The following is a 141929-nucleotide window of genomic DNA, read 5'->3' on the forward strand; positions in this document are numbered from 1 at the left end:
AACGTTATTTTCTCTCAGGAAAAGGTTGAACTCCTTCACTGCAAAACAAACTCATTTTCCCTGTCTGATCATGTACATTGACCCCCTGAATAACAAGACATGAATTTCCTGGAGCAATTCCTGCTTCTGATATATAAACTGCGCTTGAAAGATACTTTTTATATATACATGTATATATATGTGTGCGCATACACATAAAACCAGTAAATACCATACAAAACCAATCATCCTCTTAAAGCTTCCAGTGACGGAATAATAATAACAATCCCATCAATCATCACTACTCTCAAGACTGTGCATCTGATCCCTGGATTGCAGAGGCTTCCCTTTCCAGCCACTGATTTTTCCTATATCATTCTGTCAGTCTCAGTGACCCTGGATCACAAACGGCAGTTTTCCAAGGAATTATACAAAGTATGATCAAGTCTTAGCCATCTCTAGAATTACTTCAAAATTCCCCTCGATCTGAACATTTCTGGTATTTTGTAATAATCTATATCAGGAAAAAAAACTGTGTTCTTACCATCAGTATGGCTGGCACTGACAAAGTATTTCCCACCAACCCTTTAAGTCTATCCCAATGTGTGCAAACACACAAGTCCAGAGCAGCAGCACATTCTCCTGTGTATGTCTGCTCATTGTAGAACAGTGCTTTTTTTAAGTGCAGAATTTCTGATGTGAGAAAAATAGATCATATGTAAATAAAATAAAAAAAGCTATAGGAACACAAATCTCTATTTCTCAAATACAATATCTCAGAACACCAAACACAAGATCCAGTTGTTGAAGACATCATAAAAGTTTGCCTAATGCTCTGGAAAACTTTGCAATTGAAAACAAAAGACAAACCTCAGCAAAAATTTTATATGTATTTTCAATGTTTTAAGTTCTAGGGACCCAAATTCCAGTGACCAACCATTAGACAGTTCTTCCATATCATTCTGAATCCCAATTAAAAACAGAGGTCTCTACACAAAATACACAGGAATAAATGAAGCATTATTATGCAGACAAGATGATTATCTAAATCTTATTTGAACAAGTCACTCCTTAAATTTTCAAAACTGGGTTGAAAAATCTCTTTTGCCTTTCTACCAAGCATAGAAACTGCCTTTTTGAAGCTATGCAGATTTCTGTGAGATGATTACTGCGTATTGTGAATCCGTAGCGTTTTGTGCAAGCAGAATATACGCGATTTCAAAAGACCCACTTAATTACAAAACTATTTACTTGTACGCTGTTCTGTGAAACAAAAAAACTCATTCCATTTAACATCACATGCAAAGAAGACAGATACAGCTCAGCAACCTTCAGAGAACCAATTATGTCTTTATTAAAATTAACAACAAACCAAGTTTTCAGATTAGTTTTTCATCTCCTTTAATGCAATACACTACAGATTTTTAAACTACGAAACAAACATATTCTAGATGGATTTTTTTCTGTAAGATCTAAAAGTATGTCTCCCTGTCAGTGAGACAGTGATTAGGTGTGGAAAAGTACCACATGATACTTCTTGGGAACTATATGAATTTTATTTTTATCCCCACAAGTTTTCTCTGAGTGTCTGAACCAAACTCCATTACTAAGGTCATAGAATCATAGAATCGTTTGGGTTGGAAGGCACCTTTAGAGGCCATCCAGTCCAACCCCCTGCAGTGAGCAGGGACACCCTCAGCTAGGTCAGGTTGCTCAGAGCCCCGGCCAGCCTGACCTGGAACGTTTCCAGGGATGGGGCATCCACCGCCTCTGGGAAACCTGGGCCAGCACTTCAACACCCTCATTGTAAAAAATGTCTTCCTTATATCCAGTCTAAATCTACCCTCCTTTAGTTTAAAACCATCACCCCTTGTCCTGTCACTACAGGCCTTGCTAAAGAGGTTGCCCCCATCCTTCCTTTAGTCCCCCTCTAAAGCACTGAAAGGTCACAATCAGGTCTCCCCGCAGCCTTCTCTTCCCCAGGCTGAACAGCCCCAACTCTCCCAGCCTGGCCTCACAGCAGAGGGGCTCCAGCCCTTGGATCATTTTTGCGGCCTCCTCTGGACATAGGTCATAGGAACAGTGTTTAATCCAGTAAATATCGTACTAGTAAAATAAGGCTTTTTGAATTTTTACACAAATATTCTCAGAACAGAAGTTGATGCTGCATAAAGGGAAGCATGAACCTTAATTATATTCTTATTTCTCCCCTTTCTTTCCAAACTGCTATCACCACATGTATTTATACATTAGAACAGCCCCGGCAAACAGCAAAAGAATACTTTTTCTGCTTGAAGCTAAGCAGCTTATCCTCCCGGTCTTACCACAGGCCTCAGTGGGAGCTCCAGATCAGAAGGAAGCACTTGGTATTTGATGGCTCAAGCAAACATGTGTTTCTTGACCAATAATATGTGCATCTTTATCTAAGATAGAGAGATAACAAAGCAAACGGAGCACATCTCACATAAACTTACAAGTTTGCTGAAGTTCAGTAAGCAGCCTCCTGGTTATCCTTTTCGCATCCTTGAACTGTCTTTGATGAAGCACGTGTAGGGGTCACTTCATCTGCTCATTCTATGCACACGTGCTTCAGGATCTGTCATATGGCGTACGAACACCTAGGCACTTCTATTTTAAGAACTGTGTAGGAGATGTTTAATTAGAAGAAATCAATTTGTATTTACCTGCAGAAATGTAGACAGCTATAATTATTACATACAACTATTATAACACATCAAACAGGTTGGTCAGCTAACAGGAGCATTCGGGGTAACTTTCAGGGAATGGAGGGAACACGAAAAATCTTTTTCATAGTCAATTTTGACATTACCATCTTCGTTTCTGTGCAAATGAGACAATGTTTTACTAACTAGACAATAGTATTTCTTTAAAATTAAACCCAGATGTATCACGTTTAGGAAGTAAGCGTGCATCCTTGCCGAATTACAGTCTTCCTGTGTAACACGTACTTTCTGAGGTGCCTCGGACAACCCACGCTCTCAGCGCAGCCGCAGCCCCGCTGGGGGCCGCCGCCCGCCTCCTCCTGCCGCGGCGGACGGGCTTTGCCCGGAGACCCGCCGCCAGCCTTGCGGGGAGCGGCGAGACCACGCAGCGAGCCGCGGACAACCGCCGCGCTTCCCGCCACCGCCGCCATCACCGTCACCCCTCCGCGCCCCGCCTGGCCGCGCATGCGCCCCGCGGCGCCCTGCCGCCCGGCGCCTACCTCTCCTCCCTGCTCTTCCTCCGGGGGTCGGCGGCGCCTGCGCGGTGGCAGCCGCCCCCGCTCCCCTTCCCCCGAAGCTTCGTGAAGATTCCGGAAGGCTCCGGCCGGCTCTTTCCGCCGAGGGAGCCGCTCCGCCCCCGGCGCTGCCCGGCTTCCGGCCGCCTGCCGCCGCACCGGGCTCCGCTCTCCCCACCGCCTGGGGCCGGCGGCGCCGCCATGTCGCTGCTCTGCTACAACCGAGGCTGCGGCCAGCGCTTTGACCCCGAAACCAACACGGAGGGTGAGAGCAGCGGGGAAGGAAGAGCGGCGCGGGGTGCCTTTTCCCGTGTCCCGTCCCCCCACCTAGCTTTCGGTTTGGGGTTGTGAAGGGGGGCTGCGAGGTGTCTGCGGAAGGGTCTGAGGGGCGATCGGGGCGCCCGCCGCGCCCTGCCTCTTCCCCGGCTGCGGAGCCACTCCGGGGTGCGGAGCTGTCGGACGCACCGCCGGGGCGGTCGGCACGGAGGGGCAGGGAAAGCCCTGCCTGCCGGGTTGGGGGGGCGGGTTGCGTGTGTGTCCCCCCCCGCCTGGCTGTTCCCGCACGGTGCCGTCCCCGGCTCGTCTCTCCCCGGGGGAGCCTTTGCTTCCTCGCTTCTTGCGGCGCTTTCCGCTGGAGGGGTGGACGGGGAGCTGCGGCACCGGGCTGGGCGGGGGCGCCTGCCCGGTGGAGGCGTCCCCGCGGTGTGGCGTGGGGAGCGGGCCGTGAGCCGGGCCCTGAGGCTCTTCTGCAGTAAGCGAACTGTTGGCAGCAGCGTGAGGGAAGAGAGGCAATAAGGAGCAGTTCTCTACGTTACTGTGATCTGTTCTAAAGGCAGAAGCCTGGGTGAGACCCCACCTGCAGTACTGCGTCCAGCTCTGGAGCCCTCAGCACAGACGGGACATAGACCTCTTGGAGCGGGTCCAGAGGAGGCCGCAGAAATGATCCGAGGACTGGAGCACCTCTCCTGTGAAGAAAGGCTGAGAGAGTTGGGGCTGTTCAGCCTGGGGAAGGGAAGGCTGTGGGGAGACCTGATTGTGTCCATTCAGTACTATAGGAAGGATGGGGCAACCTCTTTAGCAAGGCCTGTAGTGACAGGACAAGGGGTGATGGTTTTAAACTAAAGGAGGGTAGATTTAGACTGGATATAAGGAAGACATTTTTTACAATGAGGGTGTTGAAGTGTTGGCCCAGGTTTCCCAGAGGCGGTGGATGCCCCATCCCTGGAAACGTTCCAGGTCAGGCTGGCCGGGGCTCTGAGCAACCTGACCTAGCTGAGGGTGTCCCTTCTCACTGCAGGGGGTTGGACTGGATGGCCTCTAAAGGTCCCTTCCAACCCAGATTCTGTGAGTCTAAGCTGGAGGCCTTGGGCAACAGACATTTTTCTTCTAAGGGCCTCTGTGGGTGTTGCATATATAGCAGTCATCAACTACTTCTTTTTTCTAATTATAGTATGTGGACTTGCAGAAGGTAATTAAATGTATGTTAAGATACTTGTATGTCTGCTTTGCTAAGTGCTGGGAGCTCTTGGCAATACTTCCCCTGTGCATAGTGGGGATCCAGTACCTGGTGAAACGTCTTCAAAGCGCTCTCAGTTTAGGTTTCATAATTCCACTGAGGCTGCAAAAGAGTGATCTGGGTTTTTACTAGGCTTGCACTCAGCTGGTTTTTAATGTAACTCTGTTGGCTGAATTTCTAGAACAGCTTCTTTGCATTAGCTTAACTTTTAGTGACCCACAAGATTAGAAGTAATCTAACATGTTCTAGCATGTGCATGTTCTGTCATTGAGAACCATGGATAAAGCATGTGTGTTTTTCTCAGCTAAGTATTTCCAAAGAGGGGCAGCATTTTCAATAAGACTCACATCAGTAACAGAAAGAGCAAACATAGTTGTGGAATGCTTCCATTTAGTGATCTCTTCCACCGCCACCTCCCACTCCCCTTTGCCCCGAAAGACAAAGTAGGGAGAGGTGTTTATTGAAAATTTTCACTGGGGCTTCATAACCTGTGTTTGTTACTAAAATAACAGTTTATGTGTTCCTATGTTTGCGATTAAAGTTGGAGTAGAGCCGATCGGTTTGGCATGGCTCTAATGCTAATTGTGTGGTGCTTGGATTGGGGAAAACAACTTTTTGAGATGAAGTTTGGTTCGGCAAATGGCTGGAATACTTACTGGAATTACTGTGTCCTAGACTAAGCAGTTCTAAAGGTAAACATAGTTATTCATGGACCACTTCAGAAAACAAAGTTTGACATTTTCAGCGGAAATAGAGTAATTGTAACTTTTGACATGCCTAAACTTCACTGAGGGCAATGGGATAATTACTACTTAGGCATCTAAATCCGTATTTAGCTGTGTATGTCTGTCAAGTTCAGATGTTTGTGTTTCAGAATTCCATTTGGATTTATTTCTAAAATACTGGGGGGATTAAGCCTAGTACATGTGTTAATCAAACATCAAAATATGTATCCCTTTAATAAGAAGTTTTGCGTTGATATGGTCTAGTAGTTAAGCTTAAGGTCAATAGGAATAGGAAATTTTCTTAATTGACAGTGGGTAGAAAATAAGGCCTGCTGGCCTCAAAGCAGTATTGGATCTTTCAGGTTTTTTGTCTGTATCCAGTATAGATGTTCCCATAGCAATGATTGATGTAAAAGGCTATTAATCTTCTCTTTAGAACCAAATGGCTAAAATAATACATACATGTATTTTCTGTAGAAACTCTTAATTGTTTCCAAACTATGAGCCAGTGGCAACTGGCCGACATGAAGGACTTGTATGCCTCTTAGGGAGGCAGAAAAAACAACCTGAGGGAAAGCATTAAAGGTACATCTACACAGTGGTGACTGAGCGCACAGTTGTTATTCTTCTGTGGCATGCCTGGCAAGGTACAAAATTTACATCTATTTTAGATATGCTAACTATGAGTTAATCAATGCTGTTGAAGACTTAATACAGCATATGACATAGAAGGTAGAGCTTAACTTCAAAAGCCTTACTAGGGTTTTAAGGTTTTTTGGTTGGTTGGGGGTTTTTGTTTTGGTTTGATTTTTTTGTTTGTTTGTTTTTTAAAACTGTGAATGACCATAGGACGGTTTCTAACCCCTTTCAAGGCCAGGTCAAATTTTGCTGCTAAAACAGTGGTACGAGGTAGTACATGCATGATTTGGTTTAGGTTTGAAGGCAGTGCTGCTCAGTGACAGTTGTAAAGGTGGTGCGCACAACAGATTGAAAGTGTGTGTTGTATGCGTTTGTCTTGGTACTGCAGCACTTCATGGTGTAGGCTATAATTTCCATCTTTCTTAATGTGGTTGAGTTTGGTCCACTGCCGGACAGAAGCATGTACTTTTTTGTGCTTGTTTATACCCTTTTTCCTTAGATCAAACTTACTGATGTTGCACCTGCAGTATAAACGTGATCACAGACCTGATGCAAGCTCACTTTATGTATTTCTGAGGTGGAGTGACTGAGAGGTGGAGTGGCAAGAAATGGTAGCCTAGATATTTTGAGTCTGTGTGCCCAACGTCAGCTTTCTTTAACCTCATCTGGTCCCCACAGTTCAAACTCTGTTCCTATAAAAGTGCAACCTCAGATTCTCTGTCTTCCCCATGGCTTTCTTTGTCTCAGGTTGAGCCTTTCTTTTCTCGGTGAACTATCTGTAAGTTCTTGCCATACCAAATTTGTCCTGTTTTCTGTTTTTTTCCAACGCTGTGAGAAGTTGTTCAGTGGAATTAGCTTCCTGGCTTCAGCGACCACTTGAAGGCATCAACATCCCCAAGGTGCTGAATGAAGTTCATCAGGTTTCATGTCCTTCCATTGCTTTGGGGCTGTAAAGCATAGCTTGCAAAATATTGGAGTGTTTCCACAAAATAGCAAGTCAGTTTGCAAGTTGTATATAGGCAGATGTCTCATTTCATCCTCAAGAATTCCACACTTTAAATACCTCTAAGTTTGGATGACCTGTACCATTTTCTACTTTGACTTTTAACAAAAAGGCTAATGAAGTGCTTTAGTGAATAAGCAAGGATGTAGCAGGTAACGGCAGACAGCAGGGTGTGCATTGTGAGAGTGGCATTGGTTTGGGTATGGAATATATGAATATATTTTTCATATGAATATATGAAAAAACCCAACAAACAACCTGAAAATTTTTGGTACTTGCATCTCCAAAAATGATCTGAGGATGAGAGAAAATGCCTTGTTTTGAAAAACATTAAGTTTGTCCTGGTTAAGGAAAGGTATTAAAAGCAGTGGAGATGTGACTTGATTTTTTTGCAGTGAAAAATGTAGAATAGAAACCAAAGTGGAAGTTGAGCTCTGACAAACCAGAAATAGACATGCTTCTGACTGCTCAGGTGACTACTGATGTGTGCTAAATTCCCGGTTTTCCCCACCTAGTCTGAGATGGAATATTTTTATGGATGTAAACTTTAATCAGATAAGAGTTGTTGGGCTCGGTGTGAGTGAAAATGAGGGACATTTTATTGTCCTCTGGTACGCAGAATGGTCAGACTGCTTAGTGGGTCAGCCCCACTGCCTCTTCTTGACGTACAGCAGAACTCCCTGTCTCAGCAATTTCTGTTGTGGAACATGCATGGCCTTCATGAGACAGCAGCAGAGAGTGGGCTGTCATTTGCTCCATGATGTACTCCTGCAGAGAGGGCTTCAGAAAGCAAGTGAAAAGGATTGGATGTGGCCAGATGGTGGACAAACAGACACTTGTCTGTGTCTGACTTGAGAGCTGGAGGATAGCTGCCCCTGAGTTAATTGATAGTGAGGTGGTTTTGGTCTCTGAAAATGTTACACTGACTAACAGCACCTCTCTCATTTAAAGCCACATGCTTGTAAGGGATTAGAAATATTAATTTATGTCTCTGTTTCAGAAATAATCTTTGCTACAGACAGCTTTTTGTTGTTTTACTGTGAGGTTTACAGTCACAAAAGCATTAGCCTTTCATCTTGAAGCTGAAGGAATTGGTAGAAGTTCATGGGTATGTATCTAAGTCCAGCTGAAGGACTAACATCCCAAAATATGTGCCTTTTGAGTTAAGGTGTGAACTGTCATCTTAAAGCAACATGTCTGTCAGACTCTATTACTGCCTTAGACTTAGGCCCTGAATATAAAACTAAAGAAAATTACAATAAGCAAGATTTCTTAAAAATCTACATATTTATAAAACATGAAAACTCAAAGTTATTTGTCTTTAAGCCCATTTAATATCTGTAGGTAGGTGATTAATAAAGTTATTTATCACTTTTCTGTTTTGCCTTATGTGCATTGTGATGTTTTTCACTCTTCTGTTTTACAGAGGCTTATTATAAAAATTTTTAGTCTTTGTGTCACTTTTAATTTTAGCTGTTTCTAAGAACATTTTTGCTTTAAAGGCCAAAATTTTACTTTAAAGGCCAAAAGATATCTCGTGCTTTCCATTTCTTTTAGAATTAGGTCATTAATATATTACCCATGCAGTATATGTCAAAGAGAAGTTATGTAATGAGCAATTATTAAACTTGAAAAAATAAATCTGTTACGTAAAAAAGGAACTGCTGCTACATAGAAAGCTGTAGTCTCGATAAATGTGTGAATATAAACAGTTCGGTTAATGGAAGTCATGTTTCAGTGTAGTGTTTGTATAGAACCTACTAATAGTATTGACATGTCTAAATTGTGTATGTGGAAGATTGGCCTTTGGGTTCAAGTCCTTAAGAGACCTAGGATACCACAAACAGTGAAAAAAGAGAACAAGCTAATTATCATGGATAAAATAATGAACTCGGGATCTGTGTTAAGAGAATTTTTTAACAGAGTGCTTCCAGATAGAAGGCCTTGATCAGGTGCAGATAGGTGCATTTGATGATGTGAACCAGTCCTTCATGTCTGTCGGGTCGCCATAGGGCCAACTTTTTTACTTCTGCAGAACTACCATTAAGGACAAGTTATTGATGAAGGCAAGGAGTGGTCCATAGAAAATCTACTGGCTCTGTATGGAGTAGCAGTTTGTCTTAGGTGCCTGCTTTCTGGCTTGTGTTGTATAATACAGGAGAAAAAATCAGGATTATTTAGGCTTAATATATGCACTCAGAAATCTTGTTCTGTGGAGTCTGTATTTTCCTTCATACTTATGTGCGCCTGGGGAAGTGGGACAGATCATGGCATATATTAATTGCCAGTGTGAAACTTTTGCTGGATTTGTGATCCGATGAATAAGGATTTTTGGTATGCCTGAATACTAATAGCCATTTTCTTCTAGATTCGTGCACATACCATCCAGGTGTGCCAGTCTTTCATGATGCTCTCAAGGTAAGTATGCAACTAGCTTTTTAAGTCTTATCTTTTTTTTTCCTGTATATGTAAAACAGTATGCTTGTTTTCCTTTTTAATTCTAGATCTTTCAGTTGTAGAAGCAGATGTCCAGCCTGTCATATTTGAGCAACCCCATAAACTTAGAAAAGCACACTTACTAAAACCTGAAGAAGAAAGTAAATACTGTACTCATATGGTCTAAATGCCATGCAAGTCTGTATAACGCGTTTCCTATCAATTGACTTTAGGTGTCTCAATGATTTAATTAGGTCCTCTGAATAGGTCTTCGGAGGCATTGAGACGTGTCATACTCTTTCTGTTAATTAACCTGCTTGGAATTCAGAACAGCTGCTTGTGGTCTTACGTGGCTAGTGAACTAACACATATGTGACATTTGCCTACTAAAAAAAATAGTGTTCTGTTAATCTGACAAATGATTATGTTGATTAAATTGGGACTGGCCACCCATGCATCTGCAGCTGTCCGGGATTCCTGGGCTACAGCTTCACCACAGTGAATTAAATGTACTTGTGACTGGTCTCCAGTGCTTGGGCCAACTGCATAGCCCATTTTCATTATATTAAACTGTTTCCCTACATCCGGAGATACTGGATGCATCCAGAGTGCCTACAGGGACTTAATTATCTGAGACATAACTGCCAAAACAGTACTGGAGATTGTTCTAACAATTTAATTTAATAGTGTATGGCCAGAAATCTGGTGTCCAGAAATGGAGCCTGGCACTGTTTACTATATGAATACAGATGTAGCCTAAGTGACCTTTCTTAGGACACCAAACTGCTATTTATCTGAGCTTTGGGGCAAGCATTTTTTTCTTGGTATTTAGGAACTGCTTCTACTGGCAGTGCATCTCATCCCTGTCCCATAATGTGGTGTCTTTTGGGCTCATGGAAGCTTGTGTGTATGTGCTGGGGAGTGTTTCTTCTGTGAGCTGTTGCTCATATTGCAGTACATGACTCTGGAATCGAATTGGCCACAATGTGCCGCTCACAAATTAGGACGGATGCTGCTAGGTCAAATATGATACAGCTACTTAGGCTATGGCAGTTCATTTTGTACAAAATTATAGTTGCACTCATAACAGTACCTAAAACTTCTACCTAATTATAAAGGCGGAAAGTATACAGTTACCTCAAAAGATTGTGTTTGCTCCTTCTTTCACTGTCGTGGTTTAGGCAGCAGCTCAGCCCCACACAGTTGCTTGCTCACTCCCCCACCGGCAGATGGGGGAGAGAATCAGAAGGGTAACGCTCGTGGGTTGGGATAGAACAGTTTAATAATTAAAATTAAAAGAAACAACAACAGAAATGCAATGTAAAGGAGAACGAGAGGCGCAAAGCCCTGGGGGAGGGGGGAAGGGAGGGGAGAGGGGGAACGAACTGCCAAAACAAACCACACACGCCGCAGCTGCCCGCCGACCCCACGCTGCTCCCGAGCCACAACTGCCCCCCCCTTAATGTACTGGTCATGGTGTCACGTGGTATGGAATGAACCTGCCATTGGCCAGTTGGGGTCAGCCGCCCCCGCCATGGCCCCGCCCCTCCCAGCCCCCCCCGCCACACGGCAGAGCGCGGGAAGCTGGAAAGGGAGCCGACCCCCACAGTGAGGAGAATTAACCCCTTCTCAGCCAAAACCAGCACATTCTCCACCCTTTATTCCGTACCATTTATACCATGCCCAGGTCCCATATGATGCAATACAACCTTACCAGCCACCACCCCTCCCCTTCCCATCCTTTAACATAATACACAGACATCATTCCCTTAGTTCATGGACCTTCCCTGTAAAATGTCCATTAAAATGTCCATTGAGTTCACCCAGTCCATGACTCTGTGCTCCATCTGTCGTATCAGTCTTTCAGGGTGGGAGAGATGGTGTGTGGCGTTGGGTTGCTGCATACCGAGTCAGTCGTCATTCCATCACTGCTGCACTTTGCTTGTTTCACAGTTTATCTTCCATGGATTGATAGGCTTGTACTCTGATATCATTGATACAACATGGAGGTGACACACAATATTATATAGCAGTTCGCATTGTGCCATTCAGTTCATTGGCTGTTTTCGCCCAAAATCTAATCCCCTCGGGGCACACATCGAGTTTCTCCATCCTCCCACATCACCCACCAAGTGCACCCAGGTCCTCAAGCAAAAGCAATCCCACAAATGGGTTTGCCTTTGCCTGAGGCAGGAAGAACCCAGACTGCTTTGCCCAGCGTACTTTTTGCGTGCACTACAGGGACTCTGTCCCCTTCCACAGTATGTAGGGTTTCTGACTGGGCAGGGCCAGCTCAATTGGCAGATCCCCTCGTGTTGACTAACCACGTGGCTTTTGCTAAATGTGCATCCCAGTGCTTGAATGTCCCACCCCCCTTTGCTCTTAGTGTAGTTTTTAACAGTCTGTTGTACCATTCAATTTTCCCAGAGGCTGGTGCGTGATAGGGGATGTGATACACCCACTCAATGCCGTGCTCTTTGGCCCGGGTGTCTGTGAGGTTATTTTGGAAATGAGTCCCGTTGTCTGACTCAGTTCTCTCTGGGGTGCCGTGTCGCCACAGGACTTGTTTTCCGAGACCCAGGATAGTGGTCCGGGCAGTGGCGTGTGGGACAGGATATGTTTCCAGCCAGCCAGTTGTTGTTTCTACCATTGTAAGCACATGGTGCCTGCCTTGACGGGTTTGTGGGAGTGTGATATAGTCAATTTGCCAGGCCTCCCCATATTTATATTTCAGCCATCGTCCCCCATACCACAGAGGCTTTACCCGCTTCGCTTGCTTGATTGCAGCGCATGTTTCACACTCATGGATAGCCTGTGCCATAGCATCCATGGTCAAGTCCACCCCTTGATCACGAGCCCACCTGTGTGTCGCATCTCTCCCTTGATGGCCTGAGGTGTCATGGGCCCACCAAGGTAGAAATAGTTCACCCTTATGTTGCCAGTCCAGATCCACCTCAGCCACTCACTCTTAGCAGCCTGATCTACCTGCTGGTCGTTCCGATGTTCTTCAGTGGCCCGACTCTTGGGGACGTGAGCATCCACATGCCATACCTTTACAACCAGTTTCTCTACCCGGGCAGCAATATCTTGCCACAAAGTGGCAGCCCAGGAGGGTTTGCCTCTGCGCTGCCAGTTGCTTTGCTTCCACTGCTGCAGCCAGCCCCACAGGGCATTTGCCACCATCCAGGAATCAGTATAAAGATAGAGCACTGGCCACTTTTCCCATTCATCAATGTCTAAGGCCAGCTGGATGGCCTTTACCTCTGCAAACTGGCTCGATTCACCTTCTCCTTCAGCAGTTTCTGCTACTTGTCGTGTAGGACTCCATACAGCAGCCTTCCATCTCTGATGCTTTCCCACAAGGCGACAGGACCCATCAGTGAACAGGGCATACTGCTTTTTATCTTCTGACAGTTTGTTATACAGTGGGGCTTCTTCAGCACGTGTCACCTCCTCCTCTGGTGATAATCCAAAATCTTTGCCTTCTGGCCAGTTCATAATCACTTCCAAATTCCTGGGCAACTGGGGTTTCCTACCCGAGCCCGCTGGGTGATCGGTGCAACCCATTTACTCCACGTAGCATCAGTTCCATGGTACGTAGAGGGGATGTTTCCTTTGAACACCCAGCTCAGCACTGGCAGTCAGGGTGCCGGGAGCAACTGTGCCTCAGTACCAACTACTTCTGAAGCAGCTCAAACCCCTTCATATGCTGCCAATATCTCTTTTTCAGTTGTAGTATAACGGGCTTCGGACCCTCTATATCCCCGACTCCGAAACCCTAGGGGTCAACCTCGGGTCTCCCCTGGCGCTTTCTGCCAGAGGCTCCAGGTAGGGCCGTTCTCCCCAGCTGTGGTGTAGAGCACATTCTAGCCCGGACTGGCCCAAGAGCTACTGCATGGACTATTTCTCGTTTAATCTGTTCAAAGGCTTGTCGTTGCTCAGGGCCCCATTTGAAATCATTCTTTTTCCGGGCCACTTGATAGAGAGAGAGGGCTTACGATCAGACTAATTTGGAATATGCATTCTCCAAAAACCCACAACGCCCAAGAAAGCTTGTGTTTCCTTTTTGCTAGTTGATGGAGACATGGCTGCTATTTTGTTGATCACATCCATTGGGATCTGACGATGTCCATCTTGCCATTTGATTCCTACGAACTGGATCTCTTGTGCGGGTCCCTTCACCTTACTTTGTTTTATGGCAAAACCAGCTTTCAGAAGGATTTGGACTATTTTCTCTCCTTTCTCAAAAACTTCTTCTGCTGTGTTGCCGCACACAATGATGTCATCAATGTACTGAAGGTGTTCTGGAGCTTCTCCCTGTTCCAGTACAGTCTGAATCAGTCCATGGCAAGTGGTAGGACTGTTTTTCCACCCCTGGGGCAGTCAATTCCAGGTGTACTGGACCCACCTCCATGTGAAAGGAAACTGTGGCCTGCACTCTGCTGCCAGAGGGATTGAGAAGAATGCATTAGCGATATCAATTGTGGCATACCACTTGGATGCCTTTGACTCCAGTTCATACTGAAGTTCTAGCATGCCTGGCCCAGCAGCACTCAACGGTGGAGTGACTTCATTCAGGCCACAATAGTCTACTGTTAGCCTCCACTCTCCATTAGATTTCCGTACTGGCCATATGGGACTGTTACAGGGTGAGCGGGTCTTACTGATGACTCCTTGGCTCCTCAGTTGGTGAATGAGCTCATGGATGGGGATCAGAGAGTCTCTGTTGGTGCGATATTGCTGCCGGTGCACTGTTGTGGTGGCGAGCGGCACCTGTTGTTCTTTGACCCTCAGCAACCCCACAACAGAAGGGTCCTTCGAGAGACCGGGCAAGGTAGACAGCTGTTAAATTTCCTCTGCCTCCAAGGCAGCTACACCAAAAGCCCACCTGTACCCTTTTGGGTCCTTGAAATACCCTCTCCTGAGGTAGTCTGTGCCAAGGATGCACGGAGCCTCTGGGCCAGTCACAATGGGGTGCTTTTGCCGCTCGTTCCCAGTTAGGCTCACTTTGGCCTCCAATACAGTTAGCTCTTGGGATCCCCCTGTCACTCCAGCAATGCTGATGGGTTCTGCCCCTATATAGTTTGATGGCATTAAGGTGCACTGTGCGCTGGTGTCCACTAAAGCTTTATACTCCTGTGGGTCGGACGTGCCAGGCCATCGGATCCACACAGTCCAGTAAGCCCGGTTATCCTTTTCCTCCACCTGGCTGGAGGCAGGGCCCCTCTAGTCCTGATCATGGCAGTCACAACTCACTTCCTGTAAATGTGAATCAAGAGTCTCCCTATTAATCTCAGAAATAAAATCAGCACTTCTACTCCTCTGTCTGGGGACTTGCTCACTGGAGATTGGAGCAGCAGCTTTCCTAGAAGAAACTCCCCTGAGTGATTGTTCTCCCTTGCATTTCACGCACTCGTGCCTCTAGGGTTGAGGTAGGCTTGTCATCCCACCTCATCATGTCCTCTCCGTGGTCACGCAGGTAGAACCATAGGGTGGCCCGTGGTGTGTATCCTCTCCTTTGAACCAAAGGACGCTTATTCCTAAGAGCTGAGACACTGCTCTGTACAGGTGGGGAGCAGGACATACCTTCTTTGAGTTGCTGGACCTCTTGGGATAGTGTCTCCACAGCAGAGACGAGCGAGGAAGAGAGATTTGTTTCATAATCCTGGAATCTATCAATCACCTCTGCCACCGTTGGTGCCTCGTCACCTCTCCAGGGCATCACTGCCAATGAGTTTGCATGCGAAGATGGTGCGCTCCGTACAAACTTCCGCCACGTGGGCCGCGTGCACTCGGCTTCATCTGGATCTTCGGATGACCATTGATCGTCCAGGTCACCGTAAATCACCTCAAACACACGGTAATTCCCTTAGAGACTGGATGCCTTTCTCCATAGTTGTCCATTTTCCTGGGCGATATGTAACATCTTCTTTAAAGGGATACCTTTCCTTCACTCCGGACAGGAGCCGCCTCCAGAGGCTGAGGGCTTGTGTTTTTTTCCCAATTGCTTTGTCAACGCCCCCTTCCCAAGAAAGGGATCCCAGTTGTTTGGTTTCTTTTCCCTCTAATTCCAGGCTACTGTCCCCATTATCCCAGCGTTGGAGCAGCCAGGTGACAATGTGCTCACCGGAACGACAGCTGAAATCTTTTCGCATATCTCGCGACTCGCTCAAGGACAGGGATCGGGTGGTCTCTATTTCATTTATGACTTCTTCCTCCTCTCCCCGTGACAGCCCTGCTTTTTCATCATCCCATTCTAAATGAGTTGACATCGCTTCCAATATTTCGTCTTGTGTATGGGGGCAACTGATACTAGTACAGGTTGATTCTCTGAGCCAGCTCCAGTACTTGTTGTGGGGGTTTGAGTGGCTGCAGTGCCTGCTGTCAGGGCTGGATTGTCTACAGTGCCAGTCACTTTGCCTTTCAATCCAGAGACCTTCTCTTGCCCTTGGGAGCACTGAATACTGTTGAGCAGGGCTCGGTACGCATGGGCCAGGCCCCAGCACGTTGCAGTTATCTGTGTCTCTCTGGAGTTCCCAGCGTAACAACATACTTTCTCCAAATATCCTACTAGTTTTTCAGGATTCTGCACTTGTTTGGGGGTGAAACTCCAGAACACTGGGGGTGCCCATTGCCCTAGGTATTTGCCCATGCTATCCCACATGTCCTGCCACTCGTAACTATCAAGCCTCGGGGCAGATTTCTGGGTGATATTCTTAAGTTGCTTAGTCAAAACCAAAACAACATGCCCAAAAACTAACAATAAGTGCACCTTAACCACCCAAGGATGTTCAAGATACAAAAAGGTTGTTGTCTTAGAGGCAGAGACATCATAGAACAAAGTTGCAAAGGTACTATTCTGTATTTCCTCCATATAAAGTCTCTCCGAGGAGGAGGTATAATTGCTATTTGCCTCAGTAAGGTGGTATCCAAAGTACAGTAACAGTTTCAGCAAAAACCCCAAATACCAGATAAAGCTGAAAATGAGTGTTTGCATAACAAATCTCATAGGCAAAATGTTACTAATCACAGTGAACACAGAAGACTAAACAAACCAACACCGATCTTTAACACCAACTGCAAAACTGACAACATGGTGCTGTGACCAGCAGCTGTTATTATCTCCAACCCTCGAGCCCCACGTTGGGCACTAAAATGACTGTCGTGGTTTAGCGGCAGCTCAGCCCCACACAGTCGCTCGCTCACTCCCCCACCGGTAGATGGGGGAGAGTATCAGAAGGGTAACGCTCGTGGGTTGGGATAAGAACAGTTTAATAATGAAAATTAAAAGAAACAACAACAGAAATGCAATGTAAAGGAGAACAGCGGGAGGCACAAAGCCCCGGGGGAGAGAGGGGAGAAGGCGAGCGAACCTTAACGTACCCCTCTTAATGTACTGGTCGTGGTGTCACATGGCATGGAATGAACCTGCCATAGGCCAGTCGGGGTCAGCCGCCCCCACCACGGCCCTGCCCCTCCCAGCGGGAAGCTGGAAAGGTAGCTGACACCCCATGGTGAGGAGAATTAACCCCTTCTCAGCCAAACCAGCACATTCTCTTATACATGCACAGTTTTAAAAACAAGTACTACTTTCCTTCCTCTTCATATCTTATCCCTTGACCTAATTAAAAATTTATCGTAATTTTGTATGGGCAGTTTTCTTCCTGCTATAAATTCTAGATAATTGAAGTGGGCAGGGTGGACCTTTTGTCTCTTTGACTGTGGAAATAGTTAATATTTTGAGGATATTTTTGAACGACCTACCTAAAACCCATTTTCTGACACAGCTTAAGCTCTCAAAGCACTGGTGCATTTATTAGTCAAACTGTTGCCTTTAATAAAGGTTCGTTGAGTTCTAAGATACATTATTCACAGTGGCAAGATAATTTTCTCTAAAATCAGATTTCTGGTTTATATAAAGTGGTCATGATTGATGTAGTTGGATAGATGGCTATGCAAGGCAGAGCTCCCCCTGTGTGGTGGGAAATAAGCAGTTGAAAGACTTGACTAGTGCTCAACAAAAGAAAAAAACCTCATCATTTTAGGAAAGGGGCCTGTACATTATGCCACAGGTGAGCCTAGTCTCATGTATAGTATTTGTTTGTCTTGTTTACATGTTACTTTATGAGATAAAGTAACATTACTGTTTTCTGTTGTACTGAGTTGGCATCTAACTTGTCATGGGAATATTGCCTCACGTTTACCGAACTATCTGATTAATGCAGCCTGAGTAAACTAGAAGTGGCAGCTGTAACAGGTTTCTCTGGCTTTTAAAAGTCCACATCATGATAATATTGTCCAAAGAAAGGAAGAAGATAATCTCTAACCATGATGTGCCGCATCTTGTAAAAGAATATAATTAGTCTTTTGCTTTTTATAAGCTGTTGCCAAGTAAGGTAGTCACACTTGTTTTGTTTTTATTCCAAAATGTTTATAGGGGTGGTCATGTTGTAAGAGAAGAACAACAGACTTTTCTGACTTCTTAAGCATTGTGGTACGTACTCACGATTTTATACTTGTCGAATGACAGTGATAAATATTAAACTGTACATGTGCTTACATGTTTAAAATTTGCGTACTTTTGTTAAAACTATCTTAATCTTGCATGCACTATTTTTCTTGATATAATATAGAAGTCAAGTCTCATTTTCAAACTTCAATGGTTAGAATTAGTTCTATCAAAACATTTAGATGCTTGTTAAGGATGAAGGAATGACAATTTTTTTTTTGTTACTTTGCTTGGTTACGGAAAGCATGGATTTTTCGTTAATGTACATTCAAATGAAGATATTTTCCACTTCACTTGTAGGATTTCCTTTGCAGCCAATGTTTTAGAGTGGGTTTTAATGAGAAGGTGGGGCTGGAGAAATAAGTCAAGAAAACTTGTTGCAATTTTTGATAATTTTTAATTGTGCACACAAACTACACTACATATACATAAACGTATGCTTTCCATAACAGGGCTGTACAAAGGGTTTCCATAACAGTGAGAAACCTCCTGAGCCTGTTAAACCAGAAGTCAAAACTACCTCTGAACGAAAGGAGCTAGCTGAACTGAAACCCAGATTTCAAGAACACATAATTCAGGCACCAAAACCGTTGGAAACAATTAAAAGGCCAAGGTACAGTATATGAAACTTAAGTTTTTCCCAACTTGCGGCCAGTTGGCCAAGTTAAAGCTCATTAGGTTTTTCAGTGTTACACATCTCATATGGTGTAAAGATTCCCAAATTAACTTTAAAAGAGCGTTTGGTAGCAGTGATGATGTTATCTTAAGCTTGAAAATGAGATAAAAGAATTCCGGTTAGGTGAAGGTAGTACTGGATCTCTCAGTATTTAGCTTCACAGGAGGCAAAAACTGCATTCTAAAGCCTTGTAGCATAGAGTGCCACTAGCAGTTGTGTTTAGTGTTTTAAGCAGTCATAAAAAATAATTTTAGGGTGCTTGTATTTAAATTCCTTAATCTCTCTGATTTATTTTTATTGTAGTAGAGTATTTAGGTTTTCCTATTGAAGTCCAAGACTGCCTTCTGAATTTCTAGTCTGCTTTTCCATAAACAGTAACACTTGGCATTTACAAATCTAGTTTGTTTGGTTTTATAAGGCGGGTTGAAAAGGAAGAGCCTTATAGCAAGATTAAAAGTTACTACTTTGTTGTCTTTGGTAAATTATTTTTCATGAAGCTGACATGAATACATGGACTTTTTTTTAGCCCAGATGAGCCAATGACAAATTTGCAGCTGAAAGTGTCAGCTTCCTTAAAGCAAGCACTAGATAAACTGAAACTGTCATCAGAAAATGAAGAGAAAAAAGGTAAGGGTATGGGGAGGTTAAGTAGGTGTATGACACTAATTGTCACACAAATAAATGAAATGTTGGGGGGGGTTGTTGTTGTTTCTGAAGTAATTATTTAATGTAATTATGTTCTTGTTCTTAATAATATGGGAAGTATCTTCCAGTCTAGGGAATGATAATCAGAGTTTAAATGTGAACAGTGTGGAGACTTGGCTGTTAGGAGCATTATGTTCCCTTTAAAATTATTTGAACTACGTAATTGTGAGATTTCCTGGTTAGAATGGATGTCATGGGAATGTCAGTTTCTGAATATATGACCAAAAGAGTTTCCCAAGCGATGAACTCTACTCCTGTGTTACTGCAAACACGATGTCATATGAAGCCTTTCACAAACTGATTAAATTTCTCTGAACTCTAGTTGTTTCTCCCTCGTCTGTTTTTCCTCTTATTTTCTGTCCACAGTTTATTTGGAAATTGGTTCCAGAACTACACTGCTCCTTAAGAAACATGTCCTAATTTCAACCTACATTTGTGGCTATTTTATGATCTTTTGTTCTTGTGCCAAAACTGTTGTTTAGCTATTCTTTCAGCTTGGGATCCAAATTTTACCTTGTCTGTATCTACAGACGGGAGTTGGAGCCTTTTACATTCTTAGTTTTACAAAACCAAACAAGATGACTGATTGTTCTCTTCCCCTATGATTGTAATAAACCTCTTCATCAAATTTTTTTTTTTGCCCTGCTTAAAACTGTGTAGAGATGTAGAATCTAGAATCTGGTGCATAGGTAATACAGCTTTTGGAATGTTTGCATAGTTTCTGTTTCTTTGTACCTTTCTGGCAGCCTTAAGTGCCAGACAGAAAATAAACAGCTTGAGAGGCTTTTTTCCCCTGATCTGCTCCTTAGCTCATGTTAATTCTGATTAAAAGCAAAATATTTAGTATGTTGTACAATTCAGTTGCTATTTTCTATACTATGATTCTGTTTACAGAGGAAGACAGTGATGAAATCAAGATTGGGACGGCGTGTAAAAATGCGGGCTGTTCGAAAGTAAGCAGTTCAGTTCCACTCTTAAACCCAGCTGCTAAACTATTAACTGCACAGTTTTGTTTTCCTTTCTTGGGTGCTTTTTTTCTCCTGTGTGCTATGAATTGATTTGGAAATGGCACAAAGTCCATCAGGCCGAATGAATGCACATTTGATAACACGCTCTAGTATGGACAAATGTGGGCTGTTTTGTACTGTGGATGCCGTAAGTCTAAGATTACTTCTAATTTAAGCCTGTCCTGAACTCCTAATTAGTAAACTTGCTAAACCCATGATACTGACGTGTGGCTTCCTGATAACACTTGAACTGCTCTTGATAATCTAGGTATAGGTCAGAAGCACCTGCAGATCTTATCAATTAATGTTTCCTGCCAGAGGAATCCACAAAGAAAATGTTTTAACCCTTCTAGCACCAAAATTAGTCTTTATATTACATGGTCATTTAAAGTGAATTTTTTCATTTGTGTACGACACAAATGTAAAACGTTTTTTACATTTGTATACTTGCATTGTACAGAATTTAAATAGGTATTTCACTGGACATCTGACAGATTTTGCATTTTCCACTGAAACTGGTGGGAAAAGAATTTATAGCAGTCTCTTGTGTTAGAAAGAACTGATGCTATTCAGTGGCAGAGTTGTGTATTGCTTCCTTTTGAGAATGCATGGGTTTTATGAATGACAAATGTAATTTATTTTCTAGTTAAGTACTTGTTTAATAGAATCATAGAATCATTAAGGTTAGAAAAGACCTCTAGGATCATCAAATCCAACCATCAACCCAATACCCCAAGGTCTCCTAAACCATGCCCTGAAGTGCCACATCTACATGTTTTTTGAACACCCCCAGGGACGGAGACTCCCCCACCTCCCTGGGCAGCCTCTTCCAATGCCTGATGATACTTTCAGTGAAGAAATTTTTCCTAATATCCAGTCTAAACCTCCCCTGATGCAGCTTGAGGCCATTTCCTCTTGTCCTATCACTAGTAACTTGGGAGGAGGGACCAACACCCACCTCACTACAGCCTCCATTCAGGTAGTTGTAGAGAGCGATAAGGTCTCCCCTCAGCCTCCTCTTCTCCAGGCTAAACAACCCCAGTTCCCTCATCTGCCCCTCATAAGGCTTGTTCTCCAGACCCTTCACCAGCTCCGTTGCCCTTCTCTGGACACGCTCCAGCACCTCAGTGTCCCTCTTTTACTGAGGGGTCCAAATCTGAAGACAATATTTAAGGAGTGGCCTCTGAACATTCAGAGTATTTTTAAAGATGGATATGTCTGAGGATGTAAAGCAACCTTTATTAACACAGATGATGTCACCCTTGATGTACTCTGTTGAACTAATAGGAAGTATAGCTTGTCAGGAGGAGTGCCGGGGAACGTTTTGTGAATGAAGGTGGAATGGTTATTTTGAAAAGCTAGGGCAAGCCATTAAATTTAGAATATGTATTCCAAAGCTTCGTAGTACTTTGTTCAATGTTTCTCCTGTGGGTTCTGGTTTGGTTTGTTCTGTTTTTTTCTCTTCTGGTCCACGTCCTGTAACAGTAATACACTTTAAATGTTTTGTTTTACTAGACGTACCAAGGACCACAAAGCACTGAAGAAGTATGTATATACCATTCTGGTGTACCTATATTCCATGAAGGGTTAGTATTCAGTCAACTTCAATTTTTTTAATTAGTCATTATGTGTTCCTGCTTTCTTTGTCGATGTTGCCTTGTCTTCATTCTGTATTTCTTCTTCAGTCAAAAATGGCAATGCTTGGAGAGGATATACTAAATTAACAGTAATATTGCATAAAGGAAAAATCTTAAGTACTCGTAGTAAATAGTGTCCTAAATATTGTTTGTTAATTGCTTTACAAACTTTCAAGGATGAAGTATTGGAGCTGTTGTAAAAGAAAAACATCTGACTTCAATACATTTTTAGCTCAAGAAGGCTGCACAACAGGAACACACGTATGGACTAAAAAGGATGCGGTAAGTAGCATTAATGTTGCATTCTGTAGCTGGCCATTCTGAATTTTGAATGCTCAAATGTAGTTAGTAGCTTGATTGAGTCACTACTGTAGTCGAGCTGTTACAGATCACTACCTCTGAAATAACATGGAGGACATTATGCACAGCATGACAACAGAGAAATGGAGTTTGAAGTAATCTGTGGTAGGAGCACGCTTGCAATAGAGTACAACCTTTCTTTTTAGTGATACATAGAGTATCACTGTTTTATAGTAAAAGTGGTTTGGCAAATTCAGAAGAAAAAAATGGCAGTCTCTTCTTCTTGGTTAGTTTAGAAAGTCTGTCATATTCCTTTAAAATAAGATTATTAGAAGTCTTTCCTCCCCCAAAGACCACGAACAGAGCAGCCTACATGTTCTGTAATAAAATAACTGTACTTCCAGTTTCATTCAGAGTGGCCGAGTTGTGTACGTAGGAATGGCAGAGCAGATGAGGTCGGTGAGACTCGATGAGTGGGCATGGAAAGGTCTCTTTCTGTCCAACTTGTTTTGGTTTCGGTACAAGTGTAACAGATACAGAGAGCGCATCTGTTTAGTTTGTAGGTTTCCTTGCAATGTTGGGAACAAACTGCAAAATTAGAAGGTGAAAAATATTTCCATTCAAGGTTTAAAAAGGTTCTTAGGGAATATTACAGAACGTAATAGTGGACTGAACACTTACTTCAAAAACATTAGCTGCTCGCCTGTTGATTCAGGTGAACACAATACTTGTTCGGAATATATTGCCTATTGCTGAGGCAAAATGGGTTTGATACTGCCAACATCAGTAATATTTTGCTGGAAAAGCAACAGTGAGCCGTTCACGATCTGGAAGGTTCCTGAAGAGCATCGAGGACAACTTTCTGATGCAAGTGAAGGAGGAGCCAACGGGGCAAGGTGTGCTGCTCGACCTTATCCTTACAAACAAGGAGGGGTTGGTTGAGGATGTGAGAGTTGGGAGTAGCCTTGGCTGCAGCGACCATGAGATGGTTGAGTTTAGGATACTGCGAGGTAGAAGCAGGGCTGTGAGTCAGGTTACAGCCTTGGACTTCAAGAGGGCCAGCTTGGCCTCTTCAGAGACCTGCTAGGAGGAATCCCAAGGGCTAGGGCTCTGGAAGGCAGTGGGGTCCAAGAGAGCTGGACAGTATTCAAGACCACTTCCTCCAAGCTTAAGATCAGTGCATCCCCAGGAGGAAGAAGTCAGGCAGAGGAGACAGGAGACCCCCATGGATGAGCAAAGAGCTTCTAGAGAAACTCAAATGGAAGAGGGAGGTTCACAGTATGTGGAAAAAGGGACTGGCCACTTGGGAGGAATATAGGAATGTTGTCAGGGTGTGCAGAGATGCAACGAGGAAGGCCAAGGCCCACTTGGAATTCAGTCTGGCAAGGGATGTCAAAGGTAACAAGAAGGGCTTCTTTAAACACATGAGCAGTACAAAGAAGACTGGGGATACAGTGGGCCCACTGCTGAACAAGGAAGGGGCCCTGGTGACACAGGACACAGAGAAGGTGGAGTTACTGAATGCCTTCTTTGCCTCGGTCTTTACTGCTACGGCTGGCCCACAGGCATCTCAGCCCCCAGAGGAGAGAGGACAAATTGGGACAAAGGAGGAATCACCATCAGTTGAGAAGGATTGGGTCAGAGACCACCTATGCAAACTGGATCCTCGCAAATCCTATGGGATGCACCTGCGAGTGCTGAGGGAGCTGGCGGATGTTCTTGCTGAGCCACTCTCCATTTTCTTTGAAAGGTCAGGAGAGGTGCTTGAGGACTGGACTACAGCAAACATGACTCCAATCTTCAAAAAGGGCAAGAAGGAGGACCTGGGGAGCTATTGTCCAGTCAACCTCACCTCTATCCCCGGAAAGGTGGTGGAGCAGTTCATCCTGGAGGTCATCTCCAGGCATGTAGAGGACAAGAAGGTTATCAGAAGTAGTCATGGATTCACTAAGGGAGATCGTGCTTCACCAACCTGATAGCCTTCTACGATGGCATGACTGGCTGGGTTGATGAAGGGAGAGCAGTGGATGTTGTGTGTTGTGACTTCAGCAAGGCTTTTGACACTTCTCCCATAACATCCTCATAGACAAGCTTAGGAAGTGTGGGTTAGATGAGTGGACAGTGAGGTGGACTGAGAACTGGCTGAATGGCAGAGCTCAGAGGGTTGTGATCAACAGGGCAGAATCTGGCTGGAGGCCTGTCACTAGTGGTGTTCCCCAGGGGTCTGTGCTGGGTCCAGTCCTGTTCAATATAGTCGTCAATGACCTGGACGATGGGACAGACAGGACGCTCAACAAGTTCACTGATGACACCAAGCTGGGAGGGGCGGCTGATACACCACAAGGCTGTGCTGCCATCCAGCGAGACCTGGACAGGCTGGAGAGCTGGGCCGAGGGGAACCTCATGAAATTCACCAAGAGCAAGTACAAGGTTGTGCCCCTGGGGAGGAACAACCCCACGCACCAGTACAGGCTGGGGGCTGACCTGCTAGAAAGCGGCTCTGTTGAGAAGGGCCTTGGAGCGCTGGTGGACAACAAGGTGACCCTGAGCCAGCACTGGGCCCTTGTGGCCAAGAAGGCCAACGGTGTCCTGGGGTGCATTAAAAGGAGCGTGGCCAGCAGGTCAAGGGAATTTATCTTCCCCCTCTAGTACACCTTAGTGAGGCCACATTTGGAGTTCTGTGTCCAGTTTTGGGCTCCCCAGTTCAGGAAGGACAGGGAACTGCTTGAGCAAGTCCAGCGCAGAGCTACCAAGATGACCAGGGGACTGGAGCATCTCTTTTATGAGGAAAGGCTGAGAGACCTGGTTTTCTTCAGCCTGGACAAGAGAAGACTGAGGGGTGATTTCATAAATACCTATAAAGATCTAAAGGGTGGGTGTCAGGACGATGGGACTGGACTCTTTTCAGTAGTGCCCCATGACAGGACAAGGGACAATGGGCACAAGTTAGAACACAGGAAGTTCCACCTCAATATGAGGAAAAGCTCCTTCCCTGTGCAGGTGCCAGAGCAGGGGCACAGGCTGCCCAGGGAGGCTGTGGGGTCCCTTCCCTGGAGACATTCAAACCCCACCTGGATGTGTTCCTGTGCCCCCTGCTCTGGGTGTGCCTGCTCAAGCAGGGGGGTGGGACGAGATGATCTCCAGAGGTTTCTTCCAACCCCTGCCATTCTGTGATTCTGTGATTTAACAGAAGGAAATAAATGTACATTATAAGAAGTGTAGTTCTGTTACTTCATTCTGTAACCATTACTTCTAAATTTAAAAATCTGTATAATAAATAAAATAATTATTTCTAACAATTATTTAATTATTAAAATTAAATTATTAAAAAGATTCATTACTATTGCTAATAGAAAGAAACCATTAAAAAGTCCTTTATTTCCTTTAAGTCATGGAATTGCAAATTGCTTTGAAGATTCATTTTAATGTTTAAGAAGTATTTTCAAATACAGAATGGAGGGATTAAAAAAAATGCTGAAGTTATGAGCCTAAAGCAGGAGTGTATTGTAAAGAATTTACCTGGATGTTAAACTCTGTATGTATTAGTTGTGTCTGTACTAATATAACGGGCTTCTAGCCAACAGGGGGGTTTTGACTTTACGCTTTCATTATTGTTTTGGGTTTTTTTACTGTTTATTTTTCCTTCATCAGCAAACAGAGGGTAATAGTCAATAATTTTTTGCAGTAATGTGAGAGTTTCTTGGAGTTATGGCTTTCTTTTTCTTTGATTCCATTGTACTACGTGCTGAATAGCTGTAATCTTGGAAAGGAAGTTAATCTAATAAGAAACTTTTTTTTTTGGTTATTTCGTTTGTGTTTTGGTTTTTTTGGGGGTGGGGGGTGTCCTATCACAATGTTAGTGTCTTATTGTAGTCTCTGTCATAAGCATTGGTTTTCTCACTTCTAATGTTTATTGGGGACCAGTAGCTGAAATATTTAGTAAAAAACAATATAAGTGGAGTCTTGCAGTCTCCCGCGAACACGCAATATAGTTCTTTCTTAGCTATGCTTGTTGGCTATTAAAATAGTCCTGGGTTTCTGTCCTGGTTAATCTTACAAAGATACTCCTGAATTCAATTTTAAGTCATTTTTTCTTTTTTTTTTTGTAATTTTTTCCTTATATAGGGAAAGAAAGTAGTTCCATGCAGGCACGATTGGCACCAGACTGGAGGAGAAGTGACTATTTCTGTATATGCTAAAAACTCTGTTCCTGATCTGAGCTACGTAGAAGCAAATAGCACAATGGTGAGTATCTGCCTTAAGATGTACTTTAAAAAAAAAAAAAAATTCTTGCAGTAGCTTGAAGTTCGGTAAATCCTGCTTCTGCTTTATTTATAAGGCAGAGATAGTCATTATACGGCATAGGAATCTTTTTTGAGTAACGGCTTTTTCTTGGCATTTGTGTTTGTTCAAGTACGTATAGCGGGTTTTTTCTCATCTGTTTGGACATCTGTGCTTTAATGTTTTGTTTTGGGGTTTTTTTGTGGGTTGGTTTTATTTTAAAGCTGCCATATAATATGCCAAATCTTTGACTTCCACAGTTAAAACCTGAGTGTGATGGATTTGCATCACCATATGTGTAAATAATTATAGGTTCATAATTTCATTGTATTTGGCTTAATGTAATTTAATATAGTTCTTCACGGTATGCAGTTTCACAGTTACTAATATTAAACAAGTGTTAAAATGCTTCTCCGTCTTAATCACGCACTGGGAGAAAGTGATACAGCTTCCAGGACATCTGTGTGGCCACTGTTGACTATGATACTGCGTCAGAATCTGTTAGAACAGATTTTGACCTCCATGTCTGAGGGACAATTTGATCACTTTTCTTATTGTAGAATCTGAGTCCTAATGTGACATATTTTGCTTAAACATACTTGTGCATGATTTATTAGCCTGACAAAATGTTCTGTTGTTTTTCCTGTTAAGTTAAATATCCATATTGTATTTGAAGGAGAAAAGGAATTTCATCGCAGTGTGAAGTTATGGGGAGTAAGTATAAGAACAATTTTTCTATTTTAAAAGAACAAAACACAAACCCTCAGCTTCCTCTCTTTCAAAACAGTTTGTTTTTCCTTGTTACTCTGCTCATTGAAATTCAGGTGCGTGTCATTCAGTGATCTACATTTAAACCTGAATCTAATACCTCAAGTGATCAGATATGATATCATAGTTGATGCTGCTTTGAGCAGAAGGTGACCTCCTGAGGTCCTTTTAGTCCTTTTTGTCCTTTGCCCAATTTGTCCCAGGATTCCAACACCACAATAGCGGTGTTGGAGAAACCCTTGACATTAGGTAATTGCATGCTTATGTATGTGTTAGACCAATGTATATGTTACATATGCACAGGCATATGTTTATGGCTTGGGAATGGGAGAGGGTTGACCTTTCCTGATAACAGAGGGAACTCCATCTGCCTAAACATCTACTGAACTTTAGTGATAAGGTACTCTTCCTAACTTAATTCCCAAATATCTAACAGTCTGTTTCTTAAAATAAAGTGCAAAATATATTTTCCTTTCTAGGTAATTGATGTAAAGAGGAGTTACGTTAACATGACGGCTACAAAGATTGAGCTTACTATGAGAAAAGCAGAGCCCCTATTATGGGCAAGTCTTGAATTACCGGTATCCAACACACAACAAAAAAAAGAGGATTCAGATCAATAATGATCCCAAGAGACAAGTTATATCCCATTATGAAGTGGTGACTTGCTACTGTAATCAAATATTTAACGTTTATATAGGGTTTTTTAATGCTAGACCATATGTTCCATTCTCCAAAGAAATTTGATGCACATTAAATGGGGGTGTAAACTTGAAGGGTAATAGCTATTTCTGCACTTGCTCCCAGGAGAATATTTATTCTAGCTGGAGTGTCTCCATGGGGATTTAGAGTAAAAAAGCTACTGCCCTTCACTTACAGCCTTACCTACCATGCAGTGACTGTCCAAATAGATGTGTTCTCGGTCTGCTGTGCATGTTAATTCTTCAAATGTTTGGTTTAGACTGGATCTATTGGGTGGCACATGTTAAATTCAGCACTGTTCCTTGTGAAGCATACAGTAATACAGATACAAAAATCTGAGTTTATGAAGCGATTAACATGCAATTCTAGATCTGGAATAAAAAGGTATATAAGCATAAATACGAAAGAGCACTTGTGGACTTGCATTTTTGTCTTCCGAAACTAAGGTTTGTTTCAATACCTGCTGGCCATGGAGGAGTGGAATAAGAGGTACTTTGGTAAGGATTTCAGTACTTGCTGACTCCTTTCCTGTCCTTCATGTAAAAAAGCAGATCAGATTAAAACGAAAATGAAGCTGGCAAGAGGGGACTCTTCTTTTTTTCTTTAACTTCTGTACATCTGGTATTTGAATTGTTAAATATAAAAGTGAATAGACAGTGAAATGACTGAATAACTTAGCATCGCAGCTGTGGAGAATATACAAACAGCAGACTATTGTAGAATTACCAAGGTGCTGTATCTATTTGACAGTCTTTAGAATGTAGATTCTGTCCTATTCTACAACATTCAAAATTATGAATCTCTTTTTTCAAAGTAGGTGGGTGTGTGTAGTCAGAGACACCAGCATGCACTGTAGGTGTCTCAAGAAAATGATTTCCATCTAGATATGCATAGCTCTTGTTTCTGAGGATGGTAATCTAAGAACTAAATTTAACTACAGGACAAATCTTAGGAGAAACGAACAACAAGCTTTAAAATCTGTCTCACATCATAATTGTACTTTTGAATTAAAATGTTTTTAAATTATTATTTCTTCTGAACAGCATAACCAAAACACTGTAATTAGAAGTCAAGACCTTATTTTCTTCAGTTCTCCATTAGTAATGATTTGTGGCGAAAACAGGATGTCTTTAAAGATGAGACTTTTATCCAATCGGCAACAAATGCAGTAATGTCGCATTCTCTCTCTGCTTGAAATAGTTTCTTAATTTTGAGTGGCAGCTGAAAGAAAAACATTTTCCTAAGTCATGCAAAATGTACACCGTTATTTATTATGCCAAAACTTGTATATGTAAACAAGCAGTCCTGTGGACTGTTGAAATGTGTATGTGCTCACCTGCCTACCTTGGCAGACCTGGAATAACGCCAAGAGAAACAGAATGCAGTAAAAGCATTCTGAAGTTAAATATGGATTTCTAACAATCTTGCTGTTTCCCAGCAGCTATAATTTGACTTGAGCTCAGAGTTCTGTCTCTGGCAGTACTTGAAATCCTCTTCATGCTCTAAAGTAGTAGGAAATACATCACCAAAGAAACCATCGCCAAACACCAAGAAAGTAACACCAGTGCTGTATATGTGAACTTTGTTTTGGTGCTTCTTTACCTTCATTTCAAGATCCTCTTTCCTCACTGACTTGGAGAGAGGTCGGTTTTTTACTCCCTTGGGCCCCTATTAAAAGTTCCAGCTCCAAGTTCTGCCTAAAAGATTCCATTAACCTCTAATAATGCTTTTTTTTCTTTTTTAAATAAATTTGAAAATGTTCGGTGCTGTGAAATGATGGCGTACAAGCCTATAAAAATGTATAACTGCAAATGGTCCTTTAAAAATGGAACAGCTGTTCCCCGATGTGTTCCGAACCAACAAGTGGTGCTCTTAATGCTGCAGGCTTCGGGCCCCCGTAACTATTCGTTGCACTCTTTCAGACTACACTCTGCCGGTAGCTGAGTCAACTTGGCCATAAGCAAAAGAAAGCTGCTGTAAACATGATTCTCAGCCTTGCTTTTGCTCTTTATTCATTCCTCCTACCCTTTTCCTGTTGTTCATGCTTTCAGCACAAAATTAAAGATAGTTCAGGAGTTCTAAAATGACTTTCCCCATCAGTGACAACAAAACCACTTTTAAAATTCACCTGTTTGAAAATGTAAGCAAGCAAACCCCCCCAGCTTTGATTGGGCAAGAAGGTTTAGGTTTTACAAATAATAGTCTAGTTTTCTATGGCCTGTGATGTTTTTCAAAATGAAAGGATAAATTTTGAGATGGTATAGACTGCCGTAAGTCTCTTGTTTAACTGCATTAATTCTTAGCAGTTCTTTGTAACCATATGTCTGCATCCATCCTCAAGCTGCAAACGCTGTGCCACTTGCTGAATTTGCGTGTTTTGAGCAGTTGCTCAGAACAGGCTTCAACACACCAGTGGCTGATCCTGGTATTTCATGAAACGACACCTTGACATGGACAGTGGTAGCTGACACTCGGTGCAATATTGGTTCGGCTGTAACTTTTATTAGTAAAAGTGGAGAGAAGGCGAAAACAGTTGTAGCAAACCTACCGCAATACTTTCTCAAAAGGAAGATTTGAAAATTAAGCCAAGTGATTTTTGGTCACGGAGGCTTTCTAATAATCATGAAACTAAATTGCAGACAAGTATGTGCTTGCTGTTAAATTCACCCTTTTTTCATCTTCTCAGAAGCGCTGTATTGAACAAGTTGGCTAACTTGATAACAGCCCAGCTGTATTTTTAAATTAATGAGTCTTTAAAAGCTGTGGCATGTTTCAGTGTGGGCCTACATGTTACACATGTAGACGGCGTATTGCATGTCTCGGAACCGACCGTCCAGGTGCATATAAAACTTCTCTTTCACAGTCCCTTTTCAACATGAAGAATTGTGTGGGTGTACAAGTTTGTGACAGAAATCTTCATCTTTTTCCTCATGTATAAGCCCATTTTCCTACCCAGCATTACTTATTATATCTGTAACAACGTTTCTCGTAGGAGTTTGAATTTATTTTTAATGTTAATATACAGTTAAGCACTGGGCCGTGCAACTGCTCTGGCTTACGGCACTGATGATGTAACTTGGCGAAAAAATCTTGCATTGGATGATGGTGTGGAACGTGTACATTATCAAGTCACCATTTCAGTAGTTTAGGGACTAGTTTTACTAGGAATTTTGCCTTGAAAAGAAAATCTACTTATTCTACAGAACGATGCATTTTTTGCTTGCATTCTTTGAACACAGCATGAGTACTGGTTAAATACTGTACCTGTTAATCATTGGTCTTTCCCTATCGCTACTAAAATTTTTTTATCTCTGTTCAGGAACGAGATCCTTTTTAAAGTAATGAGTTACGTGTCTGGAACACTGTTTTAAAGGTGGTAATAATTTTGCCATTATAAGAGTCTTGAATTACAGTTGAAGGGGGGAGATGCCTTTTTGCATGGTTGTTTGATTCTGCACATTCATAAAACTTATATGCAGAAATTAATCTCATGTCTTCATGCTCTAGTTTTTTTCTAAATGTATTGAATAAAATTCTTATTACATGCTGGTTGCATTTGGGTTTGTGTTTTTTTTAACATTTGTTATGGGAGAGAACTTCCCTTTGGATTTGCAACACAGTTGTCGAAATAAAATCAAAGTGGACCTTTTCCACAGGTCAGTCTCTGTATGGGGGACACTATGTGGCAAAGGTTTTTTTCCCCACCCCTTGGTTTCTTTCTTTACCAGTCAAGATATGTAAGTTTTGCAGCAATTTGAATACGTGTGGCTACTCTGGTGGGGCCTGTCTCATGCACGGAAGTTGTTGTAAGAATTTTGAGCTGTCACAAACTTACTGGAACTGGAATAATTCCAAATACAATGTTTGGGCTGTTTCTGAGAACGCTGAAGATGTTACAGCTCTGCCGCTTTTTTTCTATTTTCTTGGTAAAAGGAAAAAGATACCTGTCAAAACCCCTGGCATTGCCACAATGGAGAGAAAAAGGATTCGCTTCTTGGGGCCTGAAATTTTCTGTGGTAATAAAAACTTTGTGTTTTCTCACAGTTTGGGTAGGTGTTCTAACCAAAGATAACCAAGACACTGGCACAGAGATTATAACCTAACGCACAGTTCCTGTGCCAAACGATTGTTAGCCAAGCACGCTCGGTTTCTCCGAGTTTGTCCGCAAAATGAAGGGTGGGTGTCAGGGAGGCGGGCTGGTGGCAGTAAGGAGGATGGCCGGGCAAAGAGCACGGTCTGTCAGGCTTCTCTGTAGGCAGCACAGATTTCAACCCGCGCTCATATAGTCAACGTTTTTCTGTTCAACTTCCGAAAGTTTTGTGTCCCTGACACAATGTTGGTGTGGATGAGAAGAGAGGACTGTACGTGACCGCTGCCAGCCATGCGTGTGTCGTCAGTCCTGAGAGCCTGGAAGGAGAGGGGCTGTAGGAGCAGGTACCTGGAATCTGGAGGTACGTGACGTGCGTCAGTGTGTTCTTTCGCTTAATTGATCAACCTCTGATGACGGATTCTGGCTATCCAGAAAGTGCGGGCTTTTTGTAGCCAGTGTGCTTCTGTGTGAGAAGGAAGGAAGCTTCCTCCTGAGTGGAGTATGTCTGTTACCTGCTGGAAACAAGTATTTGAAAAATTAGTTCCTTGCTAATAAATGCTGCATTGCAACAGACGTCATTTAACGCTAGCTGGAGGCAGAGCTGCTGCCTTACATCCATCTATGAACTATTTTTAGTCCAGCAACCTTGTTCCCTGAAATGTTTTGGGAGAAAACTGACCTAATGCGCTTCTGGCCTAACCTGCTTAGCCAAATTTGTTCTTTGTGTATTGAAAATGAGGCGCTTCTAGACTCTGAGGGAGTTATTTTGTTTTGAGGGAATGCCTCATAATAAAGTTATATTGTATACAGAAACATTAACCTGAATGGCAAATGCTCTGCCTTCATCTGTGGAAGCAGTTAACGTTTGGAGTTTCTACTCGTGAACAAAACATACAACAAAAGCTTTTGGTTAAGAATTATTCTTTAACTGTAGCTCTGCCAATCGGAAGGCTGTCGGCACCTCTCTTAAAAACTTTACTTCGGTGGATTTCTGACTTAAATGGGATGCTTGTGCTTTCCAGGAGCGGTCAGCAGCTGTAAAGATAAAGCTGGTAAAATGAATGGAGTATATGAAAATGTAGTTGAAGATAAATTTTTAAGGGAAAGGTTTTCACATGATTACAGAAAAGTTAAGTAGTTCACAGAAAGCACGCTAAGGCTGGAGGTTAACACAGAGCATCAACTCCAACTGTGAATGAACCAAAGCACTGAAACTTTTCAAATCAGAGTGTTTTGTAATCTTTTCCCATGTCTTTATAAAAAGGTTCACCTTGTCGCTGCGGGAGCACAGTGGCATTGTTCAGCATTTCTTCTGCTGCTGTTATTTCTCAAAAATATTTTACTTTAGAGTGCAGACAGTTAAGTTTATAAGTTTATTGCCTGTGTTCCTGAACCGTTATATTGATGAACATTGCCTGAAGAGTGCAGCGTGGTTGGGACACGTACACTGAAAGGTGGCCAAAAACTTGAACATGGTGGAGTGGCAGTACCAAAATGTTGAGCGCACAATCCTTAAGCTAAAGTATGTGTCATTTTAACGAGTTTTTGCGCTTCACAGTTGTACTCTATAATGCACATATGGTTTACCTTAAACTGGCCCATAGGGGTGCTTCAGGAAACGTAGCTTTTCAAGGGTATAGTGCAATCTGCAGTGCCGAACATCCTCATTTTCCCTCCATATATTGTAGATATTCTTCACTGAAATTGTAAGTGTAGTTGTCTGCAGAACATGCAGTAGCCAGGAGGGAGCCATTAGATTTTGCCAGAGCTTCTCCATATTCTGGTAATTATGTTTTAGTACAAGGCAGAGTATAATACCGCCTGAGAGGCAAGTGCTGAGTGCTGCAGTTACGCTCTGAATCCTGTATAAATGTCTAATCCTCAGGCAGGTTATCATTTATCAGACTGCAGAGGACAAGAAATTTGCAAAACCTGAGTCCAATCAGGCTGAATTATGCGAACTGGGATGGTTTGAAAATGTAGAAAGAAGAGCTAGGTCCATTTCAGGCGTTTCTCAGATTTGCCAAGTCTGGATACCAAGTATGTATACAACTTATACATACTTTCCAGTCCAGTCCCTTCCAGGAGCTGGGCTCGATGATCCTTGTGGGTCCCTTCGAACTCAGGACCTTCTATGATTCTAACTGCGTATAAGTAGCTGTCCTTAACAATTGTTCTTTCAAAACTTTGAATCTCCCCCAAGTAGCCCCTGAGTGCCGGTCTCTGCTGACAGCTCAGTAAATATAGTATTGCCACGGGTAGTAGCAGGGCACAAGCTTTGTTCCAGCTGTGCAGGGTCGCAGGGCTTGCCAGGCTTGCATCGTCTGAACTTCTCTTCGCCTGCCTGGAGCTTTGTTTTAGCTTCTTTGCCTGTTACAAGTTTCCTCGTGAGCAGGTGGCTTTTGCTTTATTTGTTTTACCTTTGTTCCTCCTTTTATTGTTGTATGGTATAACCATATTGTTTATATAGAGACTAGTAACAAGCAGTTTTTCTGTGTAGAACAACGTATTTATGATCCTAGCATCACATTGCAAAGGAATACAAGCTTGATACAAGCAGGGGCCTTGAAAACTGGGGCATTGGATGTGGTGTAGAGGACCGTGGGCGTGGGACGATTCGAGAAGGGGCACAGGATGACACTGGAGACCCCGGGAAGATAAACAGCTCATAATCCTCTGCTTTGTTATTGAAGGGTTTGTCTGTAATAGTAGTCTGCTTTTTTTTTTTACTGTACTAAATACAGACAAAATATTGTTTGACCACACAGTTAAGATTTCAGGTATACTAAACGAACTTGCCTTTACTTCTAAAGCAGGATGCTTGTGTTTAACTCCTCTGCCGTGGCAACGGGTGACGCCTCGCAAGTGCCCCCGCTTCTGCAAGGCTTGGATGAAGATGGTGTTTTAGTGCAGGTGGGAGGTGCCAGGGCATGCAGGGCTCAGGTGGAAAGGGTATGGAAACACGGCCTGGGAGACGGAGAGAGCTGAGGAAGCAATAGCAGCGTTTCAGGAGGGGCATGTAGGTTCCAGGAATATCTGAAGGGACAAGTGCTCTCAGAGGGAGCTAAGCCTTTCAGTGCTCGGTGCTCGCAGCTGACCGTGTTTCCCCAGCCTGACGTCCTACGGCTTATGGTGTGTTGTCACAACAGTCGCTGTGTCCAGCAACTGTGTCTTGAGTTTCCTTCTAAATATACAGCCAAGTTTGGAGGTAATGTGGATGGCAGCATCAGGAATGCGTCAGCATCTTACTGTCAGCAAGCTAGCAAAGCACATCTGGGAAGGTACCATGGAAACATAGCAAGTCTATTCTTATCTGATACCCTCCTATGACATGCGTTTCTCATTATCGCCTCTCCTGTTCTTTCCCTTTATGGAAGGTCATAACGTCTTTGCAGTTTACTTGAACCAGGTCCAGCCCCTCCTGCGTGAGGTGCCTAACAAACCAGTCCTCCTCCTCCTCCTCTATCTGTGCTCCCCAAGCTCATCCAGAAAATGGATGTGCCTTACATACTGGGTTGAAGAATAGCTCATAGGTTTTCTTGCATGAAGAAGAAAATGTCCAAAGATGTAGGATCCATCAGGACAAATACTGTGTTGACACTGACAGGAGCTGCCTTGGCTGGTAGAAATAGGATCAGCTCCTACTGGTTTCTCTAGGGATAATCTCTGTGTAGCAGGTGTTGCTCCATGAGGAACACAGTGCTTTGGTTCGGCTCAGAAGAGAACAGCGTAGCAGAAGTAGGATTTCTCTATTTCATTTAATTAGTGTTATCTCCACTGCTTTGCCATAGGGAAGTCCATGATGTTCACCACCATTCAGCTCTCTTAATGGCACTCTTAACTGTATGTTAAAATCTCGTGAATGAAAATGGAGGCATTTAGAGTAAGAGGGAGAAAAAACAGGCTGTGCTGAGATTATGCTATTTCTATCAGCTGCAGAGAGGAAGTCCCCAGCTGCTTTTGATGCTATATCTCCTGGAGATTCCAGCTCTGCCTCCTTGAATGTTTTTACAGAATTGCCAGGGAGGTGCAGAAAGTCCTCAGTGACTGTCAGACCCAGTCAGGATCTTCCAGAATCTCACCCTGCTGCTCTTTTCCTTAGGAATAATGCAGGGGTCACTGCAGTAGCTCTTCTCTGCAGATGCTGCATATCATCCCTTACCCTCTGCATGACACCGCCACAGGATAAACTATTTCTGCTTTCAAGCAATTTTATTTTTTTTTAAAGACCCATTATTGACATATTTAATCATTGTCTTGGTTTAAAGAGGAGAACAAGCAACCTTTTAAAGATACAGGAGTGTGTGGAAGATGGCTTCCTGACACGGTAGGTGAGCCTACCAGGGGAGGTGCCTCCTTGACCTCCTGTTCACAAACAGAGAAGGACTGGTGGGAGATGTGGCAGTCGGAGGCCGTCTTGGGCTTAGCAACCATGAAATGACGGAGTTCTAGATTCTTGGCGAAGCAAGGAGGGGGGTCAGCAGAGCCACTACCATGGACTTCGACAGGGCAGACTTTGGCCTGTTCAGGGCACTGGTTGGGAGAGTCCCTTGGAGGCAGTCCTGAAGGGCAAAGGGGTCCAGGAAGGCTGGGCTTTCTTCAAGGAGGAAGTCTCAAAGCGCAGGATCAGGCTGGCCCCAAGTGCTGTAAGATGAACCAGTGGGGAAGACGAGTGGCCTGGCTGAACAGAGAGATTTTACTGGGACTCAGGAAAAAAGGAGAGTTTACCACTTTTGGAAGAAGGGGCAGGCAACTCGGGAAGAGTGGCAGGGATCTTACTAGGTCATGCAGAGACAAAATTAGAAAAGCAAAAGCCCAGCTAGAACTCAACCTGGCCACTGCTGTAAGGGATAACAAAAAATGTTTTTACAAATATATTAACAGCAAAAAGCCAAGGAGAATCTCCATCCTGTATTAGATGCAGAGGGGAACATTGCCACCAAGGATAAGGAAAAGCCTGAGGTACGTAATGCCTTCTTTGCCTCAGTCTTTAACAGTCAGACCAGTTATCCCCAGGGTATTCAGTCCCCTGAGCAGGAAGGCAGGGTCGGATCGCAGAATAAACCCCCATAATCCAGGAAGACACAGTTTACGACCTGCTGCTCCACCTGGACACTTACAAGTCTATGGGGCCGGATGGGATCCACCTGAGAGTACTGAGGAAGCTGGGGGAGGAGCTCGCGAAGCCACACTCCATCATTTACAAGCAGTCCTGGTTAACGGGAGGTCCCAGATGACTGGAGGCTTGCTGATGTGACGCCCCTCTACAAGAAGGGCTGGAAGGAGGATCCAGGAACTACAGGCCTGTCAGCCTGACCTCGGTACCAGGGAAGGTGATGCAGCAGTTCATCTTGAGTGAGCTCACCAGGCATGTGCAGGACAACCAGGGGATCAGGCCCAGCCAGCACGGCTTCATGAAAGGCAGGTCCTGCCCGACCAACCTCATCTTCTATGACAGGGTGACCCGCCTAGTGGATGAGGGAAAGGCTGTGGATGATGTCTGCCTGGACTTTAGCAAAGCCTTTGACACTGTCTCCCACAGCCTCCTCCTAGAGAAGCTGGTGGCTCATGGCTTGGACTGGTGTGCTCTTTGCTGGGTAAAAAACTGACTGTATGGCCGAGCCCAGAGGGTTGTGGTGAACGGAGCTAAATCCAGTTGGTGGCTGGTCACGAGCGGGATTCGCCAGGGCTCAGTGTTGGGGCCAGTCTTGTTTAATATCTTTATCAATGATCTTGATGAGGGACTTGAGTGCACCCTCAGTAAGGTCACAACAACCCCATGCAATGCTACAGGCTTGGGGAAGAGAGGCTGGAAAGCTGCCCAGTGGAGAAGGACCTGGGGGGTGCTGGCTGACAACTGGCTGAACATGAGCCAGCAGCATGCTCAGGTGGCCAAGAAGGCCAACAGCATCCTGGCTTGTACTGGGAATAGTGTGGCCAGCAGGAGCAGGGCAGGGATGGTGTCCTTGTACTGGGCACTGGTGAGGCCGCACCTTGAATATTGTGTTTGTGTTTGGGCCCCTCAGTACAAGAGGAACACTGAGGTGCTGAAGTGAGTCCAGAGAAGGGCAACGGAGCTGGTGAAGGGTCTGGAGAACAAGTCTTATGAGGAGCGGTTGAGGGAAGTAGGGTTGTTTAGCCTGGAGAAGAGGAGGCTGAGGGGAGACCTTATCGCTCTCTACAACTACCTGAATGGAGGCTGTAGTGAGGTGGGGGTCGGCCTCTTCTCCCAGGTCACTAGCGATAGAACGAGGGGAAATGGCCTCAAGCTGCATCAGAGGAGGTTTAGATTGGATATTAGGAAAAACGTCTTTACTGAAAGAGTGGTCAGTCACAGGAACAGGTTGCCCAGGGAGGTGGTGGAGTCTCCATCCCTGGAGGTGTTCAAAACATGTGTAGACATGGCACTTCAGGGCATGGTTTAGGAGACCTTGGGGTGTTGGGTTGATGGTTGGATTTGATGATCCTAGAGGTCTTTTCCAACCTTTATGATTCTAGGAATTTTCATGGGTTTCAGTCAAGAGCCCACAAAGAGAGGACCACCAGCGGCACCTAAGGGGCTGTCTAGTCAGTGGAAAGCATTACAATGAGAGAGTGCAAAGCATGGTCTTTTCCAGTAATCTCTCCATGGCAAATGCTTGAAGCAAGGTACGAAGCAGTTACGTTTTAATCCCTTCATGCATATGGATGCTTTAATTCCCAAGTGCTTTAGGGCCTTCTGAATTAAAGGTTGCATCTGAATCTTGAGGCATGAGCACTTCTTGCATGCATCTGATCCTTTTTTAACCCTTTTCACCTTTCACAAGCTCCTGTAGCAATGAGCTTCACCATATAATCACATGTAGTGTAAGTAATCCCTCTGTTTAAAACTTGCTGCCCAATATTTTTTAGGCAGGATGGACAGGAACAGCAATAGTTCCTCCACACAAGGAAAGGGTTTCAGGTCACTGAGGGCTGCTGGCCAGGTGTTCAGGTCCTCTTCTGTTGCAAAGTACTATGCAGTCCACAGAGTTCACATTATCTTGGCCCTTACAAATATGCAGAGATTATTTTATAGGATATCTATAGAAGAATGACAGAATAATAGAAATCGAGTCTGTGGAAAAGTCAGCATACAGCACGGGTACTGATTGTGATCATCTGCTTAACGGGCTGACTGACTGCTCTAGGACCTTTCTCTTGCAATGTCTTTTTCTTAATAGATACACTGAGTTACACAGCGTGTTTTATTTTTATGACTGTTGTAAAAGAATGCAATTTTAGATCAGCTGAAGCAATTTAGAAGTTTCACCTGGACTTGACAAATTGCTTTGGCTGAACCAAAAAAATGGACAAGTCCAAATGCCCTGTTCTAACACCCGAACTGCATAGTTATGGAAAAGATTTATGAAACGCCTTCAGTTGGTGTACTTGTACTTCAGTCATCAGGATACTGGGATAGAGAAATTTTCATTTCATTGCTCCACAAAGGCCATCTCTTAATGCATGAGTCAACTTTGGGAAGGGTTGCTAAATTACAGGGTGTTGAGGGAAGCACTGGCATCACTTAATCCCAAACAGTTAGTCTTCAAAGGTTCTGAATTGGTTTTAGTTTTTATTAAGCTTAAGATCTGTAGGGCATTTTTAGGTGGTTCTATTTCTATTTATTGATTGACTGAAAAACACAGCAGAATAACTATTTTAAATTACTACCAATTTTGTTTCAAATGAATGAGTATTGTAACTGGATTGTGTTTCTCACTCACTCAGTGGAGAGCGGAGCATGTAGGGTATCCCTACTTTCCAGCCATCACTAAGTTGACCAAGTGTTAACAGCTTCCTATCCAAATGCAAACCAAAGGTATTTCAACTATAAGAGAATCTCAAATAAACGTCCTGATACTATCCCTTTGAAACTGATTTTCTAAAGAGGCGATTGGAAACCCAAACATCCAAGCGATATTTTCTTTCTCCAAGTTTAATTTTGCCAAATTGCTTGGCAGCCCCAGACTAGGCTGAGGGGTCTGTTTCACCAGTATGGTTCAGAGATTGCTTCAGCCAGGTTGAGGGAACGAACTGTGCAAATGGAATTAAGGAAGGACAGAGCAGGTGATCCAGTGTTATCTATTTGTAAGGAGAGCCTGAAAAATCCCCTCGCACTTTGAAATTATGGGGAGGCAGAGCCACACAAATGCAGCAGCTTTTGGGCTGGGAGGCAGCAGCAGTTGCGTGGTTGCCCATCTATAGAACAGGAGATAGTACTGACTGAAGCAGGGAAGGCAATCTCAGCCCTAACTGATCCTTTCAGTACCAAGAATATGGAACTTTATGGAAATCAATTAGTATAAGCCATTTATAAGTGGTTTGGCTTCCTTATTTATAAGGGATTGGGTATCACTGTCCCTCAGTAGAACTGTAGAGAGTGGAATGGAAATAGATTTAAGCTATTTTGTATACCTCGCAGGATGTAGCGGGTCATGATGAATCGTACGTTCATACAGAGTTATCAGTTAAGTTGAGAAGAGGAACAAGGCAATCGATGCCAGCTGTGCATTCAGCCTGATGTGAGCTGTAATTTATTCTTACAGCTTCAAACTGCACAGGGAAACAAGAAGAAATAACACGTTCTTTTGTAGCAGCAAGGCAATGGCACAGAACTTCAGAGGCTGGGAAAGTATGTTTACTGGTGAAGCATTTGTTCACTGGTTTATACTGTTACAAAGATTTCTGTAAATGAAGGAGGAAGCATGCTTCGTCAGATATTTCCTTTTTATGTGGAAATTCCTTCTCCTCTGATGATCCTATAGCAGTGACCACTGACAGATTGACAGACAGCTGGCTGCTGTTCACAAGGAAGAGGCACTAGTGGCTTTCTTCCGCCATCGAGATGTCCTAACCCTTCCTTGGGGGCACATTCAGTTACTGCTCATTGCAGTTCACATAAAGCTATGATGGTGCAGGAAGAGTGGGCGATTCAGGAAAAGGGAAGAAAACCCAGTGCAGTTAGTACCGGTCACGTTCGCAGGGTATCACATCCTTCAGCAGCACCTTAAGCTACAGATGTGGAGATGAACAACTTCGTAACTGTGAGTAGCCCCAGTGAGGCAGAATTAGAGAGAGTCACTGTTCTGGTGTCCTCAGCACTGACTACTCATGTCTCTCATGGGCATGCTGACAAGGTCAGTTAAGCACTACTTTTTCCAACAGAGGAGGTAAAGCATGGGCTGTGGAAGTGTAATTTCCTCCTCATGTGCCTAAGGCTTGATTTGTGAAAAGCAATTCAACAGTAAATTACGAGCACAGCATCCATAGATACACGGTCTTTCATCATTCAGAGAGGATTTTTGGAAGTCATTCCAATGGAAGCCTCCTTTCTTGGTGGCATATACCCCCAAAACAACTTCCCAAAGGACTGAACTATAGTAATTGCTGGTTCCCTTGTCTGAATTCAAGGCATCTGAGATGAGAACAACCCCTTCTGTAGCCTAAAAATTGTCCTGTTTCTCTAACTCTGTCTTTTTTAGCACATCTGTTCTATTCCCCATAAAACAAAAAGGATTTTATTCCCCCAACATGGTGCAATTTATGGTTGTGAGAAAAGCTGTAGTATATTTTCCATAAGAGAAAAAATTGGTTATTATCAGCTCTCACAAACTGGAATGTGATTTAATAAAATTCTATCAGTTTTATTAGATGTAAAGCATGTAGATGAGAAGTACATTTAAAGGGCAAATGAAGCAAGAATCAATTTTTTTACAAATTAAACAGCTCTGTGCAATCACCCTTTTCATGCATTTCAGTTTCTCTTTGAATATAAATGCAGCTCCTGATGGGAAACTTTCTTCATGCCTTATGTGACGACAGAGTAACTTCAAGCCCCATGCCAACAGTGACAACGTCCTTCATCTCCCTCAGCTGGAAGAAGACAACTGCATGAAAGAGATCTCTCAGGAAAAAATAGGAACAAAAGCTGCCGTGGGTTTGGGACTAGTGAAAGTGCCAAAAGGAGCGGGTCAGCTTTTGGTTATCCATCACAATCTCCATATTCCAAAGTGCAAATACAGGAGGGAGATGCACAGTTTCTGTCAGAGAGATGGACACTCACTCCCTGAGAAAATGCTTTTGGATTTCTGCACCTAAGCGGCTGTTTTCTCTGATTATCAAGAATGGCTCGGAAGGTAGCAATCGGCAGGAGGGCCAGTGTTTTATTTTTTCTAGAAAAGAAAGCAAATCAGCATAATGAGCACTCACCAGTCCTGCAGAATAGATTCTAATATACAGATGCCTTTGGTGTCTTATATTATAAAAGTAATTATCAGAACAAGAAAAAAGCACATGGTGAGGGGTGTTTTTTTTTTTTCTTGCAATGTGTGCTGGTGATCGCTGCTACGGCCAAGATTTACAGGTATCTTGGCAAATGACTGGGTTTGTAATTCCACATCCAAAATAACAGGTCCTCAAAATTGGCAGATCTTTCAGAAAACTCTGATTGGGAACTGATTCTTCCTTCTCTCTACCCCCAAATTTGCTTCCATCTAGGGTTGTTCTTAAAGCTACAGTTTTGTCAGTATCAGAGAAGCAGTAATTTCTAGCTCAGGAGTTCTTTGATACACAGAGCTCCTGCTCACCCTACCAGTACACTTGCATGCATTCAGAAGGTTGGACACTCATATAGGTAGGCAGTCAGGAGAGACTGGGTCGCTGCAGGAGTCTCACTACAGTGCATTTCAGACTTTGCTATTTGACCTTTCGAAGCCATCATCCTACGCTACTTCCTTCAGTGTCCCTGCTGCAGCCTGCACCGTGAAGGCTGCAATGGAAATCTGCCTCTTGACTTCTTCCCAGGCTTCACGCTGATCTGCTTTGTTTTCAATATCAAACATGGCATCATAGATCCCTGGGAAGGACTCTCCAGCATACTTGTTGTGACTGCTTGGAGCAAAGATGACATGTCTGTGGGGAAAGAAGGAAAAAATGTAGGTATACTGAATAAAATAACCATTAACAGTGTGCATGTTCATTGTAGGGCACTGTATATGTATACATAAAGTAACCATGAATCCTGTGAAGATCAGAACTAACTAAATACAGAGGAAATCTAGCTGCAACTGTCCTTAAAAGGATAGGAGGAAGCAGCCCCAAGGGCAAAACCTATGGGTAAAGGCACAGATTTAGGACAGGTAGCCTTACTTTTGGAAGGAGATGATGCATTTGTCTAATTAGGAATGAAACCATGTTAAATTTTTGAAAATGGGAGCTCAACAAACCTGTTAACTAATATGGTCGTCCAGAACAGGGAATAAAACTATTTATGGGTGTACAATAGGAAGTGGAACAGAAACCTCAAAGAGAACTAAGCAGTTGAATGATGGTCAGCAGATCTGGGAAAGGAATGTGAAAAGAGGGGCAGAGGGGAAATCTGAGGGAGAATTCTTGAGAAGAGCATGACTTCTTCAGAGAAGAAATTATTATATTGGAACAGAACCAGGCAAAAGCATCACTTAATTTTATTTGTTATTTGGTTTTGTTGTTGTTTTTTTTTTTATAACGAATACTTGCAGATCTGCTTTGAAATGGATGGGTTTTGTATGAAGTATCAAACACATTAGTGAAAGAGGATGTGAAAAAGCCGCCCCCAATCAGAATAAACACTAAAACTACATTAATAAATGCAAGCAAGTAAAAAAAAAAAATCTAGACAGCTGTAAGTGATACCTAACACCTGACAAGAAGAACTGTAGAAAAGAACCATTTCATTCTTCCAAAAGCATAAATGACAGTTCATCCTAGGAGGATGGAAGTGTGATTCTCAATTCTACGTGCCTGAGGGACTTCTGGCTTGGTGTGAAAGCCATCAATCAGTGAGTCAGATATAACCAGTCATTAAAAATAGGGGGATACTGAGAGTAAAGTGAGGTAGTCACAGACCTGACACTGGAAGCTGGCTTCTTGTTAAGTGTTACTAATAAATGCACTGGGTTTCTATGAAGGGCATTGTGGTGCACCGAACATTGTCTTTCCCCAGGCCCATGTGCTTGCAGAGAGAAAACTTCAAGAATAACTAGTTAATGATTTAAGCTAATAGGAGCATCTATAGAAGCAGTCAAAGCTGGGACAGATGGGACTTTGTAGCACAGCTCATGGGCCTTTATATTTCTTGTGCTCAAATGTCACTCTCTCCAAGCTCTCTTCTGGACTCCGCTCTTCACCTGGCCCTCACTACACATCTGTCCTCATCCTCTTCTGCCTTTTACTCTACCCTCATTTCTGCTTTCTTTCCATACAGTTGATTCTCCACTGAAACCTCACTTTGTACAGGTTTAAAAGAGCAAGTGGTAACAGTAGTACTGCACATCTGCAAATAAAAGTCAGAGAGTATGATGGCTAATAAAACAGAGTGCCAACTCCACAAAGAGGGATTAGGCATCACAAGACTGGTGCAACCAAGGAGTTCTCCTTAGGGGCTATAAACAAAGTCTGCTACTAACTGGATTGTACCTGAAACAGAATCTGTTGAGCTGTAATTCCTATATGCAGTGGTTCAACTGACCAGTCAGTTTGTGTGGGGTTGACTTGCAAAAGCACAGTGCTTTAGACAGCTGGGCAAGAAACTTGTTGTCTCACCTGTAAAACTTCCTTCCTGGTAAGCCAAGAGGATCAGTGAAAGCTCTTTCTATAAACATCAGCTGATCATTCATGATTCGCACTGCAACTGGACTGCAGAAAATGGAGACAGAGACGCTTCACACAGGAAGGAAACATAACTTCCCAGTTTCATTTAAACACTTCCTCTTCTTTGTACAGAAAAAAAAATAATTGTGGAGGTGGTCTACAGTTCGCAAAAAGTTGAAGTTTTTGCAGATGGAGGTATTCAATACATGTTACATTAACACATTAGGATTTCTGTGTTAGAAAACTCAACTACAAGATTTCACTCTATGCAAAAAATAAAATGGGAGGCTTTCTGAGATTGTCAGATACTTGCTTAGTATTAAATGGCACTAGAAAGATCCCACCTAACAGAGGGGACAGGAAGGCTGAGATTTAGGTCAAGAAAACGATACCTAGATTTTGGTGTCCACCCATAAACCAAGCGTCCCAACTCCCACTCTAATCTATACAGCAACATAGTAAGTATGGGATTCAGTTGGCTAAACACGACTATCTGGTACCCTGCTAGGTGCCTGGGAGCACCTGGCCTCCAGCCAGTGCACTCAGAGGGATGGGAGTTCCATGGGGCCCTTGGGTTTGCCAACATTATATTGGTCATATGGGACTGGCGCTGTTTTAACAACTTTGTTGGCAACATGGACAGTGGGATTGAGCACACCCTCAGCAAGCTTGCTGACAACTCCAAGCTTCGTGGTGCAGTCATCATGCTGGAGGGAGGGGATGCCATCCAGAGGGACCTTCACAGGCTTGAGAGGTGGGACCGTATGAACCTCATGAAGTTCAACAAGGCCAAGTGCACACAGTTGCACACAGGTCGGGGTAATTGGGGTAATCCCAAGTACAAATATAGGGCAGAGAATGGACTGACAGCAGCCCTGAGGAGAAGGACTTGGGGGTGTTGGTTGATGTGAAGCTTGACATGAGCCGGCAGTGTGCACTTGCAGCCCAGAAAGCCAACTGTATCCTGGCTGCACCTAAAGCAGCATGGCCAGCAGCTTGAGGGAGGTGATTCTCCCCCTCTACTCCACTCTGGTGAGATCCCACCTGGGAGTGCTGCGTCCAGCTCTGGGCCGTCCCAACACAAGAAGGAAATGGACCTGTTGGAGCAGGTCCAGAGGGCCACAAAGATGATCAGAGGGCTGGAGCACCTCTCCTGTGAAGACAGGCTGAGAGACTTGGGGTTGTTGAGCCTGGAGAAGGGAAGGCTGCAGGAAGACCTTACAGCAGCCTTCTGGTACCTGAAGGGAGCCTACAAGAAAGCTGGAAAGTGACTTTTTACAAGGTCATGTAGTGATAGGACAAGGGGTAATGGCTTTAAACTGGAAGACGGTAGGTTTAGCTGAGCTATAAGGAAGAAATTCTTCACTATAGGGGTGGTGAGACACTGGACCAGGTTGCCCAGAGAAGCTGTGGATGCCCCATCCCTGGAGATATTCAAGGCCAGGTTGGATGGGGCTCTGAGTAACCTGGTCTAGTTGAAAATGTCCCTGCCCATGGCAGGGGTGTTGGACTTAGATGATCTTTAAGGTCCCTTCCAACCCAAGCCATTCTACGATTCTATTACTCTGAAGCATCACCCTGTCTCCTTGAGGTGTGCTGAAAGTACAAACTCTGGCACTACCTATAACAGTCAAGTGTAGGTGTCTAAACACAGAGCTCAGGCCAACTTTAACTTTTACTGCTACATGCCTTTCCATATATTACAATAATTTTAATGATGAGCCAATAGTAGTAATAAGCTCTACAGCTGATACTATTCATCACGGGAAGCAGAATTCATCTCAGCAGATATTGCCTGTCTCAGTGTTCCTTTCTACACTAATCAGAGATGCCTTGTGCAGTCACTGGAAGGAAAGAGCTGTCACCCTGGGTACCTAAGGCAGATATGCATATATATATATATACACGCACACACAGATATACATAATTTTTGTTTTTCACTTACTCTTTCTTGTCCACTTGTTCAAGTCTCTTGTGAAATTCAGCAGCAGCCTTTGAGAAGTCCACCACAGCAGAAAAAAGAGGATCTAGACAAGGAAGGGCTTTGTGAACAACTTCACAGTATCTGCTGGGCCCAATATACCTTTCAGTTGCTCAGCTGTGGAGAAACTACATTCATTTTGCTGATATAATAGCAATAATTTTGTTGGTTTTCCATAATTTGTTTCCCTCATGCAAGCTTTGAAGACCCGCACTACTAGCAGTAATAGAAAAAGACCTTGTGCGATGAGGGCAACAATAAGGCAGAACGCTTGATAAAGCTTTCACGAGTATACATCTTCCCTCTGCCTGGCAAGGAAATGACTGGCTGGCATTGCAAGCAGAGAACTCTGCAGTTTCATTTTTAACAAAGGGATGCACTGCAGTGTTTAGGTATAAAAAGCCTGACATATCAAAAATACCAGCTCTTCCAGCAGGCTGTGGAAGGACAGCAGGATTTCCCTCCTGGAACATTATGTCCTATTCATATCATAACAGAAGAATGAGATATCTATATTGAATGTTATTAGATGAGGCATAAAAGGCACAACTGTCAGGGAGCACAGTGATAGACAAGGTAGGTCAAAGCAGCCAAGTCCCGTGCTTGCTCCACACGTGCGCTAGAGTTACATCATACGAGGTGTCTCTGTCACAGCCCCGTGCACCATCCCACAGCGCTGCTGCTCAGACTCCAGGATTTTGCTTGTTATACCTGACTCTGTGCATTTGTGCTGGCCGGTAAGTCAGTTGATTTTTCCTGCTCTGTCCCTGGCAGAACATCCAAGCTATGTGGAAAAACTTAGCCAAAGAAGCAGTAGGTTTTTCTTTTAATGACAATATCAGCTGTGATGATTTTCTTGTGGAAGGGTCTATTTAATACAGACCTGGGGAAAGTATCCATTTATACAACTAATTTTTGTAGAATAAGTAAAAGGTGGATGTCATAAGAAGAACTTCTGGACTTACCAAAATTCAACTCAATTACAAAGAAGGACGATTTACAACTTGAACGTTTTTCCCAGAAGTTTCAGAAGACTTTAGATAAACCAGAGTACCCTCTCTTTGGTCATACAGGAATATGGGGTGTAAGATTAGGTCATCTCCTAAATCCAGTCCTCCTCTGGCAACTATGGCCCTTCACTGTTTATAAATTTATCACGCTATCTAGTGTGATAGGCTTTCTGTTCCCAGGACTCCTATTGAAAGCTGTTCTGCAGTCTCATTTGCTCTTCTATTTCTAGCAAACTCATTTATTCATCGCCAGCCTACACTGGCTTGTTCTTGTATTAATATTGTTGTTTAGTTTGCACAATTAGAGGCACAGATTTTATGTAAGCAACCTCTTTACGGACTGCAGTATAGGCAGACCCATCATCACCATGTGAGGGTGAGAACTTACATTTGTCCACAACTGTGGCAATAGCTCTAAGTCTGCCTGAGGACAGAGTTCTGCCTGCTGACATCATGGTTATATCACGGCAACAGGTTATATTTCAGAAGTAGTAGGATGGGACTTAAGAGAAAAAAAGAAAGGTCACCTGAAAATATGTACGAGAATTTGTGCTCATGTTCACCAACTATTTGGTGCTTTCAGTGTCGGTTATTTTAGAAAACATCACAACATTTCATATTTCATATTGATTCATGAAATCATGAATATTTCATATTCAGTGTTGTCAATAGGCAATTCTATGAAAATGCTGAGAGAAATGAACTTTAATTTTCACAGTATTGTAAAAACTGCCTATATATTTTAGTGCACTCTGGCACAATAGAATAAACAAAATTTAAAAATTATAGTTTTATACAAGAATTAACTTAAAACTGATCAGGCATCAGAGAAGAGCCATGAAAATAATGAAAAGACTGAAAAACATGGTCAACATGACACACCTATAAATCTATTAAGGAGATGGTTAAGTGATATTTGGGGGGAAAAAAGCTAAAAAAAAAAGAGATTGTTTTAGGAATCTAGGAACAAAAACAGATGCATTGGTCAGAAGGTATTTGGGCAACTTCTAACCTGAAATAAGAAAGAAACTCAAACAATGAAAATAAATTATTTAACAGAAATTTTGGTAGAAGTTCTGCTGCTGCAAAAAGAAATGCCAGATTTGATGTTTCCTTACAAGATATGCTGCAGTAAACACAAGAACATATTGAAATAAATCCTTGTGTTACGCAAAATCTCAGACCAGATGATCCATCACACAAGGCCTCCTCTGTCTCGGGTGGCCTTTTTACAAAAAAGGGTGTCTTTTCGAAGTCGTCAAGAATTTTTCACCTAAGTCATTACATGAGGTTTTAAATGTAATTTTTAATTTTCCCCAAAAAAGGATTTGATCTGAATTACTTCTAATGTTTCACACAACCCAAAAGAGTACTGCATCTCCAAAAAGCTTGTTCATGTCTCTAAACCATGGGTCCATCAGACCCCGAGTTATTTAGGACTGACAGAAACACAAGGGGTGAATGAGGCAAGAAGAAAGAAAGAAGAGAGAGAGGGAGAGAAAGAAAATTACTGCGGAAGCAGCCCTAGCCTAGGATCCAGAGCACTCTGCTGCTTCCAACCTGTTTTATATGCTTCAGTGCAGTGTGTTCAAGTGCTCAGCAAATGTATATATTTATGAAGATGAGTTAAAGAAGTGTTTCTGTTGCCTAAAAGTGGTATCCCGGCACTGAGACAGATGGTAAGCTAGTTTCCCAAGGTCAGATGAAGTCTTTGGCTGAGGAGGAACAGACCCCTGTGTCTCCCAAGTTCCAGGCAGTTGCCATAAATGTTTAACTTGTCTCCTTTTTTAAGCAAGAAAGTGGAAGCAGGCTGATACTGTCTCTTTGGTCTGCTTTTGATTGTGATCCATGACTGCTCATGAGCACTGCAATAATGCCCAAAATCAGTAATATGCATGAAAATTATTATAACCCTCTCACCTATAACCTTCACATCTGTAATGTGTTGAACATGTTATGTTTAGAAAAGAAGAAGGAGGCTCTTTACCATGATGGCAGAATTGAAACAGGAAAGTAAGGAATTCAATTTCAGAGCTGTAAGAGGTATATTGTGTCCTTGCACAATTCTAATTAATGCACTTAAGAAATACTGTTGTGGCTATTACTCACCAAATGATATTTTGTAAGTTTTCAGCTGCTCTTCATGTTTCTTGGCCAATTTATAAATTCTGTTGCTATATCCTTTTAAGGCTTCTCCATAATCTCTACAGTCAAATGGAATGACCTGGGAATCTGCAAGTTCATAAACCAGCTTGCCTCGTAACTGGGCAATTGTCAGCTGTTTCTTGAAGGTGGGGTCATAAAATTTTTCCACTAACTCAAAGGTCTCGTACACAGTGTGATAAACAGGATAATTGCTGAATTTGTCTGCTTTCTGAAAAAGAGCAAGCAAATTTGTCAGTGCCCTCTATTCTAACCAGTTAATTCTAATTCTAACCCAGCTAAGGGATGTATTGATCACTTAATGACTATGATGTTTTGCAGTTTCCAAATCAAAAAAGCTATTTGCTACAAAACACAATTTACTATCCTTCCATTTTTGTGTGTTCATCTTAAGAAACTAAAACAACCTGAATCCATGGACTGTTGCACACGATTAAGTGAGCAGCTTCCTTCTCCCTGTCTACACAGCCCTGTCTTCAGTTCCATTGTACCGAGATTGCCTTCACTACAAGCGAAAACAGTTTGGAGGTTTGGATAGCAGAAGCCCTCGGTCATGGCCCCTTTTTATCTTGTTGAACACAGTCAAGGAATATTTGCATATTAAGGGGCCTACTAATAGTATGGTGGAATGAAATATACACCTCCAATCAGATTCTATAAATACCTTTCTGTGAACTTGACAGCCTATAGAATATACACACCATACCATGTTTTAAGTCTCCAGATGTTTAGGTTTCTTGCTAAATTAAGAAATGAAACTGATATACAAACCAGTCAAAGATTCTTTGCATTCCTTTATTAATCATCAGTAAATGCTCAGCACTGTCAAACTTCTTCAAGTAATCTGGAAGACTTACCCTATTCTTGGTATAACGGACTCTGCCTGATGCAATACCCAGTCGCTGAAAGTAAGCTTCAAAATCACTGCCTGATCCCAGTTTGTTTATTCTACATGTAGAAAAGACAACATCTTAGAGAGAGCACCTACTTTATAGTATGGTAGTAATTTCTGCAGAATGCAGACTTTTCAAAGAAGTGGAGGCCAGTTCTTCTGGAGGGCACATCAGGGACACTGGTAAGATCAGAGACTAGATGAGTGGCAAGCCTAATTACTCTAACTGATCTTATTTCACCACACTAATTCAGCATCCAATATTACTAGGAAGGTCTTTTAATGGTAGCAATCCCTCTTCTGACACTGACCACATCTAAAAAAAATGTACACATTATGCACAAGAGCCATAAAATCGTATCAGACATGTCTCTGCAATCTTAAAGCATTAATCATCTTTTTCCAAACTGATATGAATTGGGCAGCAATATATGTAAAGACAGATGTGTTTATATACTTAGCATATTCCACAGTAGAATCAAAGACTGATAAATAATTTCTACTGCAGAAGACACAATTGGTTTTTGTTACTTACAGGTGAATATTGCCATCTGCTGGTAGGTGTGGCAAGACAGAGAAAAAGAAAATAATAAAGACAGATCATAGAATCATTAAGGTTGGAAAAGACCCTTAAGATCATCGAGTGTAATATTCTAAGTATTTTCAAATATTTATTTAAGTTTTATACGAAGTTTTAGGTTTATATGTCCAGCCTGGTGAACAACTGGTGTTTCTCAGCTAAAAAAGAACAATAACCCAGTTGAAGTTCTTCTGTTAGTATAAATTTCTGCAAGGAGCCATTCGTATCAAATGACAAAGGTCAGATCTGGTAGCTTTTTCAAAAGGAAGAAACATCAGGGAGTGTAATGACTCTAGAAACTCATCTTGTCAAGGCCTGAAAGACAGGGTAATACACGGAGAAGATTTTGGTCAAATCACACAAAGGGGCAGTTCTGTTTACCCTAAGTGAGTGATGCCACATTGTGAATAAAAGTCACAGGCTCAAACAGTGTTTTGGAGTTATAATACCTTCAGATATGAAATTTTAATACCTTCAGATATAGATTTGTAATGTATTACAGTTACATCAATTGTATAAACAAAGACTAAGTATCCTGAGAGCTTTTTAATTTTCCCTCTAGGCAGTTTCTTTCAACTGAGCATTTGCTTATCCTAACAATTTTGATATTATCTCATCTAGTAGGGTGACAAAATTATATTTTGACCTCTTTCCCCACCCTGGTCTTTTTTGATCGCTTTCCAAATCACTTTTCTACTAATAAAAAGCCTTTAAAAAAGCGTGGGGTTTCATTTTACAGCAGGCATAAATGTCACCATCATTTTAAAAAAAAAAGTCATAAAATTTTATTTTATTTCACTTTAAAAGATACTGCTAGAGAGTCACCTTGTACTAAAAGGTTTTGTATCACTGTCATCAATAGCACATCTTGAACAATTCTGGAGAGTAGCCATGCTATGATATGATGAAAATACTGGGAAAGCAAAAAGAGATTAACAACTTACCTGGGATAGCTATTATTTTCAGTTGCAGGATCTTTCTCAAGCCAACTCTCATAAAGAGACTTATTTTCATAACCCTCATCAGGGCTTAAAATCTGGAAAGGAAAAGATTATAATCTCATTGAAAGTACCTCCAACTCAATCCAGTATCAAGGGAGACCTTTACAGCTATCTGCATGATTGTTAATCAACAGCATTGCTGCCTGCAAGGAAGCGTAGGTACACTATTTACATTTGTTACATATATTTATGGATCCCAACCATGAAAAGCATCTCAGGAACCAATGACAGTGGGGAAAAGCAGGGTAAAATCTCAAGGGAACTAGCTGGAGCTCACCCACTTCTGGGGGAAGTGGATCCTGGGGATTTCTAGGACTTCTTACCACCTTATTATAGCACTGGGTAGGAACACACACAATAGCATACATTAGCACTGTGGAGCTCCTCCAGCAGCCAGGACGCTCCAGCTGTTTTCCTTTCAGCAGGCAAGGGGAGGCAACAGCCCTAACCCTGTGGAGGTTTGCCCTGCACAGCAGCAATATTCCCTCAACAGGCTGGGCCTGAAATTTGACTGCTACTTGCTATAGGAAGGGTACAAAAGAACTGTGCTAGAAGGAAGGGACAAAACCAGTCACTAACTGTATTACAGCATTGCCAAGGGGATGCCAAGACTGGAGCACCATTGTGCAAGACACTGTATGTACAAATGTAGGTCTCACCCTCACCTTAAAAAACCTGAAAAGCTATGTAGCAGGATGGAAACAGTAAGTATTAGCAAAGCCATCATACAGCTGGGAAAACTCTGAAAGAGTATAAAATTAGTTGACCAAAGCTCTTAGAAAATCTGTGGCAGAGCTAAAAATAAATCAAGCCTCTGGCCCTGGTCTCCATCTACACTTAAACAACCTTTAATAGACATGGTTCCTTAAATATAAGATTAGTTATGATGTGCAGAGGATTGGGATTTTTATTATTTTTTCCAAAACACAAAGCATAAATGTTCGTTGCTAGATACGTGCTCCCACAGTATTGTCGAGACTTAATTCTGCATTGAAAAATACACAGACTCCAAATTGAAAATCCAAGGAGTTCTGACCTCTGAGATTATGTCAGCAGCTAGCAGAAAAATAACAACTTTGTGAAGTAACTGCTTGGCTGCTGTCATTTTCAGGGCACTTTGTTCAAGTTCTAGGGCTAAATTGAAAATGGCACATTAATAAGAGCAAGCTGAACTCTGACATATGGGAGTCAAAGTACTCCGTGCTCTGGCAGAGATGTTATTCTGACAGCTCTGGTTTTGTAAAACCCATTGGCCAGCTTTTTTGTACAATGCTGAGAGCCTAGCAAAAATTGTTCACTCTGCCTTAGTCCTTCTAGCCTTTATGAAAATTATGGGGTTTTTTAGAACAGTGAAAAAGATGCAACTGATTAGCAAAGGCACAGATTGTAGTCTTTGGTTATCTTTATAAGAGGCTACCTAAATGCAAGTGAAGGAAAAAAAACAAAGAAAATTAAGCAGATCCCTCTGCAAAACAGAGCTTCGCTGCTTTAGTTTCTCTCCCTCTTTTGCTAATCCGATTCACTGGAATTTTTAGAGACCTGGAGAATAAAGATGTTTGAACCTTTAAATGAATTTTATTCTGTGATGCTAGAATCAGTGAGACAATTGAAAGATGTGCCACATTTCTAAAGGGTCTGTCAGACATCTATGTACATCTTTCTATGCACATCTTTCTATGCCAACAAAAATGGTGTCCTATTTAGAAGTGGTCCTTCAGCAAACACCCTTTGTTATCCCTGACTTCTCTCCAAGGGTCCATCAAAACACCTTTTTCCTTGGAAAATTCCAACAATCTCTATGAATGAATTCACACATAAGTTCAAAAAAGTCTAAGTTCTAGGGAAAGGTTTTACAGCTCGTGATTTATGGATCACTGAAGGTCATCGGTGGCACATCAACACCAGTAAATTAAATATGGTTTGGAAATGAAAACTACAGTGTTGAATCACTGTAAAAATTGAACCATGAATTTATTTTTCAAAAAGATGAGGGGCAGTCCCGGGTTTGGCAGTAAAAAAAGAGGGAAACACTCCTCTGGAGAAACGTGGCAAGGAGTGTCTCAAATCTATTTAGCAAGACAGAAAAAAAAAATCACCAAAACAAATGAGTAAAAAGACAAAAAGGATTGCATATGAGATTCTTTGGACAGAGACTATGTGATAAAAGAAATCTGGGGAAAGTGCTCCTCAACTGTGTACAGAAAACAGAGAACAGCAGAGAATCAGAATGTTATTGCAGAATCGTGCTCTGTGGAATAACAGAAAAGAAAAAGTAGTTGTGGGTTTTGTCTATAACAAGCTAACAAGAAAAAAAATCTGAGTTGTACCAACAGTAGCTTTAAGGAGCTCAGGGAATAGTCAGGCTTTTCACTGACAGCTCCCTACCATAAAATAATCCCCTTTACAAATAAAGCTATGACAAATATGGATAAATATAATGTACTTCTAGGAGCTCTTCAGCAAGGAAACAGCATGGAATTATGGAATAGTTGTCATGCTCTCTATTGTTTATATTATGCTTCTACTGTTAAAAGATTAAATAACACTGAATAGGAAAATTTTCAAAAAAGCCAGTCTCAAGTACTTAATTTGCTACTTTAATGTAAGTTTTCTACTCAAATCCAGCAATAGTTGAAAAGCTGACTTAAGATCAAGAGCGAGGTACTATTTTTAGCCCAGAGCATTGTTTCACTTCGTTTATTTTTTGCAAAAAAAGAAAAAAAAAGTATTCCTGGGTAAGTGGCTTGCTGCAGAGGGAAAGTAAATTGTTTTATTCAGGGCCCTGCAGCACTAGGGACACAGAAATTTGTATAGGCAAAACAGAATGCCCTTCAGTGTGTGAAGTGTCACAGCTAACGTTTGAACAAGTACAGCTTCTTCCCCTGCAAGGAAGAAAGAGTAAGATAGAAAGAGTTGATAAGAAAATAAAATGTAGAAAAGCAAAGATAAATACGGGAATAGCATAGGTCACACACCCCTCCCAGGTTCAAACCATGGCATTTCCAGTGTCAGAAGAACATGTACTGCATTTGAAAATAACTGAGGATGAATGCATCTAATGGGATGAGAGTCTAATAGCTGGAGTCATCCTACGAAGTGCAGTTACAGTGCAGATTTTTACACTGGACCAGATCATGTAGCCTCCCTTCACATGAGGGATAAAAGTAGTTTGAGAGTTCTGTACATACAAGAGCAGACAACCACCTTTGGACAAATAGATCTCATCCTAAAGGTACCTGCTTCTACCCATTGCTTTTAAAGGGACCCTACGTTGCTTAAGTCAGACAGAGATGTCTTCTGTTAGTCGAGATGAATCCAGATCTGAGGCTAGTGGCAATGGCTCGTGCTAGGTCCCCAGTCTGGTTAACTCCTCATATGGCCAATGAAGGTTCACAGTTTAGCGGACCACAATCTTTCAGCGTTACGATAATTCATCCTGAGAGGTGCAATCAACAAGACATTATTAGGCCACTTTTAATCATGCAAATCCACACCTCTGGCCTGTTACAAAACCTGCCCAGTCCTTCAATATTTATCACAGTATTTCTGGGGCTCAGTGAGAGAAGAAGGAGATTGACAGGGAACAGACAGAGACGAAGTGGTAGCTAGCCAATGTGAAAATGAATAGGTTCTCTTTTGCACATGAAATGGAAATTTAAAATACAATTTATTTCCTTGAATGCTTATCACTTTAGAAAATTGATCTTGCTCAAGTGTTTTATTATCTTGCTTTTATTATTATTTTTTAACTATATATTGCAAATAATATTCCACATATCAATAACACATCTGAACCTTTCTAAGAATACTGAGGAACTGTGTACCATTGATGGGATGTCTTCCTATTGATTTTGGCAGAATCAAGATTTTTCCAGCACAGCAATAAGATAAATCCAATATTATTCAATAACCCAATTTTATCCAATAAACCTGCAGATTTACATTCTTAGAACATCACAAATAATAGACACTCTGATTCTGTACCTCTTTTGTCAGATTATACACCAGTTTGTAGAGAAGAGGGGTGCAGTCAACTCTTAATGTGTAGTTGCCTGAAAATGGAAAAAGACATGGAAATTTTCCCTCATGTACCAATGGCATTATCTTCTTAATCGAATAAATCCTGCAGTTCTTTCTTAGACAAAATTTAGGCAGAATTTAGATCTTGCCTCAGAATATATTCAGAAATAGACTGCTTGGTCACATTGTATAAGCTACTGCTACTACACAACAATGATGCATTGGTTATAGTACATACGCAGTAATTGAATTAAGCTTTCCATAGTTCTAAAATATGCCCAACTATCTCTCATTAGCTACAAGCCCTTCCTTGTCACTCATACTCCCCCCAAAGTCTGTGTTAAACAGAAGGCAATGGTAACATCCTATTTTTTGTAGGATGTTAAAAATAAAGTTGGTGCATTCAGGAACAGTACAGGAGGAAAGACATATTCCCTGCAAGAATTTCTAAGAAGTCTTTCAATGCAGCTGCTGCTTCTCTTATCATAAAGAGGACTTTTTCAACTTTTTTCCAGACTATATCTGAAAGGCACATCATCTTCCAAGTTAAAGACTTGCAAGACATTTGGCATTTTGTATTTAAGAACTAAGTGTCACCCAAATAGGCAACAAAGATGCAGAGTAATGTTTTCATCTACTGTCTCCTAAACCTCCCCTTTTACCACCACGCTGTGGTGTCTACACTTTACACCCACGAGGCTTCCCCACTGCCTGCAGGCTATGTTGAGCTAGGTAAGTATCTCGTACTGAAGCTGTCAGTTACAGCAGCAACAGCACCATGGGAAAGGAACTATGACCACTTTTGAGGCAGGCAGGAGTGTAAAGCAGCCTCCTCTACAGACTACAGCCACCAGACAGCACTGGGCACACACCTCTGCCCTCAGATATGGACAATAACAAAGAGGGGAAGACGGGTGAGAAGGCTTTGATGTAATAAAACATAAGCTTTCAGATAACACAGTTGTTAGGTTTCGGTATGTCTTTAGACATTTGGGTCATCCTTTGCACAGTGTGTACTCACAAGAAGACTAGACTGACATTTGCAGAAAACCCCATGAAGATGGAAAAATACTGGATAATTTTAATAATGTTTCCAAGGAGAGTCTATATTTGAGAACTGGAAATTAAAGTCACAAAAATGCTCAAAAGGATGATCCACTATTCTTCTTTTCATTGCTAAAGGACAATGAATAGAAACAATTTGCTGTCCAGAACATGGCATAAGAAGTGCTGTGAAGACTGTATGATGATAAACAAAATAATCAGCAGAGTACATGGATGCTATGGCTCTACAGGGGATTTTAATGCTGTCAGGTGAGGAATGTCCAAGATACTTAAAACAGTATGCTGAATATGGTGTTCTATTCCTTATTACAGATTTCTTTTCCAGTGGTTTTACTTTCACATTTTCTTTAATGCATAAAGCAAGAGACATGTGTGAATAATCAACATTTAGAAGAAAATTGTTAAGGCAGCAGCATGTTGGCTGCAAACCAACTGAAAAATATGTGTTACAATCCATGCTGAGAATATGAAGCAGTTGTAAAGCTATTATTTCATTCGTGAGATCTTCTAGGCGTGAAATTTTGCTCTACTTTTTACACAGCATGTAGGCTGCATAATCGAAGGAGCAGCTCTAACCCTCCCTATTCCCCAACTCCAACTGAGCGTTTAGAAACTGGGTTTGGCTTTTCTTTCTTTCCAATCCTTTTGTGACAGACAAAATTTTCAGCTAACAGAAATAAAAAGAGTTCTTAAATATGCCTGTGAATATCCATTTTACTCACATACAGTAAGCCCAGATAAGCTGGGTTTAACATGGGAAGAGCAACGCCCTAAATAACTGAGGTTATGATGCAGGACAGCTTCACAAGGCTCTACTGACTATTATTTCAGTACAGACAACAATAAATGAAGTCCTTCTGTAATAAAGCTCAGTATAATTTAAGAAGGATTTTGTGATTTAGCTTATAGTGTTGGGCCCAAATTTCAAAGTCCAGTTTCTAAGCAGCATTCCTGTATGGGAGATTCTTCTCATAATCTGAAACACTCTTCAGCGCTTATTTTTCTAGAAGAGCTCTGCCATACAACATATGTAACTCCCTGCATATTCTCCCTGCTCGTAGCAATGAACAAAGGTGACCACACTGGCCCAAAAGACCAAAATAGGTGTCCCCCCCCCAAAATGTAAGCCTAAGGTCTTGACACAAATTGTCTTAAGATCGTAATAAATTATTGTCCCAAAATATTATAATTCCACAGGGAAAGGAACTGGAGCTGCAAGCAGCACAAGGAGCAAGAAGCCTGTCAGATATTAAAGATGCAATTGTAAATTAAAGCTAATGCAGAAAGCTTAACCTTCAGACCACTCAGTTCATTAGCACAGAATACTAAACTCCAGAGGAGACATTCTGGACTTCAGACATGTTGGCTGCAGCTCATGGATGGCACTATTTGCAACAATAAAGCAACATGAGAATTTAAATTGTTCTCTCTCCACCTAATTCTGTATTTGCTACACTTATTCTGAACATTATATTATCTTTCTTATGTTTGCCTGCTCTGAATGCAATAAATAATACACAGTAAACTGCTAAAATTGACATCTGTAAAGTAAAGTGAGTTTAAAAATAAAAGACACACCTTCTATAGAAGAATCTGTGTTGATGTAAGCAACTGCCCGTTCCTGGAGGACTCTGGCATTTTCCTGGGGTTGTAAAAGTGTAATTATTACTTTCAATTAGTGACATTTAGTCAAGAGCATGTTAAGCACACTGGTTTTTACAGCATTACCTTTAAGAACCCAGTCAGGATAAGCAGCACTATGTACCTTACTAATTATATTAATATTTGAGGATGGGTCAATGATCTGGGCATATGACATTCACTCCTGCTTTTTGGGAATTAACTTGTTGTGAAAAACATTCATAAAATGTAGGTGGTGCCTGCTGCATCACACAGGAGTGAGATGGAACAGGAAAGTTACTGAACGGCATTGTAACAGCAGGAATTAAGGTTATACATGTGTTTAACTCTGCACTCACAGTGCTTTTTGAACATGCAACATGTGACTGCAAGGTCAGCCAGAATTCCTCCGTGCTTTTAATCTCTAGTAATTCATGTGAGCTCCCAGCAGTGAACTCAGTTTTAACGCTGATAAACCGAGTATTGCTGTCATTTCTACGTTCTTCCAGTTCAAAAGGTATGAATCAAAGCACTGACATTTCCAGTTAAAATGAATTTGACTAGCTGTTTTGAGTCAGCCAAGCATTTCTTTCATGTTAAATATATACACACACTTTTTTAATTTTTTGCAACCTGCCAATCATGTTTGAAGTTGATATTCTGATCAGTAAGTGGTACTGGCTTTTTGATAGATACTTGATTAGGTTAGTAATTGTTACTTGATTCATTAAACTGATAACCCAGCTAATCATTTGTGAGTCATGTGAACTAAAAATTTAATTGGTAATTGACAACTTCATAATGAAATTAATATCTTTAAAACAAACAGTAGAGGAGATTCTGCAAATGACTATGAAGGGAGGGAACAAGCCTGTATATGCATACATGTGGCCTTGCATACATGCACAAACTTTCAAGTTTTGCTTTCTTTACACTATTTTTTGTTTACCTCAGCCCATTCTGTGGAACCCAACAATCCAAATTCTTCTGCATCCCAGCTAGCAAAAATAATAGTTCGCTTAGGTCTCCAACCTGCAATCACATAGTTAAACTTGAAAATTCAACTTAAAGTTAGAAAGTCTAGTGAAGGATCACTACAGTTAATTGAAATCACTTTAACAAAATAGCACTGAGCTGATATAGAACTAAAAAAAAAAAACCCTCTCTAAGCACCTTAGAAGAACATATTATTGCAGAGGCATTTCTTCTTAACATAATATTTCCATTCCACATAACTAAGAGGGTACTAGGGTACTATTACACTGATGAGAGACATGAAGGAATAAATTCAGCCAACCAAGATGCAATGCTACTTGTACATCTCTTCAATTAATTTGCATCTTTCATAATGAGAAAGACAACTTTCTGTAGAGGTGAAAAATTAAATCAACACAACTGCTTCTGGGAACATTCAACACAGTTCCTCAAAGCTGCTGTTTTCCATATCCACCATTTTTTGTCTGTAGTAAGTAAGTTACCTTCCATCTTCATTTTACCAAAACTCCGTACAACCTCTTGCAGAACAGCTGCACCCGTAGTTGGATCAATACCACCAAATACCCAAGAATCTCTATGACCTCCTAAAATAATATATCTGTCTGGAAACAAACAGACAATATCAGTCCTTAATTAAAAATGCTTTTATGTTACCTATATTTCCTTTGATTGCATCCCTACTTGTGCTAAAAAAAATTATGAAGTTTAATACCAGTGCTACAGATTTATTTTTAAGGCAATCAGCAATCATTCACTTATTCTACTGAAATACATAAATGAAGATAAGAAATATCTTCTACATATTTTTCCACTTAGAAGTCTTTCATGTACATGGCCTGCTACTAAGTATCAACAATAGTATGTTGAGGTCCCAAATCATCAATAGTTTTCTGTACATTGCACTGTGTTAATTTTTGCAAAGAAAAAAATGTATGAATGGTGAAAGGGGAAACCTACTGTAAAATGATAGGCATTATATTAAAAAAAAAATCTATTACATCTATCATCTAGCATTCCCATTCAAATATATTCTTGGGAATGCCAATGAAAAACAATGCAATGGGAGGAACAGGACAACTATTAAGCGTTTCCCAGATTCCACATTATCTGGCTATCTAAAAGCTTGAAGTTTCTTGCAACATGAGAACAGTTTCACCAAACACAAAATAAAGAAGGAATTAAAATCCTCAAGCACCCAGTGCTCACCTGGTTCCACAGCTCCTCTGAGGATGCCAATGACATTGTAAATTCGTGTTATTTTATTGTTTGTATGAACGTGCATTCTGACTTTCCTGAAATGAAAAGCAGTATGGAGTAACCATTTCTGACCGAAAAGGCAAAAAAGTGCCAATGTAATAGCTTGTAAGCCAGGAAGTTTGTGCTTCTGTTCTGCTTTTTGTGGTCAGCACTGATATGACCTGTCATGCTCTATCAGTGTCCCATGTTTTATTTCAGGTTAACCTGCTGACAGAAAGATGCCTTAGAAACACCCTACGAAGTGGGCCAGTCTACAAACTTTCAAACATTTACAGAATTTATTGAACTGTTATTTAAGGGAGACAATTGGATAATTGTGTGTTAGAGGAGTAAACTGAAAAACATACACAGTAATTAAAAATATGTTTACATTTTGGCTGAAATGATAATTGTGACTATACACATTTTTATAAAAATACAGTTTGGTTTGTCACACAATTCCGTGTAGAGAACTTGGAGAGAAGGTTATTAGAAATATTCATCCAGTAATAAACTGAAATCTCTGTTTAGGACAGCAGATCTAAGTAATCAAGATTTGTCAATGCTCCATCCCTCCCCCCAGTAAAATCCACTTGTGAAATTTTATAAAAGGGAAGGAAATTCAGGTATTAGGAGACATAAAAATAATGTTGTATTCATCCCCTCTTAACCTGTAGAAGAAACAAAGCATCAAACAATCCTTTTTTTGTGTCTGGCAGAACCCCAAGAGTTTCACACTTGAAGTTATCTTTTCAGCAGCAAATCTGCACAGCTGTCAAAACCAAAACCTACTTCAGGACAGCTACTGGATCTTTGCCCAGAAAATAACTGACACCAGTGTCTCGAGCACGCATATACTTGCACGCTTTCCATGTGAAAGTGACTTTCTAACTAGACTCAGAATATTCATTTTGATATGGAGCTATTCTGAGAAAGAAGTATATGAAGGGTTAGTCCGTATTTACAAATACTGTTAGCCTACCAAGTACGAAGATGTTAAAAAGTGCATTCAAAGATATTTCCGATGTGTATGTGTTGTGAATGAATCATATTGTTTCTTTTTTTCCTGTTGGTCTTCAAGACATTCCAAACAGCACCTCCATTATGCCAAATAATTGAGATCCAAAAGGTTCCTGCAGAGCATCGAGGACAACTTTCTGATGCAAGTGAAGGAGGAGCCAACAGGGCAAGGTGTGCTGCTCAACCTTATCCTAACAAAAAAGGAGGGGTTGGTTGAGGGTGTGAGAGTTGGGGGTAGTTTTGGCTGCAGTGACCATGAGATGGTTGAGTTTAGGATACTGCGAGGTAGAAGCAGGGCTATGAGTCAGGTTACAACCTTGGACTTCAAGAGGGCCAGCTTGGCCTCTTCAGAGACCTGCTAGGAGGAATCCCAAGGGCTAGGGCTGTGGAAGGCAGTGGGGTCCAAGAGAGCTGGACAGTATTCAAGGACCACTTCCTCTGAGCTCAAGATGGGGGCATCCCCAGGAGGAAGAATTCAGGCAGAGGAGACAGGAGACCCCCATGGATGAGCAAAGAGCTTCTAGAGAAACTCAAATGGAAGAGGGAGGTTCACAGTATGTGGAAAAAGGGACTGGCCACTTGGGAGGAATATAGGAATGTTGTCAGGGTGTGCAGAGACGTGACAAGGAAAGCCAAGGCCCACTTGGAATTCAGTCTGGCAAGGGATGTCAAAGGTAACAAGAAGGGCTTCTTTAAACACATGAGCAGTACAAAGAAGACTGGGGATACAGTGGGCCCACTGCTGAACAAGGAAGGGGCCCTGGTGACACAGGACACAGAGAAGGTGGAGTTACTGAATGCCTTCTTTGCCTCGGTCTTTACTGCTACGGCTGGCCCTCAGGCATCTCAGCCCCCAGAGGAGAGAGGAGAAATCTGGAGAAAGGAAGACTTACCATTGGTTGAGAAAGACCGGGTGAGAGACCACCTATACAAACTGGATCCTCACAAATCCATGGGCCCCGATGGGGTGTACCTGCGAGTGCTGAGGGAGCTGGCGGATGTTCTTGCTGAGCCACTCTCCATCAACTTTGAAAGGTCGTGGAGGACAGGAGAGGTGCCCAAGGGCTGGAGTACAGCCAACATGACTCCAATCTTCAAAAAGGGCAAGAAGGAGGACCTGGGGAAGTATAGTCCAGTCAGCCTCACCTCTATCCCCAGAAAGGTGATGGAGCAGTTCATCCTGGAGGTCATCTCCAGGCATGTAGAGGACAAGAAGGTTATCAGAAGTAGTCAGCATGGATTCACCAAGGGAAGATCATGCTTGACCAACCTGATAGCCTTTTACGATGGCGTGACTGGCTGGGTTGATGGAGGGAGAGCAGTGGATGTTGTCTATCTTGACTTCAGTAAGGCTTTTGACACTTTCTCCCATAACATCCTCATAGACAAGCTTAGGAAGTGTGGGTTAGATGAGTGGGCAGTGAGGTGGACTGAGAACTGGCTGAACGGCAGAGCTCAGAGTGTTGTGACCAATAGGGCAGAGTCTGGATGGAGTTGCATCAAAAAGGGCATTGCCAGCAGAGATAAAGAAGTCGTTATCCCACTCTACTCAGCACTTGTCAGGCCACACCTGGAGTACTGTGAACAGTTCTGGTCCCCGCTCTACATAAAGGATGGGGACAGGCTGGAAGGGGTCCAGAGAAGGGCCACCAAGATGATCAAAGGACTGGGAAGCTGCCATACAAAGACAGGCTGAGAGAACTGGGTTTGTTCAGCCTTGAGAAAAGGAGGCTTAGAGGGGATCTCATCACCACGGACCAGTACTTAAGGGGTAGCTACAAAGAAGGTGGAGACTCCCTTTTTACAAGGAGTCCCATGGAGAGGACAAGGGGGAATGGACACAAGTTGCTCTTGGGGAGATTCTGACTGGACACGAGAGAGAAATTTTTCACAGTGAGGACAGTCACCATTGGAATAATCTCCCCAGGGAAGTGGTTGACTCGGCCACGTTGGACACCTTCAAGAGTCGTCTGGACAGGGTGCTGGGCCATCTTGCCTAGACTGTGCTCTTCCTAGAAAGGTTGGATTAGATAATCCCTGAGGTCCCTTCCAACCTGGGATTCTGTGATTCTGTGATGATACCAAGCTGGGAGGAGTGGCTGATACACCAGAAGGCTGTGCTGCCATCCAGCGAGACCTGGACAGGCTGGAGAGCTGGGCCGAGGGGAACCTCATGAAATTCACCAAGAGCAAGTGCAAGGTCCTGCACCTGGGGAGGAACAACCCCAGGCACCAGTACAGGCTGGGGGCTGAACTACTGGAAAGCGGCTCTGTTGAGAAGGACCTGGGAGTGCTGGGGGACAGCAAGGTGACCCTGAGCCAGCACTGGGCCCTTGTGGCCAAGAAGGCCAACAGTGTCCTGGGGTGCATTAAAAGGAATGTGGCCAGCAGGTCGAGGGAGGTTATCCTCCCCCTCTCTCTGCCCCAGTGAGGCCACATTTGGAGTACTGTGTCCAGTTCTGGGCCCCCCAGTTTAAGAAGGATGTGGAACTGCTTGAGCAAGTCCAGCAGAGAGCTACCAAGATGATCATGGAACTGGAGCATCTCTTTTATGAGGAAAGGCTGAGAGACCTGGGTTTGTTTAGCCTGGAGAAGAGAAGACTGCAGGGTGATTTCATCCATACCTATAAATATCTAAAGGGTGGGTGTCAGTATGACAGGTGGGCTGAATCACAACAGAAATCTTTATAAAATTATATATTCAGACATGCTTTTCTTTCGCAGGAGTTGGAGCAGTGATAATGATACATGTTTTTTAGACACTTCATTGTGGTCTGCTGCCAGTCCTTACAGAATAATAGGTCCTATAAACGGAGTGATTTTTTATGTGAAAAAATGAAAGAAAAGTGATATTTATCTATTGCAGATTATCAACTACAAAAAGAAAGAATTCTATCACTGTCCCTAACAACCAGTGAAATCCCTGATGGCCAAATGCAATTGTTACATGGCTTAGTCTGCTAGAGAGCAAGGTAGTTAGTACTGGACACCTGGACAGTTGTATTTCTCTGTTAGAGCTGAAAAAATGTAAACCACAATCATAGAATTTCTAATCCAACTGGTCAAAGTCCAGCTCCTCCCCCCAAAAAATTAGTAAGATACATGTGCTTTGGGCTCTTCTGTCCTGTTGTTGTTCAGGGCTTTCAACTGTGGGGCTACCAGCTTTGGGGAACAGCTGATGGACTCCCAGATCATTGCCACAGTTCACAGCTCTACATTCACAGAAACCCTGGGAGGCTTCCAGTGGACAAGGGAAACATATGTAGAAGAGAACTACTGAATTGGCAGTCCTTCCCCATTGGACTGGTACAAGCTGGGTGTCCTATTGTCCCCTTGGTCATGAGAAACAGGAAAGAAAGAGGAGGAAGTTTAGGGCTAATTCAGGAGTATTAAAAAATGTCCACTTACTGTTATATAGCCATTTTTAAAAGGACCAGTGAAGCAAAGTCTGAAACTTAAAGTAAGGATTAAAGGTGGAATGACAGGGCTGGGCCTATACCCTCTGAGTCTGTCTATCTATTGACGCTGGCAACACTGAACAAATCCAGAGTTTTGACAATTTATTTTCAAATTCTAATAATTATCACCAAGTGTTGCCCACTCAGAAGGAATATCTCTAGATGCATTGTTTCACAGTCTTTCTCTTGTTGAGGGTTTTTTTTTTTTTGCAATATTTTCTAAATACGCAAGTGTTAAAACAGACCTTGTAGAAGAGTTGTCTGCAAATCCTGGCCCTATGTTGTAAGACACATTGAGAGTTCCCTTCCAGCTGGTGTCTGGAGCTGCAGGTCCTCCCATTGCACTGTTAAGTGAAAACCACGACAAATGTGGTTGACCAGTAGGCTAAAATGTTCAATTCCTTTGATGATTACTGTATCTAAAACAAGGTGAGTTTACAAAATTCTGAAAAACATTTTGCCAGAAACAGCTTGCTTTGAATTTTCCACATGTTCTGAGACACACACTACTATGAAAGATCAATAAATACAAGTAACAGCATAGATTTTATCATCTTAGTATAAAAAAATTTGCTGCACATTTGTGAATACTGACTTCTGGTGAGGAGGACTGATGTATACTCACCGTAATAATACTTCTGCATCATGATATCCAATGGGATGAACTGGGATTTTGGGAATCCCTACACCTTCATTAACTTTATACCTGAAAGTGTACTCTGAGAAACCAGAACAAAATGTCAAGTTTATAGTGCTCTTAGGTATAGTTTAGTTCCACCAAACTGGAACTACTTTTGAACAGTGCAGTGATACAGTAGCCACAAGCATGCATCAATTTTTTAATTGTTACACAATTTCTTTGATATTGCTTCTAGGAACCAAAATGTAATGACAGGACCACAAACCCAATACTGCATCTGCCCAGCTGTGTTAAAGAAACCCCCACATTTGATGCAAGGTTAGATTTGCTGTCCATCCGTATTATTACATATCCTCAAAGCTGACTGTGGGATAAGCAAGCTGGTGTGTGAGGTGAAGACAGCCCCTGTGCAGCCTGTTGACAAGCTGCAGAAGTCAGCCACAGATGCGTTTGCCTATGGTGAAGACAATGTGTCTCTGAACCTGGTGGGCCAGACACACACCATCTATCCTGTTTTTTCAGTATGATGTTGTCTTATGCACCCAACAATGGTCACACAAGCCAGTGAGCTTTCCAGAAGCACCCCTGTGTTCCCTTGACAGGACTGGTAGGCACCTTAGTTCAGACTGAGTTCAGGATGCCTACAAGGACAAGGCAAGCCCATGGTGCCAAGTTTCAAAAGGCTCCAGGCTTTGGTTATTTTTAATACAGAAATTTTTCTCCCTTTAAAAAGGATGCTAAACTGGTTTTCTGTTTGGAATTTAGGATCAGCAAGAAAACATACCTCCAAGCAAAGCTATTACTCCCCTTTGATGGTAGACTATAATCTCTTTTAAACTGGTCCTCTCGAGAAATGTGGATTTTTTAAAATGGCTATAAATTCTCAGCCATTTTCTACTGCTTCACAGTCTGTAAACCTACATGGCCTGCTTCTCTAAGAGTTACGAGGCTGGGATCATACAAAGAGACTTTCCTAAAAATGTACTTGCCTTGCCTAACTCAAAAGCAACCACATGAAATGACATATAGGTAGAATGTAGTCTGCAATAGGAAAATTAACTCCTGCTAAAAATAATCTTAAACAGATTTTTTTCTTTGTATCTACACTGAAAATAGATTAATTTCTAGTGCCACAATAACTTTCAGCACCAGTTTATGAAGTACTTAATGGCCCAGGGTACAGATATTTCACTCACCTTTTGCAGGATAACCTGGTGTTAGAGGATCCCCAGCTCCATTCAGGTTTAACACATTCCCACGCTGGGCTCCTCCGCCTGGAAGGTTCCAGCCATCTGGGTAAACACCTACTCCCGGGGCACAGTAGTCAGCAGGGTCTGAATAAAGTATGATCCCTTGGGCTCCTGCTAATATGGCATTTTTAACCTGTGAAATGATTTGTTCTTAAGAAATGCCTTTTGTATTTTTTAAATGAAGTAATAAATCTGAATGTTGCAATTTACTTCCATGGGGACATAGCTTTAGAAGTTGCATATGTGGACGAATGAAAATGACCATGGACTCAGCAGAACAAAGCAAAGTGAAACACAGTATGTTCATTATTTGTGTCACACCTTTAGTCGTAGCTCAAGGCTATGAAATAAAGCACAGCACATAAAATTGAGGCACAAAAACTGACCACTATCTCCACTGCCCCACCACCACCAATTTCGTCAGAACTGTTGTCTAAAGTCAGAAGAGTTCGTTATTCAATCTCTGTGCATCAGAGTTCTTGTCAAATGCTTACTTCTTCAAAATACTGCAGTTCTGTGCATGAAAAGTATTAAAAGCCTTGGCTCTACAGACTACTCCGTTCCTTAAACTAATCTCTTGCAAGAACTGCCTAAGGAGTTTGCAGTCATCTCAGTCTCAGGAGATCAATGCATCCATCTGTTTTTATTGTTTTGGAAGTTATTCTTAGAATGCGGTCACAAAGGATACATTGCAGGCTTCCTTCTGCTCATATGTTCCAACTTACAGCCCCCAACAACTGCCGCCGGCTCTACCGTGAGCAGTGTCTGACCTACAGAGGAAAAAATAAAACACAACCCTTACTTTGTTTCCTCTGAAGATCTTCCCATATCTGGCAATGACAATCTTTCCTGTACAGTTTATTCCCAGTTCACGCTCCAGTTTAAAATAATCTTCAGTGCGGCCGTAATTCACATATACGACATCTGCCTGCACGGAAAAGAAAAGCAGTTTCATGGCAACTGGTGATCCAACAAACAAAATATCTGTTTTCAGAAATACACAGTTTTATGCAGTATGTATGATATAGTTGCTTCTTTACATTTCTGCAAATGAGTACCAGTGCCCATAAAAACAACAATAAACAATTTCCGTAATATTCTATAGGGAGCCTTGGCTCAAACTGCTGACCTTTCTATATTATCCTGCACTGAACAGCAGCTCTATAAATTGAGGTTGGAAACTAAACCAATGTACTTTGCTAAACCAACAAAATTCTGTGGCCATGAAAAAATAGTAGTATTCCTTGCATACACAAACACTCACTATATTTCATTCATCTATGCAATGCAATGTTGTCCCTGACTTGTTCCTCCATGATGAATTATCAGATTAAGTGAGGGACTTTTGTAGCCTTTGAAGACATTCATTTAATCCAAAATGTCTTCCAAATTGATTTATATATTGCTATTTCTACTTAAGACTTATGCAAGTCCCCTCCGGGTGACTCGGTAATGTGGTGAATCTGAGGTGTATCCAACATTTTCCATTAAGGCAAAAGGTTTTCAGTTTTATGTGATTCAGATTTCTAGCAATTTGAGAATATTTTTTTTTCTAATAGGAGACATCTAACCTTTGCATAATATGTGGCCTAACTGTCCTTACCTTACCTGTTCCCTTAAACTAATGGTTAATTAACACTACAACAAGAAATATTTTGAGAAATTGGAGCAATCCATCCCATCAAGTGTTTTGCAAAATATGACTTCAGCTAATAATACTCTTTTTTTTTTTCTTACCTCTGGCACTCCTTGTGCTGAAAAAGCATTATATGGTGGCAGGATACCAGTAACATTTTCGTACCCCTGTGGACGTGGTTCAAACAATGATGTATTGAAAATCTATGAATAAATAACAGAAGTCTGGTCAAACCCTCTACCTCCAGGCATGAGTTTGTACACTAAGCTTGCTTATTGAAAATGATATGCTAGTTTCCATAAATTGTTAGCAAAAAATGCAATTCTAACTATCATGTATAAGTTCAAACAAAAAAACAGCTAGGGATACACAGTTGAATATTTATAACAGAATGCAGACCACTTGTCAGAAGATGCTCATAGTTTACTGCCTGAGCCTAAGCAAAGTAGCTGAAAATTGCCAGGAGGTGGTGACAATAAAAAGACACCTCATTCATCTGCACCATCACAAGTATTTTTTGTGATCACTCCCACATGTAATACTACTCCTCCCTTCACCTCTTTGCTAGCTGTGCTCCAGTTAAACACATTGCCTTTCATCACTGTCTATTGTAACACTCATGTTGCTTCAATGTTCACATCTACTCTTTGTCACCATGTGCGATGATAGCTGAGAGACTGTGTTAGGGATTTTCTGGAAAAATTTCTCAATTCTTCCACCTCTAAGCTCATGTCACCCCCAAGCACATATTCCTCAGTTTCTGCCAGGGCTCTTCATCCAGGCCTATGTGCTACGATGCCTCTCTAGCAGTCCCATCTGCTCTCCTCACTCAGGCTGCTTGTCAGATTTTACATCTACTTCTTTAATTCCCCTGGGTGTACAAAATGGAGAAGGTGTCCGTAGACCAGCAGTTCATTACTACTTCCAGCACTAATTTAGGAGACACTGCAGGAATCCAGAAGGATCACAGCAAATGAAACAAGGCAGTACTTCATACAATGAATAGTATCTGTGTGGGATTCCTTAGCTCAGCATGTTGTGGAAGCAACAAGTGTATAGATGTTCAGGCAGCATTTGGATAGGTACTTGGAGGAGAGATCTAACAAGGGTTACTAACTGGATAAATACTTGGAAAAGAGGCCTAATGAGAATTCTTTAAGAGACTAATTGTGTCACATTCAGAGAAGCCCTGAGCTGAAAACAGCTAAACACCTGAAGAGTTGCACACCCAAATACATATCTTTGTTCTTAAACTCCCTGTGCATCCACTTAAGGCTGTTTATGGAAACAGGATATTGGCCTAGATGTATCCTTAATCTGAACCAGTATGGACATTCTTATACCTTATGGTCTACTGGTGTTAATCACAGCCTCCCCACACATCCTCTAAGTACGAGGCACTGAGATTTCAGCTGCTCTGCTCTGTTCCACTGCGTAGTCTGGAAAACCATTTATAAATATGAGTTCCCTTTGCAATGGATTTTTTATCATATTGTAACCTGTACGCTGGGATGAGTGGGTGGGAACACAGAGTAAGACACTATTTCTTTAAAGAAGTCTTACATAAATATGGTTTGATCACCTCATTCCCCTGATCATCAATTACTGAGATGTAGTTTGGCTGCTTTTCATTTGGGTACGAAAGCAGCACATCATAATGAACAAGTTCTGCTGAATCCAGTCCAAATTCCTTCCACTGGCCTTGAATTTGTTTGGCAAGAAGAAGATTCTGTTCAGTTCCTGCGAGGTGAGGCAACTTGGTAAATGAGCTAGAATAAAACAGAAAATTGCTAGTAAGCAGCTAATGCAGAGAAGCACAATAATGAACTCGAATCAGTGTGTATAAAGCATATCTTCAAGCAACATGCATGGAAAGTAAGGTCTTATACTTAAGGTCTCAGCTGTATAACATGGTTGTTTATCAGTCTGTAACAGCATAAGCAGAAAATGTATTCAGAGCAGAGGATTTTTCCTGCGGCCTTAAGATAACTCAGCTGAACCTTTCTCTTTGCATAACAGAAATAGCCACAACTACACACAAGCAATGAAAACAGTATCAAAGACATGCAGCAAAATAATATGAACAGTATGCAAGAGGCAGAAATAACTACACGTTCAGAAAGGAGCCCTCCAAATAATTCTGGTATCTGATGATGGTTTTGCACATTGTTGGCATAACATGTACTATTAAGTTTAACTTGAAAACCATTATGTCAAACTATCTGCACAGATTTGTTCTTTTGTTCTTAATCAAAACCCTGAATAATAAAAGCCTTTTTAACAACATTTGCATCCAGATCACACATAGCACATAACAGTCACAAACAATATCCATCCTCTCTGGGCTACCCTACACGATTTTGTTTGGCCCACTGAATAAACGAGTTATGGTGAACGCTGATGAGTCAGCTCGGTACCAAGCACCAGCTTCAGATTCCCAACAGGCTACTTGCTAATGGCTGCCCAGCGGCTGTCAGATGCCATTATTTAGTGATACCAAGTACCATGATTAGTATCACTTCAACCTGTCCATTCGGTTCAGCCTATTTTCAACCCAGGTAACAGCTCGTTCTTCAGTATGCACTTCCTCAGCTTCCAAATGAGAATGCTGTGGGAGAGGATGTTCAAAGCCTTGTTAACATCTCCACTGATACCAGTGGAGCCAGTCACTTCCTTAGAGAAGACAGTCACCCTGACCAGTAGTGGGTTTTTTTTATATTTACAAGCAGTAAATAAATGCTGACTGTTCCTAACTATCTTCGCATCCTTCATGTGTTTGGAAAGAGAATCCAGAAGGATGTTTGGTCACCCTTCCAGGGACTGAAGTGAAGCTGACCAGCCCACAGTCCTCCCAGGTTGTCCTGCTTGCCTTAAAGATGGGCACAACATCAGCCTTTCCCAGCCACCAGGGATCTCCTTCAATCACCACAACTTCTCATAGACAGCAGCCTTGCAACCATAACATCCAGGTCTTTCATGTGAACCCCACCAGGGGCCCTGGATTTGGATATATCTAGGTTTCTTATGTAGACCACAACCTTCTGCTCTCTGCTGTTGTCTTTCCCTTTCTTTAAACTGTGTGGGTACACAGCGAGGTCCGGAAGCAACCTTTGCCAAAGCTTGTTTCCTGTTTTCTTCTTGCACTTTAATTCTCTAAGAACTGTTTTAAGTACTCCAGTTTAAATACTACATATGCCATTAGGAAAAATATACTGAACAGCACACGATGCCTTTTTTCAGTTTTACACTTCCAAACAGTTTCATCCTTTCCAGAGCTATGATTCGATGCTAAGGTCAAGGTGCCTGCATTTTCTAAGACTCACAGTTTGTTTTCTCCACTTGATAAAAGCAGAGTTAGTAGTTTAAAAAACTAAGAACATGGATCAAAATTCTCAAGTTCACATTTTTTATGCTTTCAACAAACTTCTTGTATGGTGTATTAATATAATTTTTCTGCAGTTACCGCTTTTTATTTGAATTTAGGAAAAAACCACAGTATGAAGTATCTGGCCCATTATCAAAGCAAGCCAACAAGCCGGACACCATTAATATCCTACGGCCAAGAAACTTTTGTGTAATTGCAGAGGTATTTCATGCTGTCACCAATCTCACAGTTGCCTAGACTCTCACTCAAACGTAAACCTCAGGAACTCTCCAATCTACAGAGATCACAAATGCAAATTAAGGTAAGGCCTATAAAGTTAAAAAGCCAATTGATGTTAGAAATGAAACCTTTTGGTTTACAAATAAATATACAGAAATCAAATTTGTCAGCAACCCTTTGATGTTTATGATGCAGCTGCTGACACATGCTGAATACCAATGTGTTACTAACCAGAGGTTATATTTGTTTACCTTTTGTGTGAATATATTTGTTGCTCTGTAGAAGATATAAATGTGCACAACAATGATTATTTTTTTAATTTCCAGTGAAACAGACAGCAAAACAAGAGGATATTTCTACATCCATAACATTGTAGACGTTCTGAAAGAACTGCATGTATGCACTAGGATGCAAAACAGTATATTTAATGTCAATTGCACCATGCAAGACTTAAGCAGCTATACACACAGACTGCACTTGGACAGGGCCCTTCACCTTCTGAAACAGAAGACAGGGTATAATGGGATCTCAAGCACCCAATTAGCAGCACAATATCCAATACAGCCACACTAAAGGGATTATCAGTTGTCACTATACATGCAGCTCAGTGCCCTGCAAACTTGGTAGCATTTTTAATGCTACATTTTAAATACATTCATTTTCTACTTATACTAGCTGCTCAAATGGAAAGTTTAAGGAGTTACTGGACAGATTATCAATCAACTATAATTAATAGTAGTGTATCCCAAATACAATAAAATCATCTCAGTGTGAGGCAAAGAAAATTAATCCAATGTTAGAGTTTCAGACACTTGTAAGGAAAAACCAGTTATATTGCATTAAATCAAGACTATGGAAAACTAAAATAAAAAAGCATGGTAAGCACTGGTATTGCCCTCAAGTAATGCAGCTTGAGGGAAGTATATTTAACAGTACCACCACTCCAAAAAGTAACTTAAAAATGGGGAGGGGGGAACAGAAGGGTTGTGGCTCTCTCCCTTCTCCTTCCTCCAGATATTCTGTACAAACCAAATACTTCCAAAGCATCTTAACAGCTCTGCTTTCAGAGGCTGTTCCTTGGAGCTGATGTTATCACTTTCTGTCTTTTGTGACGGATAAAATTATTCAAAAACCAAGATGCACAGGGCTTACCGAAGGAATTGCCTGATGTTTTCTGCTTTCATTTCAGCCACAAGTTTGTGTCTCACATTTTGATAGACATCTGAAGGGTTGGGGTTTTTTTCTGTCGGTTTTGTAAACCATCCTGAAACACATTTGAAAAGCTTCCTACTTAGCAAGCACACCAGTCCGCACATGTTTGAGCCCATGTGCAACCTGAAGTACTGAACAGCATCATTAAAAGTGTGAGGATGAACAGGGCTTAGAGCACCCTCTGTCAGTGTTTGCTGGGTCAAACACAGAAGTGAAACAGAAAAGTAAAATATACTTCATTGACTGAATTGCCAAAAAAGTGACATAATTAGAAGAGCACAGCCTAAATCTCTGGTAAATACTGTCATGGTTTTGGCTGGGACAGAGTTAATTTTCTTTCTAGTAGCTGGTACAGTGCTGTGCTTTGGACTTAGTATGAGAATAATGTTGATAACACACTGATGTTTTAGTTGTTGCTGGGTAGTGCTTGTACTAGTCAAGGACTTTTCCAGCTCCCCATGCTCTGCCAGGGGCACAAGAAGCTGGGAGAGGACACAGCCAAGAGAGCTGATCCAAACTGGCCAAAGGGATATTCCATACCATACGACATCATGCTCAGTATATTAACTGGGGGGAGTTGGCCGGGGGAAGCAGCAATCGTGACTCAGGGACCAGTGATGCTGGTCAGCGCGTGGTGAGTGTTTGCATCACTTGTGGTTTGGGTTTTTCCCCCCTCCTGAGGTTTCATTTCTCTCTCTTGTTACTTTCCTTTTCATTATATTATTATTGTTGTTGTTGTTATCATTACTATTATTTTTTTAAATTTATTTTAATTATTAAATTGTTCTTATCTCAAGCCACGTGTTTCCTTATTTTGGCTCTTCCAATTCTCTCCCCCATCCCACTGGTGTGGGGTGAGTAAGCGAGCAGCTGCGTGGTGCTTAGTTGCTGACTGGGGCTAAACCATGACAAAACAGTCTCCTTTTTAAGGTAGATTCAGCTCTCATTAATTTTAAACTAGAGTTTAAATTCTCAATCAACTATTTGCTGTGGGAGGATTGAACTCCTGATACTCATGGTGAACTTCTGTTATTTGATTTATACATGTATTTAAAAATATGTGCATAAGCATATTTAAAGTGAAGGTCTAGGATTCAACAGCCACCCTGCCAGCATTAGAATAGCTACAGATTTGGGGAAGGGTGGGGTTTTATTTAATAATTAAAGGAATAAAGTTAACTGTGACCCTAGTCCGTTTTAAAAAGTTAAATATTTTTCAGTTGCCATAAATCTGAAAGGAGAGAGTATATCAACTATATGAATCTGCCTTTAAAAAACAAAACAACAAAAACCAAATCCTTTTACTATTACAGCTAGAAAATCCCAAGCTGGGAAATTTTAATAATAAAGCCAAGTATATATGCTGAACATACACAATACATACGCCCTGTTAGATTTAAATGCAATTGTAGTAACACTCTGGCCAACAGTGTTACTGGATCAGACCAAAGGTCCATCTTTCCCAGTATCCTGTTTTGGAGTGTGGCCAAAAGATGATGCTCAGGGAAATGTGTAAGAATAGCACAAGCATCAGAAATTTGCAGCTCAGGGATCTCCTAAATCAGACTAATGTTTCTTATATTCAATAGCCCTCATGGATTTTTCTTTCATGCTTTAGCCTTAGGTGTGTTCTACAACACAAGTTTAAAAAGGGCAGATGCAGACATGCAATTTTAGTTTTAAAATCAAATGCTGCAAGTGACTGCAGAGAAGAACCTAATGTTCTAGTGAAGTTCATTGTACATGATGGAAAATTCAGCAACTCCACTCTTGGCTGTCAGTCAAAACTCCTCCTCCTGTACATTCTGCCCTTAATTTCTAAAATAGCAACTGAATAGGAGCATTTAAATAGATCTTCAGTAAAAATCAGTAAATAAAAATTAAAATTTAAAAAAAACAATCCTGGAGGTTTTGCAATCACAGGATTCTCAAACCCTTCTATTAACCTCTCCTCTTTGAACGTCTGACTGCCGTTACGGGAAGATGCCAATTTACCGGGGCTCATCTTGGACTGAAGTATGCAGCCATTACATTCCCCACTCCCTGAAGACCAAAACTGCTAGAGAGAACAACCTCTTAGAAAAACAGTGGGACAAGTATTTTATAACGTCCCTCAAAAGCAGTAAAAGCTCCCTGATGGTGAGTTAATCACAACAAGAGTCACACCTAAGTATCTGCAGAGGGCAAAGGCTGCGGGCTGAGCCCCGGTGGCTCTGTACTCACCTGCAAGAAAGCCCAGCAAGAAACAGCCCAGCAGCCCGGGGCAGCCTAGCCATGTGCAGAGGGTGGCTTTGCTCCTGGCCATACCGGCACTGGTGGCCGGCAGCTCTGCAGGCAGCGAGGAGGGCAGGCAAGCAGCTGTCTTCCTCCTGCTCCTCCTCCTCCTCCCTCTCCTCCTCCTCCCACCCTCAGCCCCAGGCCTGCCCTGGCTTCTGTGATTCTCAGCTCTCCTCCTGCCTAACCAGCCTTAATCCCTGAATGATGATGATATGATTTTCTGAGTGCAATAAAACACTTCCATTTCTTAGTCTCACCCCACAAGACAGCTTGTGTCTAGCTCCATGTGTATCTCTGTAACAAATATGCAGCTAGACTCTGCAGCAAGCAGTGTGTAACTACTAATTTAAAGGCTAATTTCTATTAATTATCAGGACACTCTGGTTTTGAAAGTTCCTCTTTTAGGCTTAATCACAATCAGTTATTTGTTCCTGTGGAAGTGGCTAAGAGATGAAATGAAGGGAAAACTTGTTTTCTCTTTACCAAGGAAGTTCTGAATCGCTCCCCTTTGTAGCCTGTGGTTACATTAATCCTTGGCAAGTGATGAATACTTAGGGCAGCTCAGACTACAATTTAGATTAGCCAATGGGGACACTTCCAGACATCATCCAATTTGCAACTGGGAAAACTTGCAAAATTATTTCCTCTCTTTTCTAGCTTTTTACATTTTGGCTTACAAGGTTATTAGGATCAAGTTTTCCTAGTCTAATTCAGCCAAAGCCATCAGTATCTCATGGGAAAAGACAGAACTTCAGCCCAAGGAATACTCAAGATGCTTTCATAGAATCAAAGGATCCTCGTATTTTGTACAAACTTACCCTGGCCCTGCACATCGCTCCCTGCTGGTGAGCTCCTGCATGGCTGCACAGAAGCCAAGGCTGATTTTTCTGGAACTGAGGACCTGCCTATCTGAGACCAGTTAGCTGGCTGAAAGGAGGAAAGCTCCTCTGGGAGCCTGGACATGATCTGAGTTCTTACCACTCACTCCCAAAAAAGTCTAAGGTAGACAGATCTTGTGAAAGAAATGGTAGTGCTCCAAGTACCAAAACTTTCTTAAATAGACGAGGTTGAGCTGAAAATATTCAGGAACAGCCGAAAAGGCTGGTTAATGCCTAATTACTTCATTAAGGCTTTTCAGAGATTAGCGAACTACACCACTTGGGTTTTCTGCACCAGTCCCAGCCACTGTCTTAAGCATACGTCTGGATGTCTTTGTTCAAATGATAAGCACGTCCAGTTTTGAGATCTTTTTTTCTGTCATTTCCCAACTGCTTGTAAGCCGTCACAAATTCTGAACAGCAAGGACTTTTCACACCAACATCTCACTTGACAGATACAGACCAGATGGAATTCCACCTACAGAACTTATAAAGAATGAGCATATTGATGTATTATTAGCACTTATACAGCACCACAGGTGTAGGGCTGGCACATAATAGACAGTAAAGTGACAAGGGCTTTTGTAGATTACTATCTAAATTAGGCCTCACATGATGATAACATCAGTGGAGAAAGAAGGTAAGAATAGCAAAAGCGAGAAAGCATGAAATGTATTTATTTCTATGCCTACATCTTTTTAAAGTGATAAGGCCATCAGCAATTCTGAGATTGAACAATACCAATAACCAAGTGGTTTCTACCTCTTAAAATACAGTCCTAGTCCTATTAGTTATTAGTTGAGGAATGTTCTTACATTCCATGAATTGGCCACTGGTGGAATACATTATGTTCCATTCAAAGGCATGTATAACATATAGTATCTATCCATGCTTTGAATCACATGAGCTCCACAACAGGACAGGGACAGGAAATAAGATGAAAAATCTCATGGGTTGAGATAAAGAGAGGGACATCACTTGCCAGTTACCATCATAGACAAAACAGACTTGACTTAGGGAAAAATAATTTATTGCAAATTAAAATAGGCTTGGGTAATGAGAAACAAAGACAACAATTAAAACAACATCTGCTCCCACATCACACCTGATTTTTTTCAGCTCAATCTTACTTCTCCACTCCTGACTCCTCCATGCCATAGAGCTGCCATAGACGACACAGGAGGCCTCCTGGGATCAGGCCAGATACCCAGGATATCTAAAGTGCACTAACTCTAAGCACTTGAATTATTCTGTACAGAGAGTGTTCAGTTCCTAACAGAAAAATACCCAGTGCTGTTTGGGAGCTCGGGGAGTGTCTGGGACCATTAGACAGAGCAAACATGAACAGGGCAGCACTTACATGAGCCCTGCCCTGTTCTGTGCAGCGGCTACAGGCCAGGTGAGGCTTCTCACACCACCTAAAGTGATACTGCAGAGCCTGTGTTCAGACAACTGACTCCTGCTCTGTGCAGCCAGGTGTGAGCTGACTGTCCACAAATGGAGCCCGTGGAGTCCCAGGCGCTACAACGGGAATTAAAGTCAGTATTTAGTGCCATTTCAGATGCCTTGCTGTAGCCCACCTGGGCATGCATTTCTCCCAGGTCCAGTATTCTGCCAGTTTCATGTCCAGTCATAAGATATTGTCTACCTGGACTTCTCCAAGGCTTTTGAGATGGTTCCCCACAGCCTCCTTCTGGAGAAATTAATGCATTATGGCCTAGACAAGTGGTCTGTGCAGTGGGTGAGGAACTGGCTGACAGGCCGCACCCAAAGGTTGGTGGTAAATGGCTCCTTTTCCAAGTGGCAACCTGTCACTAGTGGGGTCCCCCAGGGATTGATATTGGGCCCGATGTTATTCAACATCTTTATAAGTGATCTGGATAATGGCATCAAGTGTAGCCTGATGAAGTTTGCAGATGACAACAAATCAAGAGGAAAAGTAGTTACTCCAGAAGGGAGAGCTGCTCTGCAGGGAGATCTGGATAGGCTGGAAGAGTGGGCCAGCAAGTACCTTATGAAGTTCAACAAGGAGAAGTGTAAGGTCTTGTACCTGGGAAAACATGAATCCGGGAGTGCAGCACAGACTGGGATGTACCTGGCTGGAGAGCAGCTCTGTGGAAAGGGACCTGGGGGTCCTGGTGGACAGGAATCTCAACATGAGCGAACAGTGTGCTGCTGCGGCCACGAAGGCCAACAGGATGCTGGGTTGCATCAAAAAGGGCATCACCATCAGAGATAAAGAAGTCATTACCCTACTCTACTCAGCACTTGTCAGGCCACACCTGGAGTCCTGTGTCCAGTTCTGGTCCCCTCTGTACAAAAAGGATGTGGACAGGCTGGAAGGGGTCCAGAGAAGGGCCACCAAGATGATCAGAGGACTGGGAAGCTGCCATACAAAGACAGGCTGAGAGAACTGGGTTTGTTCAGCCTTGAGAAAAGAAGGCTTAGAGGGGATCTCATCACCACGGACCAGTACTTAAGGGGTAGCTACAAAGAAGATGGAGGTTCCCTTTTTACAAGGAGTCCCATGGAGAGGACAAGGGGGAATGGACACAAGTTGCTCTTGGGGAGATTCCAACTGGACACCAGAGGGAAATTTTTCACAGTGAGGACAGTCACCATTGGAATAATCTCCCCAGGGAAGTGGTTGACTCAGCCACGTTGGACACCTTCAAGAGTCGTCTGGACAGGGTACTGGGCCATCTTGTCTAGACTGTGCTCTTCCTAGAAAGGTTGGACTGGATGATCCCTGAGGTCCCTTCCAACCTGGGATTCTGTGATTCTGTGATATTAGGCTTTCAGACAGCCAAAGTGGCACCAGGTCAGTATGTTAAACACCTGAGTTGCTCCCCCGTGTTTAGACACCCCATTTATTTGTCTGCACCCTCATGCTGGGCTCCACCTGCCCCTGCCCCAGCCCTGACAGCAAGGAGGAGGCCAAGGGGAGGTGGGGTGGGCTGGGGGCGATGAGGGGCCGTGATGTGACCGAGCCCCTGGCGAGAGGCTGTCCCCACATGGGCAGGAGCAGCAAGTGGCCTCTCCATGTCGGCTGTTTCCCCCGAGGCCCGATTTCTCACCTCTCCCACTGCCCTTGAGTGCACCTGAAGGGCAACAGCCCTTTTTCCTGAGGCAGCTGGGGGCTGGGCCTTCCATCAGCCCCTGGCACCCCATTCCCCCGCTCTAGAGCAGCTCTGTCACCGCGGGCAGGACGGGGCAGGGGCCGTGTCGCAGGGGGTCAGTCGGTGGCACGGCCGGCCCAGGGAGGCTACAGGAAGGGCTGCGTCGTGAGCCAGCCTAGGCTGGGAGGGCAAAGGCTGAGGTGGGAGGGCAGAGACGGGGGCGGCCGGGGTGGGCTGGGCCGCGGCAGCGAGGCAGGGGCTGCCTCTGGTGCGACAGCTGGTGGCTGCTCCTCCTTTGCCTTCTCAGGCAGGGGGCCCTGAAGAGGACACGAGCAGACCATGGCGCACCCCTGTCCTTGGCCACTCAGCCGGAGAGATCTGAGACTTTCTACAAGGACACTGACATAAAGAAAAGGAATCCAAATAATACCCAGCCGGTGCCACCTTTGAGCCGTCTGCTCCTGGCACCAGCCCCAGCCACGCAGTGGCCATGTCGCGGTGGCAGCAGGCTGGTGGTGGGGTTGGTGACACGGCCACCCCAGACGGGTGCCTCCTGGCTGCCGGGGAGGCGTGGGACTGACAGCCTCGGCCTGAGGATAGGGAGCCCTGGGCAGGGGATGCCCACGGTGGCGGAGGTGGCTGCTCCCCTGGTTTGTATGTATTGCCCTATTTTTCACAGCCTCAGGCCCAGGCAGGGTCACAACTAGATCCTGGCACACCCCCGTCCCCTCCCTCCTCAGCCGCTCAGCCAGAGATTTCTGCAGCTTCCTGCAAAGCCCTTGACCGGAGGACAAGGAAGGACACACAGCCCCAGCCCACACCGCGCCACGGCCTCACAGGCAGCTGGAAGCTCCTCACAGCCACGGACGAGGGGAGCTCCGTGACACCCGCCTTCTCTGTCTGACCCTGACCTCGAAATAGAGTTTCTGAGTTATGAACCCATTGGCTGCTCTTCTGGTTTGTGCGGGGCTTTGGGGAAACCTTTTGGGGCTTCCCTTATTATCCTTATGTCCTTATTGTGTTTATATATGTGTCTGTGTGTATATGTGTAATACATAACGTAAAATATATACAGGTATATAAATACACATTTATACATGTATATACATCTGTGTAAATCAATATATACACACACACCTTTGTATACTCACATATATATATACATAAATGTCTCTATGTACACCTGCATATTGTTCTATATGAGCACATCCTGATCTAAAGGAAGCGGGAGCCTGTCAGAGGGTGCTCTGAGGCCATGTGGGTATGGCGGTTTCAAACATACTGACTGGTCAATCACAGAGCAGTGTGGAAACACGCAGGGCGCGAGACAAGAGTCCCTTACAGATTCACACACAGATGCATATGGCTGTATAATATTTCGACTCTATTACTTTTTAAAAACCATGAAATCAAGTCATTTAATCACACTAGGAATGCTTGATTATCCTGTTTCAATTCCTGCATGGTCTGTGAAGCTGAAGCCTCCTATTTCTGTGGTAGCACACCGGGGTTCCGCAGTCCTCGTATGACTTGTGAACCTATTTTCCCTTACTGCTGATCAGTATTTTCATATCCTACTTGTACTGTATACCTCGACAGATGTGCAGGGCTTCTTCACAGGGCACTGGGTGTCATTCAAACGATGATAAACCCTGAGGACTGTTTTTTGTGCATTTCCAGGACCCCATCCTTTATGACCTAGAGTGCTACATTTTTGTGGGTTGTGCTGGAGACCCTGAATATGCTGCATTGTGTGTCTATTAAAAGTATTGGTAAACCAGCACAGAACAGGCCAAGCAGGCATTAGAGGTGAGACTCGCCTTGTCTCGTTTAGGTACCTACAAGGCCAGTTTCTCACCTTCTGAAGCAGGCTTCCTATTTCAGAAGTCAGGGGTGAGAAATGGGATTTTTAGGCACAAACCATTTCATCTGCTTCAGACATTGATTTAGAATGAAACAAGTTATACCTTAGAAGTGTTTTTTTCTTTTCCTCTCCTCTTTATAGAGTGAGTTTTGGGTGTAACTTGGATATAAGCATGGAAGGGTGAAGCCCAGTGAAATGAACCCCTTTCCTAAGGATATTTTCACAGAGGCACCACCGACTGGCTGAGGAGCTCAGCTGTGGCTGCCGTGGGTCTGTCACGGAGCGGACTGGGACCAGCCATGTCCCGCACGGGGCAGCCCCAGCCTCTCAGCCCTCTTCAGGGCAAAACCATGCCAGCCACAAGTTTCACTCTCATCTCCTCTCTGATTAATGTTGCTGCTTTGCTCTGTGGTCTTCTGTATCCTTCCCGACCCTGGAGGCCCAAGAGAGAGGAGAGAAGGTATCCAGAAGCAAGCTCCGCTATAACTTGTGCCTCTACTTGGGCCAGATAAAAAAGCTAAAAGGCTGTAGGAGTGGCAAGAGGAAAGGGATGTGCTGTGAGGCGGGAGAAGCACGTTGGTGTGGGATCAGGTAAGTCCATAAAGGGATCCTGAGCATGGGCTGAGTGAGGAATCACTTTATTCTTAGGTTGTGGCCTGAAGAAAAGAGCTGGGGGTGTCATCCTCCTGCGGCCAGGCGGAGCTGCAATACAGGAGGCAAAAGCAGCTTGCAGGGTGTGCTTAGGAGAGTGAGAATCTGTATGATAAAGTGGCTAAGCAGGGATCAAAAGGAGCAGGCACAAATCCCACCATCTGCCTTGCAGACCTATGCTTAGCTTTGTGCTTTTGGATCCTGTCTTATCCTGGTGACAATGACTACCATTTGTTTAAGGTTTGGAGCTGGTAATATTGCGTGGGTGGAAAAGAACAGAGATCGTGGGTGCCCTGGACTGATCCATTCATTGGTGGAGATGTTTGAGCAGTTTCGTTGTGTTTCCTTGGCTGTTGGACGGCTCAGAAATGCCAGAGCAAGAGTGAGAGTGTGATATAAATGGCAGGGGAATTTGTTACTCAGAAGAGCCCTAGAGTTACAACATTTCCCTCAGAAAGTGAAGTTCCCTGTAAAAGAATCCTCATTCTGGCTAGGCTGAGGTGCTCTAGTTATTGGCTAATCTGGGCTGATCTTTTCTCTCCTGAACTCCTTCAGGTCTTGTAAACGAGAGAAATATTAACTGGGAAAACAAGTGACAGTCTTCATAAACCAGTCCTGCAAACCTCCCCTGTCATATCCAAGCCCCTGCTCTTCGCTGGCATAGAAAAATAACGAACTTCACAGGTGTATTGCTCGAACAGATTACTGAACAACTGTGCCATCAACTGTTTTCAAGCAGATTTTGTTGTGGTCCTGCTCCAGTGTTGAACAAAGCCACATTCTGTAACCTTCTATTTTCATAAATTTGAAATTTTTTGTTCTTTCCAGCCCTAAATTCTTGAAACTTTTATTATTCTCTTCCACTGAATAAGGGATTATTTACTGCTTCTTTCATGGACCTGTTGGAGCAGGTTCAGAGGAGGCCACAAAAATGATCTGAGGCTGGAGCACCTCTCCTATGAAGAAAAGCTGAGAGTTGGGGTTGTTCAGCCTGGGGAAGAGAAGGCTGTGAGGACACCATATTGCGGCCTTTCAGTACTTAGAGGGGGACTATAGGAAAGATGGGAAGAGACTTTTTAGTAGGGCCTCTTGCGATAGGACAAGGGGCAATAGTTTTAAATTAAAAGAGGGTAGATTCATACTGGATATAAGGAAAAAACTTTTCCCAATGAGGGTGGTGAAGCACTGGCCCAGGTTGCCCAGAGAGGTGGTCGATGCCCCATCCCTGGAAACATTCCAGGTCAGGCTGGCCGGGGCTCTGAGCAACCTGATCTAGCTGAGGGTGTCCCTGCTCACTGCAGGGGGTTGGGCTAGATGGCCTCTAAAGGTCCCTTCCAACCCAAACGATTCTACCGTATGAATTAGTTTGCTATGCTGTGGAGGCCAGTGTAAGGAGTGACATTACTACACAAGAATTTTAGTTGTCCCTCTTGGATCATATTTATTTTATACATAGATATTTCAGAATGGTTGCTGATATATTGCAAAAGTATCCCTGAGTCATCACACCTACACACTTCCTGGGAAGATGAGAAAAACAGCAGATAAAGGCTAAATAAATATCATTCACCCAGGCAAAACAGAAGTTTCCCTAGAATTAAGTTTTCCAAATGAAGAAAGGGAGGATAAAGCTGTCTCCTCATATACTAGCTTTCAGTTACCTCAGTGCCTGGGCTGGAAGCAGGGGTTCTCTTTAGCATTGCTTGCTGCTCCTTTCCTGTCCCCCTCTTTTCGTTTCTGTACTTCCTTTACTTTCTCCCCTTTGCTGGTACTACCAGTTCCAAGATATGCAGCATAAGGAATGCAGTACCTATCCTGCATGTTCACTGTTGCCTGGGTCTCGGGGCATGGCCTAAATAACCTACTATATACATTACTAAATCACAAAGCCGAAGTTGTAGTATTATGTCTTACAAACACTCCTTAAAACAACTGGAGGTAGAGAAAAATTATCCTGACATGGTGAGATCTGAAGTACAGCATGCCTGGAATGCAAAGACATACCTGTGAGGAGGTGGAAGAAGCTGCTCCAAACCACAACGCATCTCACTCTGAGCTGTCACTGAGTGTCTCACTGAGGAGCCAAGGAGAGAGCTCAGAGCTGTTAAGACAATCAGTATCCCATAAGACTCATCTCGCTTTGAGTCACTTCCTGACCAAATAAAAATCCCATCTATCAGCTGCCCTATTTCTTTTTTAATGGGGCTTTTCCTGTTAGAACTAAGGTATTATCAGTGTGAGATACTGCTAAGACCGCTCCTCTGATAATAGTTGGGTATTTTATTCAATGCTGAAAATACCAATCTTAGTCTAAGTTTAATCAAAGACATGAGGCTGATGGGAAATAAAACCTGTCCTAAGTAGTTGTAAAAATTATGCAAGACAAGTAATGTGAAAAGATTACCAGGAAAAGACATTTATTTTCTCAGCCCAGGTGACAAAACTGAAAAAAGGTCCAAAACACAGACAAAATCCTGAACACACAGTACTTCTTCAAATTAATACCACTTTTAAAACTAGCAAAACTATCAGTTACTGCATAGGCCTCATATTGATCTCAGGAGTGGTCAGAATTGCACATGTTGAGAGCGAGAACAAGAGTGAGGTTCAGCTGAAGCTAGCATTATTGCAGACAGTTACATATATTCTACCTAGTAAAAAAAAAAAATCCTTGGTAAACTAGAAAAGCTCCAAAAATGGCAAAGATACACATGCCAAATGGAAAGCTAGCATGCATTTTTTTGTTGAATGCATAATTATGCTAAGCAGCCAATTAGAAAAACCATCAACAGTACATACAAATACATAATACACAAAATAAATGCCAGGGCTTGTAAATTGTAGCTTATAGCTGCTCAGCAACGGGGTCCCAAAGGCTAATATCTGCAGCAAGAAGGCTATGCTACTGTTGTGCTCTGTGGCCTATTTGACTAGAGGTTGAACTTGTGGCCTGAGAGCTCAAAGGGCCCTGGTTCATGGGAAAGGCAGCTCCTGCAGGAAGAAAGGCTCAACCACAATTTCAAATCAGTAGTTTCCTTCTGACTCTGCCAGCTGCACAGTCCCTCAGAATTCTCTCATGGCCTCTGCAGTCTATCTGACTAGCAGATTAAAAGGGTGGTAGGTTTTGATGCTTTAAGTCAGAGTCTCTGTTATCTTGAACTTCAGGAGTCCATTATCAGATTCCAGCTAAAATAAAGTTTACATTGCTGGCAGCTGTCAAGTTCAACTTGCAAACTTTGACCCTTTCTTCTACAAGAGGAATGTACCCAGTGAGGCAGAGAGAGCAAAGGACTGTGCATCGAACACAAACCAAATGGTATCTTCCAGCATGTACAAGTTGTTTCTCAAGAGACTCAGCCAGCCTCTTCAGTGGTGCATGACGGGAGGATGAGAAACAACAGTCATAAACTGAAGCAAGAGGTTCTGCCTGGATATAAGGAAAAGCTTTTCCATCATGAGGGCAGCGAAGCACTGCAATATGTTAACAGAGAGGTTACGTGGTCTCCAGCCCTGGAGATTTTCAAGCTTGGAACTGATAAAACACTGCAACCTGGGCTGACCTTGGAGCTCACCCTGCTTTGAGCAGGAGTTTGGACTAGAGACCTCCTGAGTTCTCTTCCAACCCTATGATCTTATGATTGTGTGATGTTCTTCCATTCATTACAATCCCCTGCCCTGGGGAGCTGCTCGCCATCAAGTGAAAGAATATGATTTACTGACTCCAGCTGTGAGAGTTGGCTGCTCTGCTCTACCACGGTGCTGTCTGTAGTCCAGCAGCACATCTCAAACTGCTCATATAAGCAGAGATGAGCACAGGTCTCATCCTAAAGATGCTGACTACAAGCGATTGCTCTGTCTCAGCTAAATCAACCCCTGGAGAGCTGTCAACAGCATCTTAATTTAGAAACTACACTGCCAGGTCAACACACTTTCCAGCCAAAGTAACATTGACATTGCTGGTTTCATCATGGCAAGGGTTCATTTTAATACAAGTATAATTTCTACCTCTACCACGTATGGGTATGCTTTAATTTCATTTGATTTAGACTCTTAGTGCATAGGATGGTCATTGTATGAATTTGTGATCATATTATAGAAAGTACTTTCTTCAAAAAATACTGTTTGTTTCTCATTTCACCTCCAGATTCTTTAATGTAATTGCTCAAATTGGAAAGGATGCTCTAAGCAGTGCCAGTGTGCCAGTCAGGTCCCTCCCCTTGCTTACTAAATAATTCTAAAGCTCTTGTCTTGTAATTAACTCATCTGCTGCAGTACATAAACCAATGGCTCGGTGAGCTTGTCTGCAGTAACTGTCAAAGCCAAATGAACGTTTGCAAGGAGCTGTCTGGAATTAGGATCTTAGTTCTTCCAAGTATTAATTACAGCATATTTAGAAAATAAAAGAACTGAAAGTTGATTATAGTAAACAACTCTGCTAATGGCCCTCTCTAGCTGAACACATCTGTAGTTACATGAACAACTGGCTCATGTTACATGATCAATAAACTGTAAATCCAACATACTTAGTTGATCTTGGTTTCTGTTCCCGTTAACATTTTTTTTCCACTTAATTCAACAGTCTTTGTTGGCCAATTCCTATGGAATAATCCCAAAGCTTGAGAGCCAAAACAGCTCATCTGGTCAACAGCACTTGGCAGTGTTAAGAGTGAATTTCAACTCACTGTAAAAGTCCAAAAAAAAAAAAGTTTTTTACGTTGTTTGACGTTATACTTCGCTGAAGGAGAATTAGCACACCAATCTTATCTTGACTTCTTGTATAAGAAAGGATTTCACACTCAGGGCTTGAGTTAGCTAATAGCTGTGTCCCTGAGATACCCTGGCAGATCTAACAAAAATCACAGATGCTTAAAAAACAGTTATTCCTGTATCTGGCCCCTCATTGTCTGCCTTTCCTTAGTAGACTGTTTCAGAGCATATACCTCCTTGCTCATGTGGCTAGTTCAGACTGCTTTTCGAACTCTAAGAATCAATGGGCTGGAAACGTTTCTCAGTGCAGCTACAAAGTTTGCAAGAACGTATGAACAGACAGTGCTTTTAATGCATATTATTTATTTAACATTGTTCCCACTTGTCTGGTAGGAACTAGATGTCTTCATCTGCTGGTACATGTTAGTTGGCCTGGTTTTGTTCATAAATGTGAAACATGACCCTTGCTTCTTTGTATCATCCTAGTGTATGAGTCACGGGAATAGACATTTCTCAGTGCATACATAACTATTCTTTCATTTTTTGCTTTTTGCTTATAACCCATAATTCTAGTGACACATACAGGATATGGACAGTTGCATATGCATCCATGCATATGTTTTGACATATGGCTTGTACAGCTGACTACAAATCATGTAGCTTCAGTAATTCGCTCCATAGGCTTTGCCCTTTGCTGTCCAGTAATGACACCAGCCACTTCTGCCTGGAATGGTCTTTGAGGAACTGAAGGGTGCAGTGGCATAGAAGACTGACAATAAGAAATGATTTTGGGAAAAGAATGATATTATCAGACTTTTTGTAGAAGTTCATGAAGACTAAAAAGTATCTTTATTTTAAATTTAAAAACTGATCAAGAACTTCAGAATGGGTCACAATATGTCTAAATTCTAGATGCTGCCATGTCTAAATTAGGGCTTGCAGAACTAGACACCTGTGCTTCCTTCCTCACAGAAATGAAGGAGTCTGAGGTTTACACTTTCAAGTGCAGACAGCTTGCCACAGAATACCTGTCATGCTGTCATTATTGCCACCTGCTGTCTGTCTTTCCCTCTCAGCAAGTCCCAGATACAGACACAGATGTCTTAGCAGCTCTTGAAGAAGTTGTTGAACAGGCACAAGTTGCAGCCCAGTATATTGAGGAAAAACAGAATGAGTGCTGGCTTGCTGCAACAATTTTATAAATTGTGTTGGTTTTCTGTAGTGGAGTCAGTAACATCCAAGGTGATGCTGGATAAGCTAAGGATAAGAATCACATTGGCTGTCTCAAGAGAAGTCAGCACCAGCATTAGGCTTCTCAGAATGGAGATCAGAAAAGCTTCGTGCTTACAAGTGAGTGGGGAAACACCCCCACCGACAGCATGGGGCGTAATGTCTTTGACCTCAAATCTGTTTGATAAATGTCTGGGTTAGGGCTTGGGGAAAGACCTGGACTGAGTCCATCTGAGGATCATCTTCTCTCAAAAATTAAGTAAAGCTCCATTTGCTTTTAAAATTCAACTGCTACAGATTGTGGTTTGCACTGAACAAAGATGGCTCAAAAAGCAGACCCAAATCTGGGAGAAGGTACTGGACAGTTTGAATCCCACCTTATCAAAATATCACAAACTGTTGTGTTACAATCAGCCTTACAGGTGCTTCCTCTCTCTGGGACAGTTAGCCTTGAATTTTTTGTGCACAGGGGAACAGAGTCAATAGGAGAGAGAGAACTGCTGTCCCTATATCCTATTCCTTGCAGTGGTTCAGGGACAGGCCACAGATTTCTTTTTAAATCGATGTTGCTGTAGTTTACGAGTGTATTTTGTGAGATCCTGGGCCCTGACGTTGTATATTATCTATCAGCTACTGCCAAAAAGGGCCCTAATTAAACTTCAATAAAACAATGCTATGGTTAGACCAGAAATTAAAAAATTATGTCTTCTAGGATGAGAGAAAAACTTGCTGAGGAAGCTTACAGGTCATTTAGGGAAAGATCTCAACAATTTTGGAGTTTGGTGCTTCAGTTCTGGATACAGCCTCCTTAGCAACAGAAAAATACTTTGTGTATCCACTTGGTCAACAGAAACAGTCTATTGCTGCCCCCCTCTGCATGGCGGATTTGTGTTATCATTCCCTTGATTGCCGCAGACGAAATCCTCTAGGTTAGCCTAACTGATGATCTAAACTAACCTGACCAATTTTTTCAGAGGTGGATCCTCCATTGGCAAAAGGAGCAGTGGAGCAGCCAGCAATGTCTCCCATCAGCACAACTAGATTTGGGGGAGGACACATCTCCATGGTTCACAAAAGTGTGAAAATAACTGAGCAATAACTCTAAAAGCATTTCCCATTATCTGGGAAACTGGATTATTTTATGAGAAAGATCAACAGCTAATTAAAATAATGACTTAATTACAGCAACTTGCCTAGAGGGCTTTAATGTGAAGAGTAGAAATCCTTATGAATAAATGAGGTCTTATGGAAAAAAAAAAACCTACCATGACACTGAAATCCATCAGATCACAGCCTGCCTTCTAAGACATGGTGGAGGCCTTAGCTGAAATGGCAGACCAAATTTCACAAAGTATTTGCTGTGCAAGAGGTTAGTAATCCTCTAGCGGCAGCGTGTCCGAAGAAGGCATCTGATTTTCTCTGTCTGACCTCGGTTGTCCCATTGTAGTCTTCTGAGCAGACTGTCATAAGAGGAAGCTGCACACCAAAGTCAGAAGTACAGACTCTACTAAGATGGTAATAATTTGGTATCCTTTTAAATCAAGGACATGATGAATTTTCTTTGCTTCTAATTGTCTTCATATTAAAAATACCTTGATATGGACGAGGCATGGCAGGGATAGATTTTGGATAAAAGAATAAAAATAGGTCTTCATCTCAAAGACATGCTTTGTGAGATGATTGTATGTCTGACAAGATATATTGCCTTGTTTTTACTTGGGTGACTAGAAGGCTTCTTGCTTAATTTTATTTGCAAACAGCTGCAAGACTCAGCCTGTGAGGAGAAGAACGTCGTGGATGAGTATTCTGGGCTGGCTGCCCAAAACTTGTTATGATCATTATACATCCATCACACAGTATGTGACAGTTTTCCCGCCTTCATATGTGATTCTCTGTGTAAAAGGAGAGCTGAAAGGGCTACCTTGGAGTATAATTATGCAACACCAAGGTAGGTAATAAAAGGTCAACAACAAAATTAGAAACTAATAGAAACAGGAAATGACTTCTGGTTTCCCAATGCACTATGAGTAGTGCTATAATCATCAAGCTAAAAAATTCAAAGCTCTGAAAATAAATCCAGTGGTTAACAATTCTTAAAATACAAAGCTGAGTTAAAACATGAAACTTTTTTACTCTCACTTCAGAAGTTATCTAAAGCCTGAGCTCTCGGAACAGAGTACATTACCTTGTTAATATTGCTCAATGCGTTCCACTTGGGTATATTATTTGCAAAAAACCCCTCTTTATAAATTTTGTTTTCTTTGTAATAATCCTCCTAGTGTTTTTAAATGCTCCATTTCTAAGGCTCCTGCAAACTGTCATACTCTTTGTTGATGATCATGTTGTTGCTATTTATGCTACTTCTTTCAGTGTTTCTGCTGCGGCCTGCACCGTGAAGGCTGCAATGGAAATCTGCCTCTTGACTTCTTCCCAGGCTTCACGTTGATCAGCTTTGGTTTTAATGTCAAACATGGCATCATAGATCCCTGGGAATGATTCTCCTGCATACTTGTTATGGCTACTTGGAGCAAAGATAATATGTCTGTAGGGAAGTTGAGGAAAAAAAATAACAATATTCCACATTAGGAAAATAAAACATTATTTTCTGAATAAAACTAATCCGTTTCTATACTATCTGTTAAATTCTCGACATTGAAGGTGTAAATAAATAAGATTAGTGAGCAATAACACCTATAATCTATGAAGCAAGAAAATAACGTGTGGAATTATTGCATGTGAATTCCAGAGCTTTATAGCTAACAAGATTTGTGATAAAGTTGACTGAAGTATGTTCCTTTCCCTTATTTTAGATGAAATGGAAAGATTAAAAAAAGCCAGCTTCTTTTCTCCCAGATACACACTCTCCAAGAGATACAGGCATGCTTTGAGGTAGAAAAGCTGGTGCTTTAACAAGAGACTGTTCTCAACAGATTTTTAATCAGAAGCTACGAGGAGTACAAAGACGATCTTAAGTTCTCTTTCTACAGTTACTTTTTAGTGGAACTTCTTAGTGGAAAGATTACTGTTCTGAATTATGCAGAGTGGTAAAAGGACCAAAAAGCTAGACTTGATCTGACTATTCTGCCTCTCAAACAAGATTTAGCTCTTGAACTGGATGAGAGAACTACTGAATTCACTTCACTGCTGTTGAAGTACTGCCCTCTACACTGGATTTGCTAGCATGACTGCTCTGCTATAATCAATCAGATTGTAGATACTTCAATTATATTCTATTTTACTTTCAAATAATAACAACAACTTCAGAAAGATCCTTTACCACTGAAATTACTTGAACTGAGTTCAGGGCCAAACGTTTACATTTGTTTAGAAGCCCACTGAAATCAATGGAAATGAGTTTACTGACTTGAATTGGCTTCCAGTAAGGCTTTTATACATTCTACATAGTGTATCTCACTGATTGTTTTCCCTTTTCAATCTTATTTGTCCTGTTTAATTGACTTCTACCCTGTTGAATAAAATCATTACAATTCCATTTAGAGACCTGTAAATTTTAAAGGAATTCTCATAGGGTACTCCACACAGAAAGTGAAAAATAAGCCTTTCTTACCTATAGAATGGCCTGCCAGGTAATCCAAGAGGATCGATGAAAGCCCTTTCTAGAAACATGAGCTGATCATTTAGTGATCTGACAGCAATTAGGCTAAAAAGAAAACAAAGGACTAAGTCAGCTGTTAGTGTTTGGCCCACTCTCATCCCGTGCCCCAACGTACACAGCTCTGGATTTTCAAAGGACATTAGATCCAAGTTGTTGAACTTAAAGTGTAGTCCACAGAGGACAGCCCATGCCATCTGCACAACAGAATTATGCTGATCTGTACTGTGAGACAGCCTAGTTTGTAACCTGAAAGTCTCTTAAAACTGCTTTTACAGGCCAAGGAATAGTGTCAAAGACGACAGACTTTCAGGTATTTTCTCTCATTTTGCACCTTATTCCTGTATCTCCTTTTCATTAGGATGCTTAGGCAGACCATTCTCTTCTTTTGTACCACAGTTTTCTAAAGACACTATTTTCCGCAAAGCCAGCCAGCAGCAAATTACTTCAATAAAATGACATTTATTTTTATGTAAAACAACAACATCTGAGAAACAGGAACCTTGTGATGTTAGAATAATCTTTTGAATCATCCGAGAATTGTGGTTTTTGATGGCAGTCTGTAAATTCCCTGGAGCAGAGACCATCTGTATCTGTGTGCTCTGAATAGCTTTGAGCATACCACTGATGCTTAACAAATAAAATAACTGTGAAGAAGATTATACTGAATATATGTGGATTTGGTAGTTCACATCCAAAGTAGCTTACTGTAGGGCTTCAGAGGCACTCACCAAGAAAAAATGGTTACATTTCTATCACTGTTAAGCCTGGAGTAACTCAACTACTGTCAGAGAAACAGTTTCAAGTTTACATTGGTGTAGATGGAAACTGAAACTGGTTCACCAAATTACAGCTTAGATTTAGGCCATCCATCAATGAAGCCATTTTGAATGCGTCAGATACATGTCATATGTCATAGATGTCATATTTTACATAAGAAATTATTGTTAACTCATTTATCCTGAAAGTTGCTGCCATTAAAAAGATGGCTTTTATTCTCACTTACTCTTCTGTAAGGATAAGCATATGGCTAAATTAGATTCTTCCCGAGAAATGTAACATACACATATGTATATACAAAAGGAAGTTTGGTTTCTCATTCTGGGCATGGCCTACAAAGAATAAATTAAGCCATGTGCACATTAGGCCTTGTGGCATAGGTGGTGCACAGAGTTTTAGGAAAGCTCACCAAAAAGCTTGCCACAACTACAGTCATGGTACAGCTATTATTTTTTTTTTTCATTAAGTGGTACCAGTATCTTGAAAACTAGAGTGCTGGCAAACAATGACCACAAGTCAACATTTGTTCTTTAATGATAATCCAGTGACAAAATCCTAGGATATGTTTCTACTTGAAGGAAGTTACACACCTGAGCTGGCTCTGTTTGTGCTAACCAGCACTCTAGTCACATCCATGTATCATCCTAGCACTGTTCCTCAACTAAAACCCATCAAGAATTGACACTAACTAGCTTGGACACTTTTGAAGCTAACATGGCTAAATTCCCAGGCTCTGCGGTGTTTCTGATGCCCACTAATTCAACGTTTCTATACTTTGTTTCTTAGAGTAACCAGATCCTTAAAGAGAAGAACCCATAAGGACTCATAATAAAAGAAATGACTGACAGTCATTTGTCACCCAGGTTGTTCAGAGGACTAAATGCAAGTGAAGACTATGCCCTCTGAGCCCAGAGGACTACATGGAATATTTGACTGGAAGGAAGAAAGAGTTAAACTTACTTGTTGAAATCTATTTGTTGCAGCCTTTCATGAAAGCTAGCAGCAACTTCTGTAAAATTCTTCACGGCTGAAAAGAGAGCATCTGTAGGGAGCAGGAAGGAAGCATTTAACTTCAAATCCTGAAGGAATCATTTAACCAATCAAATTCTTCAGATTAAATCTTTATCTTTCACTGTGATCATGATCTGTCAATTCTTACAGAATAAAATCAGATGACCCCACAATCCTACATTACAAACTATGTAATTCTGTGTGAAAACTTGCCTTGGAGACAATATTGACAAAAATTGTTTGTTTGCTACTTGAAGAATGTACAGAAATATAGAAAACTAGAGCATGGATTGCCAGAACCAGACTGTTCAGGTAGGTCCAGGATTTTATAAATCCCAACCACCTGTGTTTTACTTGTACGTCCCTCCACACATACAGAGATCTGAGAAAGACTGAGAGTATATGGTGTGTGTGAGCGTGTGTGCGCAGGCACATGTACCTAGTGTTGGTCATCAGCAACCAAGTCCTCAACTGAATAAATAAAGGCTTCTCAGGAAGGAGGCATATTGCAAATCCCTATAACATGAAATAGAATTTCACATGCCAGTACAAGATCCCTATTGTGGCATCAGGATGAACCATTCCTGCCTGACCAATTCCCGAGGCAAACTTCTCATGGTGCTTCACTTGCCAACATGTGCCCATAAACTGAAACAAGAAAAGTTCTGGCTGGATATGAGGAGAATATTTTTCACCCTGAGAACAGTCAAGCACTGTGGCCCAGAGAGGTTCTGCAGTCTCTGTCCTGGGAGTTTTTCAAGACCAGATGAGATAAAGCTCTGAGCAACCTGGTCTGACCTCAGAGCTGACCCTGCCTTGGGCAGGTTGACCTAGAGACCTCCTATGCTCCTATGATCAGTGTTGGACAGAGAATTATCCAACACCATAAGCTGCAAAGTAGTGTCATCTTTTTTTAGGGACCAAGACAAAGATATCTTGTTGACAACATTGGTGAACCATGCACACATCAAAGAGCACACGACTGTATTAGTTCTATTTCACAGTGGAAGAGTCTCTATACACACATGCTAGTGACAAAATATTCAAATTTCAAATTACTGGAGGGTGTGGCTCTTGTTTTATTTACTGTTCATACAGCACACGGTAAATACCAGGTCACGGCTAAGACATACACTAAGATAAGGCACTGCTAGCATTAGCAGAGGAGTGTGATGGAAGACTGTACGTACCAAAGGATACATTGTATGTTGCCAGTTCCTCTTCATGATTTCTTGACAAATTATAGATGATGTGAGCATAGTTGCTCACAGCTGATGCATAATCTCTACAGTCGAAAGGAAGCACAACGGAGCTGGCCAATTCAAACACCAGCCCTCCCCGTACCTGAGCTACTGTCAGATGATTCTTGAAAGTGGGATCATAAAACCTCTCCACAATTTCATAGGTTTCATAGACACTGTGGTAAACTGGATAGCTGCTATATTTTTCTACATTCTGAAACAAACAAACCCAAACAAAACCATTATTCAGCTGTGGATACTTCAGCTTTGCTTGAAAACCTTTTCTATGGGATTCAAGGCACTGTAAAGTTAAGTGTTCAGGTCACACGAATCCTAGGTAGCCACTACAGAGAGTCAAATGAGAAGAATGGCTCAGCGGTGGCTCTCTTAGACATCAGCCTATGAGGAGATGAACAGTCATTTGGAGATGCCTCTCTCCACTGACCATGTACAGAGCCTAAAGAAGGTAGCTAAGAACAGACACATAACTTCTAATTGGCTAAATAAAGGTAAGATTGCCCTTCCTCTCTTTGCTTGGAGATCAACAGTCATTTCTGTTGTGTCTTTGGATATGCCTTTTCAGAGGAAAAGACCACACTGAATAGATTACTCCTTGTATTTCTCAGTTAGTCTCATCTCACAGCATGCTCCAGAGTCAAACCCGTATTCTCCATAAGACATGAACCATTTTGAATTCAAAGCTTCGTAAGTTATTACAAACCATTCAAAGCCATCACAAGCCACTCATAAGCTTTCATCAGCCACAGGTAATTTTGAGCACATCCATTTACCCTGAGCAAAGTTCCTTTTGTCCAATTGATACCAAGTTGACCATTCCTATTTATTAAATAGTTGTGTTATAGTAGCACACAGAGCTCTAGTAATGAACTGGGACTCCACTCTGACACACTAAACTGAATTCCTCCAAAAAGCTGGCAGCCTAAATGGCTCAATTACAGGTGACATTATTCCGGCAGTTACAGGGGAGACAAAATTACAAAGACACAGACTTACCCAATTTTTACTGTAACGTGCTCTGCCCGAAGCAATGCCAAGACGTTGGAAAAAGACTTCAAAGTCATTGCCAGAACCCAGTTTATTTATTCTTTTTAACAAGAAAGAGGAAAGCGCCTTGAGTGACAATACTTAAAGTATAATTATAGTTTTCTTCCAAGTACTGTGGCAATTATTGCAGTCACAGTCACTACGGTCTTCCCCTAGTATGCTCTTTCTGTTGATATACCATGAATTGCCTATGACCCCTATATCACATGCACCTCACCAGTTGCATTCTTGGAGGAGCAGAGTCATCATTCTCAGGGTCAGAGAAATCAAACTCTCAAGAGGAGAATTTAATTCACCAACTTTAATCATTAGTAAGACCCAGTGACCTTCCTCCTGCTGAACTTCCACTATCCCAAGCTCTCAACTCAGAAAAATCACAACAGTACCAGCATGGGACCACGGAATAGAATCCACCTTTGAGATTCTATAGAGAAACTCCGGTAAATTGGAAGGACAGTGTTGTAAAAACCTGCCTGGTGTGCTCCCCAGCCACGCAAACTCAGAGGGGAAGACAGTGCACAGGAAAGCTGCTGTGTGCGTATCTTCTGTGCCTGCCGCTGGCTTGTGCGTACTACTCTTATTTATCTAAACACACTTGACTTTTTATATATAAACCCTCCTGTCCATGCTACAAAGACAAGTTCGCAAAGCTGTTGTATAATAGCGCATCAGCTGCAAACAATAAAACTCTGAAATTTATACCAGCTGAGAATCACACCATTTCTTTCAGGCGTTCCGTTTTTCAAGTGGATGTTTCTTTAAAACCCACACTCTACAAGTTATGACAACTTTTGGTGTATTTTTTTTTTTTTTTTGTCACTGACCTGGGGACCTCTTTGTATTCTCTTGATGGATTTTTTTCATACCAGCTCTCATAAAGAGATTTTCCTTCAAACCCCTCATCAGGACTTGGTATCTAGAAAAAGTATAGTGTACAAAAAGACAAAGGGTACAATTTTAAATGTTACCAACACAACAAATCTACAGTCTGTCACCACGTAAAGCCTATGGCTTAGGGCACTGAATAAGTCACAGTCTTAAGTCCCTCAATCTTTCTGCATTTCTATTTTAACATTTAAATACATAGTAATTTCCAAAGGAATAGTTTATTTGCTAAAAACAGGTAACTCTAGATGGAAGAAAACACAGGGAAAGTAAAACATTTCAAGTCAGTATTTACAATCTGATATTTCTTTTTGAGATTTTCAGCCATTTAATTTAAATATTCAACAGAAAAAATCCCTCACAAAACCAAAACTTTTTATTTTGCTTTGGCAGAAAACCTCAATTTTGTCTTGGTTTAATTCAAAACTGTTTCTACCTTGGTTTAGTTCACAAAAATTATTTTCATGGATGTAGCAGTAACCTTAGAAGGACAAAGCGTGCAGTACTTGGTGTTCATGTCATCATAGCTGCTACAAATCATGATAATCCCAAAGCTCATCTCTATCACTCTTTTCAGACCACCCTCCAGATTACTGAGCAGGTAATACACTGTGGGTATGTTTTCATCTTTCCTTTTTATTGATGGGCTGCTGAGGATTTATTATCTTTAATCTATTAAAGATCATTAATATCTATTTTATTATCTATATCTACTATCTAAGAATTACTCCACAATAGGAATCAAAATAAAACTAATATTTTTGCTTTTTTGGTCATGAAGCTAATTGTTCATAGAACAGTATTAACACTTTTTGTCACAGATTAATTTTGGAGGGGATCACACAGGACCTGATCAGCATTCTCTTCAGACACCAGCTACCAACAAACTGTGGTTACACACATTCATCAGCCTTTGTTGCCGCTTCCCAGCTGGAGGAAGGGTTATGCAACCATGTTTACTGCCATTTTGGTCAATGTTTTAACAATGGCTCTTGGTGCCCAGACGGAGGCTCAGCTGACCTGATTTTCTGACCATTCTGAACACCTTCACTTAGCACCGGTTACCATGGGAACTGCAGGTGATCAGCTCTTCTGCAGTTCAGGACAGAAATAACTTATTTTGGGCACCTAATTTTAACAGTTAAATTTTATTTGTTGCATTTCAATGGCCAGAAGATTATTATACTGAATTATTGTGTTTCCTCTATTTTTGTACCAGTCTAATGCCAGCTTCCAAGAGATAACAAATTATTGACCCTGGAAAAGACAGATGACTGAATATATACAGCAGATGAAGACAGATATAGTAGATTCACAGAATATATACAATAGTTGAATGTATATATAGATATAAAACACAGAAGACTAATTAAATGTTCATGCTTTAATACAGACGAACAGGAAAAAAACCCAGAAATAAAAAGCTCTTAGTGCCAGCCTCTCAGACCCACTCTCACAGCAAAACATCTTACAACTAAGATGGTGAGGCTATTACCTGAAAAAGGTCCCTACCTTTTAATTTTGTGTGCCACACAAATATGTGTGAAAGCATCATGGTCAGAGCCAACTAATATCTCACAGGGCACACTGATGGCGGCCACATGGACCAAACCTGTCACATCATGCTAAAAACAACGCTGTAGCACGCCTGATTTCTTCCCCTGCCTAAGGAGAGTCAGTCTCCCACTACCGTGGGCATCCTAGTAACTGGACCAGGCAGACAAGTTTGTGCTTGTCCTCTGGCTCATGGCATGTTTTTATTCTTCTGTGCTTAAAAGGAATACCTGCCCAGGAGGAGTGGAAAACTCCCCCAGTCTTGAATAGCTAATGATTTAAAGGTATACACTTGAGATCACTTTGCCACTCCTGGGAAAAAGCTCCAGTTACTTAGCTATTGACTTAAAGGGGGTACTGCAGTTAGAAAAGAAAGAAAGATCTGACACCGTATTTTATACACAGAGCTCCATCCAGTAAGTGAGCACTGAACATGCTGGCTAAAATCTTCAAGTGATATTACCTCTTTAGTCAGACTGTACACCAGTCTGTACATCAGTGGTGTGCAATCCACTCGTAGTGTGTAGTTTCCTAAAAAACAGGAAAAACTATTTATCCAAAGAAGCAAATTCTGCTCAGCTGAAACCTCATGCCATAATTTGTTAATAAGAAAGGGACTAAAGAGCTACACTCTCTACAAGGAACCAGCCGATTCTTGCTGTAGACGAGTTCACTTCCCATGATCTTGGCAGTGCATTTGTATTGGTTGGGATGAGTTACAGCCCAGCTTCAGAAGCAACGCTTAAAAGCTTTTCTTATGTCCCTATGTTTATTACACGTTGTAAGAGGAGAAGCTGACTCTAAAGAGTTGCCATAGAACTATGGACAGGGGCACAACACTTGTCCCTTTTCATGACATCCCAAATAGTGTAACTACTGTAATGGACTTCTTCCCTGAAGCATCAGGAATATCTGAAGGATAATTTATGATTCTGGGTCACAGTTTTCACAGAATCACAGAATCCCAGGTTGGAAGGGACCTCAGGGATCATCTAGTCCAACCTTTCTGGGAAAAGCACAGTCTAGACAAGATGGCCCAGCACCCTGTCCAGACAACTCTTAAAGGTGTCCAACATGGCCGAGCCAACCACTTCCCTGGGGAGATTATTCCAATCGTTGACTGTCCTCACTGTGAAAATTTTCCCTCTGATGTCCAATCGGAATCTTCCCAAGAGCAATTTGTGTCCAGAGCAATTTTTCTCCAGTATCTACTTGCAAAGTAATGTGACATTATCATGTAGAAGCTTTCATAAATCTCCAAGCCAAAACACCTCCCAGTCATCTGTATATAGCATCACTCTTCTTGTAAAACACATGTCAAAACTGTGTACCTTCGATGGAGGAATCTGCATTGATATAAGCCACTCCTCGTGTTTGCAATACTTTGGCATTTTCCTACAAAAAGGAATAGAGGAGGAAAATGCTGAGGAACCCTTTTTTCCTCAGAACTATTTTCCCATTCACAGAAGCGACAGCTGCTTGAGGGAAAGGAGCTGCAAGGAGCCATATATTCTTGGTAGTTCAAAAGCAAACTTCAGAGAGAGAGAGAGAGAGAGAGAGAGAGAGAGAGAGAGAGAGAGAGAGAGAGAGAGAGAGAGAGAGAGAGAGAGAGTGTGTGTGTGTGTATAATGAAGAGAGAGAGAGGGAAGTGTTGCTTTTTGGTACAGATTTCTCAAAAGATCTGCCACTGTGAAAACAGCTCTTTGAACACTATTGGTTTACCTCAGCCCACTCTGTCGATCCTAACAAACCAAATTCCTCTGCATCCCAGCTTGCAAATATCACTGTTCTCCTTGGCCTCCATCCTGCAGTAAACGAACATGAAAACTGTATTACAGAAATGCAGACTGCTTGTTACATGCTAACTAATGTGAAAACAAATGTCATTTTTGGGGGGCTCATCTTTCATCCTTATCTGTGGGGAAAGGTGTGTTTAAGGAACTTTAACACCAACTTCTTCACTAATCTGATAATGGTTTTCTAATTTTGTAGCAATCTCACTTCTGCTTCAATATTGTACCAAATAAGGTATTCTTTTTCTTCTCTCAGCCTTAATCGCAAGAAAATTTTCTAAAATTCAGAACTCTGAACAAGGAAAAATAATGTGCTTGCGCACAAATTCTTGAAAGAAAGATTTTCTACTCTTCTTGCTCATTCAGGTAGACATTGTATACCAGTGTCTACTTTGACAGAAAAGTGTTTGGCATGTTTTCATAACTATTCCTGAATTTCTTTGACCTGTCTCCCAAATGCCAGTTTTCAAAACCTAAGGAATTCCCTTTAACTTTGACAGATCACCTTCAAAACAAAGATCTTTCACTTGAAATTCTGCATTTGATTTAAATGCAGGCCAAATGGAACAGGCTTTATTGTCCTGCCTCTGTATCTTTGCCCAAAGTTTTCTTTGAGGCTACTGGAACCTTCTCATCTTTTGCTCCCTTTTCCATTTTACTTCCCCCGCCCCAGCTTACATTCCAAAGATAGTTTCCCCTGATATCCAGTAACTCGAGGGAATGGACAGAAAACTAAATGTCAGTGAGTTTTAAGTGTAATGGGTAGGCAAAGAAAGCTCCTCTAGCACAGTACTTCAGTTACGTCAGAGCTTCTTTCCATGGGACGTCAGCTGTCTCCATGCTTTCCGTGGGAGACAGCATTTGGTCTGAGAACAGCAGAAACTTGGTACAGTTGACATTTGTTCCTATTCTCATCTAACTAGGCATGAGGTGTTTTTAACCATTACCTCCTACTATGTTTGCACAGCTCATTCTCTGCATTACACAGACATGTTTTATTTATTCTTGGGTCTGTCCCCAAACTACAGTCAAGTGATGAGAAGGCTCTCAGTGTTGCCCCGATGAAGCCTTGATCAGCCCACCACTGTATCAATTTTGAAACTGAACCACTGAAACATCCAGTCTGACCAGCCTCAAATACACAGTAATCAATTGTATCTAAATGTCATATTTATTTCAGTATCCCCAATTTTGTGCTTTGTTGTCCTTTACGTGTACTTTCTCTTGAGCAGAAGTACCTCACATATACCAAGGTTGTAACTGGAACTAATTAACAGCTGCAGAGCAGCGTGCTTATTTGAGACATCAATGAGATACACATCTTTAATTCTAAGCATACGCTTAAATCCCAGAGAAATCAATGGGCATTGCTGAGAGCAGTGGTTTTGCTGTGCTTTATTCTTTCATTACATTACCTTTCCTTTTCAGTTTTCCAAAGCTCCTCACAATCTCGTGAACCACAGCTGCCCCACTCTGAGGATCAATGCCACCAAATACCCACGAGTCGCGGTGGCCTCCCAGGATGACATATCTGTCTAGAGAAATTAATTATGGAGACTGACTTAGAAAAATAGTTTTCCTGCCATAGAGCTGTTAATTGGAAGCAATATCTAAATTTCCATGTAGGTGTCAGGCAACAAAGCTTAACAGTTTATAATATACATGATAGAAAAGCGAAAGACATTTTAAATCTCCAAAGACATTTTTCTGCATTTTCACCCAGTGGTAAAGAATTTGTCAAACACAGTAGCTTGATCCCATAAGACTTAAAACCTCCTGAATTCCATGATGTTACCTCTATTATTAGAAATACTGCAGATTTCCTCTGAACAGAGAAGCATCTTTCCATATTTTACAACAGTATGTTTCACGGTAAAGCTGACCCACTACTTATATTTGTACAGCCCACCAACTCACAACATTACTGCGTGCTCAATGAGTATTTCTCTCAATATGTACAGTCAGTCATAAAAAGGGTTGCCCAAATCATGACAAAAATGTGCTTAATAAGATCAAAGTCAGACTACATCTCTGTGCTACTATAATATGGTTACCAGTTGTGTTTCAGGCAACAGGGAATGCTGCAATTACAAGTTAAATGATGTTATCGTCATCCCAGGAATGTCTCTATATATGTTTTTTCAGAGTGTAAAATCACACTGTTTGCAAGTGACTGTAAAACAGCCGAGAAGTCAGTGGTGGTGGATATGATGTCTTCAGATGGAATGCAAAATCCATTGCCGTGCTAGTAGGAAAGAATATCCACTGACGTATATTATTTCAATTGTGAAGTTACTTGCCTGAAGACAAATATTTCTCTCTTGGTTATGACTCCCTCTTGAAAATCAGCATTTACAGTGAAAGTGCTAGCATACCCTGAACCATACGAAAGCTGGTGCAGTAAATATTTCAACAGCAATGATCATGTAGTGCAATATTTCAGAAAAAACTATGTTCCTCATTTCCTCCTTTTAACTATGAAGTGCATGTAGAGGTCGCTGCATGCTCACATTACACTGAAGATAAATGACTTTACCTGGTTCCACTGTGCCTCTGATGGTACCAATCACATTGTAAATCCTTGTTATTTCGTTGTGGCTGCGAACGTGCATCTTCACCTTTCTAGGTTATTGGGAAGAAGGTCCAAAGAGAAAATCCACCAGATTAGATAATAAAACACCTTGACACCTTTCAGAAGTATACAATATAAATTGTAAGGAAAGCATTTTGGCCAAATTCACCCTCCATTAAACCAAAGTAAGTCTGAAAAAGTGTAGTTTTTCTTGGATTTATACTTGTGGAACTGAGAACAGCACTTAGCCCTTGAAAGCTACGTACTGATATTGATGTCTGTGAGATTTATACAGATAACGGGCTCAGAACTCCAAATTTAAATATTTTTTTACATTTGGAAGAGTGAAAGAAAAATTAAAACCATCTAATGTTAAAAAGGTAAATAGCTCTAATCAGCTAGAGGTTGGTGCAAATCAGAAGTTACTCCATCACAGTCAATACTGAAGCTGCAGCTCAGGCAGCAGAAAATCAGACAACCTGAGGTGCATCAGGAGACCGACTTTGTTTATCTAAACACAGCTGGAGGTGCAACAACTCATCCTCAAGGGCTGCCTGTATGTTTTTGAGATGGACTTTTTCATGTGGTATGAGTAAGACGTAGGGGAAAGTTCAAACAGTTCATATGAAGTCAGTAAAATAACTCAGCCAATATTGAAACACCCAGACTTTAGTCCTAAACTGTAATTACTAAACCAGTTTAAAAACTATCTGAGGGAATAAAAATGACATTGTAGTTAAAGTTTTTTTTCTGGAAAACTTGACTTGTAGGTTAATATTATTTTATATGAGGCAATAGGTAAGACCAGAAGCTGGACCCAAATGAATTAAAAAAAGACAACACACAAATTCAGTTCTCAAAAATAATGTCTCATCAAATAGTTTGTCAAAGGCTAGATGCTTTTCAAATGAAACTGATTCAAGACTAGCTGGAAATGAAAGCAATTCAGTCATATCCATCCAAACAAGATGTAAATCTACTGAAGCTTTGTACTGAATGCATTTCAACCCACAAAACTATCATAATCAAAGGAATGATGCAGATAACCCCAGCTACTCTACCTTCGGTCAAATTCAATTGCCTTACCTGTTTTTCTCTGATTCCAAGCACGCTTTCCTTACCAAACAAAACTGACCTTGTAGAATAATCTGTTGTGAAACCAGGACCAACGTTGTAAGATACATTCAAATTTCCTTTCCAGCTACTATGTGGTGGTGCATATCCTCCCATATTACTATTATGACAAAAAAAAAAAGATCGTTATTAGTTACAGACATCTTACAATAGCACCAAACACAAATGAGGAACCAGGAACCACACTTTGTTAGGTCCCACACACACAGAGACCTCAGTGATGGTCTTTGTCTAAATAATTTATACTATGAGCTTTCACAGGAGAATAATCTGTCTTTTCAGCTACGTTAATATTAGTAAATTTTCACAGAGGAATAGTCCTGGGATTTGAGATCAGCTTGGAATGGCCTACAGCTATCCTGGAAAACAGTGTTGGCCTCCAAAGGTTTTGCATACAAACTGCCTTTTGTCCCTGGAACTTTCTACTGCCTTGAACTGCATTTGCATTTAAATAAGCAGAGAGTAACTTGGACCATTCTAACAGTTTAACAGCACAGGCAGTTGCCTTCTAGTGCCTGTCCCTGGACGCTGTTTAATCTGGTAGCACAGACAGAGTTGATATGTTTCACAGATGCCTAAAACTGGAGAAATATGATCAGTCTAAGTCACCTTTTCTTGTTCCATTGTTAAAGGTGAGATGTTTCTTCTCAGCTAACACAACTGGAAATGCAGTAATTCAGTGGATTGCAATTGCCTATAATCATCCATCTATTCTAAAGGATTTCTATTTTTGACATGAACTTGAGAAACAAAAAAACATTAAAAAGTATGCTGGATGTTCTGGTTCTTATTAGGCAAAATATATTTATTGTAAATGAAAGCACATCCTTTACTGTAAATGCATAGATTTATTTTTTTTTACTCAATATTCAGAGGCATCAGACAGAGCAGAATGATTGCTCATGTGATTTGGATGTAAAATTCTGATTTAAATGTAAAATTGCGATACAAACACACACCCAAGTTTATGTTCACTTATTGCCCTAAACGCGTATCCATGGTACTCTTGCCAACACTGGTATTTCCTGCTCCGTCTCTCTACAGTTGATACAGATGATTACAGCTACATTTTTAGGGGAATGATACGCTTGACAACTCAATCACATCTTCGTTTTTTCAGGGAACTTATTTAGTTTGTTAAGATAACTATGAATTTTAATGCTGTCCTCTGGCAAGCTGGTAGCCTACTTACATGTAGATGTCTACTAAATCCCCTGTAATACCCCAGAGTCTCCCCAGTGGCCTTACATTAACTTGCTAGCATCATTTCATATTTATGCAACATAATACACCTGATGAGAGAAAACACACGCCTTCACTTAACAGAGGACAGTACAGATACTGTCCCATCAAATATGCATGGCAAGTATTTCCTGGGACAAATGAATGACTTCATTTGTGGTCTTATTCACCAGACGGTTATCATGCCAACCTCAAAAATTTTTACCTTTATTCAAGTAAAGAGGCACTTTATACCTTCAGTATACTTGACTGATCATGATACATTACAGATGATCCTTTCCAGATCACTCTGCACATATCTGATATGCAGTAGTAGAGGACATGTTTACGTGACAAACAAAAATACACTATTCCAACAGCTACAGTAGAAGCACAGTGCAAAAGCCCTTCCCCTTTCTTTTCAAATGCTCTCATAACTTTCAAAAAAGTCTGCTTAAAATTTCTCATGTCTCCCATACACTCACCGCAGGAGTGACTCGGCATCATGATAGCCAATGGGATGAACTGGAATTTTTGGGAGACCTACACCACTGGCTTTGTCTAATCGGTAGGTGTATTCTGAAAGCAGAAGACAGATATTTTCATGTTTACAACTCTCAGAAGGAGTTTGTACCGTTCATAGCGCAGTCCTAACACTGGCGTCAGGGATAATCATTTCACTTTCCTTGAAGTCAGGCTGACATTTCTTCAGTGACTTCATTCTTTACCAACACATTTTCAGGGAGACACTAACAAAGATTCTCCCATAGTGTCTGCAGTCATGCATTTAGAAATGGCTGGACATTTTAAAATTCTTTGCTAATTCTTCGTGTTTAAATGCCTTTGGGTAGAAATATTTCTCTCTGTTGGAAGGAACTTTAGACTAAGCCACAGAGAACAAGAGCAAAGAGGGATCCTGTAGTCTGATGCTTGGACTATTCAGCTGGGAACTAAAAAATTTTGCTAGTAGATAAGAGATGCAGATAAAATCTTGTACACTGGGCTAATGAGTATTGTTTTGCTGTTTTCGTGAACAAAATGAAGTCTAGGTTTTGTTCTGACAGAGCTCAAATACAAATTATGGTTTTTCTTTTTTTTTTTTTTTTAAATGAGAATCTCAATTTTCACAGAGTGGAAAAAATGTGATGTTTGCAAGAATAGTCTCCTCCTTAATACAAGATTCACAGGGACCCTTGTCAAGATGAAGCAGACAGGGCTACAGGGCTTCATCTATGAGATTACTGACTCTAGCATAAGGAATCAGAAGTCCTCCTCATGGTCTTCTCCTGCCATGCTGCTGCTGTGAACATGTATCCTCTTCCAGCTCAAGCTGTGCTGGCTAGAGTCAGCTTTCCCCATCGCTTAGGGACTGTTCTTCTTGAGGTGACTGCCTCCCTCAGATATGCTGGCTCAAGTGCTGGCATGAATGGTTCTTAATGCATTTCAGTCAAAATGATCTGGGTGAGGTGTTAAATGAAACAGCTTAGGCAGAACTCAAATAAGCAGCTGAGGAAGGTGATGAACAAGTGGGGAATCTCAGGAGCCTCAGCTGCAGCAAGGTGACATGAGTTGCAACATGGAAGATCTCAGCACTGCCAGTAGGGGCTCTTGTGGAGGGAAAGCAGCCCAAATCCTGCAGAAAGGAGAACTGCAAAAGCAACGACACCTGTAAGCTGTGCAGGCTGGCCCCTAGCTGACTTACTGATGAGAAGCAGAAGGAAAAGACCAGGGCTTCGGCTGTCAAATACTTGTGTCATGATCTCTGGGCTAACTTGGCTATGCCTGTGAAGTTAAGCAGCCCAGCACTGCACTGTGTGGCTCCCTTAACATCCCCTCACTTTCTCTCATGCACCATTTGCAGAACCGGCCTACTGGTGTGAAGCCCAAAGCTGCCTCTTCTGAGCAACAGAAAGATCAAGAAAAAAATGTGTTTTGTTGCACAGGAAAGAACGTTCCCACTACCTTCCCCTGCTTCCTGAAACCAGACCCTCAGGGCATGACTTCTCTAGTGTCACTAACCTTTTGCAGGATAACCTGGCGTCAGAGGATCCCCTGCACCATTCAGGTTCAATACATTTCCACGCTGAGCTCCTCCACCTGGAAGGTTCCAGCCATTTGGATAGGGATCTGCTCCTGGGGCGCAGTAGTCAGCAGGGTCAGAGTACAAGATAACTCCCTTGGCACCTGCCAGTTCAGCATTCTTCACCTGCAAAGCACATCTCCAGTCCCTATCCATAGGGACTTTATAGCTTGACACAAGAGTTCAAGGGGCAAAAGAAAGTATTATAAATTACAAGTGATTATTCCTCAGGGCCTTTTACAGTCCTTGGGCTAAGTAAAGGGTCCATAACTGTCTCATATCATAAAATTTCCTGAAAATATATATTCAGATATCAGGTTCTATATGAAAGTAAGAGGTTTGCTGTTGGCTTGAATTTTAGTTAGGAACTAACTGCAGTAACATGGAAAACATCTTTCACAGTATTACTACATAATCTGAATTTGTATTGTGTCATCCAAATCAATACAATCAACTATTGAAATATACACATCATGGATAGAAATAACTATCACACTGATGCAACCTTATCTTTCAGTTAGCCATGTATTTACCTTATTTACCTAAATTATATCCTAACATATCTCAGGATTCAGACTACACAGAAAGATTATTATTGGAGAACTTGAAACTGTCTTTGGCTGTGAACAAGATTAACTCCAACAAGTGTGTATCTTAGGCTTATTAAAGCAGAAGGACTGACCTGCATCCTGTTTTGATTTTAAAAAGTGTTCTCATGCAACTTTAGTTTGTATAATCCTGGTTGGTGGAGAGCAGGAGAGAGAAAATATATATGTCATTCTGACATCCCAGTCTGTCTAACCGCTAGATAAGACAGTGATTTAGAGTGACTGAGTGACAACTAATCCTCCACAGTTTTAAATTTGGGTATTTTAATTCAGAAATACCATAGCTTTTTTTAGGAAATACAGTACTTGCCTTCATTGTCTACTCTATTCTTGCACACCATTAGGAAGTTGGAAAATCACAGTACAGTTCTCCAAATTTCAACAGGCTACCGAATTCTTCAGTATATAAACAGTCATTAGAAATACTACCATAAGAATTAACATATCGTCTCTTTGTATCAATGAGGGCATGTAATTTCCAAATAACAGGACAACTGCCTCTCTAGATATTAGTAACTCTGAGGTGTTTGTATTTAATTTTAATAAAAGATTCATAGACAACAATACCTTCTTCAGTTTTTAAATCTTTTCCATTCAGATAGTATCTTTAGAAGTGGATTAGCAATTTACTGAAAATATTATCTGACCCAGAATATAAGTTACATGTCACTTTTCACTGGTGAAAACGGTATGTACATAAACCAGTGAGGTACCCACTTAAAAACTCACAGAAGATTAGTCAACAGCATACAATGAGAGCTGGCATTGCAGTGAGGAGATTCAGTGTTTGATACCCTTAGGTAACTAAGAAATACAAATTATAATTCTACCCCAATTATGGTCAAACTAATTTTTGTACAAGAGCCAAACACACTTAAAATAGACAGTCTTCTCACATCCCTACTGAGGAAATAACTTCAGTATATGTCTGACGTATGCACACGATTATGGACTTTCCTGTCAGGCCATGGAAATCTGCAGAAATCTGTAGTTTAAAAATATTTCTATGACAGGGACATTGAATAAAGAAATCTAGAATTTAAAATAACCTCCATATAATCTCTGCCTGGTATACAGAAACCATTATAAAGAAATACAATATTATAATTTTATAATATCATATCATCTTAAAGAACAGTTGAACCAACAGGGAAGAATAGTCTAGTTCAGAGTTAGAGTGTATTACCCAAGAATGTAGTAATATTTTGGAATATCTTATAGCATGCAAATGAACATAAAAATATGTAACATTTTCCAACTTCTTTCATCCTAGAGATGTATTTTATATATATTAAAGATTTATTTTATATCTTCTACTAAAGAATCATCTTTGAACAGAGCTCTGTGAAAAAACTGTTACACTAAAATCTCCAGAACACTTTAGGTAAGTTGAAATCAACTGAAGGACAGCACAAGTAACATTTTTATATAGAGGCATTACCTTATTTCCTCTGAAGATCTTCCCATATCTGGCAATAACAATCTTCCCTGTACAGTTAATTCCCATTTCACGTTCTAGCTTAAAGAAGTCCTCGGTGCGGCCATAATTCACGTACACTAACTCACCCTAATGGAAAGAGGTAGAATTTGAAACAGGAATGTCAATGAGTATGTCAAAAGGAAGATGTGATCTAGTAAGAGAATAAGCTGGGAAAAATAAGCTCCAGGACTGGCTCTGGAATGAATTCTTCTTTGATCACGAGACAACTAGGTAGCAAGTGACTTCTAATGTATTTAGACTCCTACCATCCAAACCTGCCAGACTTTGCCCTCAATGGAGAATGTTAAGATACGACATGTGAACCAGAAACTTAGACTAAGTGCTCAGAGTACAGCATTTACTTCTCTTTGGAGTCTGTTTAAGTAGTCAGTCTTGGACAACTGGAGGTATTTTGGCCCCAGACACCACAGTAAATATCAGTTGTATTTTATAGAGTAGACTGAACGATGCCAATATCCTATGAATTCTTAGGACTTAATTCATATTTAATAGAGCAGAAGCTATAGGTGGTTGACTGTCAAAATAAATACACTTAGCACATGAATAAAGTATTCTTCATTACTGTGTTTCAACCATGTTATCCAATACTTGGTGCATGATTCATCTTCCTTAATGTCAGCTACCTAAAAGTTGTGTGTATTGTCTAAGAAAGTCCTCTAGTGCACTCCACAGCCTGTGAAGAGCTGGGAAGTTCTCCGAGAACTCACCCCTTCCAGAAGAATTCACCCTAATCCTGTTTCAGCCACCTATTTTAGGAAGGAATAAATTGCTTGGTTTGTTCAGCTTGGAGCAGAGGACACTGAAGGGAGACCTCATCATGGTCTGCAGCTTCCTCACAAGGGGAGGAGGATGGGCAGGCGCTGATCTCTTCTCTCTGGTGACCAACAATACGACCCAAAAGAATGACAGGAAGATGTGCCAGTGGAGGTTTAGGCTGGGTATTAGGAAAAGGTTCTTCCCCCAGAGGGTGGTGGACCACTGGAACAGGCTCCCCAGGGAGGCATCACGGCACCAAGTCTGGCAATATTCAAGAAGCACTTGGACAAGGCCCTCAGAGACATGGCGTGAATTTGGGGTTGTCCCATGCAGGGACAGGAGTTGGACTTGATGATCCTTGTGGGTCCCTTCCAGCTCAGGACATTCTATGGTTCTGTGCTCTCTGGATATACATCTCATTGATTATACCTCAAAGACTGCTTTAGAGTAAACACCTATAAAAAGCCTCAAAGACTGGTTTAAGGAAAACACCTACAATTTCAGACAACTAAAATTAGGTGACAGGAAACTCTTCCTTAGTATATTTCTCCATATTACTAGACACCTCCAGAGAGAGTTTAAATTTAATTTCAAAAAGGTATAAGCTTGAATTTCTTATACCGATGAAAATTGCTGACTAGACATTCAGGTGGTCTCATATAACAGCATACAGCATGTCCTGATAAGGCCGTATGTGATACAGTCATTTTGACTGTACTGGTTTCATTAGTAATTGGCTCAAGCTGCAATTTCTTCTTCAATTAAGCAAAATGAACTCAGGATAAACTCATGAAATTAAGGGGACTGTATTTAAATAAGACCAACAGTTTCACACCTAGTAGGATTCTGGCCCTTTCTGTTCAGAGAATAATTAATGAATGAAAGGATTGTTCTTGAGAAGGCTTTTCTGAATTTATGGAGTAGTTTTACCTCTCAGTAAAATCAAGTGTAACTCTACTGAAGTTAAGACAGTTCATCCAGTCTCTTTAGATTAAGCAAAAGGGGACTTTAGTCCTCCATTTTAACATGATTTCTTTAGAATATCTTGTACAGAATACCTACATTTGTAGGCTACTGTGTTTTTTTATGACAAATACAAAAATGTTGACTTCAATAGTTAGGCTTACATAATTGCAGAGCTGTAATTATAACACTTAATAGCAACCTGTGGGGTTCTCACGTTCAGGGTCTTTGTTCTACAGTGAAAGGCAAAACAAGTTAACATTAGAGTAACACTTTATGGTGACAACCTGTTCACACTTTACAGGTTTTCTTTAAATAATGTCTTTGATTAAGTAGATGCCATCACATACAAGAACAGTTCTGATCTTTAGAAGAAGCTCTCATAACTGTATCTGATATAAAGTACATAATCCATATTCATAGCATTTTTCCGGGTGTTGCAGAACAATTCACTTTTACTCAATATCTAGATTTCTGAAACTACATTCAAAGGTGCATATTTAAAGATTCTGGCGATATTCACTATATTGCGTAGTAAATCAGGCTCCCTTAATTAAATTTTTAGCATCTCTGAAAATTCTTCAACTCTAACCTTCATGAACAGGATTAAGTACATTGATGCAATAAATTTCTCAGAGTGCTGTGACACTTTTGTATCATCATTTCCTAGTGATGTGATGAAATCCCTCATGTTTACAGAACTATTACAAAACAGAAGCTTTGAGCATGTAGCGTGGACTCATAAAAATGTCTTGTCTGGGCTCTTTTAGGCTAATTAGATATCTCAAGCACACCTCTTACTTGTGGCCGTCATTAACTAGATGGGAGTACTTTTGCAGTCACTTAAAAAGGAAGGGAAGAGCAGAATTTTATCATTATTTATGATACTAATGTTTCAAACTACTACTACTGTCTGACAGACATGACCTCGTTAATTTGTCTCCTTTCTGCTAAATATTTCTGTTAAAAGAAGTTTCTACTCAAAGCTTAACTTTTTTCATCTGACTGATTATTGGGATTTAGTTAAAATACACTACACAAGAAACACAAATATTCTAACAATCTGTATGAGACACCAGGATATATTCTATCTTCCATCTACTGAGACCCAGAAACGAGTGGGAACTACTACTAAATCTCTGCCGGGTCTCACTCTAGCAGGCAAGTAGCCACTATCCCACTCTGAGAGTATTTAAGCTTCAAAACACAGTCACTGCCACTTGTTTTTGAAAAGCAGCTGCAGAAAGAAGTAAGTGCTAGCGGCACCAAACTATATTTCCACAACTCCCCGATTAGCACACTCACCCAGAAAACATGAGAGCTGCGTTCTTGGCCTCCCTCACTATGAAAAACTTTGATCCATTTCTCCCATTTTCCAGGCAGGTGGCCTACTTATAAGACTACAGTTAGCCTGGGATGCAGGTACTTCACAGCCTTCTCCTTTCATTGAACTTAGAGCTTTATGCAGGAAACGTTTGCAAAACTAATGAGCAGGAAGAGAACCTATGACCAATGATTGCACTTCGCAAGTTCCAAATACCTCTCTCCACAGCTTAGTTCTGGTTTTTAATAGAATGGCTTTTAACATCCAGTACATAAAGAGGCCTGGGAGGGCTCAGAAGAGCCCTGAACCAACTGAGTGTTCCCACTTCTGAGCTATATACATGCTCCCTGTTTGCAGTACAGGTGCAGAAAATTGCTCACTGGACATTGTTATTGCTAACAGCACTAGCTAGGTACCTGGAGTTTTTGTCAAAATATTATATATCTGTCTTTTACTTATTGGGGTTATTTTTCAGAAACAATGGTCTTATATTTAAAATAAAATAATTTTCCAGAGAAGGAAGCTGCAGCTTTTAAAAAAACCTTGCTTTTATTATTTCCCATATCCCATCACTTACTACTGTAGCTCTTCAAAAACCAAATAAAGTGGTGAAGTTATTCTGTCTTTCTTTGGGGATATTATGTAACAATACAAAGACAGAATCCATTAATTTTACCTTACACTCTGTCCCAAAACTCCTACTGCAATTCTTGTAACACTCAAAGCTGCCATATCCTAGGGTACAGACTATCTGCCTGGTTCTCCAGCTTCCTTTGAGTATCTGAGACTTGAGCAGCTTATTAGCAAACTTCAGAAAGTACATGACTCTAATGCTGGGCTGTGTGAGTAAAAGCATTGTTAACGGGATTCAAAGTCAGATCCAACTTTACAGCAGAGATTGGACCACATGACATTCAGAGGGCCCTGCCAACCTACATTATTCTACATATAGATGGGAAAGATACTGAGAACAACAACAACAACAATTATAATCTTACAAAATATTAATTGAAACCACTAATGATCATAGGATAGAAAACACCAGTTACACGGGCCAGCTTTATAAGAGAAAGTCCATCAGCTGGCATCATCTGTACAACAAGATAGAAAGGATTAGCATTAAGCTCAGATCACAGCAATATTTTTACCACCAGCTAGAAATGCTAGCAAAAGCAATTTGCAAGCACACTGTATGCTGTGCAGTTATACCTGTCAGCGTGAGCCTTGGGCGAGCAGCATTTTGAAAATTAGGCTGTTTATTTGGCTACATAAATATAACGGTCTTATTTGTTCACCAAGATGGGAAACAATGGTGCAGTGACAGAAATATCTGGAGAAGCTTATAGCAGCTGACAACATTAAAGATTTACTACCATAATTTTAAGGAAAAGATAAAAATAATATCCAGTTCTGACTCAAACTAGAGAAAAAAATTAAACATATATGTATGGCTGCTCAAGTTTAACATTGTTGCATCGTAAAACTCCCCAAAACATCCGAGCTACGACATCTTTCCTACTGGTGACATGTCAGGTTTTGAACTAAAGCCTAAAACCCAGGAATTTCACATTATTCTATATCACTCTATGCTATTCCGTGCTATGCTAAGCTACAATATGCTATGGTATTCCATCTTTTCTATTTCTATTATTTCTATTTCTATTTCTACTTCTGTTCCTACTTCTACTTCTGTTTCCGTTTCTAATTCTATTCTAATTATAATTCTAATTCTATTTCTTTTACTCTTCTACTGTGTTACCTCAGGCATTCCTTGGGCTGAAAATGCACTGTAGGGTGGCACCACACCTCTAACAGCCTCATATCCTGGAGGAGGAGGCTCAGATAATGATGTGTTGAAAATCTAGTGGGAAAGAAGAAGAAAAAAGAAAAGAAAACCAGGCAATATGTAAAAGAAGTACTGTCTATTCAGGCACATCTCACAGGCGTTTGCAGTTTAAAGGACTCTAGTTCTAGAACTCCTAATGAGGAGTGGCCAAAACTTCAGCAAGCACTGGGCATCCTTTTCAGTATGCAGGTTCAACGTGTGATCTTGCAAATCCCATCTCTGCTCTTCACACAGAATCCTGCTTAAATGAACACAGGGTCCCTTAAGGTGGTCTCAGTACTGAACATAAGAGAAGGATATATCATAATGGTAAAAATGCTTGCATTCTGCTCATCCCTGGAGCTTCTAGGAGTGCTAGAGCTGCTCCACAACGAACAGAGGTTACTTGTGATAGTACATCTCAAGGCCTGAACTCTAATCTTCAAGAAACCGAATTTAGCACAATTACCAATACTGTATAATGAATCAATGGAAATAATGATGCTGACCACGGTTGCTTTCCTCTTTCTAAACAACAGATCAATTTTTAAACAACTGAATCACATAAAGTAATTCTCTTACATAATTATCCTTTAATCCATATATGTCAGTATGCTCTATGAATCAGGGTAACTATTAGTATCCCCAACACGTACATTAAGGAACAAAGATACAAAATATAAAAGCAAACTGGAAACCCTCATTTCCATGACCTTTGAATCAGGCCCAACACCATTAAGAGAGCAGAGGATAGATTTCCCTCCCAGTCTTCCCAGGTGTGTGAAGGCGATTTTGTTCCCTGGTTGCGAAAACTGGTGTTTTCTGTACCTCATTTCCATGCTCATCAATTATTGAGATGTAGTTGGGCTTAGTGTCATCAGGGTACGAAAGCAAGACATCATAATGAACCAACTGAACAGAATCCAAACCAAACTCCTTCCACTCAGCTTGGACTTGCTGTGCCAGATGCAGATTCTCCTTTGTTCCTGCTAGGTGAGGAAGCCGTGTAAAATTGCTACAGAAAAAGAAGCAACGAGTCAGGATCAGGCATTGCAGCCCATAGTCAGAACTCATATTAGCCTAGCTGGAAACAAACCCCCTAGAGATGACCAGATGTACCCAGGCTAAATAAGGACCCAGACTCTTCTGCATCTACACTTTTGCCTGTCTCACACGTAAGTTGAGATGAAGGGTTTCAGTTTGTCCTGAGTTATCACAGCTGTTTGTATCTTCCTCGCAGCACGGCTTAGCAAGAATGGCATGATGACATCAGCTGTGGGGTCTTGTCATTTATTCCTTGTCTTCTGGGTGACCTAGGCCAATCACTCCTCTGCATAACGGGACTGACATTCCTTGTGAAGTGATAAAACAATTTAGTATACTTATCTCTGCGTATTCAATTTAGAAATGTGTATAATTACTCTAATCCCTACTAATTAATTGGATATTCTCCTTGGATCCCACCATTTTAATTAATTTTGGCACAAATACTGATTTATCTAGAAGTTCAGTCTTAATATGTCTTGCTGGAAAACAAGAAAGAGTGAGTTCACAGTGGCTTACAAACAAGCAATGGAAAAACTCAACAGTTTGTAATTTAGAAGTCACGCAGCGTGAATAACAAGCAGTACGGGATATCATAAATAGTGAGCAACCCATTGTCTGAAAAATTTGTCCAGACCATTGAGAAAGCTCAGTGCTGAAGTGAGCTGAAGAAACTCCCAGCAGAATGAGGTTGTCATCATAATGTCCTCATCCTGCAATATGATCAACATGCCACAGGAGCATGTGTCGCACCAGCTGGTGTTAATGAAGGAAACCGAACCTTTGATAAGGAAAAGGTATAAGACTGGGAAAAATTTTAATTCTTGAGTGAGAACAAAGCCATCAAACAACACACTTTGAAAAAACTATATACAATAGAATAGAATAGATTTCAGTCAGAAGGGACCTACAAGGATCATCTAGTCCAACTGCCTGACCAATTCAGGGCTGACCAAAAGTTAAAGCACGTTGTTAAGGGCATTGTCCAAATGCCTGTTAAACACTGACAGGTTTGGGGCATCAACCACCTCTCTAGGAAGCCTGTTCCAGTGTTTGAGCATCCTCTCAGTAAAGAAATGCTTCCTGATGTCCAGTCTGAATCTCCCCTGGTGCAGCTTTGAACCATTCCCCCACATCCTGTCACTGGATCCCAGGGAGAAGAGCTCAGCACCTCCCTCTCCACCTCCCCTCCTCAGGAAGCTGTAGAGAGCGATTAGGTTGCCTCTCAGCCTCCTTTTCTCCAAACTAAACAAACTGAAGTCCACAGCAGACAAATGCTGCTAGATAAAACCATGTTCTTCTGATAACGTCAACGCCTAGTACCAACACTGTACTAAAAGTCCCTGTTAGAGTAACAATAGCATTTTCTAGATGCCATACTGAACGATGAAATAAGAGTACATTTAAGATCAACTCATTTAAGTACTAAAGGGTAGATGAGATGAAAAAATAATTATTGGGAAAAAAAACATGGTCTTAAAAGACTCCAAAGCTTTAAGACTATTAGATTTATTATGAGCAGTGTAATGTACCATCAGCTGACCAGCTGGTATCTACTACATCTGTTCTAGCTATTCACTGTGCAGAGGGAGAGAGCTTGGAAACATATCCTGCTTCACAAAAGTGAGTACAAGGTTAGAATGGTGGCAGATTAACTCATAAATTTGGTCACAGCATGACAAAGTGTGAAGGGAGAGCAGCAATAAAGGATTAAGGCCTAAGATGTAGGAAGAACTAAAGGCTTGAATACCGGTATGATTTTTCTTCTCTTTTACATTGATGTACTCCACTATTCTCTATTTAATCTCTCATTATACATATGAATGTTCATTCATACAGCCTGATTTGAAGTGAATTATTTTTCCATAAAAAACAATGTAAGATAAACATTGTTGCAGGCTGAAAAAATACACATAAGAGAAAGGCTGAACCTCCTTGTCATTTTATAGGCATTCACCAAAGGCTGAGCAGGAGCTTGGCCAATTTTTAATTACTTTAAGTACTGAGATTACTAACAACTCCCCAACTGTTTTCAACACAAACAAGAATGAGAGGAGCTGAGATGGACTGCTTTGTCAGTCACAGCTCACCGGGAAACATCAGATAAAACCTGTGGCCGAGAACCTGCACACCATCCTCTGTCTGGTGGCATCCTTGGGCTGGTTCCTGCTTGATTTTTTTTTTTTTTCTGACTGATTAGTCAGAAATTGCTTATTGACATTACTTACTAAAGAAACTGCTTGATGTTTTCAGCTTTCATTTCAGCCATAAATGCAGCCTTCATGTCCTCATGAGGACTCACAGATGTCTTCTGTTCTGTAGGTTTTGAAAACCAGCCTGTACAACACACCAAAATACAACAGTAAAAACACCAGAGCAACATTCCCACAATACGCACCATTTCTCTTTGGTATGACAAGATTTTCATCATGTATTTAACAACTGTTTTTATCTCAGCACAGACAAGCAGCCACAACCTAATGCAGGCTGCACAGTCTTCCACACAGTAAGAGAACTTATTTACCTAGGTAGATATTGAGGGGAATTAAATACTACATAATATTTATTCATCATAGTTATTTTACCGTAGATGCTAAGGAGACTCATCTATCTTCCTTTAGCACCAGAACATCATGCTGTCAGTCATGTCAGTCCTATCAGTCACCTCAGTAATAAGGCAGCAGCTTTACAAAAATGCACTGAAACACAGACACCCTTTGTAAGGAACAGATGTCTTGTAACTCCTTTCTCACTCTCTGGTCTGTCTGGCTCTTATTCTGGAATCCTTCCCTTAGTGTGCAGGCATTACCAGAGTAAGTGATGAGAGGAACACCTGGCTAGAAAGAAAGTGTTTCCGACATGTGTTTTTATTTTTAAGTCACAGACTGGACACGTTCAAATGCAGCAGCAGTTACACGGGGAGTGCAAATCAGAGGACCGGCGGGGAGCAGAGAGCAGGTAACAAGCTGGCAATGGCGAGGCCCTGGTCGCTGGCACCACAAAAGGCTCTTCGAACATGAAAGAGTTCACTCAGGGCTTCCCCATGGAACATCAGGTACATACCAAAGGGCATTTTAAAATAGTGGCTCTTTTGTTTTCCTTCCCTTCCCAAACTGATTCTGACCCCTCTGTGAACTAAAGGGGAGGCAGGGAGGGGACACCTCTTGCAGCAGCAACCCACAGGCCTGGCTGCTTGGGCCGAGGGGCAGGTGGGACATTAAATTACAGGCTATCTCACCCTCCTCTCAGCTCTCCTCTAACTCCGGATTTATCTCCCCACCTTTCTGGGTTGGGCTGGTGCAGTTTCAGTGCCGCAGGGGCGAGGGGCCTGTCTCCCCCCTCACAAACCCAGCGCTTCTTCTTTTGCTCATAGCACAACTACTTTATTTAAAAGGAAATCTAAAAGCATGTCAAAAAGATACCCTCAGCGAACGACCCCTTCTCATGCGGGGGAGCCAGAATCCCGGAGGGGGGGGGGGGGGGGGGGGGGGGGGTAGGGGTGGTGTCGGTGTCCGCACCGGCCTGGCCCGAGGCGGGGCGCCGGGCTGAGCACGGACCCTCCTCGGGCACCCCTGGCACAAAGCGCCGGGCGCTGGGAACCCGCCCGCTCCCTTCCCACCACCCAGCCCTTCCGAGCCCCCCCTCCGGCTGGAAGGGCCGGGGGTGGCCGGGAGAGCCCCCCGACCCGAAGCGGTGTTAGTCTGCACTGTACCGATGAGGAACCCGAGGAGGAAGAGCCCCGCCGCTGCTCCCAAGACGACAGCCCAGAAGCGGCCCCTGGCTGCCCTGGGGCCGGCCGGCTCCCTCACGGCACCGAGCGACATCCACATCGCTACCGACCAGCTCCCCGCCTCCCCGCGCCGCTCCCGGCAGTGCCCGCCCCGCCGGCCGAAGTCCCTCCGCGCCCCGCCCCGGCCCGGCCCGGCCCGGCCCGTCCCGCCCCGGGGGCGGCTCCCGCCTCAGTCCCGCCGCCTCACCCGCACCCGCGGGGCCGCCCGTGAGGCCTCTGCTCTCCCCCGCCGCGCAGGGATAAGGTCCTGCGGCCATCGCGCCCGGGGAGGCAGGAGGTGGGGGAGCCCCTGCCCGGGCGCTTGCCGTCTGTCAGGCGGTCCCGGCGCGGCACCTCCCCTCTGCCCCGCTCTCCCTGCACGTCCTCGCTATCCGCCCACCCGTATTTCTTTTAACTTGGTACGAAGGGCGGCGAGGAGGTGAAGCGATGATTTCGACGCCTGTTTGGCCGTGGCTGTTGCACACAGAGCTGTGCTGTGCCTTCCTCCGCAGGGCACAGAGCGGGCAACACCAGCAGGGCACACGTGAGGGTCAAAAAAAAAAAAAAGTTAAAAGCCATATTTCAAGAGGTTTATTTTAAGAAATATTGTACCCCAATACCCAACGTGCTCTGAAAGGCTATGAAGTCTCCTCAGAGAGACGTGTGCCCCTGCGGAGGTGGGCTGACTACCACACCTGCGCTCTGCGTTTCTGCCCAGTTTATAGAGGTACGACCCCAAAGAGTGGGTGCACGCCGGCTGCTGGTTTGGGGACGAGCCTGAAAATTTGTACACACTTGACTTTGTTGGAGTATTTTTTCCACCTCTTAAAATCGCCACCGTATGGTTTTGGAAAAACCTCTCCATTCAGTTCAGTCATCGCATTTGGGATGAGGTGTACCTTCAGGTCCATGAACAGAGAGGAACTTTGCATGCAGAGGTGACCTCCTGGGCTCGGCAAGGATTTTCATCCTCAGAACCCTTGCTCAGATGCCAGCTAGGGAGACAGCTGATGTTTAAGACATACAGTCTGTAGTTAGGTTTTGTCCGTGTCCACATATAGGCAGCCTGTTCTCAACAGCAAGTGCAAGCACTTTACAGGGCTGCTCCGATTGTGCCACACTACTTGCTGGTGCAGACAAAACCTAACTCTAGGATGAATTCCAGACACTGGACTTGGACTGACCTCATCAGCAGAGCCCATTGCACTAGGAAATCTTAGTGCAAGACCACTACATGGGCCCTGTGGAAAGTAGAAGTGTTGGCTCTGAAGAGCGATACACCAATGACGCAGCAGTAGCATGCTTTGAAATTTTCTAAGATTCAAAAACCCCAAATGAGCAGACAGATACTAAAAATAAAAATGCCAGTATTTGTTATATTAGTCCTGTCTCCTGCTTTATACCGTCCTACGCAGTCTGGCCCTATTGTGCAAAAGCCCTGCTTTTAATGATAGCCTGAGCAGGGTGCTCTGTCACCTTGTCAGGTCAAACCCAGATGCCTGCCAGGTTGCCCTCAGTGTGCTGGCTGTTGTAGATGCCGTTCTGGAATGCCTAGCTCTCTCCTCTAATATTGGTAGCATGAGACTCAATCTCAGGGTCATGGATTTGAGCCCCATACTGGGCTCCAGGAAAAGAGGTAAAAAGTGTAATTATTAATAGTTTCCAAGAGATGGCTCCCAAAGTACGGGGATGGCGGTAGTGCTGAGTACAATCTCATGACCAATAATTTTTTCATACCATAAGCCAGTGTTACACAGTACAGCAAAGTGATAACTTTAATCCAACTCCCAGAGATATTAATAGCAGGATGGATAGTGTGTATGGCAAGTCAGGTGTTACACAACTCTGAGAACAAGCACAACAGCTCTAAGAGCAAATAATCAACATTGTGCCCAGCAACTATTAAACTAATATTATGAATGCTTATCACAAATTTGTTTTAACACGCTCTAGTCAGATTTGCTGTTATCATGAACCCTTTGTGCCACATGTTGGGCACCAAGAAAGACTGTCGTGGTTTAACCTGGCAGGAAGCTAAACACCACACAGCTGCTGGCTCACATCCTCCCCCTCCCAGTGGGATGGTGGAGAGGATCAGGAAAAAAAGTAAAATTTGTGAGTGAGATAAATGCGGTTTAATAGGCCAGAAAGGGAAGGGAAAATTATAATAATAGTAATGATAAAAGAATATACAAAATAAGTGATGCACAATGCAATTGCTCACCACCCACCAACCAATGCCCAGCCAGTCCCCGTGCAGCAATCACTGCCCCCCAGCCAGCTCCCCCAAGTTAATATACTGGGCATGACATCATATGGTATGGAATGTCCCTTTGGCCAGTTTGGATCAGCTGTCCTGGCTGTGCCCCCTCCCCTCCCGGCTTCTTGTGTACCTGGCAGAGCATGGGGAGCTGGAAAAGTTCTTGACTTTTCAGTAAGTAAGCACTACTTAGCAACAACTAAAACATCAGTGTATTATCAACATTATTCTCATCCTAAATCCAAAACGCAGCACTGTACCAGCTATAAGAAAGAAAATTAACTCTGTCCAAGCTGAAACCAGGACAATAGGGAACCTAAGTTTGGAAATGAGCACAGTGGAAGGTTGTATCCCTACCCAGCAGCCTACTTTCCCTGCCCATTCTGTATGTGGAGGGGCATAATGTGCCCCTCCTTGCTACTCCTCCACTACTCATTGATGAAAGCTGAAATCAATGTGGTGTTAAATGGGCTGAAGAATGGACATGTCTTCTGGTATTCCTAAAAAGATTAATCTGGCCAGGACACCTTTGGGCATAGGAACTTGGAAGAACTCCTGGAACAGCTAATTGCTGTTTGAAGCACTTGGAAATTAAATTAATGAAGCACCATGGGACTAGGTGCTGAGCAAAAGCATCTTATCTCTTGATTAATATTCCAGAGGGATTTAATCAATCCCAGTGGCTTATGGCCACACTTATTCAAGTAAAGTAAGATGGAAAGGAACAGTGGGGAAACTGACATGGGAATACTGTCAAAAGTTTGGTGCTGGTCACTACTCTGAAACTAATTGACTTGCCCACACCACTTAGATGCTCAGAATCACTGCTTTGAGTCATATTATATGTAGTCTTCCAGTGTGCCTGCAGCTTGGACAGGACATTATGACACTTAAATCCCTTAAATACACAATAGCAGCAGCCAAAGGGCATAGGAAAGCTTTACATAAGAACAAATTGCATTTATGATAAATGCATAAGATGGTATGCTTGTTCCTATACAGAATCATATAGGTCACTTTTCAGGCAAAGCCATTTCACTAAACCAAAAATGTTCAATAAACCAAAAGTAGGAAAAATTAATGCTTCTCTTCTCTCTACGCTTTAGTGGAAAATCTACTAATCAAAGTATTATAAGTTATTTTTCTTACCTCTGAGCTGTGAGGAATGTATGAGTTTATTTTTTTTTCAATTCATCCACCTGAAGAAACAAACTCACTGGGTTTTTTTGAGATGCAAATCTTAGGCAATGTTTTGTTACCATTATCCTTTTACGTATCATTTATTGTGACATGGTTTTCCTTAGGTCCAGTTGAAGGCAATTTAATGTGACTATTTTAGGTAGGATCTGTACTTGCAAGGTGTTGAGGAACCTAGCTGTATGTTAAAGGTGCTGTTCAAACACAGATACAACAAGATCAACTTCTGTGCTACTTTCTTTTGATATACCTGCAGGATTACTACTTTATTCTTTGCTAGCCATTCAGCATGTGAAAATGTTGTCACATTAATTTAGTGCAGATAAGGCTTACAACTATTTGTGGGGACATTTCTTGATGTACCTGCTAGATGCATGCTGTGAATTTACTCAGGTTTGGGGTTTGGGGAAGGGTGGGGAAAAGTTGTCTCAGTGGCAGTTTTTGCAGTAGCCTTTCATTCCTCTGAGTCACAAAGCTAGTTTGATAGGTGATGGGGACAGGAGCTTCCAAACTCTTTTGACTAGAGGATAAGGAATTAAGGAAACCAGTTATGCCTTACAACCCACTGGAGGAACAGCGAGTTTAGTGTGGAGATATCACTACTGTCTGAGGACAGCTTTAATAGCTTGTCAAATAAAGGTGTGTTTGCCTAGAGCTGCCAGTCCTTGTTATGGTTTTAACTGTGAAAGAGTGGATGCTGAAATGCATGGAGTTCTGCTGTGGAATTGGTGACAGCTTGGCTGAGAGTTTATGTGACAGGGTTTGAGGGGAGGCCTCTACCATGTGGGTCATCCGCTACCGACTGCTCTCTCAAGATGAGAAAATGGACTAAGCCTTCTTTAAACAACTAGAAGTAGTCTCATGATTGCAGGTTCTTTAGCATGGGAGCGGGTAAGCACTAGAACAAGCTGCCCAAAGATATGACATATAAATTCTTGGAGCTTTTCAAAACACCTGAACAAAGCCCTGTGCAATCTGGTCTAACTTGGACATTAGCCCTGTTTTGAGCAGGAGTTGGTCTGAACTGGCTCCTGGGTCCCTTCTAACATTTTCCTATGATTCTGTGATTTTAATGGAGAGCTGCTTGTGGAATAATATGCGGTCTGCTTTATAAACATTAAAGTCTGTGTTTCTCTCTAACAAATTTGCAATACAAGTAGCGAAATGAAAAGACTTGCCTAGGCCCCAAGGGTTCTGTAGGTTTAAATATTTTAAAAAAAAAAAAAGTAAAGAAATTAATGAGTTTCAAGTCTCTGTTATGCTATAGAACCACTCACTAATTAAATTTGAAGTGTTTCTGATATGAGTTATTGTTACATGCTTCATGAGTGAATTGAATTAGATGTTGTCAATTGTCAATAGAAGAGCAGGAAATGAAACCTAGAACACTTTTCACCTAGAAAATTTTACTTACACTTTTTTCTAGCTTCATATTTTCAAACTATTCAAAATACAAGCTTCATACTTTTTACTCATATAAGGCATGCAAATAATAAGTGGGTTTATAACTCATGGTTTCCTTTCCCATTCTATGTATTCTTCTCATGGTAATTGCAACAGAAATGGCATAGATAAAACTTTCTCAGGTGCCTAGAAAACATGCTGCTTTTGATTTTCACAAATCACTACAGTGCTTCTGAAACATCCCATTCTGCAAGGTGCCACATATGCCTATGTACTGGAAACAAAACTTGAGCTTTCTTAATATCTTTCTCCCTATAAGTCTCTGTATAAAGAAGTCAGAATGCTGCCTCTGCAACTATATGAAGCACTGAGCAATTGTAGACTCATAGAATAGTTTGGATGGGCGGGACCTTTAAAACTCACCTAGTCCAACCCCCCTGCAATGGGCAGGGACATGGGGTGGGCAGTGGACATTGTCTACCTGGACTTCTCCAAGGCCTTTGAGACAGTTCCCCACAGCCTCCTTCTGGAGAAATTAATGCATTATGGCCTAGACAAGTGGTCTGTGCAGTGGGTGGGGAACTGGCTGACAGGCCGCAACCCAAAGGGTGGTGGTAAATGGCTCCTTTTCCAAGTGACAACCTGTCACTAGTGGGGTCCCCCAGGGATTGATATTGGGCCCAATGTTATTCAACATCTTTATAAGTGATCTGGATAATGGCATCAAATGTAGCCTGATGGAGTTTGCAGATGACAACAAATCAAGTGGGGAAGTAGACACTCCAGAAGGCAGAGCAGCTCTGCAGTAGGATCTGGATAGGCTGGAATAGTGGGCCAGCAAGTACCTTATGAAGTTCAACAAGGACAAGTGTAAGGTCTTGTACCTGGGAAAACATAATCCAGGAGTTCAGCACAGACTGGGATGTACCTGGCTGGAGAGCAGCTCTGTGGAAAGGGATCTGGAGGTCCTGGTGGACAGAAAGCTCAACATGAGCGAACAGTGTGCTGCTGCGGCCAAGAAGGCCAACGGGAGGCTGGGTTGCATCAAAAAGGGCATCACCAGCAGAGATAAAGAAGTCATTATCTCACTCTACTCAGCGCTTGTCAGGCCACACCTGGAGTCCTGTGTCCAGTTCTGGTCCCCACTTTACATAAAGGATGTGGACAGGCTGGAAGGGGTCCAGAGAAGGGCCACCAAGATGATCAAAGGACTGGGAAGCTGCCATACAAGGATAGGCTGGGAGAGCTGGGTTTGTTCAGCCTTGAGAAAAGGAGGCTTAGAGGGGATCTCATCACCATGTACCAGTACTTAAGGGGTAGCTACAAAGAAGGTGGAGACTCCCTTTTTACAAGGAGTCCCATGGGGAGGACAAGGGGGAATGGACACAAGTTGCTCTTGGGGAGATTCCGATTGAACACGAGAGGGAAGTTTTTCACAGTGAGAACAGTCACCCATTGGAATAATCTCCCCAGGGAAGTGGTTGACTCGGCCACGTTGGACACCTTCAAGAGTCAGCTGGACAGGTTGCTGGGCCATCTTGTCTAGACTGTGCTCTTCCTAGAAAGGTTGGACTAGATGATCCCTGAGGTCCCTTCCAACCTGGGATTTGGTGATTCTGTGATTCTGTGATTCTGTGATCATCAACTAGGTCAGGCTGGTTAAAGCCCTGTCCAACCTGACCTTGAATGTTTCCAGGGATGGGGCATCAACCACCTCTCTGGGCAACCTGTGCCAGTGATTCACCACCCTCATCATAAAAAATGTCTTCCTTATATCTAGTCTGTATCTAACCTCTTTTAATTTAAAACCATTAACCCCTGTCCTGTTGCAACAGGCCCTGCTAAAAAGTCTGTCCCCATCTTTACTATGATCCCCCTTTAAGTACTGAAAGTCTGCAATAAGGTCTCCCCACAGCCTTCTCTTCTCCAGTCTGAACAACCCCAACTCTCTCAGCCTGTCCTCATAGCAGAGGTTTTCCATCCCTCAGATCATTTTTGTGGCCTCCTCTGGACCTGCTCCAACAGGTCCATGTCCTTCCTGTGCTGAGGACCCCAGAGCTGGACGCAGTACTCCAGGTAGGGTCTCACCAGAGCAGAGTAGAGGGGCAGAATCACCTCCCAGCACCTTATTACAGAGGTGCACAAAGTCAGATCAGGCAGATGATGTAACCCAAAATGATACTTATTCTAATCAAAAGTGTTTTGATACTCTGACAAACATTATATACCACAGGTTCAGGAGGCCAACAGGATTTAATACTGCACAGCTGACTTGAGAATTCCTAAGCTTTAGAAAGATGACTCAGGATGCTCACTCACCCAATAAGGCGAGGGCTTTCAACCTTGGGCAGTGTCCCGACCCATGGCGAGAGTCTCCAACTGCAGGCCCGCTGCTCTGAGGAGGACTAGTGACATTTGCCCTTCAACGGGACCCCAATTGACCCTAGTCAAATCCAACCTATGGTCATATATGGTCATGTCAGTTCCTATTGCCTGAGGGCTCTGTCTACCGGCAACTGTGTACGGACCGCAATCACAGCAAGGCAGTAAGGGTGCAAAAAGTAAAGGCACAAAAAGAATTAGCGGCCACTATGCTTCAACAGTCAGAAAGTCCCAGTCTTTATCAGGGCAGGTGCACCTGCCACACACCTCTTCAATTTTAATTTTTGATAGTCAAGTTTATTAGTTTTCCATGTTGGGTTCGTGCCTCGTCCCTATGCTGTTCACTTAGAGATCTGTGGAGTATTTACATTGCTGTGATAACATTCCTTCTGCTGAGGCTCTGGTGACTATCAAAAAAAGGCTGTTTTCCTATCGTAATGGCTCACTCATTTTGTCCTGCTTCTCTCTTCTGAGTTCCTTTTGTATCCTTTTTCCTCTTCTCCCAGCTCTTAAAATGTTGCAAGGGAATAAATTTGTATGTCCTAGTGAAAACTGTAATGAATTGGCCGTAGTAACTACCTGCTCAGGCGTGCTTTTCTGTTAACTCCCTTCTGTCTTGAACGGTGGCATTAGTTACTCTGTCAGAAATAATTATGCTCTTGTCTTCTGGGGCTTGTTAATGAAATGCTGAAACACTTTAGCTTCTACAGAAGTCATAGAAGTGAATATCCATCTATTTGCAGAAGGGAGCGTGGTTATTCAAACCGTACAGCATTTCGGGGTAGTAGGTTGTACAAGAGGGAAGAAGAAGGTATGGTGAACTCATGTAATGGCCTCTAAGGATCTGTGCTACACATGGAAAGACCTGAGGTAATTCTGGATTGTAGCAGAGACCGTCTCATCTCCAGTGTTGCAAGAGCAGAAGGATAAAGCAAAGTAAAGATGCCTGCACTGATTTAACAGCTTGCCATACTGGATGAGGAAGCTTTTGCTGTTACTCCTGCTCTTGGCTTTACAAATCAGTTCTGTCCCAGCTGTGGAGCTCATTGGCCTGCTCATGAACTGATTCATTAGGTTTCATCAGTACAGCACAGAATAATATTTACTTCTCTCAACTTCAGTTTGCTGCTGGATCATGGTGTTGAATTAACCCGTGGAGAGGAGTTAGACAAGCTGCAGACATGGCAAAAGGCAATCCGGGGAGTGTCTGCCCCTTTTGTGGATGCAGAATGTTAAATTAGCTCAAGCTACCATGAGAACAGAAATGGCCTGTTATTCCTGCAGAATTAACTCCACCATGGCTGAGCTGCGTTGAATCTTTCTGTGGACTGAGAAAAAGTTTTTACAGAAAGACAATTTCTTCTGTGGCTGTTTTCAGCTTCTGCCTTCCCAGGGCACACACAGATTCTTCTGATAGTTCTTCTAGCAAAGACTGAGACGCCAATATGGAAAACAAGGAGAATGGAGCAGAATTAATGACGTACACATGGAAATCTTCTCAGGTGTTAGGGTGTAGTTGATATCAAAATATGTGCCTTTCTGCTCTGAGAAAACAATAAACTGCCATTTAGTCATGTTGTGACTGTTTTAGATGAGCATCCTGACTGTTTTTGCTTTCGTCATACCTACACTGGAGTGCCCTGAAGCCTACTAATATGCTAGTTTTTGCATGCTACAGGAGTAAGGGATAAGAGGGTTTTTTTTCTGTGCTCACCTGTGCAGACTTAAATTGTATTGCCTGCTAAATACCCCTCTTTACTGATGGTAAGTCATAGCTAGCCAATATGTATTTTTTTAATTGTACAGAATAGTGGTGTTGCTGGTATTATTAGTGTTACATGTGTTTTGGCAATTTTGTCTGCTCCTACCTGTTTATTCTTTAAGATCTTCTGTTGCAGCTAGAAGAGATTTAGTATATGTAGTAAGAAGCAGGGATCCATTTCAATTCTGTTGGCGAGCAAGACATAGTGGCTTTAAATTTTAAAAACAAGTTAAAAATAGGCACCACTGTTATGGACATTTGTGTTTGTTGTGCGATTGCATCGTAACGCGAAGTATGAAGCTTATTTTTTAATAGTTTCCTGTTGTGAATTTCATTTTCTCAGAAATGAGAGGCTAATAATTCTCAGTGGGATTTTTTGTGGTCAGATGTAAGAAATAAATATTTGCCTCAGAAGTTTACAATGTCTGTTTCAATTTTTGTTGTATTCAGGATAATTCTGTGGTTGGAGATTTCATGCTTTTTTATTTCTTTTAATTTCTTTTATTATACAAAGAAATTAGAATACTTTGCCTTAGGTAGCACCATTTCTCCTGGGTCGTTTGAGGCACTTTATGCAGGGTACTTCTTTTAATCCTCACTGAGTCTGCAGTAAGAGTCTTTCTGACTCGTCCGAGGTCACTGTAGTAGACAAGAAGGTCTCTGATTTCCCAGTATTCCCTATCCTGCCCGCAAGACTACAATATCTTCCCTGAATCCAGAGCCTGTAGGGTTCCTTAAGTATACACTTGACTTTCAGATGATGAGCTAACTAGTTCTTGGTCTCTGCAACCGCTGTTTCTGCAAAGGCAAGTTGTTTTGATGAAGATAGTTATGCACTGTGTGCATGTAGAAAAAATGCTACCAGGGAAAGTTCTGCTTGCTGTATCATAATTTCTACTGTCAGTAAAAAGTGGGGAGGGTTTTTTTTTTCCCCATTTATCTGCATATTTCAAGCACTGTTTTTCCTTGAAAAATATCCCAGTGGCTCAAATGAAATGTCCCCAAAACAGACACCTAAATACTTCACCGGTTTTCAGTACTCCACACAAATCCATAGTGTTGGCCTGAATCACAGCACTCTTGCTCTCTGGTCTACTTAAAAAGAAACTGCACTGGTGTGAAATTGGAAAGATACACAAGTAAATCAGACTCCTGAACTTTGTGTGATCATCGTGCAAAGGACAAATTGAAGTACATTCAACCTCCTGACAAAAAAAAAAAAAAAGAAACTCAGAGAGCAATAAAAGGATCTGCAGCTGTAGAAAAAATGTGAGCAAAGGACAGAGTTCAGATTAAAGACAGAAGCTGAAGAAAGGCAAGGCAATAAATAAATAACTCTTTAAAATAACTCTTGTGAAAGTCCTGCAGTGTAAGGGGAAAAAATGCTTTCTCCTGCCCTGACCTCTAAAGAGGAGTCATCAGTTCTCTGAAACTCTATGTGAAAAGGAAGCCCTAACATCTGTTTCCCCACGTTTAGTCAATGAATTTGATATTGTTTGAAGAAAGAAATTAACTTCAAGAACTCAGTCATGTTGTCTGTTTTACCCAGCAGCGTAAGGAAAGCCTTCTTCTGCCGAGTCTTTTTATGTTAAAAATGCATTATTCTAGTGGAGCTTGAAACATGCACTAAACTAAATTGATTGAAATGAGAGTCTGGCAGGTTGCAGGGTGAATGAAAGTGGATCTGTGGGGTCCGATTCTTCCCTCAGTCACTACAAGACTAATTACTTCAGTTGTAAACACCGTTCCTTCTTCTCTTGTTAAGAGGCACCTTAATAATTCCAACACCGCTGTGGTTCAGTTAAAATTACCATCTGCCTCAGCCTTCAAGTGCGAGGTTAATGACAGCAGTGACTCTGAGGAGACCTGCCATGTCTACATTTTTTCTTTGTGCGTGAATGGCAGGCACGAGAGAGCAGGTCCCATTCACACCTTAGTCTATGTTCATTGCTGAATATCATTATCACAAAAAAAGATCTCTTCACACATGCCTCAGTTACTATGCAAACCAAACACACTTCCTGCACCTCCGTAGTGGAAGACCGAAGGGAAAGGATGTATGGCAGTAGGTACGTGTGGGGACCAGCTGAGTATGTCCTGCCTGAATCTTACTGGTGATGCAGAATTCAGCTCTGTCAAAGTATTTAGTGTCACAGCAATTAACTCACAGGTTCGTGCTCTTCAGCAGCTGCTGATGGTCACTGAAATTGATGCAGATTTTCAGTTTTGTGACTAAAAGCCTACTAAAACAAACCCGTTGTTGGGAACTTACAGGATTTTTCATGGGTGCTAAGAAGGAACTGCAGAGGTTGGCTGTGTTCTGCAACCAAACTTGCAAATGTGATCATCTGAATAAAATTGCATTAGTTTTCTGTAGAATGTATATATTTCATATGCTAGATTATTAATTTGTGTTACAGGAGCACCTACAGCCTCAGACCTGACTGAAGGTTTTATGAGTATTTTACTGAAAGTTGTAATCATTTCTTCCTCACCTGAGAAGCTGAAATGAAGGCAGTCTGACTTACTATAGCATTTAATTTAGTCCTTGGAGAAATTTTGTTCTACATTCTGAACCCACAGGGTGAATGCTTTAGACAGTCCTGCAGAGGGGGGTTAAAAAAGAAATGTTGCCAATAGCAACTTGTTCTCCTTTTGGAACACGCCAAAGTTATCTGAAAAGACAGCAGAGAAACAGGGAAGCTGGGAAAAAAGCTTATATATTGGTATTTTGAAAATATAAATGAAACAGACTTAAATTGCAGGGGCTTTGATAGGAAAATGGAAGTGAACAATCTCTCCCACATAAATTTTATAGAGTTGCATCCTGACTATGTTCACACATCGGTGACTAGCCTTCCTTACAATGTCCGTATCATCAGTCGCTCTTCTGATGCTCCTGGCCACCTCGATATCAGCTTCATGGACATCACAGTCAATCAACGCCATCTGTTACTGTCTAACAATATTGTCTGGATTCTACAGGATCTAGCGACGTGCTGGTACACACGTATGTTTGGTGGCAATGTCTGTAGGGTTGGTGCTCTACTACACAAAGGATGAGGACCACGCGAGAATCTCTTGCTGTTCTGCGTGCCACTACTTTTAACTCTTTTTAGAGCTAGTCTGCAGAGAGTGAGCTACCTGAGGAGGAGTGAAGGAGAATGCAGTAATCGGAGATTTCTGGAAGCAAAAGGTAAAAGAGAAGAATTAAATTTCTGAGAACTTGCATATATAAATAATGAATCTTGGAATATCTTATACATGTTACTAACCCTGAAACAAAATAAAATAGCGATAATACACGCATGTTCTTTAAAAATGCTGTTCAGAAAGCATGATCGAGAGATGGGCATATTGCCTGATTTTCCTGTACTATTTACATTTAGCCACCAGATGGCAACCAAAGACTGCGCACCAATCTCAGTATACTCGCCTCCTATTTGTTTAACTTCTGTGACCTGAGACTGTAGTCGGACAGAGCCGTTTTGCTTTCAAGGAAGTCAGCAAAAAGAAATACAACTGTAAAATGAACATCACAGGTTTGGGTCTTGTGATTTCCACTTACGCTTGCTTTATATAAGTGCAGCTACAGCATTTAAAATTTGGGAAAGTGAGGGATCATGCCGGCTGAATTAATTTGTGTGCAAAGATGTGCCTGCATCATGCATTTAGATCCATACAGTAAATTCATTCTTTGAGAGTTGCATTATTCTCATGGCTCGTTTTCTGGTCTGGTTTGGTAAGGTCAAGTCAGGTCCTCAGCTTGTGATACACACTCAATTGAGTTATATTGGCCTAAGCTAGTGAAAACAATAGTCCTTGTTTTACAGTATCTGGTGTCATGCAGCCTGACACTACACTTGTTAAATCACATACATTTAATGTGAGACCCTCTGGTCAACTTTCTTCACCCCCATTCATTTTTTTCCTTCCTTCTTATGGCTTCATTCATCCTCCATCATGCCTACTGAGTGGGAGATACGGCAGTACTAAAACTTACTTGGAGTATGCCTTCTGTGGGAAGCCTGCCAGGATCCCATCTCCAGCCTTCAACTCTTGTATACTAACATTAAAAATACCTCTGTTCTTCCACTCTGACATTATCAGTAGCATGAAAGTTGAAGCTTGACTTATGTGCCTTGGAAGCAGATTCTTAAATTCTTCAGAGACATGATTTGTCAGCATTTTGCAGGGATGGAGTTCTGCTGGACTCTGTACAAATTTGTCATGGGATGAGACCTTCTTAGAAGAGGGCTTACAGTCTAAATAGTGTGGTGGAATTATCACCAGGATGTGCAGGGACACGTCCAAGATAAATAGAGTTTATCAAGACAGAAGCAAGAGGGATCCCAGGCATTCCGGGTTACTAGCACTGTAACATTCACTAAGCAAACAATATTACTTAAGCCTATTGTTTTCCTGAGCTCTTAGAACTGGTTTATTTTCAGTGGTGTGGCTACCCAATTTAGAAATTACTGTCCAAGGTGGACACAAGAATAGCAACACAAGAAGCTGAGGTTTCCTGTGAACTGCCAGATGTGTGCTTTGTATTTGGCTTTTATCTTGCCTGTGTGCTGTGAGTTTTTCTGAGCTGGCAGGATTTGGGGAACCTATAAAAACCTAGAATTGTAATATCCTTGCTGCTCCAATGGATACTTTGGGTAGGCAGCCTGGGAGTGGCCATAAATAACAGAGATGTGCACGAAACAAAATGAGGCCTGGTGACTAAATTGCATTTGTTTATTTCCAGAAGAAATCTCTTGATACTAGTGGAGTGTCTCTCTTTCCTGGATGCAAAGAAGGGCAGCAAATGGGTCTTTAAATCTAATTGGATTTTGGCCAGCCTTCAGAGTATTGATCTAAAAGGATTGTGGGATTTTCATTTGGTCCTTTAAATACCATTTTTCCTTAAAAGAAAAAAAAAAAAGCCTTTGTAGGAGGTTTAAATCCAAAAGAAAAACTTACATGGATGAGTGAGTGACATGAAAAGGTGCTAGAACTTTCCCAAAACTGCTTTGTATTGTAGGGTGGGGCAGGGCAGAGGGAGGAGTGTTTCCTCCTTGCTGCAGAACTACTTTTCTATAGATATGTTTAATCAGCCTCCAGCATGACATCCTAGCCATCAACAAGCTCCTGGCTCAGCAGGCTCTAGTGTCACTCTGAGGCTCCTCCAGGCTCGTGGAAATCAAGTCATGTAGAAGCTTAGATGCAAAATTGTATTAGAGTACTGGGATCACAGTGTGCTCTTTAACAGGATCCTGTTGAACTGTAATTCTGTAGCTGAAGTGCAGTGCCACAGGCTCGTCTCTTGCTCTCTTCACCTGATGGAAAGGGACAGCATGGTGTTGGGATGCAGCTCAAATCAGCTGGTTGCAGCCAGCACATTAAATCAATAGCAGAAAGGGAGCACAAAATGAGAGCCACTTGCATGGGTCCCTCGTACTTATGCCCTCTCTCTTACACATTGGCTGAACGAGAGTGCAAGAGGCTGAAGCAGGGTACGGACTTGCTTCTGTGAGCAGCTATTTCAGTTTTCTTATCCTTGGTTTTGATCTGAGGATGGATCTTCAAAAGGGACATGGCTGTGAAATTGATTCCCAAGTAGCCACTTGTCTCAGTCTCTACCTTAAACTTCAGCCTACACATTTGGGTTGCTGCACAAATGAGAAACCACAGGCCCGCTTCTTTCTTTCCCATGTATTTATTTGCTGGTAGCTTTTCTGAAGGCTTTACCATTGACTGCTTCCTGACCTACTTTATTTCACATATGCAGACCGAGGAGGATTTCAGCAGTTACTGTTCATTCTCTTGGAAAGAAAAGCTGGCAATACTGTTTTTATTTTCATCTTAGAAAAAAAAAAATTACTCGTCCTAAGGCAAGGTCATCATTTGCCTTCAATTTAGGTAATGTGAAAGAACATGCCTATTAGAGCTTTTGCTTTGAATATTAACTGCCAGTCCTTCACTAAAATAAAAGTTGCTGTATCCTTATATCTTCAGGATGTTTTGAGTCCAACATGGATATCTTGAGCTGTTAGTGCCTTTCTGTTCACAGTCTTGAAGATCAGGTGGTCAGTCTTGAATAGCTAAGCTACTGTTCATTTCTGTTAGAGCTGAGACTTCCTAATGTCCTTAAAAAAATAAAAAAAACAATTTCACACAGCTGAGGGTATAAAAATGACCTTCACTGCTGTGAAACATTATCATGATTCATAATAAGAAAAACTGTTTTTATTCAAGTTAGTATTGCACTAGAGCAGTGGTAAAATCTGACCTCCTAGAATACATATTGTATAATTCATAGCTCTCTAATAGCTGCTATATTATAAACTTCTTCACTTTCAGTAGGCAGATACACAGGAATGAACAAACATGTTATATTGCTATTACTTAAGCTATTACTCCATACTACATGTTGGAGAAAAATGGGTGACTAGAAATAGGCAAATAATACAAATCAACTCCTGGCTAAATGGCTGGTGTCAACATGAGGGTTTTGGCTTTTATGATAATGGGACGTTCTTCAACAACCACAGGTTTCTAGGGAGGGATGGACTCCACCTGTATGGAAGGGACAAGGGAATCTTTGGCAGCAGGCTGGCAAACTTGGTGAGGAGGGCTTTAAACTGAGGAACTCGGGGGGAGGGGGTCAAACTGGCAATGCTAATGCCATCACACACAACGGGGGAGTAAGACAGGACAACCCGAGCAGTGATAAAGGTGCAGTAGTGGCCTCATGTGATGGCAACCAGGAGACCAACCACTTCAAGGGTTTGCATGGCTGTAGTGGGTCCTTGTACATCCCTCTGGGTAAACCTGTGGGCTCAAGCACCTCTCTGAAATGCCTGCACACCAACGCACACAGCGTGGGGAATAAACAGGAGGAACTAGAGGTCTGTGTGCGGTCTCAGGGCCACGATCTCATTGCAATCACAGAGACATGGTGGGATAGCTCGCATGACTGGAACGTGGTCATGGATGGCTACAGGCTTTTCAGGAAAGACAGACCAGCACGGTGAGGTGGGGGAGTTGCGCTTTATGTGAGGGAGCAACTGGAATGCATCGACCTCTGCCTTGGAGTGGAAGGAGAACAAGTTGAGAGCTTGTGGGTAAAAATTAAGGGGCAGGCAAATAAGGGTGACACTGTTGTGGGCGTTTGCTACAGGCCACCTGATCAGGAAGAGGAAACTGATGAAGCCTTCTACAGACAGCTGAAAGTAGCCTCACAATCGCAGGCCCTGGTCCTCATGGGGAACTTCAACCACCCTGATATTTGCTGGAAAAGCAACACGGCGAGCCATGCACGATCCAGAAGGTTCCTGCAGAGCATCGAGGACAACTTTTTGATGCAAGTGAAGGAGGAGCCAATGAGGCAAAATGTGCTGCTCGACCTTATCCTAACAAACAAGGAGGGGTTGGTTGAGGGTGTGAGAGTTGGGGGTAGCCTTGGCTTCAGCGACCATGAGATGGTTCAGTTTAGGATACTGCGAGGTAGAAGCAGGGCTGTGAGTCAGGTTACAACCTTGGACTTCAAGAGGGCCAACTTTGGCCTCTTCAGAGACCTGCTAGGAGGAATCCCAAGGGCTAGGGCTGTGGAAGGCAGTGGGGTCCAAGAGAGCTGGACAGTATTCAAGGACCACTTCCTCTGAGCTCAAGATGGGGGCATCCCCAGGAGGAAGAAGTCAGGCAGAGGAGCCAGGAGACCCCCATGGATGAGCAAAGAGCTTCTAGAGAAACTCAAATGGAAGAGGGGAGATTCACAGTATGTGGGAAAAGGGACTGGCCACATGTTGTCAGGGTATGCAGAGATGTGACAAAGAAGGCCAAGGCCCACTTGGAATTCAGTCTGGCAAGGGATGTCAAAGATAAGCCCTTCTTGTTCTTTAAATACATCAGCAGTAAAAGGAAGACAGGGGATACAGTGTGCCCACAGCTGAACAAGGAAGGGGCCCTGGTGACACAGGACACAGAGAAGGTGGAGTTACTGAATGCCTTCTTTGCCTTGGTCTTTACTGCTACGGCTGGCCCACAGGCATCTCAGCCTCCAGAGGAGAGAGGAAAAATCTGGAGAAAGGAAGACTTACCATCGGTTGAGAAGGATTGGTTCAGAGACCACCTATGCAAACCGGATCCTCACAAATCCGTGGGCCCTGATGGGGTGTACCTGCGAGTGCTGAGGGAGCTGGCAGATGTTCTTGCTGAGCCACTCTCCATCAACTTTGAAAGGTCATGGAGGACAGGAGAGGTGCCCGAGGACTGGAGGAAAGCAAATGTCACTCCAATCTTCAAAAAGGGCAAGAAGGAAGACCTGGGGAAGTATAGTCCAGTCAGCCTCACCTCCATCCCCGGAAAGGTGATGGAGCAGTTGATCCTGGGGGTCGTCTCCAGGCATGTAGAGGACAAGTTTATCAGAAACAGGCAACATGGATTCACCAAGGGGAGATCATGCCTGACCAACCTGATAGCATTCTACGATGGTGTGACTGTCTGGGTCGATGAAGGGAGAGCAGTGGATGTTGTCTATCTTGACTTCAGTAAAGCATTTGACACCATCTCCCATAGCATCCTCACAGGCAACTTAAGGAAGTGTGGGTTGGATGAGAGGACAGTGAGGTAGACTTTGAACTGGCTTAACAACAGAACTCAGAGGGTCATGATCAATCGAGCAGAGTCTGGCTGGAGGCCTGTCACTAGTGGTGGTCCCCAGGGCTCTGTGCTGGGTCCAGTCCTGTTCAACAGATTCATCAATGACCTGGACGATGGGATAGAGTGTAACCTCAGCAAGTTTGCTGATGACACCAAGCTGGGAGGAGCGGCTGATACACCAGAAGGCTGTGCTGCCATCCAGCGAGACCTGGACAGGCTGGAGAGCTGGGCCGAGGGGAACCTCATGAAATTCAACAAGGGCAAGTGCAAGGTCCTGCCCCTGGGGAGGAACAACCCCAGGCACCAGTACAGGCTGGGGGCTGAACTACTGGAAAGCAGCTCTGTTGAGAATGATCCTGAGCCAGCACTGTGCCCTTGTGGCCAAGGCGGCCAATGGTATCCCGGTGTACATGAAAAGGAGTGTGGCCAGCAGGACAAGGGACGTTATCCTCCCCCTCTACTCTGCTCTAGTGTGACCACATTTGGAGTACTGTGTCCAGCCCCCCCAGTTTAAGAAGGACGTGGAACTGCTTGAGCAATTCCAGTGGAGAGCTACCAAGATGATCAGGGGACTGGAACATCTCCCTTATGAGGAAAGGCTGAGAGACTTGGGTTTGTTCAGCCTGGAGAAGAGAAGACTGAGGGGGGATTTTGTCAACATCTATAAATATTTAAAGGGTGGGTGTCAGAATGATGGGACCAGACTCTTTTCAGTGGTGCCCCATGACAGGCCAAGGGACAATGGGCACAAGTTGGAACACAGGAAGTTCCACCTCAATATGAGGAAAGAACTCCTTCCCTGTGCGGGTGCCAGAGCAGGGGCACAGGCTGCCCAGAGAGGCTGTGGGGTCCCTTCCCTGGAGACATTCACACCCCGCCTGGATGCGTTCCTGTGCCCCCTGCTCTGGGTGTGCCTGCTCAAGCAGGGGGTGGAACGGGATGATCTCCAGAGGTCCCTTCCAACCCCTGCCATTCTGTGATTCTGTGATTCCCTGACACAGACTATAGAGCACTGTAGGAACTGTAAATTACTTGACAGAGTTCTTTTTGCTGCAAAACCAGAGTTATATTATTCTCTAAAAATGCATTTGCAATGGTACTGTCTGTGGAATCTTGACATTTTGAAGGTTCCTTGAGTTTGCGAAGTGCTTTGGTTGGGGATGGGAGATATTGTTTTTTATGTTAGATAAAGTACACTTAGAAACTTCTTTATCTGGTATCTTGCTGGGCTGTTGGGATACTTCCTCATTTTGTGAATTGAGTCATTAATAAAGATGATGATGTGGTGCTTAACCAGCCAATTGCTTTTTTAACAGGAGAAATATTCGAGAAGCTCAGTTTGATCCTTGGTCCTTGCCTTGGTCCTACTGCTTCAGAAACTGATTGTGCAAGGACTGTACTCTTGGACTTTTTTGATGTGTTCTGTGCTGCATGGCAACAGAAGAGCTCAGCGGTTATTTTTACCAGATGTTATACATGAGGAAATTCCATCTTGCATGTTTGTTTTTTCAGAATAGAAACATCTTGAGCTCTTATTATTATTTCAGAAGATATCTGTTTATATTCCAGTGAGCAATCTTGGTGCTACTCCTGAGACCACATGAAAATGCCTCTGCCTTAACATCCCCATCCTTTACAATATATGCTCTTATATCTTTGCCTGCTTCTCATATGCCACACTGGAATGCATGTCTGGGGGGAGAGACAGTTATCTAACAACTGCAACAGAAACCTGTGTTAAGACTTTCAGAAATCCTAGTTATTGCAATAATTCAATTTGAGAGAAAACAAAAGACCTTATCTTTTTATTGCTGTTATTCATTTGATTTTGCAGACAGGCTTGAGAAACTTCTTTTGGAAAATCAGTCTCTCTGAGTTGTGTGAAAATTTACATCTGAGATCCTGTCTTTACTCTGGCTCTGACTTGCTATTTCAACTGGAAATTGATCTTCTGTGTTATTTTGAGGACTTGCTCTTCTATAAAATACAACACACTCAATTTATTTCAATTTTCAGTTTCATTCACATAGAAGTATAATGCAGTCCTCAAATGAAAATTGTTAATGAAACAGGTCTTGTGTTTTCACTCATTTGTACTCTTACAATTATGTAGAAGGCAGTAGAGCAAAGGGAGAAAGTGATTAAGCTAGAAAAGAAAGACTGCCTCTGCAATCATAGCGATAGCATAACAATGGCGCCTACAAAATTCTTATCAAAGAACTGAATTATGCACTGGAACAAAGGGAAGCGGCAGAAAATGAGACAGGCATAGCCGAAAGGGTCTGCTGAACGGCCTAGATCAACAACAGATTGGCTAATCAGATTCACTGCCTTGAATTTCACCCCAAAATAATTTGGAGGGTAGTTTTGTTAAAGGACTGCAGTGTTTTCTGTGTGTGATACCATAAAGAAACCATTGCAGTGTTCCAGGCCAATGGTCTGGAGGATGTGAATGGTGCTGTGAGGTTAGTGATGAGCTCTGTAATCACATTAGGTCAAAGAATGTTGTGCTGTTGCACGTACCTGTTTTCTAACTAATATCTGCATTTGGTTTCTAACATACCCTAGGGTACTATGACCATAGACTCCTCTGTGTATGAAATATAAGGGAATTCAGCAGAAGCTGAAGGAGTCTCACACCAGAATATTGCCCACTACACTGTGACATGGTATCCTTTCCTTCTACTACACAGTCCACCTTACCCCATCTCCACCACCGCCTCACTCAGACAGCGAAGCTCCCTGTGACTTCACCCTTCTTTCCTCTTTCTACACATCATCCAGTGATATACATCAGTGTGACTTAGTTGTCTCTGCAAATTCTTGACGGGTACTCAGACATCAGTCTATTTTATAAATGAGATCCTATTCTATTTTAGGTCAGCAAATCGACCTAGGTGGATGCAATTGCTTTCCAGTTGCTCTGTGCTACTGTAAAAGTCGCTGTCATAAAACTTTACAACAGGAGGATGAGAACTTGCTCCCTTCCTGGCCAAAATGTGTAGTATAGTATTTATAAGAGCTTTGAATAGTCTTACTTATTTTTCAAATGATTCAGGAAAAAAAAAACAACCAATATTGGACTTTTAATTGTGTGCATATTCATGTGCTATCCTTGTCTCCACAGTGTCTGAACTCCTATTAGTTAAAAATCAGACTAAAACCTGATGTCTGTGAGGGTCCCTGTTTTCTCCTCTTGGAGGAATTTACAGTTGTGTATCCTATCCACTGGACCATTAGGGCAGCAATAGTATTCCTGAATTTAATCTTTCTTCACACACTGCCTTGGTAATTCCTAGTAGTATCGTAGCATTATTGCATTAAAACTTTTTTTACATTTTTTTTTTCTTTGCTAGCATTCTTGTTTGGCTCTGGTCCTTTAAATTTGAGAGGCAACTAAGAAATGATAAACCTGTCCTCAAAACTGCTGCTTGGTATAGCTTCCATAGAAAATTTCTGTTGACATTTGGACATGTATTCTGATGTCATGCTTTCAGAATACTTTTAATTATGATTTCCAGAGGAGTGATATTTGGACAAAACCCCTTTGAATTGCAATATTTTCAAGTAAGGGTGTGAAGACAGATGATGCTTAGTTTCTAAATCATGTACCATTTATTTGAGATGAGTTAATTACATGGTGAGGTCTTCTTGCATCCTGTTTGGATAGTGTTTATAGACTTGAGTCCTGCTTTTATTAAAATCAGTGACAAATCTCAAACTGTAATGAAAGTAAAGATACACCTCCTGTTTAGGACTTATTTTAGGATAGCTGCCAAAGCCCACAGATGAGAGAAAGAAATCGTAAGATGGTGTGGTCTGATGACACTGTTTAAGTTCACTTTTTAAATGTTGTTATATACATTGCATGTATACATTTTCTTGGGTGAGTTTTAAATAATAATGATGAAACAGTTTGTTTCATTTAGAATGAAACTTCCCTGCACAGTGTTTGTAGCCTGCGAATTGCAGTTCTGTGTTAGGATGAGAGCCAAAAAGTGAAACTACTAAGGAACAAATGAGCAATTCATCTGTAGCAGCAACACTGTAACAGCAAATGTAGAATTGCATAATTGGAGTGAAATCAGTTTGCTCTTGACAAACTGCAAAGCTGGGATTTTTTGTGGGATTAGAGCTCTGCATCAGGAAATTCACATTTTCCTTTAAACTGCACTCTAGGTGGGGTTATCCTTCCCATTAGTAAGGTTGCCTAGGATGTTTTTTCTAAGTTAGATAAGAGTTTGATCAAATTTATAGCTTTTTTGAAGAGCAGGACTCATGGCCTTTACTATCCAGAATTAATGTGTGTGTCTCATGAGTAGTTTAAGTTTGAAGACCCTGTCACAAAGACTCCATTATGGTTACAGCTGTCGCTAGCTGAAAGCCAGGTCAATCTCAAAAAGATTTTCAGATAGAATATATCATGCTGCCAACATCCTTTTCTTGCAGGACATTTATACTTGTCATCATAGGAGCTGTCTGAAATGAATAGCAGTAGTGCTATCAGTCCTCTGTGAACTTTGCAAAGATGTGGTACTTCCCTCTTTTTAGAAAGAGTAGCAAG

At 42.1% G+C, this 141929-nt stretch overlaps 3 protein-coding genes across 8 annotated transcripts; 1 reads left to right on the forward strand and 2 right to left on the reverse strand.

Moving 5' to 3' along the window:
• Positions 1–3247: 3247 nt before the first annotated feature.
• Positions 3248–31670, forward strand: CHORDC1 (cysteine and histidine rich domain containing 1). The gene is made up of 11 exons (XM_064441383.1): positions 3248–3482; positions 9469–9518; positions 17974–18030; positions 18498–18658; positions 19248–19348; positions 20321–20379; positions 21949–22019; positions 22247–22352; positions 26496–26615; positions 27303–27365; positions 27899–31670. Exons 1-11 carry the CDS (start codon positions 3419–3421, stop codon positions 28040–28042), a joined length of 996 nt encoding a protein of 331 aa, XP_064297453.1. The 5' UTR covers positions 3248–3418; the 3' UTR covers positions 28043–31670.
• A 10185-nt stretch (positions 31671–41855) lies between these two features.
• On the reverse strand, positions 41856–76605 carry NAALAD2 (N-acetylated alpha-linked acidic dipeptidase 2). Of its 3 annotated transcripts, XM_064441384.1 has the most exons (19): positions 76470–76605; positions 74187–74298; positions 71013–71199; positions 69532–69633; positions 68597–68722; positions 67741–67927; positions 66530–66623; positions 66150–66248; positions 61397–61482; positions 60673–60792; positions 60144–60226; positions 59153–59216; positions 56474–56541; positions 52433–52524; positions 50874–50964; positions 49963–50227; positions 46808–46889; positions 44815–44907; positions 41856–43143 (listed from the first exon to the last, which is right to left on the reverse strand). In XM_064441384.1, the coding sequence occupies exons 1-19, from the start codon at positions 76549–76551 to the stop codon at positions 42954–42956; spliced, it is 2223 nt and encodes a 740-aa protein (XP_064297454.1). In that variant the 5' UTR covers positions 76552–76605; the 3' UTR covers positions 41856–42953. The 3 variants fall into 3 exon arrangements, with proteins under 3 accessions (XP_064297454.1, XP_064297455.1, XP_064297456.1); XM_064441385.1 differs by lacking the exon at positions 74187–74298; XM_064441386.1 differs by lacking the exons at positions 66530–66623; positions 68597–68722; positions 69532–69633; ... (1 more) ...; positions 74187–74298; positions 76470–76605 and having other exon boundaries at positions 67741–67807.
• An 8822-nt stretch (positions 76606–85427) lies between these two features.
• Positions 85428–119829, reverse strand: LOC104047012 (putative N-acetylated-alpha-linked acidic dipeptidase). Of its 4 annotated transcripts, XM_064441387.1 has the most exons (19): positions 119655–119829; positions 118171–118279; positions 115727–115913; positions 114833–114934; positions 109971–110096; positions 107861–108047; positions 106327–106420; positions 104622–104720; positions 103451–103536; positions 102330–102449; positions 100844–100926; positions 100453–100516; positions 99585–99652; positions 97507–97598; positions 96632–96722; positions 95567–95831; positions 94326–94407; positions 92541–92633; positions 85428–91514 (listed from the first exon to the last, which is right to left on the reverse strand). In XM_064441387.1, exons 1-19 carry the CDS (start codon positions 119770–119772, stop codon positions 91325–91327), a joined length of 2256 nt encoding a protein of 751 aa, XP_064297457.1. In that variant the 5' UTR covers positions 119773–119829; the 3' UTR covers positions 85428–91324. The 4 variants fall into 4 exon arrangements, 3 of the variants coding, with proteins under 3 accessions (XP_064297457.1, XP_064297458.1, XP_064297460.1); XR_010371222.1 differs by lacking the exon at positions 85428–91514 and having other exon boundaries at positions 95721–95831; XM_064441388.1 differs by lacking the exons at positions 114833–114934; positions 115727–115913; positions 119655–119829 and having other exon boundaries at positions 118171–118261.
• Between the last annotated feature and the right edge of the window lie 22100 nt (positions 119830–141929).

Source organism: Phalacrocorax carbo, chromosome 1, assembly GCF_963921805.1.
Source record: "Phalacrocorax carbo chromosome 1, bPhaCar2.1, whole genome shotgun sequence".
NCBI classification, from domain to species: Eukaryota; Metazoa; Chordata; class Aves; order Suliformes; family Phalacrocoracidae; genus Phalacrocorax; species Phalacrocorax carbo.

What these genes read in the sequence shown, in the direction of transcription:
- CHORDC1 (XM_064441383.1), top strand. Translation starts at nt 3,419, where the DNA reads ATGTCGCTGCTCTGCTACAACCGAGGCTGCGGCCAGCGCTTTGACCCC. An exon ending in AAAATGCGGGCTGTTCGAAA is followed by an intron (nt 20,380 to 21,948) that starts GTAAGCAGTTCA and finishes TTGTTTTACTAG; the next exon opens with ACGTACCAAGGACCACAAAG. An exon ending in TAGAAGCAAATAGCACAATG is followed by an intron (nt 26,616 to 27,302) that starts GTGAGTATCTGC and finishes TTTCCTGTTAAG; the next exon opens with TTAAATATCCATATTGTATT.
- NAALAD2 (XM_064441384.1), bottom strand. Translation starts at nt 76,551, where the DNA reads ATGGCCAGGAGCAAAGCCACCCTCTGCACATGGCTAGGCTGCCCCGGG. An exon ending in CTTGCTGGGCTTTCTTGCAG is followed by an intron (nt 74,299 to 76,469) that starts GTGAGTACAGAG and finishes AATGTGTTTCAG; the next exon opens with GATGGTTTACAAAACCGACA. An exon ending in GCAGACAACTCTTCTACAAG is followed by an intron (nt 61,483 to 66,149) that starts GTCTGTTTTAAC and finishes TTTTCATTTCAG; the next exon opens with GAAAGTCAGAATGCACGTTC.
- LOC104047012 (XM_064441387.1), bottom strand. Translation starts at nt 119,772, where the DNA reads ATGTGGATGTCGCTCGGTGCCGTGAGGGAGCCGGCCGGCCCCAGGGCA. An exon ending in TTGATGAGCATGGAAATGAG is followed by an intron (nt 114,935 to 115,726) that starts GTACAGAAAACA and finishes CTTTCCCACTAG; the next exon opens with ATTTTCAACACATCATTATC. An exon ending in AACATACAATGTATCCTTTG is followed by an intron (nt 94,408 to 95,566) that starts GTACGTACAGTC and finishes TGCTCCCTACAG; the next exon opens with ATGCTCTCTTTTCAGCCGTG.